The 144,179-nt window shown below is 43.5% G+C and overlaps 4 protein-coding genes and 1 pseudogene across 5 annotated transcripts in view; 2 read left to right on the plus strand and 3 right to left on the minus strand.

Annotated features, from left to right (window-relative positions):
- The first annotated feature begins 1,181 nt into the window (after positions 1–1,181).
- SQSTM1 (sequestosome 1) lies at positions 1,182–10,663 on the plus strand. Its single transcript, XM_066614022.1, has 8 exons — positions 1,182–1,559; positions 4,533–4,628; positions 5,591–5,826; positions 6,093–6,249; positions 6,500–6,583; positions 7,816–8,057; positions 9,681–9,888; positions 10,360–10,663. The coding sequence occupies exons 1-8, from the start codon at positions 1,382–1,384 to the stop codon at positions 10,515–10,517; spliced, it is 1,359 nt and encodes a 452-aa protein (XP_066470119.1). The 5' UTR covers positions 1,182–1,381; the 3' UTR covers positions 10,518–10,663.
- A 975-nt stretch (positions 10,664–11,638) lies between these two features.
- Positions 11,639–21,267, minus strand: MRNIP (MRN complex interacting protein). The gene is made up of 7 exons (XM_066614023.1): positions 21,185–21,267; positions 19,719–19,778; positions 15,957–16,054; positions 14,926–14,998; positions 14,046–14,179; positions 13,781–13,874; positions 11,639–12,567 (listed from the first exon to the last, which is right to left on the minus strand). Exons 1-7 carry the CDS (start codon positions 21,242–21,244, stop codon positions 12,022–12,024), a joined length of 1,065 nt encoding a protein of 354 aa, XP_066470120.1. The 5' UTR covers positions 21,245–21,267; the 3' UTR covers positions 11,639–12,021.
- Positions 21,268–26,620: 5,353 nt separating this feature from the next.
- Positions 26,621–75,142, minus strand: TBC1D9B (TBC1 domain family member 9B). 2 transcript variants are annotated; one of them, XM_066613938.1, is made up of 22 exons: positions 74,949–75,142; positions 64,526–64,636; positions 62,534–62,652; positions 61,448–61,676; positions 60,730–60,988; positions 57,874–58,081; positions 56,976–57,188; positions 54,878–55,039; positions 53,812–53,962; positions 52,849–53,063; positions 51,079–51,196; positions 45,730–46,015; positions 43,357–43,486; positions 41,349–41,447; positions 39,289–39,357; positions 38,752–38,989; positions 37,920–37,985; positions 37,181–37,252; positions 35,759–35,809; positions 32,710–32,763; positions 32,195–32,301; positions 26,621–29,499 (listed from the first exon to the last, which is right to left on the minus strand). In XM_066613938.1, the coding sequence occupies exons 1-22, from the start codon at positions 75,064–75,066 to the stop codon at positions 28,807–28,809; spliced, it is 3,768 nt and encodes a 1,255-aa protein (XP_066470035.1). In that variant the 5' UTR covers positions 75,067–75,142; the 3' UTR covers positions 26,621–28,806. The 2 variants fall into 2 exon arrangements, with proteins under 2 accessions (XP_066470035.1, XP_066470036.1); XM_066613939.1 differs by lacking the exon at positions 35,759–35,809.
- Positions 59,758–59,877, plus strand: LOC136643375 (5S ribosomal RNA; annotated as a pseudogene).
- A 28,393-nt stretch (positions 75,143–103,535) lies between the features above and the next one.
- Positions 103,536–144,179, minus strand: part of RNF130 (ring finger protein 130) — a 54,776-nt gene continuing 14,132 nt past the window's right edge. Inside the window, exons 2-9 of the mRNA XM_066614934.1 lie at positions 143,565–143,756; positions 138,664–138,914; positions 127,802–127,873; positions 124,952–125,034; positions 118,389–118,485; positions 115,831–116,035; positions 106,725–106,818; positions 103,536–103,711 (exon numbers count right to left, since the gene is read on the minus strand). Coding sequence (XP_066471031.1) covers positions 103,696–103,711; positions 106,725–106,818; positions 115,831–116,035; positions 118,389–118,485; positions 124,952–125,034; positions 127,802–127,873; positions 138,664–138,914; positions 143,565–143,756 — 1,010 coding nt within the window. The 3' untranslated portion in view covers positions 103,536–103,695. The remainder of the gene's footprint in view (positions 103,712–106,724; positions 106,819–115,830; positions 116,036–118,388; positions 118,486–124,951; positions 125,035–127,801; positions 127,874–138,663; positions 138,915–143,564; positions 143,757–144,179) is intronic.

The raw sequence follows: 144,179 nt of genomic DNA on the forward strand, positions 1-144,179 counted from the left end.
CTCAAACTGTGGGTCCGTGGTCCACCAGTGGGTCATGACTCAATTTTTGGTGAAAAGTGTTGTCGAAGGGCAGCGATTGTCTCATGGCACACTGACATAGTACTAAAATTGACAAGGCACACCATCATCAGTCTTTTGACAACTGACAAGGCAGAGTGTACTGCCAGTAGGAGGTTCACATCCCCCAATGGCCCTACTAATAAGTGACCCTTCCCAAAACTTCCACAGCACACCTGCAGACCATTCACAGCATACCAGTGTGCCATGGCACAGTGGTTGAAAATGGGCTGCTGTAGAGGGCTGCACGTTTAAAGGGACAGGACAAGCAAGACAGTGAGAGGCTCTCTTAGGCTATAATCCTATCCCTGTTTTCCTGGGAGTAAGCCCCAATGACTATAATGGGACTTACTTCTGAGGAAACATGCACAGGATTGGTATTACAGTGGTCCACCAGATGCCTCAGGGAGCACACAAGATAACAGGAGACTTGCATCCTGGTGCTACTTCCTTGCATCTGGCAGGTTCAGGTATTTTTCTCAGAGCAGAGCAAAATGCAAGATAACAAGAGACCTGCATCCTGCTGCTAATCCCTTGCATCTGGCAGGTTCAGGTGGTCCCATTGACTATAGTCCCATTGACTATAATGGGACTTACTTCTGAGGAGGCATGCATAGGATTGGGACCTAAGACTGCAATCCTCTCCACACTTTCCTGGGAGTAAGCCCCATTGACTATAATGGATTTACTTCTGAGGAGACAGGCGTAGGACTGGGCTGTTAGGCCTGCACCTTCCTCCCAGTGGCCCAGTGACTCAGCAGCAGGCGGGATGACGCCGCCCGGGAGCCCAGGAGCCTGCCCAGGGAAGCTCCACCCAGCCAGGCCGCCTGGGTCACCTGTGTGCTGCTCCGGCTCTGCTTCCGGAAGCCTCTCCCGCCCGCAGACCAGCTCGCCCCGGTTCTCGCTCCCGGAAGGCGCGAGGTGCTGAGTCACGCTGACTCGCGGGTTGGTCGTGAGAACGCGCCACCCTCTGAAGCACTCCCGGGAGGGGGCAGCCTCCATCCCGCTCTTCCTGCGGGGGGGGGGGGGGGAAGGCCGGCCGCCTTGCTTGCTGCGGGAGGCGGCCGCGGCCTGGGGCCCGCTCCTTCTCCTCCTGCTGACATCACCCCAGCGCCGCGACTCCTCCCCTCGCCTGCCCGGGCAGGGGTGGGGACTTTCCCAGCTCGAGCCCGGCCTCCGCGCAGGCGGCGTCGCCTATAAGAAGCCGGGCGGCTCGCCCGCCGCCAGCAGCGCCGGAGCCGCAGCCCAAGCCGGAGGGAGCCCCGTGGTGCAGCCGCTCGCCTGCCTGCCTCTTCCCGGCCGATTCCTGCTGCGTCACTCCGTCATGGCCCCGCTGACGGTGAAGGCCTACCTGCTGGGCAAGGAGGAGGCGGCCCGCGAGATCCGCCGCTTCGCCTTCGACTCGCCCGCCCGCTACCAGCCCATCCGCGACAAGGTGGCCGAGCTCTTCCAGGGGCTGCTGCGCAACGCCGCCCCGGGCGCCTTCCAGATGTACTACAAGGGTGAGTGTCTGGGGCGGCGCTCCGCAGGCCGAGGCTCTGCGAAGCCGTTGCTGCGCCACAGGGGCGGGAGGAGCGAAGCCTCACCTGTGGAGTGTTGACCTGCCGCCTGGCTGCGAAGGGTGCGGTGCCTGGTTCTGCAGTGGTTAAGGCTGTAGTCCCACTAAGTGTGGCACTTACCTGGGAGTAAGCCCCACTGACTGCAATGGGACTTACTTCTGAGGAGGCATGCATAGGATTGGACTGTAACACACCTGTTGAAACCTGGTGCTCAAATCTGCTTGCTTTGGGAACTGTGCTTGCTGGCAGGTATGAAGCATGGTAACTTGGTTTGGAAAGGCCCTCCATACATGCCCAGGAAGAGGCAGGGTTTTCCACTATCAGGATTTGGGTACACTTCCAAAAATCAGTAAGTTTCCAAACCTATCCAATTTTTCAGGACTGAAGAGTGTGGTGTCTTGGCTTTGCGCCCCCCCCCCCAGCTGTTCTGAAGTGGTTAACACTGCTGTTGAAACCTGGCACTCAAATCTATTTAGAAGCCTTGGGCTAGGAACTGTGCTTGCTAGCAGATGTGAAGCATGGTAACCTGGCATGAAAAGGCACTCCATATGTGCTCAAGGACAGGCAGTGTTTTTCACAGAGTTAACTTTTAGGATTCAGGTACACTTCCAAAAAATCACTAAGGGTGCAATCCTGTACACACTTTTCTAGGAGTAAGCCCCATTTATCAAAATGAGATTTACTTCTGAGTGGACATGCATAGGATTGTGCTCCAATCCAATTTTCCTGCACTGATGTACCTGCAATGAAGCCCCAAGGTAGGAGGCCTCTGTGACTCCCTCCCAGCTGCATCAGTGCTGGAAAGTTGGATAGGATTGGGTCCTAAGCCCCCAATACAAGATATGGTCCCTGGTTCACCCAGAAGTGTACACCAGAAGAATGAGGGTGGGGAATAATCCACTCTTTGGCTGATCAGCTAGAAAGTCAGGGACCCTTAGTTCACATTTTCAGCCCAGTGCTGCTCTAGTATGTGTATAAATACCAGAAGCCTGTGGACATGGCCAGTTGTGTGGTTCCTCTCTAGTTGATTATTGCCCTGACTGGAAGAGATGGTAAGGATCAAATAACCAGGGTCTGTGCAGTTGGCTCTGCCCATTAGCTTTGGTATTCATGCACATAGTGCAGTGCCCTGGCATCTTGCTGCTGGACAGTGTGGCTTCTGTTTCAAGGTATGTGGGGGTCTGACAGTGAAACCAAATGAACTTGTATACTAAGGATGCAGGCCTATACACTCTTTCCTGGGGGTAAACCCCTTGAATATAATGGCACTTCTGAGCAGATATGCCTAGGATTGTGCTGTAAGTGCTCTTAGTAGAAATGGAAGGTAAAAAATCACATAGTGCAATAAGTAGTGGAGCTATTGTGAGGAAGAGAATTGTTGCTGACATTATGAAGATACTTGTTTGCATTGTCAAAATTTTGAAGTGGATCTACCTTTTTGCATGTTTTCTTTGGCAGATGGGTTATGATAGGAATATGATAGTAGGGGGATATGATAGGATGGCGTGGAGCTTTCTGTGAGAGACAGGGAAGAAAGACAAAATGTTCCCTGACTGACCTTCATGAGAGACTAATGGCCTGTTTCCAGATCCTCTCTTTTTAAAAATACTGAACAGTGTATTTGGAATAACTGATTCTGTGCAATGATTTGCCATCCAGATGCAAAGTGAAGGATGCAAAGTGAAGGAAATGGAGCAAGCTCATTTCACTTGTGAGAACAAGGGGTATTTAAAATGTCCTGGGTAGTAACTAGAAGTGACTCTTAGTATGTTCCATTTAGATTACTGTTATTTGGTAGGTTTTAGCTTCTGTGCCTCCCCTCTCCACTTTGGCACATTTACAGGTCGCCAACACAATCTTATGACTTGTTCACATTGCAATTACATTTTTCTCTTGTCTGGTTTAGTGGTGTTAATTTCTTGAACATGGTTACCTCTGTGTGGAACTTGGCATTTCACTTGCAGTAGCACCCAAAGAGACTTATACTATATAGAGAATACTCTGAGGAGGGTACTTGCACCATGTAAGCATACTTGCACATGGCTAATAACAATTGTGTGTTCCTCCATCAATAGACTGTCTTCTGTCAGTCTTGCACATTCCAATAACTTAAAAACAAAACCCCACTTGAAATATAGTGTGGCAGAATGGCACTGTGAGCTCTAAGAAGTTGACATCTGAGGGCTATTTCCCAGAAGAGATCTTGGCAAGAGACCTACTTTGGCACATTAAAAGCAGGGATTTCAAACTGTCTTTGCACCAGCCTGCCACACTTGTGTGTGTTGCCTCAACCCTTGATTGTGCAGAGTCCAACAGATCTGCTTACAGGAGGAGCATACTACTGTTGACTTAACCATGTAAACCAATCTATGCACAGTGCATTATGATCTGGTACAATAGTGGGGTTTGCTGCCATAATAACATCTCTTTAGTTTCTAATCTGCATCAGAATTTTCAGTCTGAGGCTGGGGTAGGATTATGGTTAAGAGACTAAGCTGTGAATCAGGAATGCCCGGTTTAATTTAACCTCTGCCATGAACTCTCTTTGTAGCCTTAGGTGAGCTGTTCCATTTCAGCTGATCCCACACCACACTACTGCACTATGGACATAATACTACTGACCTGCCTTACAGAGAGGTGGTTAGAGCTGGAACCAGAGAGTGCATGGGGTCTCACTTTAAAACTCAGTGGGAAGTTGACTCCTTCCATCAAGTTCCGTGTTGACTGCACTGAGTGGCAGTGGCTCTCCAAGGTTTCAAATAAGCCTTTCCCAGCCTACCTAGAGATACCAGGCATTGAATCTGGGGACCTTTACATGCAAGCATGGGAGTTCTATTATTAATCTATGATCCCTCCTCACATGCCAAATTTTATATAATCTTTCTCCTGTTGAAGTGACTATATATTTTTTTTCAGATGAAGATGGAGATATGATTGCTTTTTCCAGTGATGAAGAACTGAGGCTGGCCCTGCCTTGTGTGAAAGATGGCATTTTTCGTATCTATATTAAAGGTAACCTCTATTACCTCTAGCCAACTTAGTACTGTGGCTCTTTATCAGTACTGGCAGTATCTATCTTGTAATGCGTTTTAGACCAGAGTGGTTAGAAACAGTCTAAAGAGCAGTATCTGAACTATGCAACTCAGAAACATTTTGCTTCAAGCTCCCTTGTGTAGGAATGGTCACTTGTGGGCAAGGCAAGAAAGCCAAGAAGCTTATGAGTCTCAAGAGTTGCGCTGAGTGCCTCATAGGACTTTAAGCTGTACTGGCAAAAAGCCACTATTGAACTGGATGAGGAAGTGTTTCTGGTGGATGATAGTGGCTTTTTGCCAGTGTAGCCTAAAGCTGTATAAAGCCCTGGAGTCAACCCTTGGAGCTCATAAACTTCATTGCTTGCCCTCAAGTGATCATTTTAAGACTGGCTGTTCCTTTGCAACCATAGCTTGTTGCAAGCTGGTTTTGTTAAGGAAAGGTGAGTAATTGCTGGAAAAATCTGCTGAGGAAGGTATAATGCTAGGTGAAGATTGAGAACTTGTCTTGACACATACCTCTCCTGAACATCAGAAGTAGTGATTTTATTTTTTAAATCTGTAGTCAAAGTGTTCATATTCATCAACTCTAAACATCTGTATGGGAAAAAGTTCTTAGATTTGAAGAATGGGCACTGAACTGTGGCTTCAAGGAGTTAACTTATGTATAGCCTTTCCTTAAAAAGATGACATTTATATTGCCAAATCAGACTTGCTCATGCCACAGCTCCAGCTGATAAGATGACTCATAGAGAAACTGTTAAGCTGTCTCATTTTGGGGGTAAAACAAGGGGTGGGGGGATGAAATATGCATTCTTCCCTTGTGGGGGTGTCCTTTATTTTCCTATTATCTGGTCTTGTCTTGGAGAAATAGATCTTTCACTTATAGTAGGATATTGATGCCATACTATTGTGGTAATGGCATGTATGTTTTTTATTCTTCAGAAAAAAAGGAGCTTAAACGTGAACACATTCACCGCCAATCCTGCAGCCAGGAACGACCTCCAAGCGTGGTGCATCCTAATGTGATCTGTGATGGCTGTGATGGGCCTGTTGTGGGTGCCAGATTCAAATGCACAGTCTGTCCAGATTATGACTTGTGCAGTACTTGTGAGGGAAAAGGTGTCCACAAGGATCACAATATGGTCATGTTTCAGAGTCCTTTGCTCAATCCACTTGAGGTGAGTCATGCAGAAAAAAGTTGTGTAAAGGCTCTCTTTGTTACAATGAATTGCAACTGGCTTAGTGCGCAGTCCTAACCAACTTTCCAGCACTGGCATAGCTGTGCCAGTGGGACATCTGCGTCCTGCATTTGGGAGGCAATCATGGAGGCAATTGTTTGTTCCTTTACCTTTGAGTTGCATTGCCCTTATGTCGGTACTGGAAAGTGGGTTAGTATTGTGCCCTTAAAGCAACATCCACTTAATATTTTCCTTCTACCTTTCAGTGGCTTCCTAGAGGTCGCTGGCTTCGTAAGATGAGACATGGTGTTCCACCTATGGCATGGATGCAAGGTTGGGGGCACCATTGCCCTGCCCGTCAGTGTCAAAAATCTGACCAGGCACCAGCCAGCAGCACTGCTGAGAATGCTGTTCCTGAGCAAGGTAAGAATATCTTGAATTTTTTTTTTGTAAATTTCTAGTACAAATAAACTGGTATTCTTAAGATTGTGACTTTTGAAGTTTCATTCCTTTCAGAGGAACTTGCTTTTAAATAGGCATGTTAATGCTTCATCTTAAGTGTGTGACACCAAATTACCTTGCAATAAGTGAAAGGAATTAGGTAGTCTTAAAAGTGTTTGTCGACTTGTCTGTTCTATGCTTTGCTAATGACCTTTTTTAAAAAACAAAACAGGTCCTAGTAATCAGTCTCAGGACCCCAGTGTCACCTTCTTGAAGAGTGTTGGAGAAAGTGTTGCAGCAATTCTGAGCCCACTTGGTAAACAATTGCTTACTTCTATCTAACCATTAGTTTGTTACTGCTGAATGGCTAAATGTTACTTGCAATTATGTCATACTTGTGTATTGTGATGTTTGGAAAATAGAAGGCACATAGTCCCTCTGTTGTAGTTAACTACTCTGTTCCTTCCCTTCCTCCTAAATTTCACTTGGAATTTTGTGGATGGGCTTCTTTGATGTCCTAGAGGTAGTGTTTCAGCTGTGCCTGTTCTTGAATATTATTTCCATGAATCAAGGTAGTGTAGCATAGGCTTAAGTGGTATCTACACAGACTTGGTGCATCCTCTGCATGGTGTAGTCCAATCACAAAAAGAACTGTACAGGTCCAGCCTATTTATCCACGGATTTTTTATACACAGATTTGACGCAACACGAATAGCCTCTGCAAATGAGAATGTGCTGATCCCTGGAGAAGGGGAAAATGCACCCCTTTAAAATCAGTTTTAAAAACTGAACAGTCCTTTAACAGCCTCCTTAATGAGAGGGAGAGAGGGAGGGCGGGCAGCTGGCTGACAATCCATCAATCCTTCTCTCTTCAGTGGACCCCTCTTCCCCCTGAGCAAAGGTGAAAGAAAGGTGATCATTTTGCATTGGTGAAGGGAGGGGCTGAGTGTAAGCTCTCAGCTCTTTGTAAGCTGTTGGAGAAGGACTGATGGATGGATTGTCTTGTTAAGGACTCTTATCTTACATCACAAAGGTCAGCAAGGCTGTTTTTCAATCACCAGAGCAAAGAAACTTTGTTTTTTTAATTGATTTGCTATAGTTTTTTTTGCCATCCCTGTATACACAACAAATGCCTTGTAGATCATACTATGCAAAAGTAGGCTATAAGGACTCCTTAAAACATTGCAAGCTTTTACATAGCAATTTAGGCTATTGAAAAAGTTATATTGACTAGAGTACAAAATTGCTGACACTTTCTGATGGAACATTTCCTGATGTAAACAATTTATCTGTCTTACTCTCTCAGAGGATTTCTTGGAGGGGATATGTAGCGTCTTCCCTCACTTTTTAAACAAGATTACAATACTTGCACTGTATCTTCCTTCCATGCTGGAAGGTAGCCAACATGCGGTTGCAGGTGGCTTCCCATCCAAAAATGTCCAAATTGTTTATATTCAAACTCTAGAGATTTTTGAACTTGCAATGAAATGAAAATGAGATGAAAATGCAATGACGCCTTCAACTATTACTCATTCCCCCTCTTTCTAGGCATTGATGTTGATATTGATGTGGAACATGCAGGACAAAGAAGCAAAGTGGAACCCAAGCAGGGTAGTTCTGAGAAGAGCAGCTCCAAACCTACAAGCAGTTCCAGTGACCACACCCCAGCGGATGCCAGTGGTGTGCAGAAACCTTCTTCAGAGGCAGGAGATGCTCTTACAGACCAGTTGCAGGAGATGCAGGTAGATTCTCCCCCTGCACAAATGCAAGAGGAATGTCTCTTGCAACAGGTATGAGACTTCTGATTTTGTAACTTCTCAGTTTTGAAACGTGCAGATTTGATTTCACTTATAATGGTCATTAAAACTAGTAAGTGCAAAAGAGTATCTCTACAAGTTCACTTGACTACTTGTTTAGCTGTAGTAATGTTTGGAGGGAAACAGTGACAGAACCATTCTTGTGCTGGTATTAATTCTGTTTACATTAGGCCTTGAACTGGCATGGCTTGCCAAGGCTAGAAAAATTACAAAACTAAAATGATACTTAGATCCTGAAAATTAGACACAGGCTAAAGCTGAGCAAAATAATTGTGGTAAATATTAAGTCAGTTCTGCCCAATGTTGCATATTCGCATCAGGGAGCAAATGTGGCCAGGCAAAAATGGGTTAAGGTAGGGAGAACCAAAATAAGGCCAAGTATTTCCAAAGGGTGTAGAAATATTCTCTATGGGTTTCTTGGATATTGTAATATTCCAAGAGTGTAGTGTTGAAGCTGGAAAAATCACTAACATCTAGTTGGTTTGAGCCTTTACATTTAAGACTGCATCTTTAAGTCTTCCATCTTTTTGTTTAGTAATTGCAAATTAGAAACTTAAAGCAGTGTTGAACAGAATCAAGCTACTGAAGTTCCTCATCAGGAAAAGGTTGTTAATCAAAGGATATGCCATCTTAAGAGGCTGAGTCTTCTGACACATTGGGGCTTCAGTTGAAAGTGTAATTTAAGAAACTAGGAAATCTTGGGCCTAATCATATCCAACTTTCCAGTACTGATGCAGCCATCCCAATTGGGTGTGCCCTGCACTCTGTGGTGGGGGCAGTCACGGAGACCTCATCAAGGGAATGCTTATTGTCTTTCCTTAGGGCTACTTTGTGGCTACATCCGCACTGGACAGTTGGATAAGATTGGACTCCTCATCTTCTAAAATGGTCTTGCTATTAAATGAGGGTTGGCTAGTTTGGAGCTCATTATTAAACTGGAACATCCCAATTTAAGTACATGGTGGTAGTACAAAATTCAGGCATAGTTTTACAATTAGAGCAATGCAATCCTGTACAAAACTGGAAACAATTTATGTTTTATGGAAAAAAGTTTATGGCAATGCTGGGAAACAATTATAGAAGAATGAGTATTGTAGGCTAGCTTTTTGTACAGTAATGCAAACTCACTTTGCTGTAACTTTGCTGTTTCTTTGGGTGATTTTATATAAAAATACAATGTGGTTAAAGGCAAAAATTAGCAACACCAGTCTGGTTGGAAGAGAAGGTACCTGTCCTAGAATAAGTACTGTAGTTAGGTGGCTGGATTTCTAAAGGGGATTTTTTAACACACTGAAGTAACCTAAAAACATTCTTGTGGTATAATGTAACTATTAATCTTGCACATGAAGTTCTTGGGCATGTAAATATATATTCTGTTAAGATTTTCTATGTTAGAATTGTCTTTCAGCTTGTATCTATTCTTGTGCATTAAGATTCTCTGTATTCTCCACTTTTAAGAGTAGAGGCTAAAGTGACCAAACGCTACTACCTATAACATATACTAACTAGATGCAGTTCCATTAGCAGTCAGCCTGTTAAGTACTTGTGCATATAATATTGGAGCAGGTTTTCACACTTCTGCATCTGTTACCATAGGAACCGGGTGAATCCAGTAGTAGTAGTTCTGGGGCAGATGAAGACTGGACCCATTTATCCTCAAAGGAAGTTGATCCTTCAACTGGTGAACTGCAATCCTTACAAATGCCAGAAACAGACAGTCTGAACTCAGATTCAGCTCAAGCTTGTACCAGTACTGGACCAACAGGATTGCGAGAAGCTGCACTCTATCCTCACCTTCCACCAGGTAACAAGCAATTGAACATGCAACCTGCTGGCATGCAAGCCATTGCTATTTCGGAGACCAAATTCTGCTCTGACATACTTGTGTGCCTTCCCTGTGGCAGCATAGATGACAAGAATGCTCAGAATGTACAGCCCATGTGGAGTATCTAGTAACTTGTGGAAAAAGGGTTGCCAAGCCTACTGTTAAATAGAATTCTGTAGTCCTCTGAAACGATCACTTCATATAAGTGATGAGCATCAATCTTTTACTTTTGGAGTCCCTTTTCTGCCATCTTAACTTATAAATTTTGTAAATCAAACTCTACAGTATGCACCAAACCTGGGTCTTGACATTTATCTATTCACTTCATGTTGTGTGGGTACCTTTCTCCCACAAAACAAGTAGATCAATAAATGATCAGTCTAATCCAAGCCCCTTGACTATAGTAAGTTCTTCCTGGTCAACTGAATAACAGGCTAATTGTCTTCACAGAGGCAGATCCCCGTCTGATTGAATCCTTGTCCCAGATGCTGTCTATGGGATTCTCGGATGAAGGAGGTTGGCTCACCCATCTGCTGCATTCCAAGAACTATGACATCGGGGCAGCCCTGGATACTATCCAATATGCCAAGCACCCACCAGCTTCCTAAACATTAATGCAATCTATAATTCCTAAAGCAGATTGTTAAAGCTGCTGATAAACAGCTATCTTTTTCTATCTTCCTTTCAGTAATTTGACTGTATTTGTCTTCATTCATATTCTAAAAATAAATATTCATACTAATTTTCCCACTTATACTACTGCAGTGATAGTCTTATGCTCATTCAACACGCTATACAAGACATACTAATATTTACAGTTGGAACAACTGTGTAGGTGGAAAAATTAGAGTGTAACTTCTCTTCAAGTATTGAATATACAGCAAGCTTAGCGAAAACAGTTACACAGGTGGAGGTATAGTTAACTCAAGCCAAGAATTTACACCTTTCAGAATGCAGTTGTAGCATTACATATAACACAGCTGTGGTACTTACCTTCCTAAAGTGTATTTAGAATCAAGTTACCTGTCCATAAACACTGCCCTATTTAAAGTGAGGGTGTGGTTTAGAGCAGTATTTCTCAATCACTGGTACTCAAGGTGGCATCTGGTGGTACATGTAGGAACCCCAGATCCATGCCACCTGGCAGCAAGACCAGGCTTGGCGAGCAGAGCTCTAGCATGTACTTCTCACTCCTTTGAAAAACTGCTCCTGTACATGGAGCCTCTTACCAGTGTTTGTTGTGTAATGACATCATTGCCAGTCACTTCCAGTAGGTGGACCATGCAGAGTGGTAGGAAATGCTGGTTTAGAGGGCAAGAGAGGCCTTCTACAGGTAAGTTTGCCAATCTTCCCTACTACTCTTCTGTGCTTAGGTTCCCCCCCCCCAACTTGGGCTTAGATACCCAAAATGAGTACAGCTGAAAGAAAAGGTACTAGGTAGAGAACATGTTGGCAAATATGCAGTTAAAAACACTGCCACTTTATGTAGGTAACAAAACATGAACTGAAATTACGAAGGCATTTTTGGTTTTGTTCTAAAGAACTATGCAACTGTCTGCTACATCACTTTAAATAAAAACAACCACCCCAGTATGTTTCAATATCTTCGGCTAGCACTTTTCCCACCCACCCCTTCTTGAGTATGACTAGCTTAAATATCAGGGACATATAGCTGAAGGGGCTATATGCAAAAGGAGAGCTTGTAGATGACTTCTTGTAGACAGTTCATTAGTGTAGAAGTCATCTACAAGCTCTCCTTTTTGCACTGTCCTTTGATTTCAGCCCCTTTTTTCTGCTGGGGAGAGAGGGACGCTTAACTTTGCAACCATGCCAATTGTATCTAAATTTCCCTGTCTCCACTATACAGTGAACAACAGTAACAGCCTCAGAACAGCTCCAGGCAAGACTGGAGCACAGCTCTAGTCACATCTGGAGCTAGGTGGACCCCAAATTTTGTGTGACTTGGGTTTCACACAAAATTTGCTTGTGTATTTGCATGGGTTCCAGGAATGGAACTCTTGAGAATAACGAGGCTCTAACTGTATTCTCCTCAAGTAATAGATAATGGTAATAAACACAGTAGAAAGAGACATGCTGTAGAGACTGAACTGTCTAAAGATAATCATCAAAATCATCTGTAGAAAAAAGGCTTCTATACAGATTCTTGACATTAGATACAGCAGGAAGGCTTGAAGAAGGAACAGAAGCAGGTTTTTCAGGTAGCCTGTTGCACAAATTAAGAGGAGAACTAGCTAAAACTAGAGTCTCCCCACTTCTGACTGTAGGTATCCTGTTTATTCCAACATATTCAGCATTTGAGACCTGATCTAGCAGGCTGGATGTATGCTTCTTTGGTTCAGGATCCCAGTTAGAGGGGGTGACACCAATGTCACTGGCTGCCATGTCATCACTCGCAGGTAATGTAGGCGTTTTGACTGGTGACTCCAGTCTCTCTTGTACAGGGGCAGTCAAACCACTGCTATTATCACACTCCTTTGACAAAAGGAATTTCTCCCACTTTGAAAGTGCAGCACCTCTTGACCCTGGCTCTTCATTCTTTCCATGCCTCAAGGGCACTTCAGCAGCAGGAGCTATCAGACTTTTACATGTAGTATCGACACAGCTTTTTGTATCTGCAGTGGCTGCACCTCTTCTGCTCTGTAAAACAGGAAGCAAACAGCAATATCATACTGCAAACAGTTATTTGCATGCCAGTGTCTGTTGGTATAATAGGATAACCCTGCACATTGTGCAAATAGGTTAAACCTATTTGCTTCCTTTAACATTTTTAATACGAGTATTTTTGCTCTATAGCATACACTTATTGAGGAATACACTGATCTAGATTGCTCAGATTGATGAGAAGACATCCTTCTGAAGAAAGGTAGACCATTGGGCACCACTATGCAACTACACAGAGTTTGGTTCTCCATGGACCAAACCACACATTATGTAGTTTGGGCCTGCATGTATGGGTCTCAATTGTGTGTGTGCATGAGACAGGTGAAAAAGATGCACAACTGAGACTGCAGCATGCAGAGGGTGGATATTTAACACTTTTTTCTCAACCTGCAGTCTCAACTAGTCAAACACACCCACACCGAGCTGTATTAGGCTCAACAGGAAAACTTCACTTCTAGGGGTAAAAGCAGCTACAAAGGGGTGATTTTAATTGGGGCCATGACACAAAGGGAAGATTTCATCCTGACTCTCTCCTCCTGTACTATTTAACCAAACGTAGGCTTGGCCTTAGCATTTCCTTTACATTCTGGTCCTATCAGCCAATGGAACTTGCTTCCACACAATGTATTTAGGAGTAGTGAGCTAGGGAGGGACAATGAAACAAGACAGATCTATGCTTGCACAGTACACAATTCAAAGGTAAGACAACAATTTAACATTCTTGTTTTTTTTCATTCAATTTTAATTGAGGCTGAATCAGCTAAGAAGGACATTCTATCTAGTCTACCTTAAATTTAAAGTTGATTCAATTAAGACAATAAAACATCCTTCTCGATCATGGAAGCTTAATGAGCAGCTTGATACTTCTTTTATAGCAATGTAAACATAATGCATCATACAGATAGAGACTAATCACATCATGGGGAAAGTATGGGATGTCAAACAGTGGCAATGGGTATCAAGGCTAAGTAAAAACCAACTCACTGAAAAAGGCACACTGCTTGATTGGTAGTAAGAGTTAGAATATAGAGTAACACCATTATGCTTTCAAAGATTATCTTTAAAGCCCTTCCAAGCATTACATCAAACTTTACTCCTTGGGCAGGGAATTTTGTATTTTTAATACCATAAAAGGCCCTTAGTATCAGGGAACAAGAAATATTTGCAATCCTATGAAGACACTGAATACCTCAAAGCATCTGCTATTCTTTGCCAATCCAGCAACTCTCTTTTGATCTGGTCCCTGGTCATCAGTAGGGTATGATCTGGTTGTTTTGTGTTTCCTAGCAGGTACAAAGTTGAGAGAGGAAGAGAGTCCAGTTAATGCAAACAAAGCCATGTGTCAACACTGGCTTTGTCTGTTATTCTAGAATCTAGTAAACTAGTTTTCCTCTGACACATTTACTAAAAAGGGCACCACAGAAAAAAGTTACAGGGAAGCACAATTTATGCACCTTGGATTCTTTGCTGTGTTCTTCCTAGAATGATAAGTCTGCTTTTCTGTCAACACCATCTCCTCCTCCTCATGTTCATCAAACTTTTTGTCCAGATATTTAGTCCAGCGGCTAGTCAAACCCACCTTTTGTTCCTACAAAGTAGCAAAAATGTTAGTTAGAACTCCCACTAAAAGTGCAATCCCACACAGTTACCCAGAAACAAGTCTCACTGTGTTCAGTTGGGCTCACTCCCTTGTAAGTGTGTTTAGGATTGCAGAATAACTGTTGTCTTGCTTTTAATTATTGTTACCCCAATTGTAAGAAATTTGACTAAGAGGCAGGTAACTTTGTGCACAAAGTTCTAGGCCCAAGAAATTCCAAATTCCCTGCCAAGAAAATCTTAATTCTGTGACTGATACATTATGTAAATGGAACAAATTTACATAGTTTATTCTGGGTTTGCTTGTCATGAGGAAGGACACAAAACCATGCAGGGCACTCAAAAGTCTTATATCTCTGGTTTATAATTTTTAGTAGGCATTTGCTATGACATACAATGGTTAAAAAAAATGCTTGAAACTACAAGGCCTAGAAATGTCAAGTGAAATTCAAGATCCTTTGACAGCTTAGTTCTGCACCCAGTACCACATTTCACTTCTTCTGAGCACTCACAGAACTGTGACATACACACAGAGATTGCCAAATAACACATGGAATTTGTTTCTCACTTACCTCAAAGAATGAAGTTTCTTAAGCATATAGATACATCAGCATGTGTAGGAATTAGAAAATTCCTAAAGATCTTGTTCCAGTTTTAAATGCATTCAGACTGCCAGTGCATAAGGATTCGTTTTTGATTTTGTCCTGAAGATACTTGCATAATCCAAAAGGGGCTTACCTGGCAGCACAAATTCTCTTCCATTCTAACTACTGTATTTTCATCCCCACTTTCTCCTGGTTCTTCTGCATGTCTAAAAGTAATAAATGCATCTCGTAAATGCAAGTTGAACCACTATATATTTGGGTGCGTCTGTGTTTACGTTGAAATATGAACACAAACTGCGGAGAATCATGTGAAGACTCTACAAGATAAAGAGTCCAAAGGGGAAAGCAGTGTCCTAAACAAAACAGGATGTGTAACTTTGGATAAAGCAGTCACTGAGCTAACATTTTTAAAATTAAGGGACAAATGAAATCTGATACACAGTACTTGTAATGAAAAAGGATTCATGCTAAGATGGTATGTGTAAATCCTATTATATGATGCAGTGTCCTTGTCAACAAAACCTCAATTACGGCAACAAACAAATTCAGAGAATTTGGGGTATGTCCAAAACTTTAGGAATCGGCACTAAAACCAGCAGTTTCACTCAAGCACATGGGAATTAAGTTGTGCCTACATATAGATTCTTTCTGCAAAATTTTTTTTTGCTTTTTGCACTGTTGAATCAACTTCTATAAAAGTCAAGCATAACTTCTCCAGTGTCAGTTTTCTAATATTTCCTGTCAATGCGATGAGACATTTTTGGATGACTCCACCCCCAAGTTTGCCAGTCCACACTGGAATTAGGTATGTGGTAGATGTGGGCCCAATCCTATTCAACCTTCCAGAGCTAATGCAGCCACAATGAAGCCTGTGGTAAGGGAACAAACATTGTTTGTTGAGGAAGTCTCTGTGACTACCCTCCCCCCCCCACACACACTGCAGGATGCAGTACATGCCCCATTCGCATAGTGCTTTGATGCTGGAAAGTTGTAAAAGATTGAGCTCTGTATCATTTATTTACATCTTTGCACTGCAAGGATGACTTACACAATAACAATATATTCTACATTTCCAATTAAATGTATATGAACTACAATGAATATTTAATTTGTAATACAAATTTATACAGGCACAAAGGAGGCACAAAAGTGCTAATACCATACCTAACTACGTTGGCAGGTGCCTGCTCCACCTCACCTTGCAGTAAATTTAGTTTTTGTACGTGGCACCTGCAATCAAATCCAGAACCCTGGCCAAAAACCTAAAAAAGAACAAAGTGTTATGGAAATGTTTTATAGCTCTTTCATGTGATTTTGACAATGACACACTATCATAACTGCATTGGTGAGGAGCACCACGTCTCAAAAAATTCTTTTAAGGTTGTGCTCTTCTACTTATAGTTGATCTGAAACACACACAACTTTATTTTTTTTGACGAAACGTATTATTATTGGTCAGATTTCCACTCCATTCCACACTTAACCCATTTTTGCCCAGCCCACAGGTGTACACATTTGGTCCCTGTTACGTATATGCAGCGTTGGGCAGAAATGGCTTAAATTAATATAAGAATGAACTCCACCTATTTTTTGGCATACCTTAACACAGTGCTTCCCAAAGAGTGGGTCGGGATCCACCAATAGATCACAAGCTAATTCTGGTGGGTTGCAAAAAGTTTCTGAAATTTTTTTTTTAAACTTTGGAAGCACCCTTGCCCAGTTTGCAGAAGAAAATTGCAGCAGCAGGAAATCTGGATGGAGAGACCACTCTTGTGGCTGAAATAATCTGTGGTATGGTGTTATCTTCATAGCATTATATGAAAATGCCATATTTTCTCTAGTAATTGGTGTGCCATAGATCATGTGGGAACCCATTTTTAGCCTACTGTCTGGCCTGGAAGTCCACAACTGCGCATCTTGCTCTCCAGCCTTCTGGGTACCCTGAAGTGACTGTAAAAAGGTTTGGGGGAAACAGTCCTCCATTTCTAGGGAGTGTCTAGCAGATGTTTACACATACTATATGCAAGATCTTTAGCAGCCTTGAGAGCATAGGACTTTGATTATTTGTATTGGCAACCTTCAGTCTCGAAAGACTATGGTATCGCGCTCCGAAAGGTGGTTCTGGCACAGCGTCCAGTGTGGCTGAAAAGGCCAATCCGGGAGTGACAATCCCTTCCACACCGGGAGCAAGTGCAGTCTGTCCCTGGTCTGTCTCCCTGGCTATGGGCCTTCCTTCTTTGCCTCTTAGCCTCAGACTGTTGGCCAAGTGTCTCTTCAAACTGGGAAAGGCCATGCTGCACAGCCTGCCTCCAAGCGGGCCGCTCAGAGGCCAGGGTTTCCCACTTGTTGAGGTCCATCCCTAAGGCCTTCAGATCCCTCTTGCAGATGTCCTTGTATCGCAGCTGTGGTCTACCTGTAGGGCGCTTTCCTTGCACGAGTTCTCCATAGAGGAGATCCTTTGGGATCCGGCCATCGCCCATTCTCACGACATGACCAAGCCAACGCAGGCGTCTCTGTTTCAGCAGTGAATACATGCTAGGGATTCCAGCACGTTCCAGGACTGTGTTGTTTGGAACTTTGTCCTGCCAGGTGATGCCGAGGATGCGTCGGAGACAGCGCATGTGGAAAGCGCTCAGTTTCCTCTCCTGTTGTGAGCGAAGAGTCCATGACTCGCTGCAGTACAGAAGTGTACTCAGGACGCAAGCTCTGTAGACCTGGATCTTGGTATGTTCCGTCAGCTTCTTGTTGGACCAGACTCTCTTTGTGAGTCTGGAAAACGTGGTAGCTGCTTTACCAATGCACTTGTTTAGCTCGGTATCGAGAGAATGAGTGTCGGAGATCGTTGAGCCAAGGTACACAAAGTCATGGACAACCTCCAGTTCATGCTCAGAGATTGTAATGCAGGGAGGTGAGTCCACATCCTGAACCATGACCTGTGTTTTCTTCAGGCTGACTGTCAGTCCAAAATCTTGGCAGGCCTTGCTAAAACGATCCATGAGCTGCTGGAGATCTTTGGCAGAGTGGGTAGTGACAGCTGCATCGTCGGCAAAGAGGAAGTCACGCAGACAATTCAGCTGGACTTTGGATTTTGCTCTCAGTCTGGAGAGGTTGAAGAGCTTTCCGTCTGATCTGGTCCGGAGATAGATGCCTTCTGTTGCAGTTCCAAAGGCCTGCTTCAGCAGGAGAGCGAAGAAAATCCCAAACAAGGTTGGTGCAAGAACACAGCCCTGCTTCACTCCGCTTCGGATGTCAAAAGGGTCTGATGTGGAGCCATCGAAGACAACAGTGCCCTTCATGTCCTTGTGGAAAAATCTGATGATGCTGAGGAGCCTGGGTGGACATCCAATCTTGGGGAGGATCTTGAAGAGGCCGTCTCTGCTGACCAGGTCGAAAGCCTTTGTGAGATCTATGAAGGCTATAAAGAGTGGCTGTCGTTGTTCCCTGCATTTCTCCTGCAGTTGTCTAAGGGAGAATACCATATCAGTGGTGGATCTGTTGGCTCGGAATCCACACTGTGATTCTGGATAGACGCTCTCTGCAAGTACCTGGAGCCTCTTTAGTACAACTCGGGCAAACAGCTTTCCTACAACGCTAAGGAGAGAGATGCCGCGGTAGTTGTTGCAGTCACCCCTGTCACCTTTGTTCTTGTACAGCGTGATGATGTTTGCATCCCTCATGTCTTGAGGTACTCCACCTTCTCTCCAGCAGAGACAGAGGATTTCATGCAGCTCAGTGACGATGATCTCTTTGCAGCATTTTAGGACTTCAGCAGGGATGCTGTCTTTTCCAGGTGCCTTGCCAAAGGCAAGGGAGTCCAGGGCCACGTGAAGTTCTTCTAGGGTTGGTTCACTGTCAAGCTCTTCCAGCACAGGCAGGCACTCAATGTTGTTCAGTGCTTTGATTATTGTTCAGTGCTTTGATTATTATTGATAACTATATTAATAATAAACAACATTTCTTTCTATATCTTTTTTGTTTATTAAAGCTATGTAGACTGCGATAGTCATTTTAAAAAGTGGGTCCCAGTGCTGAAAAGTTTGGGGATCACTGCATTAACATGTTCAAATAATCTGAATAGGCAAATTTCTTCCCTTTTTTCTTTCTTTCTTGACATTTTTTTATAGTAGTGTTCCCGCAATATATTATCAACCTGCTAGTCTAGTTGTTTAACTTTTCTTAACCCTCCAATTATGTGAGCAAATGCTGACTTTGCAAACTAAAGAAAGAATTTAATCCTATATTACCATATTACTTTATCCAAAATGGAGATAAATAAGAATCTGAGTGGCAAATCTGCGATCCAAATCTGCGCTGGAGCAGGCAAGCCAGGAGGCTTGCGCTGCATCCAACGCAGGTTCGCTGGCTGCAGCAGCTCAGCCAGAGGCAAGGGGAAGGTTTTCCCCTTACTCCTGGGTAAGGGCTGCGAATCCCAATGGGTCTCCTCAGACCTGCGCCACCTCTGGTGGTGACGCAAGTCTGAGGAGAGCGGAGTGGCCTGAAGCCGCTCCGTTCTCCCCGGGGATGGGGGTTGGGATCTGGCATAACCACTGGGTCCCAGCTCCGCCCCCGGCTCCCCATGAGCCCAGCCCCAGGGCCACCTATTGCCCACCCTGAAATTCCCCCCCATGCCTACCTTCGCTGCTTGTGTCGGCGCAGGTGTGCTGGCACAAGTCGTGGCGAGGAAGCCACTGAGGAGGCTTCTGCTGGCCTCCATGCGTTGGCACATCTAGAAGCTTCCTCCCACGGAGGCGCAAACGTGCTTTACAGCATGTTTGCGACCCTCCCAGGGTACCTATGCCAGCATAAGTGCCGGTTAGGATTGCGCCCAAAGTTCTCTAATACTATGATAGTCAGAAGAAAAAGCATCCTAATACAATCCAGCCCCAGTATCAGAATGAACCCTAGACAGGCTCACTCATTACTCACCTTTAGAAGGGACTGCTTTTCACCACACATTTTGCAATTCCATTTTTTGCTCTTTTTAATCTAGGAGAGAATCACAGCAGATAACTGCTCTAAAGCTACAATCCAAAATGTTATAGACAGTGTTCCAAATACTAAGTTTATTTTATTCTAAAAGAACACACATGAATATTCTTTCCACAAAATATGTAATCAATTCAACTCGGAATACACACGGAAAATTATGCTTCAGTTACATACTGTACTCAATACCACGATATCTTGTTGACCTAAAACAGACATGAATTCCCATAATAATAATGGTCCAAGTTGAACAGAATCTGGTTTCAGACTGTAATCTAGCATCCTGGTTGACAATACACCATAAACTCCCCCACTGAATGCTCCTCCGAAGACTACCAGAAAGTGTGGAGAAAGGAGCCTCCTACAACTGGCACTTCAGCAAGTGCTGGACAACCAGAGAGGGCAAATGGAATACCTACAGCCACAGCCAACACTTCAGTGGTCTGTGTAGGAGTGCTCACTTGGAGTGATACTGGAAGTGATCAAAGGTGATCATCTTTTTTTCCCCCAAGACCTTGTGGACCACTTCTCAGAGTCTCATGGACCACCTGTGGTCCCCATACCCAAGTTGGGAACCAATGATCAATATGGTAGCCACTCCTTTCAGGAATCATAGGGGCAGCATGCTTTCATTCAGCTATTTCGAAATGCAGTAGATCTTATATATATTGTATTGCATTCTTTATTTACATAAGAGGAGCCCTGCTGGATCAGGCCAAAAGTCCACTGAGTCCAGCTTCCTGTAACTCATGGTGGCCCACCAGATGTCTCAGGGAGCACTCAAGACAACAAGAGACCTGCATCCCGGTGCCCTCCCTTGCACTGGCATTCTAAGGTTTCCTACATCTAAAATAAGGAGGTTGCACATGCCCATCAGGGCTTGTAACCCGGATAGACATTTCCTTCAGAAATGTGATCAATCCCCGTCTTAAGGCACCCAGGCCAGATGCCACCCCCACATCCTGTGGCAAGGAGTTCCACAGACTAACCCCCTCTCAAAGGCACCCAGGCCAGATTCCACCCCCACATCCTGTGGCAAGGAGTTCCACAGACTAACCCCCTCTCAAAGGCACCCAGGCCAGATTCCACCCCCGCATCCTGTGGCAAGGAATTCCACCAACTAATCCCACGCTAGGTAAAAGCATATTTTCTTTTTTCTGTCCAAATCTCCCGACACTCAATTCTAGGGGCTGTCCCCTGGTTCTGCTATTGTGTGTGAGAGAGAAGAGGATCCCTCGACCCGGAGTCTGCGTGCCACGGGTCATCTCGCACCCAAGCAGTGAGCAGCCTCTCGCTCCAGCAAGGCGACCGCATCCAGGGCCTTGGCACGCAGAGAGAAGCCCGGAAGCCGCTGCTAGCCCAGGAGAGGGAGAGTTTCCAAAAGCCTTCCGCCCCTCGTCCCTCACCTGCTGCACTTGGAAGACCCTACAGAAGCAGCACCTCAACACCTGAAACTGTTGAGCCATGGCGAGGCTCTGGGCGGGAGCCAAGGGGCGCGCGGGGGTCGTCCCCACAGCACAGCACAGCACAGCACAGCACGCTCGCCTTCGCGCCCAGGCTTGGACCTCAGCTCCGCTCCTCGGCGGGAAAGCGCGCGCAGCCCAGAAACAGCCTGAACGCTCGCTTCGCCGTTCAGCGCTTCTTATTGGCTGAGCCGCACGCGCTGCAGGCTGCGAAAGTTCTGAGCGCGACCTCATTGGATGAAAGGATCAAAGTGTCCGAAGGACCTTTGTCTGAACAGAGACCCAAGTATGTGCCGGACTGGAGTAGACTGGACTGGACTGGACGGGAGGGGCTTGGCGCTCAAGATTCTGCTCACTCTCTTTGTAGCCCTCTCCTATGTCAGCAGGAGACCGTGGAGGCTTCATGGCTGCAGTGATTTGGCAGCAGCACCTCTCTTCCTTCCCTCCAGTGTTTCTCAAACTGTGGGTCGGGACCCACTTGGTGGGTCGAGAGCAATTTCAGGTGGGTCGCCTTTCATGTCAATATTTTATTTTTAATAGATTGGGCTTGATGCTACCCTGGTATGTGACTGCATTTGGGGCAATGTGACAGACCTGCACTTCTAAAAGGCTAATCTGTATATGCTTTTAACAATGATAGTCAATGGGACCTAATTCTGGGTAAGTGTGGGTAGGACTGAAGCCTAGGATTGCTAAAAATTTTCCTGCTTGATGATGTCACTTCTGGTCATGACATCACTTCCGGCGGGTCCTGACAGTTTCTAATTCTAAAAAGTGGGTCCCGGTGCTAAAAGTTTGAGAACCACTGCCCTAGAAGGGAAAATAAGCTCATGCTTTTCAGCACCTTTCTGTGTACAAAATGAGGCTACATATTATTAATAATATCACGCTGTACAAGAACAAAGGTGACAGGGGCGACTGCAACAACTACTGCGGCATCTCTCTCCTTAGCGTAGTAGGAAAGCTGTTTGCCTGAATTGCACTAAAGAGGCTCCAGGTACTTGCAGAGAGCGTCTATCCAGAATCGCAGTGCGGATTCCGAGCCAGCAGGTCCACCACTGATATGGTATTCTCCCTTAGACAACTGCAGGAGAAATGCAGGGAACAATGACAGCCACTCTTTATAGCCTTCATAGATCTCACGAAGGCTTTCGACCTGGTCAGCAGGGACGGCCTCTTCAAGATTCTCCCCAAGATTGGATGTCCACCCAGGCTCCTCAGCATCATCAGATCTTTCCACAAGGACATGAAAGGCACTGTTGTCTTCGATGGCTCCACATCAGACCCCTTTGACATCCGAAGCGGCGTGAAGCAGGGCTGTGTTCTTGCGCCAACCTTGTTCGGGATTTTCTTCGCTGTCCTGCTGAAGCAGGCCTTTGGAACTGCAACAGAAGGCATCTATCTCTGGACCAGATCAGACGGAAAGCTCTTCAACCGCTCCAGACTGAGAGCAAAGTCCAAAGTTCAGCTGAAATGTCTGCGTGACTTCCTCTTTGCCGACGATGCAGCTGTCACTACTCACTCTGCCAAAGATCTCCAGCAGCTCATGGATCGTTTTAGCAAGGCCTGCCAAGATTTTGGACTGACAATCAGCCTTAAGAAAACACAGGTCATGGTTCAGGATGTGGACTCACCTCCCTGCATTACAATCTCTGCACATGAACTGGAGGTTGTCCATGACTTTGTGTACCTTGGCTCAACGATCTCCGACACTCTTTCTCTCGATACCGAGCTAAACAAACGCATTGGTAAAGCAGCTACCACATTTTCCAGACTCACAAAGAGAGTCTGGTCCAACAAGAAGCTGACGGAACATACCAAGACCCAAGTCTACAGAGCTTGCGTCCTGAGTACACTTCTGTACTGCAGCGAGTCATGGACTCTTCGCTCACAACAGGAGAGGAAACTGAACGCATTCCACATGCGCTGCCTCCGATGCATCCTCGGCATCACCTGGCAGGACAAAGTTCCAAACATCACAGTGCTGGAACGAGCTGGAATCCCTAGCATGTATGCACTGCTGAAACAGAGACGCCTGCGTTGGCTTGGTCATGTTGTGAGAATGGATGATGGCCGGATCCCAAAGGATCTCCTCTATGGAGAACTCATGCAAGGAAAGCGCCCTACAGGTAGACCACAGCTGCGATACAAGGACATCTGCAAGAGGGATCTGAAGGCCTTAGGAGTGGACCTCAACAGGTGGGAAACCCTGGCCTCTGAGCAGCCCGCTTGGAGGCAGGCTGTGCAGCATGGCCTTTCCCAGTTTGAAGAGACACTTGGCCAACAGTCTGAGGCAAAGAGGCAAAGAAGGAAGGCCCATAGCCAGGGAGACAGACCAGGGACACACTACACTTGCTCCCAGTGTGGAAGGGATTGTCACTCCCGAATCGGCCTTTTCAACCACACTGGACGCTGTGCCAGAACCACCATCCAGAGCGTGATACCATAGTCTTCCGAGACTGAAGGTTGCCAACAACAACAATAATATATTAAAAATAATTCATAGTATTAATAATTCCCAGAATAAAGGCATTCTGGGATGGCACAAATGTGATCGACAAGTGTTAGATTTCTGAGTGTATTAGTGCTCTTGGCCTAAATACAGTTTTTTTGGAGTAAGGTCCTGTTGAGTGAGGCTGCAATCACTTACCTAGGAGTGAGCCCAACTGACTATGATGGAATTTACTTCTGAGTAGACATGTATAGGATTCAGCTCTGAGATAGTAAAGTTTGCTTAGAATTGCAAACTTAATTTCCACTTTGTGATCAGCAATGAAAGTGGGGGCAAGCTACTTGTCCCCCTCACCCCCTTCTGTCACTGCTAATGCCTGCAGTAGCCTGTTTTCTGGTTACCAACCTGGCCTTGTCATTCAGTTTCAAGAATCCCCTCATGTGACCTGCCTTTAAGAGCATGCATGATTCCAGCCAGACTGTCTGAGGCTGCTTTTTTCTTCCTCTATTGATGTGCGATCTAGTGGGCAAATTGAAGAGTTGCAGCTTGTTTACTTCCAAGGACTCTTTATGTTGTACAGCAGTGTTTCTCAAACTGTGGGTCAGGACCCACTAGGTGGGTTGTGAGCCAATTTCAGGGTCCCCATTCATTTCAGTATTTTATTTTTAATATATTAGACTTGATGCTACCATTATGTGTGACTGCATTTGGGGAAATGTGACAGACCTGTACTTTTAACAAGCTCCTGTGTATATGCTTTTAATAATGACAGTCAATGGGACTTACTTTTGGGTAAGTGTGGGTAGGATTGCAGCCTAGAATTGTTAAAAATTTTCCTGCTTCATGATGTCACTTCCAGTGGGTCCTGACAGATTCTCATTCTAAAAAGTGGGTCCTGGTGCTAAATGAGAAACACTGTTGTACAGGTTTAAAAGTCTTCAATTAAGGGCTGGGTCAGACATGCGTAACACTTGATGACTGGACACTTGATGACAGGCAGCTGAATATGTGAACTGACTCTTCTGAAAATATCAGAGGTGATATTATCAACAACTGTTTATATGGCACCATCACTGCTCCTCCCCTGAGGGACTCAAATAAAAAATAGACACAAGAGAGACAAAGCAAGGAGGGATGCCAGGAAAGACATCCATTTTCCACTCTGGTTGTTTCATACCTTAACTGGCAGGGTGGGACTCTGCAGGGAATGAACATCTCTGCTGCTAGTCAGCAGCATCTTCACTCCGGGACCTCTTGGACTGGGGGGGGAGGCACTCCTCAAGGATCATGAGCCTCCTGTTCTCTGCTGCCATGGCGTGTAGGGTGGGCGGAGGAAAAGGAGCAGGAAGTACAGCCTACTGACAGCTATGCTGGCAGGTACCAGCAAAGAGCATGAGGTTGCATAGGGCATAGCTACCTGAGGAGGCTGCTGCAGTAGGTGCTGTGTATCATATGGTAGCTCAAAGACTTGATCCGTGTAGTACTCTCTCATGGGTCTATCACAGCCAAGTATGCCTGTTTGCAGTGATGCAAGTTGTTAAATGCTGGATGAAGTATTCTTTGACTGTCCCTTCCTCTTGTGTCCCTGCTCTGGGTATTTCTGGCCAGTCATGATAGGGCAAGTCCCTAGGCTAGGCTTGAATCCATCTTACCTGGCTTCTAGCCAGTCTTTTGTGCAGTGAGCTACCAGCACCCTATTTAACCCTAGTACTGTTAGGGCTCCCCTTGTGATTTGTTCCAGTTCCTTCCCAGCCTAAGGGATGTGAACCCTTGCTATGGAAAGACTTGTGTTTGTTGCACATGGCTGCCCTCTTCTGCAAGAGCTGTCTTTCTACCTTTGCTCTGCTTAAAAAGGTGTTCTTTGGATGTGTGTTCATGTGATAAGGGAACCTGAACCCTGGGCATGGCTGCCTAGCAGTTCTTTGCTTTTGTCCTTTTCCTACCGATACCCCATAGCTCCTATAGGGGGTAGAGGTGCTGGGAAATCCTTGGGTCATGCCATATGCATGGTATCCTGTGTCTGGTGTCTTTGGGACATCTGCCTATAAGGTGTGTGTGTGTGTGTGTGTGTGTGTGTGTGTGACTGTGTTGCTCATTCATAGGGAATGGCAGGGGGTGCCCCCCCAGCTATGGAAGCTCATTGGCGCTGTGCTTTCCCCCATTCCCTGTGCAGTTCACCTTCCTTCTCTGGTGGCCAGAATTAGGGCTAGAGGAATACAGTGATTGGCTAGCTCCTTGCACTTCACACTGATGATGCACCAACATTTCACCAATGTCAGAACATCATTCCATGAATGATAGGCTGTGTTGGAGTTTCTATGGACACTTGTCAGCATAACTGGAAAAGGCATGGTGTAGCCTGGATGGGTTTAGGATATGGCAGTCATTGCATTGGCATCAGTGCACTGTCAGGACTTGAATAGGATGGCACGATAAGAGTGCTATCCCTCCCGGAAAATATATTGCAGCTACTTTTTTATTTCACAGGATTTAAATCTCTTCCATCAAGTTCTTTTTGCAGAAATATCACATTTTCCACCACTTCAACAACATTTGTCTCTAGAAAAAAAGCAATGAGCACATTAGGGTAGGAGGAAGGAATTGCAATGTTTGTGGATGAGCACATTAGGGTAGGAGGAAGCAATTGCAATGTTACACAAGAATTGTGTTGAATAGCGCCTGTAATATAACTGATGATGGGTGGCACTTCCATTGTTAGATCATTTTTCTCATCAGAGCCCAGTTGTCTAAACCGTATTTATTTATTAAAGTTCACAGGAAATAAGTGTAAAACAGATGGTATTAGCAAAAATGAAATACTGAGAAATAGTGGATCTCTTCTATTTTGTATGAGAAGAAATATATTTAGAATAGTAAACTCTTGATTTATAACAGGAAGGTATACAGAGAAAAAAACTGCTCACACTTCATCATGTTACATTCTACAATAAGCACCATGTTATTACCACATCTACTTTTTGCCAGCTTTGTTTACATTGCATGCGGAAGTCCCAGTGAGAGATGGCAGGGCTCCATTCAATCTGGAAGTCGTAGTCTCCATCCTGAAAAGCCCTCCCACTAAATCTCAGCTGCATGGGAGCTGGCTGTGATTACTCAATGGGAAACTCTGCATATACTGAAAAGTACTTTTCAGATGTTCTGGAATTAAGCTACAACATTCAAAACACATTAAAGGCTAAGACCTGGCATGAAGTATGCTCCCCAGAAACTCCTCCTATATCAAAAAAGAGGGATTGGGGGAAGAGAATGACAGGCATTTTTAAAAAGACTATTCTGAAATATAGTAAATAAAACAGGCAAATCTATGGCTAAGTGTGAGATTCCATTTGTTTATTGAATACACGATCAATCAACAAAAAACAATGTAAAATCACATGTATCTGTATTTTTTTTAAAAATGATAATATATTATTGAATAATTAGTAAAAGCAATTTTTTCTCTACTGTCTGCTCTCCAGAGATACATAACTAAGGAGGCAGAGCCTTACACAGATACCGGTTGTGAATACATAAAGAGCACGCCACAACCATGTAGTAACACTGGGTATTGCACCAAGTGCTGCACTCCTCATACACAACCTGACAGACTTGTTCTCTTTCTCAACTGCAAAGTCCAGCAACAGCCACAAGCGAGCACTCACAGTTCTAATGACACTCATGTGGCTTACTAAGATATTTGTGTAATGAGATGAGCACATATGCAGCAACAAACATAATAGGGCTTCTTGAGAGTGAATGCCTTCCCATAGGGAAACTATCAATCCCAAAACGGAGCTCCAATTTTCCTCTGGCCTACAAGCAGTTTGTAGAGAATAGGTCCCAAAACCATAAACTGTACACCTCCAGAACACAGGGTGACCTAAAGGTTACACAATCCAAAAGGTATGTTACAGTAATTGTTTCAATTGTAGCACAACAGAGAGACCTCTATGATGTGCAATATTTAGATCACCCTGTAGCCAGTAGGCTAGATTAGTTGGGTCACGTAAACAGGACTGAGGCCTAAGAAAAAACAGAATTACACTGTTTCCACACCTGCATTATCTGCAGAGGTGTAGCTGGGCCTAGCACAAAGAAAAACTGTAGAATCACCTCTGACTGTTGTAAGAAACAGATCAGTTGAGCAGCCTCTTCTGTGATGCAAACCCCTTCCATCATTTCTGGCTTAATGGAGATATGGGTTCAGGGCTTGTGCATTAATATTAATTTCTTCAAATCCCCAAAATTTACTGAGGTGCCTCTTAATTCCTTGTACCATCTAAAATGATAAAGGAAGCAATCTAATGCTAAAAGCAGCAAAAGCTGTGTTCTTGAGTCTTAAAATTATTACATCTGTCTTATGCCATCTCCACAGCTGTTGCAATCCTCAGCACTTCCTTCTTTCAGGAAAATTAAAAACAAACACACAGCACTGAAGAGTTAAAACTGGGCTAAAAGATATGACTATGCATTTTTCTTGGGGGGGTGGTGGTGGTGTTGAAAATCACATGCTACTGGGATGGTAAATCACTTGGGAGAGAAACCAGCTGCCCCAAGATGTATACTGGAACTTCAGGATGCCAAAAGTAATGGAGCAGAACTTCATTATATCTGACAAGCACCTGTGCAGCATCTAGGTTCCTAACAAAGGTTTCTTTTAGAGAGCTGGGGCATTTTGATAAACTGCATTAGGCCTCACAAAGACAGCCAAGGATATCGAGGAAGGAATTCAAGCAAGGCTACATGTCTTGTGAGCAACCACCAAGGAGCCTAAAGCAAAGGAAGGTAGAGCATAGTGTGACTGAAATCAAGCTTCATTAGAGAAAGATAGCCAGAGGCGCACATGCATAATTTACTGTAGTAATTCTAGGCCACCAAGGCTATTAGGTTCTAATGGCTTTCATGCTCTTGAGAATGTAATGTAAGCCCAGCAAGCAAGGTGTCCTCCAGGGAGGTATCTATATCAAAGAGTGACTATGATAAGTCACTTCCTCAGCTGAAACTAATTTAATTGTTCAGTAGTTGATGGTAAAAAACAAAACAAACGTCCAGCTGTTTGTCAGGTTTCTTGATCTTCTGTCTCTATTACCCATCTTGCTTTTGTCCCATGAATTCAACCTGACACTGAAGAAAGTTCATAATCACTGGATGAACTGAACTGCCTCACCACTTTCTTTTGCTCCCTGATCTTCTGCATAATGTCAACTTTCTTCTCAAAGTAGTTTACCAGGACTGTCTCTGTAAGAATGGAGGCCAAAATCTGTTCAAAAGAGATGGACCAGTCTGCGTCAATGGTGCTGCCATATCGTGCAGCTGAACTTCCAGCCTCACAACCAACCAGTACTGTGTCATCTGCAATATCTTCACACTGCAGGGAGCCTGTGCTGACCATGGAATACGAAGACATGGACATATCATCTTTGGTTTCATCATCTGAAAGCAGCTGTATGGGAGATCCTGGACCCTCCCCACTTCCATCCACAAAAATGTGACTTTCTTGTTGGTGCTTCTCAGTCTGAATATCTCCAGATGCTTTGTCTTCTGGGGTAGCTTGGGGATACTGCTCCACAGTTGAATTTTGACTCTGTTCTGATGCTGGAGACTCTCCTTCACTTACTGGATCCTGGGGGCTGTTTGCCTTGCAATAATCAGACTTCTTGGCAGGCTGGTGGGAAAATTTTTTGCCTACCTCCCCAATGCGCAGGAGCAGGCTGGCGACTGTGGCAATGGCGTGGTACAGTTCTTGCTCCACAGGATCTTCACTGAACATGTTGTAAAGGGTCTTGCAGAACTCTATAAATTGCTCCTTCAGAAGAAAGAGTGATACACAGTTATGACAACTGATAAGTATTTAGTTGCAAAATCTTCAAATTGTCAATGATAATTATAATAACAACAAATAACAATAATAACAGTCCCAAAAATGCTTGATTTACATTTAACGCATCTGAATATTGACAAAATTACTAACAGTCAAATTTAAAAAACCACCCAGCTTGGTTCAGCTCACATTATTAACAAATATATTACAATGTACTAGGCCCCTGGGTGGGGCCGGACTAGTAATTAATGCGAAGACCAACTAAAGAGCCAGCAGCTGTGTCATGAGAAATAAAAACAACAATGAAAAACCACAAGCGTAAGGAAGAAGAACTTCCAATATACATTCGTAATTATCTCTAGCTAACATCCATGTTGACTGCACAGTAAGATTTCATAAAATAGGATGTTATTATTTGAGATGTGCATTCATGTTTTACAAAGTTAGAAACTATAAATGATAACACATATACCTGTATCTTTTTTATCAAGCTTAACAAATAATTTTAAGACTGATAGATAGAAAAGAGTGACCTGTGAGTACTTCCCTTCTCAAGTCATATTTTCAGAAATTACCCTGTTCCAAAATCAGAGGGACTGCAGATCCTATATTAAGAGGCTATAACTAGCTCAAGGCACAGAATGAAAGGAGGGAGAGATGGGGTGGTCTGTATGATAGTCACTGGATAAGCAAAATGAGGGCATTGGCTTAGGTCACTTGTTTGGCATTCTCTGCTTGTTTTTAACATGGTATTTCTCTTGCAAGCTGAAATTCAAGAATCAAAATGAGCATTGTAATGTGACAACTGCCTGGAAGACTGAAATACTGGAATGAAAACTGGTGTTTATGTTCAGGACACAATTATACTTATTAAATTTAAACACAAGGCTTGACCACCTGGACTTATTTTTTCAAGAATATATAATGCGTATCTCCCACGTACTGAAATATCACAATGAAAATTGGTAATATACATTTTTGACCAATACATTTGGTGATATACATTTTTGACCAATTCTCCATTTGAAGTTCAAGCACCAAATTGATCCTTGCACCCATTTTTAATCCGGGGTGGGGTGGGTAAAAAAAAAAAAAAAAAAAGAGGTGCAAAATCTGAATCCTCTCAAAACTTTGGGGAATTTGGTGGGTTACTGTGAGGTACAGGGACCTGGACTAGATGGGCTTATGGTCTGATCCAGCAGAGCTGTTCTTATGTTCCTGTGATGCTAATTCCAGCAACATAATTTTACACAGTGCTACATTTGAGAAAGGCAGCAGGGTGGTTGAAACCCAGTCTAGTCTATTCCTCTGCAATTCTGTTCTCTCAAGATTAGTCAGGGAATGATTGTAGTATGAGTCACAATAGAGTGCAGTTTTAAAGAAAGTCTGCGTTTTACAACAGCACAACACCTTTTTACGACAATAAAAATCACAAACTTTTCTTGCTCAGTTCAGTACACAGAAACACTAAATATTTTAGAGCAGGGGTGTCCAAAGTTTTTGGCAGGAGGGCAACATCATCTCTCTGACACTGTGTCGGGGGCCGGGGGGGGGAAATTAATTTACATTTAAAATTTGAATAAATTTACATAAGTTTTCATAAATGAATAATAATAATAATAATAATAATAATAATAATAATAATACAGGTATTTATATACCGCCTTTCTAGGTCCTCAGATTTCTCCTCAGACTTTATTCAAGGCGGTTTACATAGGCAGGCTAATTTAAATCCCCGTAGGGATTTTTACAATTGAAAGAAGGCTCTATCTTTCAAGAGCTACAACAATTCAGATGTTTCGTTCTGATCTGGCCTCCATCCTTTATATATTAAAGAACATATTAAAGATGAACTTATATGAATGAATGAAGGTCTTGCAATAGCTCAAGGCCGGCCTTTCCTTTGCTGCCGCTACTGCATCACAGACGTGAAACAACAAGCAGTGGAGGGAGCCCTCATCCCACAGCTCATGCGAGAGGTCAAACAGTCGCCCTCACGTTGACAGCAGTTGCGTTGGGCCAGTGTGGGCTCCAACAAATCTCCGGAGGGCCAGAGGCTCATTGGAGACATGAGAGGCCTTGAGGGCCGCAAGTGGCCCCAGGGCCGGGGTATGGGCACCCCTGTTTTAGAGCAATGGTTCTCAAACTGGTTGTGACCCCACAGTTCGTGTAAAGGGTTCCCTGCCCCTTTAAGAGGTGGGGGGAAGGGGAAAGGCAGCAATCCCCAGGATCATGTTGCTAAGGGGAGCAAGGGGGTGCTTTCACTTAAGTGCGGCTGCTGGAGGCTCCAGGAGGTGTGGGGTGCCCGGCGCAGCCCTCCTCAGGGATCCCTGATGCTTGGAACACTGCATAATAAGTGAGCGCAAAGGACTTGGTTGCGATGGAAAGAGGAAGTGCTTTGCATTCACTTATTACGCAACGTTCCAAGCATCAGAGAGCTGAGTGGAGGGCTGCATGGGGCTCCCCACATGTCCTGGAGGCTCCAGCAGCCCTACCTAAGGAAACGAGTGAAAGCACCCCCTTCACCCCTCTTAGTGATGCGATTCTGAGGATCACTTTGCTGCCCTTGCCCCTCCCCTGCAAAGACTTACTTAGGGAGTAAATCTCCCTAAAAGTTTGAGAACCACTGTTTTAGAGACTTGTTATTCAAATGTTTAGCAATTTTTCAAAGAATTCCTACCTGACTCATTTTAGGAAGATCCTTGATGGTTTCTTTTTTGGAATCTTTTTCCTTGGCCCACATTTGTAGGTAATATCTGTAATCTTGGGGACTGGTACCTTTGTCCTCTGCAAGAAAAAAATCAAGCCCTTATTATAAGCAAGGATTTTACAAGGCAAAAGTGTAGAAATAATGCATTGTCTTGAGTTATGGTGACTTTCAAAACTTAAGAATACGCAGATTGTTGGATTTCTTTGTGTCTACGACACACTCCTTTTAAAAACTCCACCGAACATGGCTTGAGACAGCAACCATTTAGCATGCTGTATCAAACGAACAGCTACAACAGCACATGCTCTGTGTGGCTCTGAAGACAGTTACAGCAGACCAAACATAACAAAAATCTGACTGTTGGGAGATTACCACTATTGCTCTACTCAAAAGGTAAATTTTAAAACGTAGGAAACTAGACGGTGCAGAAAAAATAAGGAAATGTCAGAGTACAATGTCTGCCAGCACTATGAAAATATCACCACCTTGGTCTTTCGAGTTCCCATCTCTGGCAGCTTTGTCTTCTTGCACAGATGCTTCTAATAAAAAACAAAACAGAGATAACACAATAGTAAATATGACTCTACTTAGAAATCAAAATGTGCATGAAATCAAAATGTTCACCCCAATATTGGATACTCTAAAGAAGATGTGATAAAGTATATATAACAAACAATGCACCTGCTGTGGTTCAGCACCTATCCAGCTTTGTTTAGATGTATAATCGTCTTCTAGGTAAGTAAGCAAAAGCTTCTGTGTATTTACTGCAAAAGACAGCTGTGGACAGCACTGATGTAGTGAAAGAAATCAGCGATGACATTTAATTGCTTCCTGCTTTCAAAAACTGATTGTCTTTTTTTTTTTTTAAAGGGGGATGAATTGCTTTTCAAAATACTATATCAAAGGGTCATTCCATGAAATTCCTAATAAGGCTAAAGACGAATAAAACGTAGTATTTCTTCATGCGTAATGTGTAATTTACATGGGAGGCACTGCCACGAGCTGATGACCACTAGTTGTTTAGATGTGCTTTAAAATCTTTTCACAAAAATGGGAAAATCCAATACAGGGGCATCCAATATCCGTGGATCCCATATCCAGGGTTTCAATTGAACAAACCCACACCCACACCCAGATACCTGGGGGCACACCCCCCCCAAGTCCTCTGAATGCTGAGATGTGTATTTACTGTGAATCTCCCTTCTCAGTGGTCTCCATGTTTGGGTCAGTTTGGAGGCTTTTCTGATGCCATGAGTGTCCGCCCACAGCCTCTGCAGGCTTCAGAAAGGCTGGCCAAAAAAGTAACTTTCTGTTTCTTGAGGAATCTGAAAGTGACATTTTGCTCTTATAAGGAATTTTGAGATCCAGGGAACCCTGAAGAAGCCCTCCCTGGGCCTCAGAATACCTTACAAGGGCTAAACTGTAACTTCTGGTTTCCTCAAGAAACAGGAAGTTATTTTTTTTTTTTGCCCTAACAGCCATTCTGAAGCCCGCAGAGCCCACAGACGGACACGCACGGCCTCTGTGGGCGTCCGAAGAGCCTCTGAACCTGACCAGAGCAGAACTCCGGTCAGGTTCAGTGGGCTTGGGGGGTATTCCTCAGAATCCGTGATTTCAATTAACTGCAGGGGGTTCCAGAATGGCACACCTGTATTCAGAGGCTATATAACTCTGACTGCAAGATGCTGGGGACGAACAACAAACTATGACTTTCTCCAGAATATTTTGCACATTTTGTATATGAACTTTTCAGGTGCATCTGGCTAGTCATTTTTGGAATGAAAAGTCCGAGCTAGATGGACCTTTGGTTGCTTCTAGTGAAACTGTTTTATGTTCATATTTACAAGAGAAGAAAGGAAGAAGATATTACATTCCAGTTACATATTTGATACAGAGGGATAACAAACTAGATTGAAACAGTGCACAGTGCCTAATATGACCAGGGCCTCTGAGAGGAATTTTATCAGGGGGTACAAAGTTTCTTTGGGGCCCCTTTGCAAAGGGGGAGGGGTGAAAGAGAGTGGGGGAGGGTGATGATGGGCAAGCAGAATGGGAGCAGGGAGGGGCAAAACAGGATGGGGGAGGGTAGAGACAGCTGGAAAAGTCTTCTGAGCCCTGGTCTACCCATCCATGTGACAGCAGCAGATAGATACAGTAATACGGAAAACCAAACACACTCCTAAGCACTCTTACTGGCTTGCCAGTACCTGCAGTTGCATGCTTGGGGTAGCGTCCCAGGCATCCCATGCAGGCAACAAGTCTGAATATATAGGAAAGTGTAAGATCCCAGGAAATTTCTGGGTCCCCTCTTTTGGCTCCTGGGTCCCCTTTTTGACCATGGGCCCGGGTACAAATTACCCCCTTTACCCCCCTCTCCTAGGCCCTGAATATGACCAGTACAAAATGATAATAATATATAATATTAATAATAAAATGCATTTTGGTCTACTAAAAGGAAGATGAAAAAAGAACATGTTAACTTAAAAACTATCCAGCAGCCCAATCCTATGTCCCTGTGCAGCAATGCAGATAGTCAGCCCATGCCATCCTGCTGGGTATACTCGGACCTGCGCCAGCTATGGAACCAGGGTTAGAAAAGGGGTTAGGATATTGGTGTGAACTACTGCCACTGGTACCACTCCTTTCCTGGCCCCCATATCCTCTCCTTTCAGCCCCTTCCCACCTCTGTCCAGTACCCTGCACTAACTTACTGGTGCCTGTGGATGTCCTCAGTTCACTGGTGAGCAGACCTGCTTACTTGCTGTTTGCAGCGGCAGTCATGCCAAGCTGAACAGCCTTTTGTGACAGCCTTATAGGGCCTTAGACCACTGGAATGATGTTCTAGTGGCGCAAGGCTCAAATAGGATTGGGCCGTAGGACATTCAGACAAAAATGAAAAAACAAACACCGCATTTTAGGTCACTGGAAATAGTTAATATTTTCCAATAATAAATTGGGAAGCTTGGGACATTCATCAAGTAAGATGTTCTATACATTTTTTATGTCTGACAAAAATATAAAGAAAAAATACATTTTAATGATGGAACCCAAAGAAAATGTATTGGCAATGATAGGCCTGACTGGAACCTTAGTTTTTTATATATTGCAAGGATAGAGAAGATTTTAGAACAGCACTTAGTAAGTTTGGTTTCAACTTTCATGATAACCATTGTCATTTCTGACATGACAATTAAATATGACATTAACCAATAACTAGAAGGTGAAGGTTGTACAGTGAATTTAAAATAGGCACAGACTGAATCAGAAGAAGAAATCACATATCATTTTATTGCATTAAAATGCATAAAATGTATCACAGATTAAGAAAACAACTTTTTTTGGGTTGGATCCAAAGGTTTCTTCTGCTGATAGATGGAGTTTGGAAGAAGCCTCTGAATCCATTTCTATGTTTGGTTGACATGTCATAGCAGCAACTGTGCGAAGCATAACTAAAGCAATTTAACTTTATATGGGGTTTCACTACATTTGGCAGGCAGGCAATCTTACTACACCAATTGTGGCATTCAGACTAACCTTGAGAATCACAGTGCAGGAAGATATCCAGTTCTGAGACAAAAGGAGATACTAGAGAAGCAAAGGGGAGAGAGAAAGAAAGAGAAAGAAGACTTAAGGACGGAAAAATTTAAGGCAGAACAAAAGAGCGAGTTAAAACATAGAACAAATCTATGCTTGGGATCATTAGAAAAGGTATTGAGAACAAAACAGCTAATATTATAATGCCGTTGTACAAATTGATGGTAAGGCCACACCTGGAGTATTGTGTCCAGTTCTGGTCACTGCATCTCAAAAAGGATATAGTGGAAATGGAAAAGGTGCAAAAGGGAGCAACTAAGATGATAGCTGGGCAGGGCACCTTCCTTATGAGGAAAGGCTATGGCGTTTGGACCCTGTCAGCCTAGAAAAGAGACGCCTGAGGGGGAACATGATTGAGACATACAAAATTATGCAGGGGGTGGACAGAGTGGATAGAGAGATGCTCTTTACACTCTCACATAACACCAGAACCAGGGGACATCCACTAAAATTGAGTGTTGGGAGAGTTAGGACAAACAAAAGAAAATATTTCTTTACTCAGCGTGTGGTTGGTCTGTGGAACTCCTTGCCACAGGATGTGGTGACGGCATCTGGCCTAGATGCCTTTAAAAGGGGATTGGACAAGTTTCTGGAGGAAAAATCCATTACGGTTTACAAGCCATGATGTGTATGTGCAACCTCCTGATTTTAGAAATGGGCTATGTCAGATGCAAGGGAGGGCACCAGGATGCAGGTCTCTTGTTATCAGGTGTGCTCCCTGGGGCATTTGGTGTGGCCGCTGTGAGATACAGGAAGCTGGACTAGATGGGCCTATGGCCTGATCCAGTGGGGCTGTTCTTATGTTCTTAACAACATAAATAAAGGAAGGGAGAGGAAGATTTGAGGAAGATCTCTGGACAGGAAACATGGTGTCAGAACAAGCAGCGTTGACTTTCCATGTGGTAAGTCATGGTATGCAACAAGCCCATCTTCTATCAGCATATTTGAGATCTCAGGGTTCCACCTACTGCAACCCACCTGTTTTGTGGTGGAGGGCACTGCAACCCGCCTCCTTCTCCAGTGCAGGGCCTTTGCAGGCCTCTGGAAGCAACTGGAAGTTACATTTACAAACCCAGACATAAACCGGAGGTGACTTTCCAGCTGCTTCTGGAGGCCTGCCAACGTCTGGTGAGGCCTCCAATTGCATCTGGAGGGCTCCAATTTGGAGCCAACCGGACGTAATGGTGGGTAGGAGGGCCCAATCCAGAACCCACCAGACACTGGGTTGCAATCCACAGTTTGAGAAACCCTGTGCTACAGCACTTCTGCAATACCTTCTTGCTGAGGAGGAAAACTAAGAAAACCCCCCAAAGTGGCTTCACAACATCTATTGTCTCTGTCAGGAGAGAACATCATTGTTACCTTCTGTAGTATTATCCTCTGGAAAGTAGGTTGCAGCCTCCACAGCAGACTCGGCTTCCTCTGAGTGCAGAGCTATACAAAGAGGGAAAAGGGAGAAAACCATCACCTCACTGTCTCTTATTATTTCATTCACACGCCTGCCTTATCAGAAGAACCTAAGGAAGCTCACAAGTAGAGGTGAGATTTTTTGGTGATAATGAAATAAAAACACATAACACTGCTTTCTACACTACTCATTTTTGGAAGAAAAAAAACCCCAAATCTGCAAAACCTGTGAAAAAATAAAACCATTCTCTAACACCTCTACATATTCTCTAACACCCTTACATCCATGTAGCTATATCTGCTGACACTATACCAGTAAATATATCACCTACCTAGTGCGCCCTTGGAATAAAAACACATAACACTACTTTCTGCACTTCTAACTCTGAAATCCATTAAAAAAAACAAAAAACATTTTCACCCACCTCTTCCCACAAGCATTTCTCCCTGCCCCTTGGAGCTAACCTCACACCAGTAGGTGGCATGCTGAACAAAGCAAAGGTCAAGCTTTCCTTCAAGAAATGAAACTGCAACACTTCAGCATGAAAGAATGTCTTTAGAGGAAAGCATATGATTTAGCTTGGATATTTTAAAAGCCTTATGAATTTGGAAAAAATGCATAGAACACCTATAACTGCTACCATGCAACACTCAACTATCACCAATGAATATTTGAAAGAAAAAAGTCAACCACCTGGAGACAGATGTAGTTTGTAAAGGAGTTTTAGCTTTTCAGTTAGATCACCATGATACATTCCACCTGTCAGGAATAGGGAAAAAAGAAAAAGACATTCAGCACAAATACAGCAATATCTTGGATAGCATGAAGCATACATTCCCTGAAAGTCAAGAGCTGCATGAAACAGTGCTATTGGATCATAGTTCTCATAGGTGGGAAATGTTGCTTGACCCAGAATGCACTACTGTTATTGGTCAGAATGGCTATCAATTACACTGATACAAAAAGCACTAACAAATCAGCACTAAAGGAAGCTGTTAATGGATATGTCTGTACTACTTCCATAGTTGTACTTACATGTATAATATTATTGCTATTTGTGATCAATGTTTGCATGCCTTTCTCCTCACAACAGCTGTGTAAAGTAGGAGACTATTCTAATTTTACAGATGGGGAACTAAGGCTGAGAGATTGTCACTTTTCCAAGGCTACACAGTGAGACTGTGGCAAAAATGAACCTTTGCCCAGACTTCTTAACTGAACTACACTGGCTTAAGCATCCATCATATTTAGATCCTAGACAAGCAATGAGAAGTCATTAAATGTTATGGTCCCTAATTCTGAATAGAAGATTACACCATGAAAATTACCACTGTGAATTTAACCTTACCCCACAATAAAGGCGAATGAATAAACCTCTGCATTTCCAGTTCTACCACAAACATAAGAATGTTTGCTTACAACGTCTTTCACCACTAAGTAATGCATAGGAGAAGGGAACAGGGATGAGGGACGATGACAAGAACTACTTCAATATTGAAGAGAAATCTTAAGAAAAGTCACTTACTCATCCCTGTTGCAAACTCCTTGAAATTAATGAGTGCATCTCTGTTTGTATCCAGGAGTCGGAACATTCTCTCTGCCAGCACTTTAGTGTGCTGGCCACAGTACCACGGAGTAAGAGAAGAAAACAGCTCTTTGAATTGCTCTATGTTGATGCGATACTGCTCTAAGTAGGGAAGGCTCTGGTCTCGCTGGGCAGCAGCAGTGCGATCTCCCCAGTAGCAGCTCATTAAGTGTTTTGCCTGTGAAGGGAAAGGTCAGATGACACATATTACGACATCCTAAGCCCCTGGGTTGGCCCAACTAGTAACTAACACCAAGTCCAGCTAAAGAACTAGCAGCTGGGATATGCAGCACTAATAATAATAATAATAATAATAATAATAATAATAATAATAATAATAATAATAATAATATACTGCACTGATACCTAGTTGATACTTGGGTCTCAGGCTGAGACTTGTATCAATTACTCAAACACCAGTTTACAACTGTGATTCATGTAATTTGGATTATTATTATATATAATAATATATCCTACCTTAAATACTACATAAAGTTCTTCTAATTCTTGCATAGAAAAACTAATGTCACCAGATATAGCTCGAACCTACAGAAAGGCAGAGAAAGATTTTAAATTCTGTTAGTTGTAAAACCTCTATGAGCACAGGAAGCTATATTTTATGGGGCAGCACAAAATGACTTTCAAAGCTTGAGGATTAGGCCAGACAAAAGGAAGGAGTATGTAATGATTCTGAACAGAATACTGAAGTCTGCATTTGGAAGTTATTGATCTGTAAGACAGGAAGATGCAGAAAAACCAATGACAGCTAGAGAAGATCTATTCCCTTGAACTCAGTGGATAAACACAGCAAAAAGCTAGTCAAAAACATTAACTGCATTTCCTGCTTTCAGCGCCCTGTAATTGGAATTGGGAACAGGAAATGTGTCAACTCCTTTTCAGCTTTTATCTCTTTAATCTGCTCATTGTCAAACATCTACAAGGGCACTAGAGACATTTGCTGCAGACATCTGATGCTATCTGGAGGGAATGAACACTACAATGGCAAAAACAAGAGAAAAAAGCAGAGGCAAGAAGATGTGAAAGCTATTCTTCCCTTGAGATCTTCCAGGCATAGCAGCTGGAAGGATGAGAAAGGTCAGTGTCTCCTGCTGCCATACCCCTGCTCTCTTGGTGGTGGTGGTGGTGGGTAAGACAAGAGAGACAACTAGGAAAGTTTAGTGACAATGCTTCTCAAGGATCTCTCATAGTAAATCACAAATCTTTGTTACATCAAAGATGTAACAAATCACATCAAATCACAAATCTTAGTTACAACTGCTTCCCATTGTGATCTGTTAAACCAGCAGAGAGCTACATGGCAGTTGCTCCAGCGTACATGGTAGATGCTTTTTAAAATCATCACTCACAATCCCTTAATCACAACCCAAATTTGTCACAAAACAACTCTGTAGATGATGATGATGTTCGTCCATCGTTTTTGAAGAAGACCTTGACATCTAACGGGTTGTGAACTGTCCATAGTGTGTCCACAGGTGACTAATAAGGCTGATACGAGCACGGAATGTTCTGCCACATGTTGGGCAGACGTGTAGGCACCACTGTTGTAGCATTTGCAGCACTGGCTTTACGGAGTGCACGCTTCTGTCCTTCTGGCTTCAGATGTTTGACAGCCTTGGTGGATCAGCGTGCACCATGTCGATTGGTCTTGTGCCAGGATTTCCCAGGTGGTGTTGTCAATATCCAGGGACTTGAGAGAGGCTTTCAGTGTGTCTTTATATCACTTCTTCCCCCCCCCCCCCAATGCAATTGCTTTCCTTAAACCAGCTCACCTGTTTAGGAATGTTTAGGAATGTGGTGGTCTGGCATCCTTACAACATGACCTGCCCAGTGTGTCTGGGCTTTCATCAGCAGGGTGTGAACTGACAGCAGTCCTGCTCTGGAGAGGACTTCTGTATCTGGCATCCCGTCCTGCCACTGGATCCTCAGAAGTCTGCAGAGGCACATCGTGTGGAAGTGGTTCAGTTGCCTAGCGTGCCTCCTGTATACACCCCAAGTCTCAATGGCATAAATCAGAGCAGTTAGCACAACTGCTTGGTAGACTTTAAGCTTTGTAGCAAGGCTTATTCCATGGCGATTCCACACGTTGGTCAGCAGTTTGCCGACTGCAGAACTTGCTTTGGCGATTCTGCAGTTGACCTCGATGTCAATTGTCACTGCGTGGGAGAGGGTGCTAACGAGGTATGTAAATTGGTCCACTGCTTGCAGCTTTTGTCCCTTCACTATGATGGTGGGCTCTAGGTGTTGGGCCTTTGGAGCTGGCTGGTGCATCACTTCAGTTTTCTTCGTGTTGATGAGGAAACCGAAGTTGTCACATGCTGCTTTGAATTTGTCCATGCTGGCTGTGTAGAAGAGCTCTTATGAAATGCATCCTTCAGTAATAGGCCAATCAGTTGCTTACTCACCTGGCACCTTTGAAGATAGGGTGAGCTAAACAATCCAGATACATTGGATAATCATTAGAACACAATCAAAACCTTTAAATATCTTATTTTTTAAAAAAATAAGCTGCCACTTACCACACTTCTCTTGGCTGTGTCCTCCAAAGAATGGATCACCTTCAATCTTTGCTTAAAGCGCATCTGCTCAATATCATCCGATTTCAAATGGTTGAATTTCTGTAGTCAGAAAAGTTGATCAGGTTCAACTTTAGAGCTAGAGGGCAACACCATACAATCCATGACACACTGGTGGGATGATTAAGGCAGCAATTATTTCACTGGGAAAGAAGCAAAGGTCTGACTGAACTTAGTGATGGTGAACTTAGTAATAAATAACACAGACCAATACACATTTTGCTGCCTTAAAAGTTAGATCTATTCCTGGGTATACTTGGGGTTCCGATTAAAAAAATGGCATCAGTTTTGCCCTATCACATCTAGTTTCGGAGATATGACATAGCTTCATTAGTGAATGGTTCAAGCAGCTTCCTTGTGAGGAAGCTTATGCCATAAGCTTATGCCATAAGCTTATGCTTATGCCATAAGCTTCCTCATAAGGAAGCTGCTTGAACCATTCACTAATGAAGCTATGTCATATCTCCGAAACTAGATGTGATAGGGCAAAACTGATGCAATTTTTTGGAATGAGTACTCCAAACTCATAGAAAACCACCATAAATTTTGGAAAAAAAGGTTTTTATGACCCTCAGTTTTGCAGACCTGTATAATAGTTCTGTGGCTATGCAATGCAAGTCAAGGGGTGTGTAATGAACAGACACCCTGTAATCTAGGTATACTATGATGACATAGCGGAGTTTGCCTGTCACTGTCACCATTCTGTCAGCACTCTTACATAGCAGAAGTAAGTTTTATTGATAGTGCCAGCCTGTCTGCTATTGCCAAATAAAGCAAAGCCACCTGACTGAACAGCCCTGGACCCTTGCTGCATTTGGCTGTCTACTGGTTATTATTTCAAATCAACCCACCTAGCTTGGCAGAAGGAAAACTTTTGAGGCCCATTAAATTTAAACTAGCCAATCAAAGCTTGGAGTGCAACTCTTCTCTAAAAAGGATTTTTAAAAAGCCAACCATCTGGAGTCAGTGTGAAATTATTCATGCCAGATCAAGAAAAAGGCCAGAAATTAATTCCTTAGAGATTCTATTCCTCTGGTTTTAGAAGACGGCTGTGAGCTAAGTTGTCTTGATTGTAAGCAAACTTGTCCATTACGGAAGCTAATCAGAAACTGGTTTTTCTTTTGAAGTTTACCTCTGATCTCAAGTGTACAATTTGGCTGTTTGTCTTCTCTTTTTCCCTTTTGTTTCAACAAACCTTTTCCTTGGTTTGAATAAACAATTTGCCTAATTCTTTAATCCCAAGGAAGAGAGTGGCTGCCTCCTGTCTCTTTAAGACTTACAGAGCCAGCACTACCCAACAGTGACTTGTGTGTACATATGTGTGAAAGGCCATTGGATCTTAGGTGGTTCCCAGCTGGGTCTCTCCCTCCTGCATATCACCCAGTGCAGGAGTCTACCAGCTAAGAGGCAATCCTAAAATGGAAGAAAGGTGTGAAGTTAACACCTACCTATATGTTCCTCATAGAGATAGGAATTTACCAGTGTGGTGTGTGAGGGTTGTGGTTGTGTTTTTTTTAAAGGGACCCAAGCATACAGAAGAAAGTGAGGTATTCTGTGGTGTTCTTGGTTTTTTTCTAGCATCACCCTTTGGGTTGCCTTAGAAAATAGGATATATTAGTAGCGATTTAGTAACAGTAACCTTTGAATAATGAAAGGGTCAACATTTCAGACAGAGAGGCTTTGCTTCTATGGCACTATCCATACAGGTAAATGTTTAGGAAGACGGGAATCAGAACCAGCAAGAAACTTTGAAAGAAAGAGGGGAGAGAAGAAGAGGAGAGGAACAATGACAAAGCAAATTTACATGGCTGAGCCCATTCTACATCAACAGAACTCACTGAAGAGCCTGTATCCTAAATTTGCATACCCCATGCTTATGCTGAATAATGTGGTTTCCTTAGTAATGCAAACAGAAATGTCCTACAATTAAAAACGTAAGACAGCTCCTCACCTCATAGGCTGTTTTTATAAGCTCAAATATATCAATTTTTGCCTGTGGCTCATCTCCACTTGTCATATTGGCACAGGGGTGGGTGTTAGTTTGAGAAACAGACTGCTGATTAACTACATTGTCCAAATACCTACAGGGAAATCAAGTGAAAACAGAAACTTGGATTAGTGTACTATCTCAAGATCAAGGTCAGGAGAGTCCGTATCACTCCAAACAATTTATATCCTACCCAAGCTCATAATTTCACGGATAATGTTTTCTCACCAATGCATAATTAATTCTTTATACAAGCCTTTTGATTTACTGTGATTTTTAAACAATTAGATGCATATATGCAGCACAAAACTATTTAAATATCCTATAATACTGATCAAAATTGGAGTTTCCAGTCATTAACATGAAAATTTAGATTTTAGTAATTTTTCATACCATGCTTTTTTCAACAGAAACTCTCATTGAATAAAAGAGATATGAAATAGTTCTTGCATGTGAAATTCAGAAAATGTAAATGATGCACAGTCTCTCTTCCTCCTAGTGCCAGTTGTCAACAGGAAAGAGATAGCTGGATGGAAGATGGTTTCAACAGGACAATGAAAAGACCTTGGTATTTCCAATGTTTCCTTCTGATAGCTTAGGAATAGTTGGCCATTGATGTAATTTGGGATGGAAGGGTCTGAATGCGAAGTGTCCCCTTTTCTTCTTTGTTTTTCCTATCACTAGTAATGTTGGTGAGTACAATAAGACATTTGTGGTATTAAGGCAGGACAAAAAAGGAATAAAATCTCTTTATGAATATCAATGGCTTCCCGAGAAATTAAAGTTGGGGGAAAGAAAAACATTACATAGCTTTTTTCTGGGATAAAAAGTGGCACAGAGTACAGCTTTAGACTTTACAATTCCCAGTGTCTTGAGGACTGACATTTTCATGTTTAAAAACTTGTGAGGCTGAACAAATTACTTGGTTAAAGATGTAGCTGGGCAAAGATAAACCAACAATATGTTCAACAATAAGTTGAACTTATTGATAATCAGATTATTATAAGATATATAAGATATTATAAGATTATTATAAAATAGTAAGATTATTATAAGATAAATTCAACAATAAATGATCGGCAGCCTACTCCTGAGCTGCCCGTTGCGCCAGGACTGCCATGGGCCAACAGCGCAGCCACCAACAGCTCCTCAGGGGAAGGTGACTTTCGTCCCTTTTCCCTGGGTAAGGTAAGTAGCCCTGCAATGGGGCTACTTGATTCTGTGGCAACCCTTAGGCTGCAACAGAATCAAGAGCCTCTGTGTCAGGCCCACGGCTCCCTCCCCCGGCATGCTTCCTCCCCACCCCAAAACACCTCCTCCCCGCCTCTCCCAAGGTCCCCACCTACCTCTCCGCTGCATTGCAGTTCAGGCAACCACAGAGCAGTGGAGTGATGGAGCAGCAGTTCACCAGCACTAGCCCAGCGCTGGCCGCTGCTGAGCTAGCACTGCTACTGGACTGGCGCTAAGAGCTCAGGACTGGGCTCTGTAGATCCACTTGCTTTGACCAAACTATTACCAAATGAAAACTGGCTCCTTTTCAAATTCTGTTGACATGGTTTAAAGATGCAGAAAAGTTAAGCCCATCTGTTTCACATCTGATTTCAATAAAGAAGAATTTATGAAGTATAATGATATCAGAAATTATTTTTGCAGTGGAAAAGATTATGTTGTTCTCAACTTAAAAGATTTGGTTAAGCAGACAGATTTTATTTTTAGGGAAGTAGTAGTAGTGATGGTTGCAAATGACTAGCACCCTCTGTGGTTCCAGTATTTCCTTCTGAGTTCATTTGTTACTCAGAAATTGAGAATTTATCATCTTAGGTCAGTGTTTCTCAAACTGTGGGTCAGGACCCACTAGGTGGGTTGCGAGCCAATTTCAGGTGCATCCCCATTCATTTCAATATTTTATTTTTAATAGATTAGACTTGCTGCTACCATGGTATGTGACTGCATTTGGGGAAATGTGACAGACCTGTACTTTTACAAGCTACTATGTATATCCTTTTAACAATGGTACTCAATGGGACTTACTCATGGGTAAGATTGCAGCCTAGGATTGTCAAAATTTTTCCTGCTTGATGACATCACTTCCGGTCATGACATCACTTCTGGTGGGTCCTAACAGATTCCCATTCTAAAAAGTGGGTCCTAGTGCTGAATGTGTGAGAACCACTGTCTTAGGTAGTACACACAATGTGAATACCTTTTGAGTCAAAAGCAGGCTGAAAGGGGCCTAAGACCCAATCCTATCCCTGAGGTAAGGCAGTCTAATCTCCATGTACACCAACGCAACAACAGTCCTGTCATAATTAAATTATGTAGCAGAACCAAAGCTACCTGCCCAAGATAGTCATGGCTTCGCCTTCATCACAGCAGTTTAGCAGCTTATCCATGTTGGCATCCAGGATGGCCAGAGATACCTGCAAGATGACCTTGATGCCTTCATAGAAGAAGCAGTCAACAATGATAACAGCGCTTTCAAAAGGCATGACACTGAGGAACAGGGTGAGGAACCAAGAGAGAGATATACTTGAGATGACTCCCAGCTCCTGCATCTTCTCAGATAATTGGGGAAGACAGTCGTGCGTGAGCTCCTCAAAGATGCCCTGATCCACCAATGCACCTGAATGGGCAACAAAAACAGAAGGAGAGACAGTGCTAAATAAGCCCATGTTACAGATGAGGGGTTAAGGTAAATCTAGCTTAAAATATCACTTCAAGTTATATTCAAGAAGTCACCATCACTTCTGGTTTGTTGAAGGATGAGTTCACAGCATATTCACCATTTGATCTACAAATGATAATGTGTGAACTACAGATGAGTGGTTTTGAGCTGCCTCCACTGAAAATGATTGTGTGGCAGGAAGTAGTGTTGGGTGAAGTGAAATATGAAAGTGCAGTCTGCAGTGTGTTAAATGTAATGGCTTTTCACTCATGGAAATCATTATCCAAGACTGCAGTCACAGAATAATAAGCATGTGTGAACTCTTCCTTATTCATTAGTTCTGAAAGGCATGAGTAACCTGCTATAGTATTAGCACCGTCTTTTTTGCTGAATGTTTCTTACATGTATTTCATAGCAAAACACAATCTGCTGTTGTAGATTCAATAACGTTTGTACATAATAAATAACTCTTTAAATGAAACAAAGTTTTCAGTTTAATTTCTGAAGCCCCAGGTAAAGCTTTCATTACAGCTCTCTAGTTATCACATTGCCCTTAACCAGCAGTTCACAACTGTTGGCTGGCGTTGCTCGCCACCCACAACTGTGGCTGCTACCAAGGCAGGCACTCTCCTCCCCCCACCATATTTCCCTCACTTGTTCCAAAACAAAAAAGGGAAACATGAGGGTGCATCATTGGCTGCACTCTGCCAAGGCACCTTGGACAGCTTGGCAGAGCAAGACCTGACAGCCAAGTCCCAAGCCCTCACCTGTTCTGCACAAATAATAATAATAAATAATAACAATACAGGTATTTATATACCACCTTTCTTGGTCGTCGGATTTCTCCTCAGACTTTATTCAAGGCGGTTTACATAGGCAGGCTATTTAAATCCCTGTAGGGATTTTTTACAATTGAAAGAAGGTTCCATCTTTCAAGAACCACAACATTTCAGATGTTTCTTTCTGATCTGGTTTCACATTCAGGCCTCCATCCTCCCGCGCTCAAAGCAGATGGAATAACTCGGCTCAGCTTGTCAGCTGCTTCAAGGTCGCACGGTGCTGGTGGCCTCGAACTGGCGACCTGTGGATGTTATCTTCAGGCAAATGGAGGCTCTACCTTCTAGACCAGACCTCCTGCCTGGTCTGGTCTAGACCAGAGGGGAAAGAGGGGAAAACATGGGAAGAGGTTACTTTGGCCATGCTTTCCTGAGGCATTCTGGATGTCTTGGCAAAGCATAGCCGCAATGATACCTCCTACCCTCACTGTCAAGCAAGAGAGGAAAGTGGAGGCCTGGAGGCATCCACTAAGTGCACTTTTTTGCTCTCCTGCTCCAGAGTATTAGAAACCTGGTGGGATGTGGAAAATCAGTGGGATACCGCAATCCCTGGCTATAAACTCTACAGGAAGGACAGGCAGGGGTATGTTGGAGGTGGGGTGGCCGTTTATGTTAAGGAAGGGATAGAATCCAGCAAAGTAGAGACTGAAGGCGGGTCCGACTCCACCGTAGAATCTCTGTGGGTTAAATTATCAGGCCTGTGGAGCGATGTAATACTGGGGGCGTACTATTGTCCTCCAGACCAGAAATCAGGACCTTGAAAAGAGGAAACAGATCAGGGAGGTGACAAGGAGGGACAGGGTTGTAATCATGGGGGACTTCAATTATCCTCATATTGACTGGGTCAATTTGTGTTCTGGTCACGAAAAGGAGACCGGATTCCTTGACGTGCTAAATGACTGTGCCTTAGAGCAGCTAGTCATGGAGCCCACCAGAGGTGTCAATGTTACTGAGCCATTGGGGAACAGTGATCATGCTGCAATCCGTTTCGATGTGCACGTCGGGGGAAGAATACCGGGCAAATCTCTCACAAAAACCCTTGACTTCCAAAGGGCGGACTTCCCTCAAATGAGGAGGCTGGTTAGAAGGAGGTTGAAAGGGAAGGTAAAAAGAGTCCAATCTCTCCAGAGTGCATGGAGGCTGCTTAAAATAACAGTAATAGAGGCTCAGCAGAGGTGTATACCACAAAGAAAGAAGGGTTCCACTAAATCCAGGAGGGTGCCCGCATGGCTAACGAGCCAAGTTAGAGAGGCTGTAAAGGGCAAGGAAGCTTCCTTCCGTAAATGGAAGTCTTGCCCTAATGAGGAGAATAAAAAGGAACATAAACTGTGGCAAAAGAAATGTAAGAAGGTGATACGGGAGGCCAAGAGAGACTATGAGGAACGCATGGCCAGCAACATTAGGGGAATAATAAAAGCTTCTTCAAGTATGTTAGAAGCAGGAAACCCGCCAGAGAAGCGGTTGGCACTCTGGATGGTGAGGGAGGGAAAGGGGAGATAAAAGGAGACTTAGAGATGGCAGAGAAATTAAATGAGTTCTTTGCATCTGTCTTCACGGCAGAAGACCTTGGGCAGATACCGCTGCCCTAACGGCCCCTCCTGACTGAGGAATTAAGTCAGATAGAGGTTAACAGAGAAGATATTTCAGACCTAATTGATAAATTAAAGATCAATAAGTCACTGGGCCCTGATGGCATCCACCCAAGAGTTATTAAGGAATTGAGGAATGAAGTTGCTGATCTCATGACTAAGATATGCAACTTGTCCCTCAAAACGGCCACGGTGCCAGAAGACTGGAGGATAGCAAATGTCATGCCTATCTTTAAAAAGGGAAAGAGGGGGGACCCGGGAAACTATAGGCCGGTCAGCCTAACATCTATACTGGGTAAGATGGTGGAATGTCTCATCAAAGATAGGATCTCAAAACACATAGACCAACAGGCCTTGCTGAGGGAGAATCAGCATGGCTTCTGTAAGGGTAAGTCTTGCCTCACGAACCTTATAGAATTCTTTGAAAAGGTCAACAGGCATGTGGATGCGGGAGAACCTGCAGATATTATACATCTGGACTTTCAGAAGGCATTCGACACGGTCCCTCACCAAAGGCTACTGAAAAAACTCCACAGTCAGGGAATTAGAGGACAGGTCCTCTCATGGATTAAGAACTGGTTGAAGGCCAGGAAACAGTGGGTGTCAATGGGCAATTTTCACAATGGAGAGAGGTGAGCAGCGGTGTGCCCCAAGGATCTGTCCTGGGACCGGTGCTTTTCAACCTCTTCATAAATGACCTGGAGACAGGGGTGAGCAGTGAGGTGGCAAAGTTTGCAGTCGACACCAAACATTTCCGAGTGGTGAAGACCAGAAGTGATTGTGAGGAACTCCAAAAGGACCTCTCCAGACTGGCAGAATGGGTGATGCGCTTCAATGTCAGTAAGTGTAAAGTCATGCACATTGGGGCAAAAAATCAAAACTTTAGATATAGGCTGATGGGTTCTGAGCTGTCTGTGACAGATCAGGAGAGAGATCTCGGGGCGGTGGTGGACAGGTCAATGAAAGTGTCGACTCAATGTGCGGTGGCAGTAAAGAAGGCCAATTCTATGCTTGGGATCATTAGAAAAGGTATTGAGAACAAAATGGCTAATATTATAATGCTGTTGTACAAATTGATGGTAAGGCCACACCTGGAGTACTGTGTTCAGTTCTGGTTGCCACATCTCAAAAAAGACATAGTGGAAATGGAAAAGGTGCAAAAGAGAGTGACTAAGATGATTACTGGGCTGGGGCACCTTCCTTATGAGGAAAGGCTACGGCGTTTGGGCCTCTTCAGCCTAGAAAAGAGGCGCCTCAGGGGGGACATGATTGAGACATACAAAATTATGCAGGGGATGGACAGAGTGGATAGGGAGATGCTCTTTACACTCTCACATAATACCAGAGCCAGGGCACATCCACTAAAATTGAGTGTTGGGAGAGTTAGAACAGACAAAAGAAAATATTTCTTTACTCAACATGTGGTTGGTCTGTGGAACTCCTTGCCACAGGATGTGGTGATGGCGTCTGGCCTGGAGGCCTTTAAAAGGGGATTGGACAAGTTTCTGGAGGAAAAATCCATTACAAGCCATGATGTGTATGTGCAACCTCCTGATTTTAGAAATGTGCTATGTCAGAATGCCAGATGCAAGGGAGGGCACCAGAATGAGGTCTCTTGTTATCTGGTGTGCTCCCTGGGGCATTTGGTGGGCCGCTGTGAGATACAGGAAGCTGGACTAGATGGGCCTATGGCCTGATCCAGTGGGGCTGTTCTTATGTTCTTACATTCTTATGAGTAGGAGAGAGAACTGCAGGGAGGACAAAAGGAGAGGGGCACCAGGAGAGGGGCATTGTGGCCCTGCTTGGTCAAAATGCCTCTGCTTAGCGTGGTCTCTGTATTTCCTTCTCCTGCCCAGAGTGGGGAAAGATGTGTCACTGTGGCCACACTTGGCCAAGGCATCGAGAGTGCCTTGGCTGAGCATGGCCACAACAACCTCTTCCCTGTGTTTCCCTTCCTGCTGCAAAATGAGAGAAAAGTGGAAAACTAGGCCACAATGCACCCAAGGCTGAGCTGAGCTGAGCTGAGCACAATCAGAACCACCATCTTCCTGTGCTCTGAAGCAGGAAAGGAAAGCATGGGGCTGAGCTGCACTTACTGGAGACATCCAGGGCACCGTAACTGAGCAAAGCAAAACTTTCTCCCACCCTTTGTCACCATGGTAAGGGTGGTGAGCAACACTGTCGAGGCCTTCTCATTCTTACTGTCAAATATGTGCTGAAACTTAAAAAAAATTAACAAACCAACCTTGCATGAATTTTCTATCCTCCACCGGTGCTACTGGTAATCAGTAGTACCTACCAACTTACATCATTTTTAGTACTGATTTCTCACTCATTCTGTTTTTTTAATTGTTTTGAAAAGTCTAATGTTTTTAGACTCAGAAAGCAATAATATTCATGTCAGTACTTCTTAACTGGTGGACTGTGCTCTAAGCTAGGCAGTGAGGATGCCGATAGGCTCTAAAGCATTCAGAGGAGATAACCTGAATGGCAAAAATGCATCTATACTAAATATCGTGTTTTAAGAGGTTGGACTAAATCCTACTCTATAATTTTAATATTTTAAAAGAAAAATCTTAATTTGACAAAAACTTACCAACCACCCTGGTGTTATAGTAATCAGGCAGCATCCTCTCACATAGGGCCACGAGGAGCCAGAAAGCTTCTTCCTCATTACAGTACAGAAGCAGCACTGACGTCACAATGTTCATGGCCTAGCAGCAGGTAGTCACACATGCAAGCACACCCAAAAAAAGAAGAATCCATACTAATGAACAGTTTAAAAAGACAACAGTTTACTATCATTTAGCTTGTCAGAGCTGTAGATAAAAATTATAACTCAGAGAACATGAAGCAAATGTTCTGTAGCTCAGAACCTCAACCTCATGTACTTCATGTAAGATTCATGTACTTACCACAGTGGTATTATTCAAATAACTGCTCATGAAATATTACAGGTGGAGTGCAATGAAAAGGAAGAATGACTTGCTCCCCCCCAACTCTTTGCTATTCAACCTCCTTCCTCTCCTGCAAAGCCCCAAGGTTGCAGGAGAGGGGAGAAGGAGCATTCCAGCTGGATAGGATATCCAGTCATCAGGATATGACTTCCTCCTTTCTGGGTACTATTCAACCTAGAACAGAGCTCAGGACCAAGCAGGGTTCTCCACCCACCAAACAACTGGCTTCAGAAAACACACCTCCTCTTCCCAGAGCCAGATACCTAATGTCTATTTCTTCATATCAAAGGTGCCCAAACCCGCAGCAAACCTCAATGTGGTTAGCAGTGAGTCCCCTCCATCCTGCACTCGGGCAAGCCCTATAATTCTCCAAAGGCAAGGTAAGCTCTGCTCCCCTCGCCTCTGGAGGCTGTTCTGAGGGCCAGGGAGGCTGTATGTAGTTTTTCTGAAAACTGGAAGTGACCTTCTAAGGTCTCCTAGAGGCCTTAGAAGGTGCTCCAAAGGCCAGGGAAGCTGTGTGCAGCCTCCCCGACCCTCAGAACACCCTGCAAAGGCAAGGGGAACGGAGCACCCTGTAGGGAGGCTACAAAAGCCGGCTGCTGGAGCCAGCAGAAGGGGAGAGCCTCTGTGGGCACAGGGTACAGGAGAGTGCTTTGGATTGGTATGTAAGATCTTTTCCTCCCTCCCCCTTTCCCTCCCTTTTTTGAAAGTGTTTATGAACTAGCTTGAAGATTCCCCCCTCCCGTATTAGAAAGTGGTTATGAAATGGTTTGAAGATCCCCCCTCTTTATGAGTTAAAAGGGCATATGAACTGGTTTAAAGATTCCCCCATTTTACTGTGTTTGAAAGTGCTTATGAACTGGTTCAAATTCATTCATTCATTCAAGTTCAGTCTCTAATATAGTCATTTATGTAAATTAATTCAAATTTGAAATGTAAATTAATTTTTTCCTGCCCCTGACACACTGTCAGAGAGATGATGTGGTCCTTCTGCCAAAACATTTGTGCACCCCTGCTCTATATCATACGCTAGCAAGACCCTGTTAGCGTGTGACAGAACAAAACAATCGGAACTACCACACAGTTAAGAACACATTAGCTTTTAAAGTAATGAGAGTGTGTAGAGCACAATCAAGCGAAGATGTTTTAAAACATGGATTTCAGATAAAATTTAGAAACAGCATATCTAAATAGTTAAGGACCATCAAGTATTATTTGGATTGTAAGGATTATTGTCACTGGCAGTATCAGCACTGACAGGAAGCTTAAGCTCCAATAAGAAAATTTATTTATTCTATTTTTAATCCACTTTTCTCTGGAAGGCGCTAAAGCGGCTAGAAGCGTGATTGAACTGGGATTCCAAGTGCTATCACACACTGCTAGGCAGCCTATGATTGCTTCTTTCTTACCTGGCAGTACCCAATGGTGGGATTTCGAAAAGCATAAGCTGTTAGCACCCTTCGAAGTGCCGCAATCCCCAGTTCGTTCTGGAAGGCAGGGTGCTCTGGCATCGAACGATGCAGATCTCTTTCAATTTCCTCTGTTGCAAGAGTGTACTTTCCCATTGATTGTTCCACCAAGTCTGCATAGTACCTAGGATGAGTGACCATCTCATTCCATGCCCCTGCAGTGACACAAGCATAAAACCGGTTTTCTTCTACATGTATAAGGTATGTTTAAGAATAGTCTTCCACATGCTGGGTGCTTTCCTGCAGGCTGGAGACCATGTCCTATGAGGACAGGTTGAGTTTTGCATGTTTAAAGAGTTTATTTTCAATTGATCTGGAGAGTAAATGGATTTAAATTATAAGAAGATTTTGATTAAATGTTAGGAAGAATTACCCAACAATACAAACTGTTCACCAGTGGGACAGTTTGTCTTGAAGGGTGGTAAGCTCTCCATCATCTGAGGTTTTTAAGCAGAGGCTGGATAGCCTCCTATTGAGGATATTGTACCTCTGGACAGCCTATATGGGCAGAGGGGTGGACTCAATATCCTGTAGGTGCCTTCCAACTTTGGACTGTATGGTATCCTTATGACTCTATGATGTCAATCTTCCATTCATGCCACTTTTATGCTGAATATGGAAGAAAAAATTAGTTTTTTCTTCCTTCCACTGGAAGAAGTCAGACTAGACGATCCTTGAGGTTGCTTCCAGTTTTGGGAGCTGTTCCATCTTAATGGTGGAAGTGCCCTAACACTAAGAAGAGCCCTGCTGGATCAGGCCAACGGCCCATCTAGTCCAGCTTCCTGTATCTCACAGTGGCCCACCAAATGTTTCAGGGAACACACAAGATAACAGACACAACTGGCTGACTGAAAAAAATCCCTTTAATTTGGGAACCCGTTGTGCATACAGATGATCGCTCACCTGAAAAGAGAAGCCACAGCTCTCCACGAAGATTATCTGGAATCCCTTTTAGCACCAGGTCACGGGTCTTGGCTGTGCGATACATACACACTCCCCTTCCATATTCAAAGAAATGAATATTCCATGACTCCTCCTTCATCTTCTCCCTTGCCTAGAGAGCAGAATATTATCAGGATCATAACTTTAAATATTTCATCTGAGTTAGTTTTTGGGGAGGCGTTACCACTCCCATGCAGCATATTTTGCATAAATGTGCAAGCTGAAATACAAGACAACTTTCATCTGAATGGGAAGAGAGAGTCAGAGATCAGTTTCTACAGTACTATATTTTTGTACAGCAACTAGCACTTTAAGATACTTAGGCTGCAATCCTAACCAATTTTCCAGCACTGACATAAGGGCAATGCAACTCCAAGGTAAGGGAACAAACATTGCCCTACATGACTGCCCGCCAACTGCAGGATGCAGCACTTGCCCCACTGGCATAGCTATGCCAGTGCTGGAAAGTTGGTTAGGACTGCGCCCTCAAAGTATCAATGCAGGTACGCCTTTGTGGACAAGCATGCTTAAGACAAAATGGCATAATTAATCCATTTACCTTCAAGCAGATCTAATTTTCCAATATAAGGTAGTGCATCATATGTCAGATGAAGGCCCACTGACAGTTTTGTATAGGAACAAAAAGGAAAACCAAATATTGCCTGTGGCTTCCAGGCCCAATGCAGAATGCTGGTCTTTAAGTTAAAAAGCATCTCCTCATATGATCTACTAAGATCTTCCTTAAGAGGAGATGCATGAGATGAGACAGGCAGATCTTTTTAATAAAATGATTGCCCTGGTGCCAAAGATGAGCAGGCTGTGCCATTACGGTAGAACATTTTTTCTTCTGCTTGTGTTCAGATGAGCATGTATTAAATATTTCCCTGTTTAATTTATCAAATAGTATTTTTCTTACAATTTATGAGTTGTTTTTGCAATAATAGAGGTTTTTTGGGAGAGTTTTCTTATTTAAATAAACACTGAAGTATTTTTTTTCTACCCAGTTGATAAAAAGCTAGTAATCTACCTCTTTGTTTGCAGAGATGTTCTCAGAGTTTGTCCGGAACAGCTTAAGTAGTCCCTGGGATGCTGTTGGTATATCAGCTGCACAAAAACTGACTGGCTGATTGTTGAGAGGGGAGTCAGGACTGAGTGTCTGTGGGCTGCTGGGAGACTGTGCTGGTATTTCCTAAAAATAAACAGAGTTTAAAAGGCACAAATAGGTTTCCATTACAATTTAAACATTTGGTGTGGCCAAAAGCTGTTACGTGAAGGCACTTTACTATGGATACATTATAGTTCATAACACACAAATTTCTTCAGCTTGTCTGATCAATGCATTCAAACCCTGCTTTAAGAGCTAAGGAGATTTTTTCTATTTATTAAATTAAATAGAATTTAATATTCTATTAAATCTCACCTATCTACGTATCTCACCTCCACTGAGGTGACAACCAGTTAAAATATTCTACATATTGCAAAGGTTCTGCAGTATGAGCAAAGCTCACTTCACTTATTAGAATGGCAACATCATATTCACTACTGTGTTCCCACCTATTAGGGAGCTATAGCTAATCTTGGCAATTGTGTGAATGAATTTACATGCCACGAGATGCAGCATATCTTTATTGAATTATGTTTTCAATGTGCAAGCAGTACAAATGTAATGTGTAAAGCTAAAGTGAGCACTAGCTGGCTGAAAATGACGAAGAGATCCTTCTCGGAGTGTCCTCCTTTTTGGAAGTGAGGTAGGTGGTAACAAGGGTGGCACCCAGCCTCTGGAATGCCTCTTCTAGAAAGGTTCACCCACCCTGAGTGCCACCCAGCTGCAGGATGCAGCACACGTCCCATTGGCATTGCGATGCCAGTGCTGGAAAGTTGGTTAGGATTTGGGCCTAAGTGAACATTCACTCCAACCTATTGCCTTTGTTGTGCAAATAGACACTCCCTGCCAGATACTAGCTAGCTGCATAGGCTACTGGAGATAAGATTGCCTCTTCTCTGCATTAAGAGCCTCTCTGCTGTGTAAACAGACACTCTCCTACAGGCTATGGGAGACGTGACTAACTCATTAAGAGCATCTTTATTGTGCTTTGACTATTGTCATATATGCGGTTCATCATTAAGCGAGCTGTTGTTAAGTGGCAGATTCTTGTATTTTCCAAAACATTTTCAACTCCTGCTAGATCATGGCATTTGGCTGATGTGTCTATTGTGCCATTGTTTTATTGTTGTAACCTGATGACATTGTTACTTTGCACATTTTTTAGCTGTCCTGAGAACAGTATAAGTAAACAAAAAATTAAGGAAGCTTTTCCTTAAACCAGCATATGTTGCAGGATGCATCCATGGTAAAGTTCTCTCACTTACACACACACCTCTCTCACATGCATGTACACACAACCCTCTCTCACAGAACAGAAAATTAACTGTTCTTTACTACTTTTTTTTTAAAATGTTGAGAATATAGATAAACTCGACTCAGCGCTTCCCAAACTCCTACAAGGGAGTTGGGAGAACTGTAAGTTGTTATGGGGGAGAGGAGAAGGCAACAATGCAATCCCCAGGATCGTACTGCTGCCGGGGATGGAAGGTTTTCTACTTACTTGCAGCCAGCGCTGCAGTCCTTTTGCAGGGCTCTCCGTGCCTGCAAAACTGTAAAAAACAGGCACTTCTGGTTTCATCGTGAAAACAGGAAATGCCTATTTTCTTTTTTCAGTTTTGCAAGCATGGGGAGCCCTACGGAGAGCTCCCCGCAACCTCCACCCAGGACTGCAGTGCTGGCTGTAAGTAAGTAGAAAACCCCCCTCCTGTCCCTGGCAGCAGTGCAATCCTAGGGATCTCATTACTGCCTTCCCCCCTCCCCACCCTTAAAGGGGCATTGGCCAGTGTTTCCCAGACTGGTGGGTCTCAACCCACCAGTTTGGGAACCACGGCTCTAACTCAATAAGTTCGCAATTTTCTACATCTTTTATGGAAAGTTGAACAAAACATTAGATCTTTTTCCATTGTTCCTTATTATAAGTGCCATGCAGTACTGGGGTATTACCAGCTTCCAGCCTTAGAAACAGAGTCTGCCAATTACAGAATGCTAATAAGGTTCTCTTGGAAATTGATTCTAGTACCTCACATGCATGGTCACCAAAGGTCTTCTTCCATCCTTCGTCATTGTTACAGGATTGCTTGGATGGGGTTCTCTGCAGGAAGTCAGAGATTCTCTGTACCAGGAAATCCCTGTCTTTCAAGTTGGCAAAAAGGAAGGTCATTTTGCTTTTGGTGCTGATGGAGAGTGGGCTAGGCAAGACGCTGGAACTGTCAGCTTTCTCAACAATTGTGACCTAGAGAATACACATAAATAATTCATATACATCAGACTTCTCCATAACAACTGGGTCCAGTAACTTGTATTTAACTTGCTGTAAATATATGTCTTTACAGTTATCTTGCTCATAATTCATCATAAGAACATAAGTGGTGCCCTGCTGGATCAGGCCAAAGGCCCATATCACAGTGGCCCACCAGATGGCTCAGGGAGAACATAAGACAAGATACCTGTACCCTGTTGCCACTCCCTTGCATGTTATACCATCAAGTTCTACCTGAAAACATTTCTGTTTTTCTCCAGGCAGAAAGACGGTACAGTGCATGTGAAAAATGGGGAAGTAAAATGTTGCATGCAGCGTCATGAACAGCAGCCTATTTTACCTTTAAAAACAGTATTTCCCATCAACTTTGAATGTTTTGTTTCTTGAGATGCCCTCAGTTTCTCACGCTAAATAAAGCACTGGCTCTTTGGTTCTGGAAGGTGCTTTTGACAAACACTGAAGAAAAGTGTTGCATGTAAGTGGGTGTCTCTCACGTTCATACTCTGCTTCTTGTACTGTGGCCATACAACCTGGAAATGGGCTAACTTACTGAACCTAACCTAAAAGTCAGTTTTACTGCATGTGAACAATCCTTTAAAATTAAAGATGATGTGCTGTTTTGTTGTTAGAGCAATCATCATCAATAGCAAGCTCCCACCTCCCTGAGTGGAATTATGAGATGACAGGCCTCTTCTGCCTTGCTAGCAAAACAGATATAGTTGTTGGAAACAAACATCTGGCCAAGAATGTGGATTTTGTTAAATGGGGTCCACAAAGTACAGTCTGTGTGTCCATCAAGACGCTCATCCTTAGACAGTCGGAAAGTAGCACAGTACCACTCATTTTTGGCTCGAGCATCTAGGTCTCTGAAGAAAAAGAGAGAAAAGAGAAACATGGACTTCTGTGGAAAAAAACAACACATTCCACGATCCATGAAGCAAACACCACTTCCAAATGTTCTTTCAACATGGTTAATTTAAAAACATTACAGCACCTGCAGCTCAAGTTAGCAGGCAGCCTAGAAAGGAAAGTTAACATCCTGTTTCCTGCTTCCTGTTAATGCTCACTCTCTCTTCTAGCCTGCCTGCTTGCTTATCTGTTAAAGCAAGAGACATACAGTAATTGCAAGAGCCTGCACACCTGCTTGCTTGGTTAACCCATTTTTGCCCAGCTCACAGGTGTACACATTTGGTCCCTGTTGCGTAAATGCAATGTTGGGCAGAAATGGCTTAAAGCATGAGCCATTTCACATGATTCTTATGAACATAAGCAATGGTAATGGGCAGGGGCTCACAGGGAACCATGGATAGGCAGATCTGCAGATATCAGGGGGTGCCTATACTTTATTCTGAATTTTGTTTGAAAAGTTGGGCTTACTTTTTTTTTGTTCCCCCAAACCAGTCTTTTTATTAAAGATTAGAATGCTGAAATGGAATACAACATGAAGCATAAAGGACATTACAGGAGCAACGTGAATGTATCTAAAATTCAGAACAAAATTCACCCACCATGGAGGCAGCATTCATGCCCCAAGAGCATAACAGTTCTTCCCTAGCCCCTTCCCTTCTCCCACTCAAGTGCACCTGAACACTAATCACGCTGGGTTATCACTGAGTATGGGGAATCTGTGTATCACATAATTGCCTTGTGTGGGAGTACATGCCTGAATGGGGGAGGGGAAAAACAGGGCAGTGTTATCCCTTTTGGTGACCCTTTGATATGCAGGCATTGGATTCAGTAAACTAGGACTGAGCCCACTGTTGTCAACCTTCAGTCTAAAAAGACTATGGTATCGCGCTCTGAATGGTGGTTCTGGCACAGTGTCTAGTGTGGCTGAAAAGGCCGATTTGGGAGTGACGATCCCTTCCACGCTGGGAGCAAGTATAGTGTCCCTGGTCTGTCTCCCTGGCTATGGGCCTTCCTTCTTTGCCTCAGTCTGTTGGCAAAGTGTCTCCTCAAACTGGGAAAGGCCATGCTGCACAGCCTGCCTCCAAGCAGAACACTCAGAGGCCAAGGTTTCCCATCTGTTGAGGCTCATTCCTAAGGCTTTCAGATCCCTCTTGCAGATATCCTTGTAGTGCAGCTGTGGTCTACCTATAGGGCACTTTCCCTGCACAAGTTCTCCATAGAGGAGATCCTTTGGGATCCGACCATTGCCCATTCTCATGACATGACCAAGCCAACGCACGCATCATTGTTTCAGCAGTGTACACACGCTGGGGATTCCAGCTTGTTCCAGGACTGTGTTGTTTGGAACTTTGTCCTGCCAGGTGATACCGAGTATGCGTCAGAGGCAGCGCATGTGGAAAGCGTTCAGCTTCTTCTTCTGTTGTGAGCGAAGAGTCCATGACTCGCTGCAGTACAGAAGTGTACTCAAGACACAAGCTCTGTAGACCTGGATCTTGGTATGTTCCGTCAGTTTCTTGTTGGACCAGACTCTCTTTGTGAGTCTGGAAAATGTGGTAGCTGCTTTACCAATGCGTTTGTTTAGCTCAGGATCCAGAGAAAGAGTGTCGGAGATCGTTGAGCCAAGGTTACTGTTATATGCAGCAACTGTTACCCTGCACATGCCCGATCTCGTCTGATCTCGGAAGCTAAGCAGGGTCAGGCCTGGTTAGTACTTGGATGGGAGACCGCCTGGGAATACCGGGTGCTGTAGGCTTATACCATAGTCTTTCGAGATGGAAGGTTGCCAACCAACCAATCAACTGAGCCCATATAACCGGAAAATTAATATCCTGCAAAGTGGCACAGTTACAGCAACCTCACATATGTACATTTTTGTAAAGGTACAAAATTCTTCATATGTGGTAAAATGCCAAACCATTAAAAAAATTCCTAGATCACTGCAGCAATAGGTTAGAGGGAGTATAACTTGGGCTCATGTGAAGGCTGGATACAAACCTAAGCCTCAGTTACTATAAAGCTTCTTCCACATGCTTTCTGGTGTCTGATTTCTATGGCAGCACTGGGGGCAAAAATGGGAGGGGAAAATAAGCTCCGCCTTGCATGTGAGATATCTCAGAGAGAAATCTAGAAAATTCGCTTGCTTGTTTAGTAGCTGCAGTTCCAGTCAAGGCCTCTGCCAATGCTGCTCTGATGGTGCGAAAAGGAAGGTAAAGAAATCATTTTGAGAGAGGGAGGAATCCACCCACACACTCAATCTTGACCTGTATGCATGAATCTTCAACAGAAGGCAATTGTACATTTTCAAGTGTTTCTTTTACACCCAAGAAGGCTAAAAACACCTTTTTTCTTTAATTAAAATAACATAAAATTAATGCTGGCAATTTCAAGCTAAGGAAGACAACACTGGATTCTGAACTGGTAAGTTTCATGGGCTGTTAATCCAGGTCATTAACAGATCATTCCTACACAATTCTTTGTGCCTGGGATTAAAAACACAGTGCTATGGAGTATAAATATTTCAGGATAATACGCAAGCTTTCTTAGTTCCACTTGCCTTCCTTGGGGGGAGAGAGAGAGAGAGAGAGCACGCGCAACATGCATGTACCTCTTGAGTGCTGAGATGTTCTTGAGAGGCTTGCTGGGTTTGGGAAGCAACATATCTTCCACAAAGCCTTTATTGTCCAATAGCTGCCGCATGGCAATGTTGGCCAGCTGTTCCATCAATTTGAAGGTCTCATTGATGTTGAGGAACATAGAGAAGTAGAGCTCACTGTCCCTGGTGCTTACTTTGATGCACTCAGGAAACAGAAGAGTGGCATTCTTCTCCAGCTGAGTTACATCCACCCACTGGACGATTAAGGTCACTAGGGGGAACATGCAAATCCAAACCACCAATTACTGTCTGATTTCTAACAGACATTTTAAACAAATGAGAACTCAGAATCCTTATAAGCTATCAATTGCTTTTCTTTTCCTAATTATTACCTGACTCAGCAAAGTTCTTATTCCAAACAGTAATAGGTGAACTAGGAAACGATACAAATATTGCTCAAGCACTATTTTTTGGATCCAGGAAGATGCAGTGCCACTAAGCAATCAGGAATGGGACACGGGATGGCATGCTCCCTCCTTATATCTATTTGGAGTAAGAATTCTCTCTACTGAAACTAGTTGGATCAGCTGTTGTGACAGTGAGGATGTGCATCAGAGTTAGGGCTATCCAGCTTAATCCAGGATTTGAAGACAGCTTAAAACAGGTAATAGTATCAGATCAGTTAAAAAATGTGAAATTAGGAAAAAAAATTAGTAGGCTGATAGCTTACCTTCTTTGCCCAAAAGGAAGGAATAGAAACAGATGTGATTAACAGTCAAATACAGCCAGCCTTGCCTGGGGACACGTCCTTTCCAGTAGCTGCAGGAGTAGTAATTGACCAGCTTCTCTACTTCAGGCATTCCAAACTGTTTACGCATCTTCAATTCTGCTTCCTTAAATTTACCTGGATCTTCTTCCCCTTGAGGCTGCTGATTCTTGTTCTCTTCAGCAATAATGCCCTGTAGGAAAAAGGAGAGGGTATTACATTAAAACATGATGGCCTCTCTACAGAATTGATATGTTTTTTGGGTGGTGGTGGGGCATTTGCATTACCCATCTGTTAAACATAACCCACAGAACTGCCACTTGATATTACACTTCTGTTGTGCGTACCATGCAACTTCCAAACATTCAATGCTCAGTATGCTATACTCGGAAAAAGAGGGCAACTGGAATTGTTGAGTGGAACATGGTTGTGAAAGTGCTCAGTAGCATGACCAAGGACAAGCCACAAAACATCCACCCATGCTCACAAAATTGCATCAGTTTCCTTTTATGTTGTTCCACTGATTGTGTGAAAAGACCCTAGTCTTACCATTAAGAAAGTCATGCAGAGAATGAGGGAGCAAAAACTGCAACAGAAAGCTATAACAAGTACATCCAAGAGAAAAACAAAGCAACAATGTATTTGGGTACAACCCAACCTTGGATCCAATATAACCTACAGGCTGCTGTTTTTTAACATAATATTAAATATAATAAATTATAATTAAATATAATATTAAACTAGCCCACCTATTTTATTAGGACAGATAAAATATAATTATTATATTACAGACAGCTGTCTCTTCATGCACTTCTGCACTTTCTCATAGAATACACTGCAGGTATTTGTCCCAAGTTGAATTTTACATGAAGATTCAGAGTCTGTAGGAAATTCACTCTCACAGTCTTAAACACACTTTCTAGGGAGTAAGTTCCACTAAACACAGTAGAACTACTTCTGAGTAAACATGTATAGACTTGAGCTGTAAGACTCTCTTTATTCTGGCGCTAAAGATCCAAAAAGTGTGCTAGAAGAATAAGTGTCTCTTACATGTATCTTGCCCTTGACAAAAGTGGTGATATCTTCTTCATTATCAAAGATGGAGAGAGTTTGGAGCAAGTTATTCTCTAGCCACTGCCAGTGTTTAGCTATTTCCTTATGGGTCGTACCTAGTAAGAAAAGAAACAATCAAACCAGCAGCAGCTACATTGAGTCCACAATTCAAGACCCAAAAACAAGCACTACAAAGTTCAAGGAAGTTACTGCTTTTCTGAGGGGTGTGAGGCCTTTTATGGTTTGGTCTCCAGGTGGACATGGTAGAATCCTGCTGTGACCAATTTGCAAGTGTTTTGCAGATACAGCTGCTCGCACTCACTCCAACTGGAACTCCAGGTGTTTACAGAATGTGTGGGGGTTCTTATCTGTTCCTTCTTATCAGATTCTTCTGGTTACAATTCAGTTTATTCTAACCAAGGATGAGGAAAGGATACTGGGGGTGTGTGGCCTACCATGAGCACACTCAACCCTTGTACATCCTGGTTTATTAGGTCTGAACTGATAATCTGGATGTTGGAGCAAGACCCACCACCTTGCTGGTGGGTGGGTTTATGCCTTCTACCTTGAAGAAAGGTAGAAACAGTAAGTTATTAACAATTGTATGCCATTTATTGGAGTGAAAAAGCACTTCCCCAAAGCACCTCCTTAGGTAATTATAGTCTTAAACATCATTTTGGGATAAGGTCCCTCAAGTACCAAGGCCACATCTTCCAAGTCTACCAGTTTACACCAGAAGCCAGACATGGGAAATATGCCGATTCCCCTTGATCTTACGATGGGTTTTGATATCACTGAACATGGTATCCTTCTGAACCGTCATTCAATAATGGGAGTGGGGGAAGGACAGTGATGGGGCAGCTCCACTTGTCCTACTGGAGGGGCAGTAGGTCTCAAAAAGTAGTGCTGAGACACTATGAGTCTACCCCATAGTCCTACAGTTCTCAAACTTTCCCGGAGTTTGAAACCCACAGTAAGTCCTTGTGGGAGCGGGGGGGGGGGGAGGCAGCAATGGCGGGGGAAGGCAGCGACGTGATCCCCAGGATCGCGCTGCTCAGGGGGCTGCAGGGACTAGGGTGCACTCACCAGTTCCTGTAGCAGCTGACCTGGGACACGGGAAGCCCTGTGTGAGCCTCTGCAAGGCTCCCCAGGTCAGCAGAAGTGAAAATGGAGCAATCACAATCCACTTCCGCAAAACCGGAAGCATGATCACTCCACTTTCACTTCTGCTGACCTGGGGAGCCCCCCAGGACGGCTGCTGCAGGGACTGGTGAGTGCACCCCTGTCCCTGCAGCCCCATTAGAAATGAAAGTGGAGCGCTCCACTTCCAGTTAGCAGAGACGGTGCATTTGCTCCACTTCCACTTCTAAAGCTTCGGGGGGCCCTGCAGACAGTTGCGCAGGTTCTTCACACCCCCAGGAGGCTGCAGGAGGCTCTGGTAAGTGCAGTCAAGCCCCTGTAGCCCCCTGAGCAGTGCAATTCTGGGGATTGCGCTGCTGCCTCTTCCCTGCCTCCGCCCCTTAAGGGGAAAGAGGCCAGGGCCCACAGGCTGGGGTGTCGCGACACCCCAGTCTGAAAACCTCTGCCATAGTCACTGGCTTACAAGGTACCACAGAATGCCATGCTGTCTCCTGTGCTCTCCTACATCTAAATGAAACTGTTGTTTAACATCATCCACAGATATGGGCTGTGTTGCCTCCAGTGTAACTTCTGTCAATATTGGCTTTTTTCTTTTCCACCTTATGATAGAATCCTGGCTTAAGGTACTTTATAATGGCCACATTCTAGATATATATGCAATACATGGCATATACACCAATTCTTCTGAGTTAGCGCTTCAGAAAGTGCCTCTGAAGAATCCCTTAACAGGTAAAAAAAGTAGTCTGAGCAACAGCTTTTAAAAGCTTTTAAAAGGGGAAAAGAGCAAACGCGCACCCATGATATTCCCCTTGTAAAAAGCTCTTTCTTGTCTATATATAATATACTCACCACATGCCACTGCCCAGTAAATTTGAGAATCTTGTGTCTGGTGCAAAATCCTAAAAGGAGCAACTCTAGCACTGGAGTCCAAAACCACATCAAGTGTCCCCACAAGCAAGCCTAAGATAACAAAGATGCAGAGAAAAACATGATAAATCGGATCTGAACAGTAATGAATGAAGATCAGGGCAATGATTGCATCCCACGTGTACTATGAAAGGTAGGCATTTCAGTCTTGGATTTGAAAAATGTATGCCCATCTAGCCCTTAGATGCATCAGACACAAGTGGTCACTTAGAACTGTTGGAGTTGGTGCAACTCCGTCTGCTGTCCAGAAGGGGTCAAGCTATGGCCCAGTGAATCTGACCTTTCTACCTGTTCTCTCTGTGATCCTTTTGGGGTGTGGCCCTAACCCTTTATCCTTCCCTTCTCCTCTGAGCACTTCCTCTTGTCCTCTGACCACCGACCTGTTAAGATGGCACACACCAGGGCTCTGATGCCCAGGCCAACTTGAGCACAAGGCATGCAGGGCGAGTCAGCTCCAGGGCCTTGCTATCTCTAAGTGTTAGCTGAACCTCTGATCCTAATCAGATGCTGTAAATATACACTCAATGGAACTGTAAGTAAATAACTTCTTTTTGCAACTTTAACAAGCCATTGCCTCTTTGTCTTTTTTATTGCTTAGCAGTCAGCAGGGTGAGGGAGGTTCCCTGGGGTGATACCCAAAGGGGGGATCTGCTGCTTAAGCTACTCTGCTTCCCCCCGAAGAGGAAACTATTTTTAATTTCCTCCAACAAGAACTACTTTGGACAATTCCACAGCTAAAATTATAATCAGATCACTAATATTATTTGCATATACTTGCATTTCTGTTCCTTTTCGGAAACACTGGACTTTGGTTTTGATTAACATAAAGGGCAATTGTTCTGGAATGCTGTATCTTAAGAAAACTAAAGAGAAATGCCAGAAGTGAAAAGAAAAGTCCTTATCAGGGCAGTACCAAACAGCACATTACCACAAAAAAAAAAAAACACCAAATAGGCATCCTTAGCGCTTCTTAGAAGCCTGGTTCTGCTGACAGAGATCAGATATTCAGGAAGTTCAACACAACATGTGCAGCTGACTCCACTCCCTGTTCATTCCCAGTATTGAGCACTTAGAAGTTTTAGAAACAGTCTGGCATTATAAGTGCTCATGACAGGATCTAAATGTAAATTGCTATGCTCTTACTAAAATGACGGAAAGATGAGGCTCATATCAACCATTGGAATCAGTCTGGGGAATAAGGGGAGATAAAACAGACAGGCAAGAGTCATAGCGGGTAGTCTTGAAAGTAAGATTCGCCTTGAAAAGGATACAAGAAATAGTTACTCTTCTCACACATGCAAAAATGTAACCACACCATAATGGATGAAAGGGCTACCATGCACAAAATAACCTGTGGTATGAGGTAATCTTCATACCCCAAAAATTAAAATGTCACATTTTCCAATTTTCTCTAGTAACTGACATACCGTAGATCACATATGAACCCAGTTTCAGCCTTTTGTCTAGCCTGGAAGTCCCTAACTGCACATCTTGCTCTGTAGTTCAGCCTTCTGGGTACCCTGGAATGACCTAAAGGTTTGGGGGAACAGTCCTTGAACTCCATTTCTAGGGAAAGTCTAACAAATGTCTACACACATAAACTATATGTAAGGTCTCTAGCAACCTTGGGAGCACAGGACCCTACTTATTAATTAATAATAATAAATAAAATATTTCTCTTTTTTTGTCTAGTGGGTCGCAATAGATCGTTGTTTTTAAAGATGGGTCCCAGTGCTAAAAGGTTTGGGAAGCACTGCCTTAGGCACAACATGAACTATCAAAAAGAGCAAGGTCCAAACCTGCAATAAACTTTATCTGTGTAAAATCAGATATAATAATCTCATATTAGGCACAACTACAGGAAACAGAACAAATCCAACAGTGTTGGAGCCAGATGTTCCTCTTAGCCACTACATTTGCAGCTACCGCTCTAGCGCTGAACTGTATGGCCTCCAGGGATGCATCTGCTGAGAAGGCTGCTGCTAGCAACTTCTTGAGGGTGTTACGTGTGGGCCTAGACAGGGACTTGTCTGAGGCCATCAGGTCCTCCACCCAGACCATAAGAGCCCTTGTCATAATGGAGGTGGCAGCTGATGCCCTAATGGCTAAAGCAGAGTCCTCAAAGTTCCTCCTGAGGGCACTCTCCGCCCGTTGGTTGCAAGGGTCCCTGGGGCATCCCTCCCCCTCTGAGGGCAGCATGGCTGAGGAAGATAGTGCTGCAACTGGGGAGTCCACCTCCGAGACCTTCAGCTGCTCCATAACGTCAGCTGGCAGACAATAGAGTTTATTGCAGAGTGTCGGGTACGTCTGGACCTGGTGGGTGCCCCCCATTCAGCCTCTAGGGCCTGCCTGAAGGGGTCTGGGAAGGGAACCACATTTTTGGTGGTGGCCTTCTGGGGACAGAGGAACTTGGAGTCGGGTCTGCGAGGCTTTGAAGCTTCACTTGCCTCGGTTTCCCCTTCGTTACCTAAGTCCAGGATGCCTGCTGCCTTGGCCAGTAGGCATGGGTACAAGTCCAAAGGGAAAAGCTTGCCCCCACTTTCCACTGGAGGCCCCTTGTCGTCACCAGTGAACTCCCCCTCCTCCCTGGTGTCCTCAGATGGCTCAGGGGTAAATGAATGTGAAGCCAGATCGGAATGAAACACCTTGAATGTAGTAGTTCTTGAAAGAAAGAACCTTCTTTGAAATTGTAAAAATCCCTATTTAAATAGGGATTTAGATAAAGCCTGCCTATGTAAACCGCCTTGAATAAAGTCGAATAAAGACAAAGAAAGGCGGTATATAAATACCTGTTATTATTATTATTATTATGACTCCCAGGGGTCTGAGGAGGCTGCCCTGTTGGGTTCCTTGGTCCGCTTGTGGCAGTTGGGCTTGTCTGACTCGTCCTTTGCACCCTTGGCCTTATGCCGCTTGCGTGTGGGGGGGGACTCCCTCTCGGGGCTGCTGGAATCGGAGCTGGATGATGATGGGGAATGTTTACACTTCCTCTTTCCCCCTGTGGGCCGGGGGCTGCTGGCTTCCCCCAGCATCCGTCACACCATGGCCTCAATTTGAAGCTGGGGCAGCACAGACATCCCCCCCTTGGACTGGCCCATACAGGCTTATGGTACGCTGATGTCCCCCTGGGGTAACTGCGGTGCCAGGTGGGTCCTGGAACTCATCCCATCCACCTTGGGGCTGTGGCCCCAGGCACTGCAGGTTCCCGTCCTCCATGCGGTGGGCCTGCGAAGCTGTAAAACTGGAAAAGGTGGGGGGTCAGCTCAGCCTGCCTGGGTGCTCACCCTTCCCCCGCCGTACTTCCCCCCCTGGCCTAGCAGGCCTGTCCTGCGGGGTAGGGCAGGTAGCCCGCATGGGAGGTGCTGCCCAGAGGGGGGGCCTTCGCCGCAACCCGCCTGGGGGGGTGCCTGCCCTGTGGTAATCGCGCTGTGAGGGCTGCGGTAGCGCCGCCTGCCTGGCATGCTACCCGTTGGTGTTCCTGCTCCCCCCCACGCTCGCCCACCGCTGCAGAGAAGGGGTGGCCGCGCTGTCTGGGGGCTTACTGGGTCCGCTGCTGCTGCTACCGCCTTCCTTCCCAGAGAAGTTAGTCCCACTACATTTAATGGGGCTTGCCCCCAAGTAAGTTAAGTGTACAGAATTACCAGGGAGTAAGTCCAATTAAACTAAATGGGACTTATATTATATATGCATAGGCTGTAAGGGACCTTGGGACCAATTAAAGAAAGCCCCAAAGAATACACAGAAGCTTCTGTGTGATGAGGTGACTTCCAAGTACAAATAGGAGAATTTTCACACTTAGCAGAAGACAGGTTGAGTCTCATTATTTGCGTGGGTTCCGTTCCAAGCATTCAAGTGGATGGTAAAAAATGCAGGATAGCAAATCAATTTAAAAAATAAAGTTTCTTTGCTCCGGTGATTTAAAAACAGCCTTGCTGAGCTTTTTGATGTACGATAAGAGTCATTAAGAAGACAATCCATCAATCAGTCCTCCTCCAATTGTTTACAAAGGCGCTTTACTCAGCCCCTCCCTTCACCAAGGCAAAGTGATCACCTTTCTTTCACGTGCTCAGGGGGAAGGGAGGGGTCGACTGGAGAGAGAAGGATTGATGGATTGTCAGCCAGCTGCCCCCCCTCTCATTAAGGAGGCTGTTGTTAAAGGACTGTTCAGTTTTTTAAACTGATTTTAAAGGGATGCATTTTTCCTCTTCTCTAGGGATCAGCACATTCCTTCTCATTTGCAGTGGCCATTTGGGTTGAGTCAAATTTGTGTATAAAAAATCCGTGTATAAATATGTTGGACCTGTAGTTCCCTCTTACATTCAACAGGAAGTTAACTGTTTTTCTCCGGCCTGGGGAAATAGGGAAACCGTGTCTTGAAACACTTTCCAAAAGACAATGCAATGCCTTGACACAGGTATTACAATAATTTTAGTTCTCATTGATGGTATTAAATACACATTTCAGTGTTTTGCTGCATACAAGTGGTGTACAAGATTTAATAATAAAAATGAGAACGCAGAACTTAAGATTGTTTGATCATAATCTCGTTATCAGAAAGTTCAAAGTGTGCAAACCCACATAATGTTTCAAGTATGTAAATTCTAGTTGTCCTCTTCATTAAAAGGGGTGCTCATTAAAATGTGATAACTTCACCAGTACTGTATTTGTACAACATCACAGTCTTAAGTTTACAGTGTGTCACAATTAAACTGTCAACAAGATTCCTGAAAGCTTCCAAACAAGTGCCTTCAGAATTCTATTCACTATTATATTTTATTCTATTTATAGTAGAACAATATGACCCCAGCATGGAGTCTTTTCCAGTGGCTGTTGCTGGTGTTTGTTTTCTATCTTTTTAAGATTGTGAGCCCTTTGGGAAAGGGAATAATTTATATAATTGTTTAGCTATGGAAACTACTAAAAAGTAGTTAAAACTTAGAAGCAGTGTTTTCTCCACCTCTTTCTCCCAAGGGGGAAGCTCCACCTCCAGGGGCTGGTGAAACTCACTGACATAGCAGGATAGATAAGCTCTTCACATATTGCGGTGTTTCGCAACTTGCAGTGTTTTGCGACGTTTTCCCCCTTAAGGGGAGTGACAGCTTGGTGGTATTGGTGGTGATGGCATTTCCAGGATCGCATCACCATCGACTAAGTAAAAAGAAGGGTTTGAGGATTTACCCATCTGGGGTGGTGGCTGGAGATGCTGCAAAACCTGGGTTGTTACTGCTGCTGCCAGGCAAGTCCTGAAACCCCCTTTTTTACTTAGTTGGTTGTGACAGTGCAAACTCAGGAGTACCATTGCTGCTGTCCCTGCCAAATCACCACCCCCCATAACAGCCCTGCAACAACTCAGTACTTCCCTTAGCTTCTGTTAAAGGTTGGGAACTGCTGCTTTATTGGGTCTAACAGAACAGAAAGACATGAGTGTTTGACCCTCCTCCAAGGTTAACATCATCCTTTCCACTTAACTCTCATCCTTCTCCCTTGGTGTGGCTTGTGTAGACCCTCCTTTGATAATGTAGCCCAGGGAAGGATCTCCCAGGATACCCCATGCCCCACACACTGCCTGCTGGGTTATGTGCCTACTATAGGGGAGACTACCTTGACCTGACCCCCAGGTGAACACAGGTCGGGGCTGCAGATATTCCCCCCCCCCGTGAGCCTAAGCCCAGACAGCCCCAGGGAGCTCTGTCCCCCTTCCAGCTTCTTCTTTTCACAAGCTTCCAGCTCTGCTCATTCCTCTTCCTCAGACTCCTTCAGTTCTTCTCAATTCCTTCCCTCTGGTTCCTTCTGTTTCTCTCTTCACCTCCTTGCTGGCTTCTACTTCTCCTGTTTTTCTTGTCTCCCTCTCCTTTCCCTTCCGCCTCCCTGGCTTTATCTTCCCCAGAGGCAAGAGGAGGGGACAGTGGGAAATCTTTTATCAGGTCTGACTTAGCCCCACTCTCCAGACACAGCTCATCAGGTGGTTTCTCAGGTGGCAGCCAGTGGGCAGTGTTATTGCCAGCTGTTGCTGTGTTATTGCCAGCTGTTGCCCAGCAGATCAATGGGACCACACAAGCCACCATCCAGCTGATCAGTGGGCCACATACTCTCCCTGCCAGCCAAATGTGCCTCCAAGGGGATCACAAGCAGTATATAAATATTCTTAATAATAACAAAAATGACACACACACACACACATCGGGGCTATCAAAGATTTTCAGAGAAGAAAACTATTATGTGACAGTGAATATTGAGTTAGTTTTCTACTGGCAAGTGCCTGCTGCCAATATAAGGAAAATGCTCTTAGCTCTTCTGCCATGCCTAGTTTTGGAGCATTCTGCTTTCTCCATGGAGCTTCCTGTGTCCCAGCCCATCTTGATCCTGAGGAATCCCCAACCTATAGGATTGATTTTTGAGGGAGCTCAGGTGCTGCTGTGGAGAGGAGAAGGTAAGGAACTTGTAATGATTTCCTTCTGCCAATGTTTCCTTGGCTCCAACCCCATGCTACTTAAGTCCCAATCACAGAATCCTTAGATATGCAGCTGGTTCCTTTTTTCCTGCTACCCAAGTGACAACCTGAATTCACACTTATGCAAGGCAACTGGTTATCCATTATAAGCATAAAATGTGATTCAGCATGTCTCAACACCTACTCCCCATATTAGGGTCACTTGCAGAGGTATGGTGAATCACAGATAGTGCTAGTGCTATTTGCTTGCTTGCTTGCAAAATTTTTGCCCTGCCTTTCACCCCAAGGGAATCAAGGAGGCTTGGGATAGCTAGAGCAGTGGTTCTCACACATTTAGCACTGGGACTCACTTTTTAGAATGAGAATCTATTGGGACCCACCAGAAGTGATGTCATGACTGGAAGTGACATCATCAAGCAGAAATGTTTTTAGCAATCCTACCTACACTTACCCAGGAGTAAGTCCTATTTACTATCATGGTTAAAAGAATATATATAGTAGCTTGTTAAAAGTACAGGTCTGTAACATTTACCCAAATGCAGTCACATACCATGGTAGCATCAAGTCTAATATATTAAAAATAAAATCTTGAAATGAATGGGGACCCACCTGAAATTGGCTCGCGACCCACAGTTTGAGAAACACTTATCTAAAGTACAAGTGCTTAATCGGCACATGACAATGTGCACATCTGATCTGCACCAAGCTTTCACACCTGAAGGTGTAGGCAAACATAAACATGAAAGGATGTGATGTGAGTAAATACATTCTACATCCAGGACCGAGTCATTATTTCTCCTGCTTACAAATGAGATTGGTTAGTGACTTTGACATTGTAAGTCATTAAAGTCAAGGATTAGCATTCATTGTTTGCAACTACTGCAAATCTGGCAACAGTTGCTTTCAAACTGCTAATGTCATAAGATTTCTACAGACCCCCACCTTCATCTAAAAGGGAAACCATCTGGTTCTGATGTTTACGCAGAAAAACGTTAAAATCATATATAATCCTGAAGTTTTTTTTTAGAAGTTTAACAGGCATGCATTTTCCTGTTCTTTGCCAAGTGCAAATATATGGAGATACAATTAGAGAGGGTAAAGCACCGAATGATCTGACAATGTTTTAACTTTTCCTTCACATGAAATGGTGTATGTCCTAGTGCAAATTCATACACATATATCCACAAGATCACTACACTGCCAGACATATAAGAAAATAAGAAAAGCACCACTGGATCAGGTCAAAGGCACATTTAGACCAGCCTGTTTTCCACAGTGCCTACAAGCAGAAGAAAACCTGTGAATGAGAATGAGGTTTGCAGACAAATTGAAAGTGTCTTTCAGACCCATCCAGGAGGTCTTCTGAGGTGCAGGGAGGTGTCTAGGAGGCCTTTTGAGGAGTCCAGGAGCTACATGCAAATGCCAGAGGGTCAGGCGCAGTCCCCAGGTACGTTCTTGCAACGCTGCACTTGCCCCTGCAGATTCAATTATCCATGGAATTGGGCCCACAGGGGTTGTCCTGGAACAGATCCCCTGCAGATACTGAGGGCCCACTGTACATTGAACTGGGCAGCGATACAGACACAGTTCCCTAATGGTTCAGCAGCACATGCATCTTCTGCTAGGTCTTAGATGGTTCCAAGCTCTAAGGTATAGTTATTTAGAAATTCTCTCTCTTCGTCATGGCATGAACACGAATTTATCAGTATATGGGAGAGCATTTGAAATCACTCATTACTACAAGACTTTATCCTATTTATATCTCCCTACACCATTTTTTTCCAAGTCAAGATCACCATCAGCATTTTGATCAGGAGAGTGATATCACATCCACAATACTAAATTATTGTTAGACCTGGAATCTCTACCCAGGTGAGGAAGCCTGGGTGAAATCTGGTCCCCCGAAGTTTTCTAGTTCGTTGGATCCTATACCCCTTTTAACACATTACCCCCCTTTTTTTTCTACAGAGTTTATATTCTGGAATAACCATGTCCCACTGGTTCTCTCAGTTCTACTAGGTTTCTGTTATGCCAACTACAATCTGCTTTGCAACCAAGCACCAATTTGGAGGCTTCTGGCATTTGCATACAAATGCCTATGTACTGTGTCTGCTTCCAAATGATGGTTTGTGTCCTTCCCCCTCTGGCCTTTTACTATTTTTGAATAGCTTTCCTGTCCTACCATATGCCCATTTCCAAATTGTACCCTTTCTCCCTGGATGATCTGACCTGAATCAGATGCTGCCCATTCCTGTCACCTTTACCCTGGGGGTCACTTTAAAGCTGATCTGTAATCTTTTTGACATTAAGTACCAGCAGTCTGGTTACATTTTGATTCAAGTAGCTCAACTTATCTCCACTGCTTAACAAATCCAAACTCCTCCTCCCAACACTGCCAGCACATCCACACACTGAAACGTATAAGGGCAGTGTTTCTCAGACTGTGGGTTGGGACCCACTAGGTGGGTTGCGAGCCAATTTCAAGTGGGTCCCCATTTGTTTCAAGATTTTATTTTAAATAGACTTCATGCTTCCATGGTATGTGACTGCATTTGGGGAAATATTACAGATCTGTAATTGTAACAGGTTAGTATGTATTCGCTTTTAACGATGATAATCAATGAGGTTTACCCACACAATGGGTAAGTATGGATAGGATTGCAACCTAGGATTGTTAAACATTTTCCTGCTTGATAATGTCACTTCTGGCCATGATATCACTTCCAGGTTAATGACATCACTTCCAGTGGATCCTGACAGACTGTAATTCTGAAAAGTGAGTCCCAGTGCCAAAAAGTTTGAGAACCGCTGTCTTAGGTCCATCTGCGTTGCTGGCCCGAGTGTGAGACAGGTAGCATTTCTGAAACAGCTATCCTGCAGGTCCTGCTACTCTTCAGCATCCGACCTAACAACCTAGATGTGGTTTCTGACTGGTGACGTCACTGATGACAACATGACCTCTCCCTCCTCCCCAGCACTGCCCACCAGCCTACCTAGACAATGTCATGTTGGCATCAGCTGTGGTCTCTGCAGCCTTGACACCAAGCAGGGAAGTCACTATGTAGTCTACAGGCTCATGAAACCCATCTTGCTACAAAAGATTCAAAGCTTTTCCAGTGGTGTTATTGCCTTTTCAAGGAGCATCCTTAGTCAGAAGAGAGTGCAGACATGTCCCCACCCTTGACCTCCGTGGGCAGGATGAGAGTGTACAGAATCTCAGGCACACTGACTAGGGCAGAGTTTCTCAAACATTTAGCACTGAGACCCACTTTTTAGAATGAGAATCTGTTAGGACCCACCAGAAGTGATGCCATGACTGGAAGTGGCATCATCAAGTAGGAAAATTTTTAACAATCCTAGGCTGCAATCCTACCCACACTTACCCAGGAGTAAGTTCCATAGACTCTCAGAAGCATATACAGAGTAGCCTGTTTAAAGTACAGATTTGTAACATTTCCCCAATGTAGTCGCATGCCATGGTAGCATCAAGTCTAAAATATTAAAAATGAAATCTTGAAATGAATGGGGACCCACCTGAAATTGGCTTGCAACCCACCTAGTGGGTCCCGACCCACCGTTTGAGAAACACTGTTCTAGGGGACATAGGGGGCGACAGATCTGCCTCTGTGCAGGCTTCAGGGCACAAGAGAGGCCAGCCCAGCACACCGCAGGCAACGCAGCCCTGGCTGTGGCCACTGCTTCCCCCCAGAGGAACTGGGGCGATGCTCAGAGCTGTTGTGCTGCGCTGGAGGCGACGCCCTGAACCCGGCCAGCCAGAAGGCCACTGGGGAAGCGGCGGGACTCCTCTGGGGGGACCGGGAAGGGTCCCCCTCACTGCGGGGAGCCAAGGAGCTCCCTGCCCGGCCCTCCTCCCCGCTGCCCGCCTCCACTCACCCGTCAGGCCGCCCCCCTTGCCGTGGCCCCGCCGCCGCTGCAGGAGGAAGAAGGGGTTGGCCTGCTCGGTGACCCAGAGCGCGTTGGCCAGCAGCACCTCCTCGGGAGCCAGCCACATGATGCCGGCGATGCTCCGGCGGCGGCGGCGCCACCCGGGCCGGCTCACCCCAGCTTCGGGTCGGGCGGACGGTCGCAGGTGGGTCACGGGGCTGCGGACGTTGCGGCCGCCGGAGCTCAGCAGCTTCCGCGTCGCCTGCCTGCTGCGCCCCCTGGCGGCTCGGCTGCCGCACGGGCACGTCTCACCTTCGGTGAGAGTCGCTGCAGCCCGCCCCAGCAGCAGCCTCGGCTGCAAAGCTTATGCACGCTTTCCTGAGAGTAAGCCCCATGGAATTCAATGGTGCTTACTTCTGAGTAGACATGCATAGGCTTGGGCTCTCTCCGCATGCTCCAGCTACCCCTATTTTCTGGAATCTGGCAAGCTACAACACTGTCTCTGCATAGGCATGTCTATTCAGAAGTTCTATTGCGTTAAATGGAGCTTACTCCCAGGAAAGTGTGCATAGGATTGCAGCCTTAGTGCCCAAGCCGATGCGTGTCTACTCAGAAGTAAGTCCCGTTACAGTCAATGCAGCTTACTCCCAGGTAACTGTGGATAGGTAACCCCTACCTTACAGCCCAATCCTATCCACACTTTCCTGGGAGTAAGCCCCATTGACTTTAATGGGACTTACTTCTGAGTAGACATGCTTAGGATTGGGCTGTCAGCCATTTGGGAATACCTTGTTATAATTTTAAGGGCCGCTGACTAGTTATCTACCCCAGGAAAGTTGCATCTCTAGAAGTCACATCGCCTCCTCCAAGCTGACTAGATGTCATAACCATAAAAGAGGACAAAGCACCTCAAAATGTAGGACATGACAAAATAAGAGCAAATCATACATTGATTTCATGTGGTTAAGTTAAACGTACTACTTATTATTATATTTAGACCTATTTTACATATAATTTATTAACGACAAGAAGACTATGCCTTGCCTGCTGAGAGGGAAAAGAAGGACATTAAAGTTCTTTTCTAGGACATGAGGCTAAAAAGGAGGATGTCTGGTGGTCCTACCTTCCTCCCAAGAGATTATTATTATTATCATTATTATTATCAGTATTTATATACCACTTTTCAACAAAAGTTCACAAAGCTGTTTACAGAGAAAAATCAAATAACTAATGGTTCCCTGTCCCAAAAAGGCTCACAATCTAAAAGATGCAAAACACCAGCAGACAGCCACTAGAAAAGACTCTGCTGGGGTGAGGAGGACCAGTTACTCTCCCCCTGCTAAATAGAAGAGGAGCACCCACTTGAAAAAGTGCCTCTTACCCAGTTAGGAAGGGTTATTTATCCTTTCACTAATGTACATCCACTGGTGAGGCTCATTTTGAACTGCTAATAACTGAGTGTAGGACAATTGTGTCTTTTTGTAAGCTCAAGAACACATCCTTGGCTTTTAAAACTGCAGGTCTAGCCATTGCAGAATAAATGAGTCTAGTATCCTTCAGCAACACAAAACGGAGCAGGATTTGGGCAAGAATACTTTGTTTGGGAATAGGGGCAATGATCACATTTTTATCTCACCCTTTCTCCAACAAGATCAGTAGCATATACAGTTCCTGCCCCTTTTATTCAACAACCCTATGAGGTTGGTTAGGCTCATAGTGAGTGACTGGCCAAGGTCACACAGACTTCACAGCTGACTGGGGCTACAAACCAGGATATCTCTCATTCTACCCCAACACTTCAACCACTGTACCACACACTTTCTTCACTTTTATTTTGTGAAATATTTGCACACAAATAATTCTTTGATATTACAGACAGCACATCTAGAAGTCATGATCAAGGACTAACTAAAATGACACAAGGTCATGAGCAGCCAAGCTTCTGACCCCAGATATAGCACCATTGCTACTTGAGGGCCCAATCCTATCTAATTTTCCAGCACCGGTGCAGCCACAATGCAGTCCAAAGGGACCGGAACAAATGTTCCCCTACCTTAAGGAGGCTACCTTAAGACTGCCTCCCCACCACAGGATGCAGTGCCTGCCTGCCCCATTGGCACAGCTGCACTAACAGTGGAAAATTGGATAGGATTGGGCTCTGAGTGCACTACAACCACAGGCAGGATTTAGTTTTTGGCACACCACTGCCAACAACTTGAAAACAGTTTTAATGTAGTGCACCAGTTTGGTACTTACAACAGCCAAGAGCACTTCCATCTGAGGTAAGCTTTGCATGAACTTGATACAGGGCCTTCTCTGTATTTGCACCTAAGCTATCAGATGCCCTTCCTGTTTGGCCCCAATTATTTATCAGAATTTCCATATCACCAGTGACTTCACTAGGGTTTGTGTCACCCAATGCGGGAGGCCAGTGTGTCACCCCTATGATGGACCTCCTCCCATGCAGTGGGCGGGGCAATGCCCAGGCAATGGGTGTGGGTACCATTGCCCTGCCCCGCAGATAGAGATATTTCACCGCAGTTTGTTTCAATGTATTCTGCATGAAATTACACATTGATTGTCATATAACATGGTGGTATTATTCAAAAATACCAAGATAAAAATAAAAAATAAAATATGTTGTCCAGTAGTGGTGTTAGTTAGTCCTGGTGCAACCTGCATCCTCCTAGTGACGCCACTGATTACTTTGCCATTGCAAGGAATCCTGGGGTGTTCACCATTGTCCCTTACATTTTGCGGGGCAATCACTTGGCATGACCAGATCTCCTGAGCACTTCTTGCCTATTGCATATCTAGTGATGCACATGCAACTACTTGGAGAATTTCAGCATCCTGAGTCCTAGATATGGATTATGCATATGGTCCTAGGTTAGGATTACAGCTCTGCTCTAAATATGGGGGCAGGGGTTGACATAAGGTATTTCCCTCTCTATTTTTTGTCATTCACTCCCACCCATATGATTGCAGTTCTCAGTCATCCTGCACAGACAATTACAGCATTGTTAAGTGCCATGTATTTATTGATTTACTGCACTTCTCTTGATAAATACGCCAGGTGATTTTCAAGCAGAAGCATAACATACCAAGGGAATGTTCATTCAAGGGAAACATTCCAAGCTAGCAGTCAAAGCTAGCAATAACTCAACAAAAGCAACAATCTAGTCCTCATTTAAGCCATGGTGCTATGTGGAGATGTTACACACACATCCTTCTCTTTCTTGAAGGCTTCTTGAGAGCAGTGTGGTGTAGTGGTTAGAGTGCTGAAACAAAAGTCCAGGGTCAGATTCCTGCTTGGCTGTGAAGCATACTGGGTGGCACTGGCCCAGTCACTGTTTCTCAGCCCAGTCTACCTCACAGGGTTGTTGTGTAGATTAAAAGAGGAGGAGCCATGTACATTGCTATGAGTTTTAGAGAGGAAGTGTTGGATATAAATTATCATTAAGAAGAATTTATATACTGCTTTATCAACAAATAAGCTCACAAAGCTGTTTACAGAGAAATCCAAATAAACAAATGGATTATTATTCCAAAAGGGTTTACAATCTTAAAATAAAATAAATACTTCTCCAAGAACAGGAAGAATTCAGAAGGAGATAATCAAGTAGTAATTCTGGATTGCAAATACTAAAAAAATAAAAATAAAAAAAAAAGCAATAAGATTCCCTCCTCCCCCAATTGTGTGGTTTTTCGAACTGCTTGTCCAGTGTTGTGGGATTCTTTTCAGCTTGTGCAGCCTGAGGATGTGGACAGACTCCTTTGGAGTGTGAGGCCGTCTGCCTGCCTGTTTGACCCTTGCCCAGCTTGGCTGATAAGAGCTGCCCGGGGTGGACTGGCTGAGTGGACGGGGAGGGTGGTCAATTCTTCCTTGGTGGAGGGGACGTTGCCGCTCGCTTTGAAGCGGGTGGTGGTTCGCCCCCTCCTGAAAAAGCCCTCCCTGGATTCCACTGTGTTGAATAACTACCGGCCAGTCTCCAACATCCTGTTTCTGGGCAAGGTAATTGAGTGGGTGGTGGCGACCCAACTCCAGAGGGTCTTGGATGAAGCGGATTATCTGGATCCTTTTCAATCTGGTTTCAGGCCAGGCTTTGGAACGGAAACTGCCTTGGTCGCTTTGGTGGATGACCTACGCCGGGGACTGGACAGGGGGAGTGCGTCCCTGTTGGTCTTGCTGGACCTCTTGGCGGCTTTCGATACCATCGACCATGGTATCCTTCTGGGCCGACTGGCTGAGTTGGGAGTTGGAGGCACTGTTTTGCGGTGGTTCCGCTCCTACTTGGAGGGTCGGTCCCAGATGGTGGTGCTGGGGGATGCCTGTTCGACACCCTGGCCCTGGAGGTGCGGGGTGCCACAGGGTTCAATTCTGCCCCCCATGCTATTTAATGTCTACGTGAAACTGCTGGGAGAGGTCATCTAGGGCTTTGGAGCGAGGAGCCATCAATATGCTGATGACACCCAGCTCTATCTCTCCTTTCCTCCAGATTCCAGGGTGGCGGTTGAGGGCCTGGAGCGCTGTCTGGAAGCAGTAAGGATCTGGATGGGGGCTAACAAGCTTAAATTAAATCCGGATAAGACAGAGGCTCTCCTGGTTCGGAAATCCTCGATGCAGGTGCTGGATTATCGGCTTGCTCTGAATGGGGTTGCACTCCCTTTGAAGGAGCAGGTTCACAGCTTGGGGGTCCTCCTGGACTCACAGCTGCTCCTGGATTCCCAGGTGTCGGCTGTGGCTAGGGGAGCCTTCACTCAGCTTCGGCTGGTGCGCCAGCTGCGGCCGTACTTGGATCAGGAGAGAGATCTTGGGGTGGTGGTGGACAGGTCGATGAAAGTGTCGACCCAATGTGCGGCGGCAATGAAGAAGGCCAATTCTATGCTTGGGATCATTAGGAAGGGTATTGAGAACAAAACGGCTAGTATTATAATGCCGTTGTACAAATCTATGGTAAGGCCACACCTGGAGATGGGGAGGGATGGAAGATCGAGTCACGCCAGTGGCTGAACCGCATCCCAGCCTACTCCCGTACAATCCGGCTCGCCCTCTCAGGTCATCAGAGAAGGCCTTTTTACAAGTGCCGCCACCCAAGGAGGTCCGGGGGGCAGCTGCAAGAAATAGGGCCTTCTTGGTAGTGGCACCAACATTATGGAACTCCCTTCCCCTTGACTTGAGAATGGCTCCCTCTCTTGAGAGTTTCCGGCGAGGCCTGAAGACACTGCTGTTTACACAAGCCTTCTGATTCTTTGGCCTTTTTAACATATTTTACACATTTTGTAGTTTTTACAGGCCTGATTCCTCTGTAACTTGCTCTTTTGTACTCTTTTTATTCTGTCTTTTAATCTGACTACTGTTTTTTAAGGTCGAGGTTAATGTGTTTTTAGTGTTTTTATCTGCTATTTGTCTTAATTTATGTTTTTAAATGTGTTTTTTATATGTTGTTAGCCGCCCTGGGTCCCTTTAGGGAGAGGGGCAGGATATAAATAAAGTTTATTATTATTATTATTATTATTATTTTTCTGCCATTTTTGTGCTGACATTGACCTTAAATCTTGGAGAATAAGGAAGGAATGCTAACCACCCATTTGCTGAATAAGCTCATTAGAGGCTTTCTTGTATTATAAGCTTATTAATGCTCTTTCCATATGCTGTAGGGAATGAACCTCTCCACTGGCTTCCTGATATGGGGTAATCAGGTAAGGACATGCAAAGACAGTAATGCTCTGAAATGACAGCCTGGGCAGGTGGGAGAAGCACAGCACAATGGATTGTTCAGTGGTGACTGTGCATTGCCCAAATGGCCCCAATGAAACAGTGGGTCATTTGGGTCAACAGTGAACCCTCCTTATCTATAAGCTTGGCATCCACAGAGCCTCAGAGGACCTCTTGGACATGACTGGAAGTGGCTTCCAACTGTGCCTCAGAATATCTCCCAGACATGTCCAGAAGTCATTGTGGTGAATGGGAAGTCCTGGAGGCTTCTGAGGAGCCGATGATCAGTGATCTCTGGAGAATTGGGCACAGCCCTCAGATAAGTAATTGTGATGCTGCACTGCCCCCCCCCCATGGAATTCAGTATCCTATGGGGTCCTGGAACTGATCTCCTGTGAATACCAAGGGCCACTGCATGGCAAATCCTTGGTTCCCACTGTTTCACTTACCTGCTGGAACAAAATTTTAATTTATGTCATTCCATTTGCTGCCTGTGCTCAACTATCCCCGGTTGTCCTAAAGCTATCCATGGCAGCCATTCTGAATCTACAGTGGCCATCCCACCTAAGCTGTCAAGAGAGCGCAAGGCAAAGTAGCAAGAGAGTGTGGGAATCAATTCAGCAAAGCAGAAATCAGCAACAGGCTGGTTTCTACCCTGGGACAGGGCTGGCCCATCCAACTGAAACAGTCACCTCAGGCAGCAGGTTGGTGGAAGATGCTCATCTCTGCCCACTTGCCTTCACTGCTCCTCCTCCTCCTCCCACTCCCTGGGTGGGGGGAGGGAGGGATGATGGATGTTTGGAGGGGGGAGAAAGGAAGGGGAGGATGGATAAGGTGGTGGGTGGGTGCGTGGATGGGGGAGGGATGGAAAGAGGGAAGGAGGGAAGGATGGATAAGGGGGTGGGTAGGTGGGGGAGGGAGAGAGAGGGGGGGATGGATGAGGGGATAGATGGGGAGGGATGGAAGATCGAGTCACGCCAGTGGCTGAACCGCATCCCAGCCCAAACCCTCCCCGGAGCATGGTGCCTGCATTGCTGGGGAGCTGCGAGGGTGAGCCTCTCCTGCACGGGGGGGGGGGGGCTGAGCTCCCGGGGACCACGTCTTGTCCCTGCTGCGGCCGGAGGGCCTGCAGGGTCTGCTCGTTGCTGGCCTTTCTCTCTCCCCGTCTCCCTCCCTCTGAGGACCGCCAGTCGCGGCACTGGGGGACACAAAGGGGCAGCCCGGCGCCTCGGGGTCCCGGAGCTCGGCGACCCATAGACCGCAGGGAACGCAGCCTCCCCGGGCGGCTCCGGCAGCGAGCCAGCTTGCCCCGTGCTCTTGCCAGGCCCGCACCCGGGAGCGCCACCGCGCTCCGGCTGGGCCGCCCACCTGGAGGCGAACTCACGGCTCGGCCACGGTCCGCGTCCCCGCCGCGCCACGCGCCGCCCCTTCAGGAGCCCGGGCGGTGGCGCCACATGGTTCGCTGACGTCACGGCTGCTCAGCTCCAGCCCCGCCCTCCGCCAGCTGCAGCACCTGCGCTGGCCCGACCAGGCTCCTCGGAGCGACCCTTTCAGGTGGCTGCGCCGTCAGCGGGGGGGTCCCCACCTAGCTCTGTCCAGCTCCTCGGTGCAGCCTCTCAGGGCAGGCAGGCAGGAGGGGAGACGCTCCTTGCCCCCGTCCTCCCCGGACCCCGCTCCCCTTCCTGACCCTCTCAGGCTGGGTGACTCTCCTCCTCCTGGCAGAGAAGCCCCGGAGGGAGGAGGCCAAGAGGCCCGTCTGTCTCCCGCCAGCCAAGCAGGGCTGGTCCGAGCAATGCCTGCTGGTGCAAGTGGGCAGCAGCCCCCAGGGAGGCGTCCCTGCCTGCAAGAGTTCCGCAGGCTAATAACGGCTGATATTATAATGCCCTGAGGCCACACCTGGACTATTGTGTCCAGTTCTGGTCACCACATCTCAAAAAGGACATAGTGGAAATGGAAAAGGTGCAAAAGAGAGCGACTAAGATGATTACGGGGCTGGGGCACCTTCCTTATGAGGAAAGGCTACGGCGTTTGGGCCTCTTCAGCCTAGAAAAGAGAAGCCTGAGGGGGGACTTGATTGAGACATACAAAATTATGCAGGGGATGGACAGAGTGGATAGGGAGATGCTCTTTACACTCTCACATAATACCAGAACCAGGGGACATCCACTAAAATTGAGTGTTGGGAGAGTTAGGACAGACAAAAGAAAATATTTCTTTACTCAGCGTGTGGTTGGTCTGTGGAACTCCTTGCCACAGGATGTGGTGATGGCATCTGGCCTGGACGCCTTTAAAAGGGATTGGACGAGTTTCTGGAGGAAAAATCCATTATGGGTTACAAGCCATGATGTGTATGTGCAACCTCCTGATTTTAGAAATGGGCTATGTCAGAATGCAAGGGAGGGCACCAGGATGAGGTCTCTTGTTATCTGTTGTGCTCCCTGGGGCATTTGGTGGGCCGCTATGAGATATAGGAAGCTGGACTAGATGGGCCTATGGCCTGATCCAGTGGGGCTGTTCTTGCGTTCTTATGTAGGGGCTCTGCCCTCTTTGCCACTTTGCAGCCTGTTGGGTGCTTCCAGTCCCCAAAATGATGGCACTGGGTGCCGGGCCAAGCAGCAGACACACAGGGAGACCCAGATGGGGTGCTTCATTGCTTCACACAGCTGGCCACGAGAAGTCCCACCTGCCCACACAACCTGTGTGACACCACAAAACTCCCCCCCCAGACCCTGAGATCCAAGGGTGGGAAAGGGAGTCTGCTAGTCAGCCCGTGTCCAGCACCCCTGTCTGTCCAACTCCCTTTGAAAGACATCTAGGCCGTCAGGTGCTCTCACCTGTGGCAAGGAGTTCCACAGACCAATCAGAGCCAGGCAGCCCCTGTCCAGCCTTCCCGTCCAGCACTCCTGTTTGTCCAACCCACTTTAAAAGGCACCTGGGCCTTCACCATCCTTTTTTTTTTTTTTGCTGTCTCAGTAAAGTTTAATGAAACTGATGTGCTGAAATAGTAGTTGAACTGCTCTGTATTTTCTTTTATGCTGTTGGGGGAGGGGTTACATTTTCACTTTTGTTATGTTCTGTGATAGTACAATGCCTTATGCCAGTGGTTCTCAAACTTTTACCACCAGGACCCACTCTTTAGACTGAGAATCTTTAGACTGGAAGTGATGTTATCAAGCAGGAAGAGTTTTAACAATCTTAGGCTGCAACCCTACCCACGCTTACCCAGGAGTAAGTCCCATTGACTATTCTTGTTAAAAGCATATACATAGTAGCTTGTTAAAAGTACAGATCTGTAACATTTCCCCAAATGCAGTCACATACCATGGTAGCATCAAGTCTAATCTATTAAAAATAAAGTATTAAAATGAATGAAGCCTGAAATTGGCTTGCAATCCGCCTAGTGGGTCCAGTCACACAGTTTGGGAAACACTGTGTTAGACCTTTTTTAAGTAGAACTGTGGTATAGAAAATTTTAAATAAATAGGTAGGCTTACTTTTGGGCTGGGAGTAAACGTGCATGGATTTAGCCTGTGGCCCCTGGATACATGTGTGGATAGGTTTAAATATACTGTAATGGGGAAAATGATTTTGTTTAATATACTGTTATGGTTGACCTTGATGTCCCAGTTTAAAGGATGAAGGGAAACTTAAACCACAGGACACATCTCTGGAAAAAGGCAGTTTCCCCCTCAGAATTCCCCTGCTTCGGCAGCAAAAAGCTGGTCCTCCAGTTGTCAAAAGTTTAGGCAGACAAGGAACCCAAGTGGCCTGAAGCCCCCACTCTAAGCAGACAGCAGGAACTGAAATCAGTGCCTGACGCACAAGGAGAAGCCATTCCCTGCTGTGCTCTCGAGGCCAGATGCTTTTACCACAGTATCTATTAATAAAGTTATGCTACTGAATGAAGCTGCGCCTGCACAGCATTTCTCACTAACTTCCTGCGGGAATCACTGGAGAAGCAACAGCTTTGGTTCAGTTTTATCTTACTGAGAGATTACAGTTCCTGAAATACAAAGGATTTGTCTACTTGCTTGCTTATAAAAAGCCATCAGCTTCTTTTGAAAAATGCCTACTATCAGTTTGAATGTTTCTTGGCAGCACAGCTAGATTTGTCAGACTTCTATAACAAAACTATGAATGGATGAAACATCTTTCCTTTCAGCCCTCTTGGGATGTATGGAGCTGTCACTAACTACTGTATCTCCAATTGAAACATTTTCTGCTCTTTGATGTACTGTGTTGTAGATTGGCAAAAACAGACAACTTCAGCTTCGAAAGCAGCCCTCTCTCTAGCCACTTAATCCCAAGTATTTGTTCTAGACCCATTTTTGTCTTTCTCCTCTCTGATCCAACCAAGTTCCTTTTCCTGAAGAAGCAATCTGTTTTAAGATTACTGAGACATGGAGGAAGAATGCTGAAATGCAATGTAATATGAGCATGAGTCAAAATGCATATTTTCAGCACAATCCTGTCTTGCACTGGAACAGGCAGGCCATAAGGCCTGTGCGATACTCAGTGCAAGACAGGGGCCTGAAGTAGCTCAGCCAGAGGCAAGGAGAAACTCTTCCCCTTACCCCAGGTAAGCCACCACAGCCCGCCCTAATGGGTCTCTTTGGACTTGCGCCACCTCAGGAGATGACATAAGTTTGAGGAGAGTGGAGCGGCTTACAGCTGCTCTGCATTGCTCGGGGAATGGGGTTGGGATCTGGCTTAATTGCTGGGTCCCAGCCCTGCCTCCCGCTCCCTGCCCACCCTCACTACTATAGACATACAGCTTATGAAAAGGAACGCATGTGCATTTGAATCTTTTTTTTTAAGGAGGGAGGAGGAGAAACATATATGCTTCCCCCCATCTACCAAATCCTCTGCCAGTGGTTGCATGGCATCTAAGCACATGAAATAATAGCATGTAATATGTAGCATTTAACACAAGGGAAAATTAACCTGGTTGGGATATTTCTGCAGGACCATTTTCTGTGCGCAGACAATGACTTGAGTGTGCCCATGGAACTGAACAGATGTATCTTAGGTTGTCTCACCAACTGTGCACTGGGATCTGGCAGACAGTGAAAGTCTCCTTTAAAATGCAGAATCCTTTGAACATTAAGCAAACACAAGTTGTTTTTAAATAGCTTTTTATTGAAATGTATTACATTAGCAAACCCTAACTTAAAAGGTATACACTATTGACATGTCAGCATATACCACATAGCTACAATATAATAGTAGACTTACATCAAAATATGTAGACTAAGAATTTTTGTGGCTGCCAAGCTACAGCTTATCACACGTTTGAATGTTTCAATTGTCAAGATGGCAGGCTGCCTGCACATGTCCAGATTAGAAACAAGGCAAAAGAAACAGTCCTTTCCACTTTGCCAGGCCTCTTGTCTGCAGCTTGTCTGTATTTTTCAGCTCTTTGTTCACACTGGTAATCATAAGAAGGCAGAGAAGAGTTCAAATATGAATGCCTGCCACTTAAATTTCATTGCACACAATCTTTGATAGCTTAATTACACTTCAGAAGAGCTCCTGCAAAAAATTTTTCACACTGCATTTTGTGCATAGTTATTCTGGCTTGTACTTGGGCATCCTGAGCAGACATAAGGTCATTATGACCTTTAGGTACGTGGCTATCCACTTTATTTTCTATCTGGTTTAACACTATGGATTCAAGACAGCTCATATACAGGTTGTCTCAAGAAAATGTGCACACACTTTGCATTGTCAAATTTAGGACCCATTCCTATCCAGCACAGGAGCAACGGCTTCAAACAGCAGCTGCTGCATCCTAGGCTGGATTTGAGAAGGCTGGAGGTCTCCTTGGAGTAAACGGACATTAAAGCCCTAGCTTGCTCAGTGGAGCTTTTTGGAGCTGGTGCAGATTTGAGATGCCCCAGGTCGGGCTTTCAAGCATGGGGGGGGGGATAGGTTTTGGCAGAGGAGGCCTCTATTGGTCTCACCCCCTTCCACCCTCCCCCACCCTCCCACCAATCCCCTGTGCCACTCAGCGCTCACCTTGGCTCTCCCCATGGCCAGAGGTCCAACGACTGCATCTACCCTGCCAGCAAAACTTACTCTTTGTGTGCCGCAAACTTGCTTTATGGCATGCTTGCGACACCCAGTGCCGGTGCTGGAGCAGTGTTGAATCAGGTTGTTACTGTGCTATAATTCAAACATATAGTTTACACATATACTGCATAGGATGTACACAGAAGTAGTTGCTTGACCCAGTTATTAGTTAATGAAGTAGACTAAGTGCTTGAAATGTTCCCCATTGACTCTATACACCATTGACATGGTTGACTATGGGCTCTGCAGACATCCACCAACATGTGTGGTGAGACGGGTCTGCACATATCTTCAATTGCTTCCCTTATGTTTGAGTGTTGCAGGTTTTCTACAATGATGTAAGAATGCATGAGCATGATCTCTAGCTCATTAAAATGTGTACATTTTTTGAGACATCCTGTAGTTATATATGTTCAAATCATGACTCATGTTGCTGACATCCTGAATCACAAAAACACACACACACCCGATTCTTATGGGTAGCCACAAACCTAGGGACTGCATGTGTAGTTTTTATGTGGCGCAAAAAGAGGACATCTATCCAACATCCATTTCTCTCACTGCAGAATTTGACCAAATAACTGTGACACCATTAGCTTTGTAGTATTTGAAAGAACATTTTCTTCCAGCTTAATGCAGTGATAGTTTTATCACCACAGTGAGCAATGTACAGATGAAGAGAAAAGGCAGCAAAGCATAACAAATGTCTTTTCTGGTGGCAAGCTTTTCCTTCAAAAAGATAATGTTGATTTCCACAAATATCCATTGGATTGCTCCCCCTTTTTTTCCTGGCAAGGCTTCTGTGCTTTTAATTGCATGGCAGGAAGGAACCTCAGCAAGAGCAGCTTTCCCACCATCAATGCATCTTCAAGCCAAGACAAGTGGTTGAGTTTTGGCATGGCATGCAGCTGTTAAAGGCACAGGAGCCCTGTTAGAAAAGTGGCACCACAAGCCCTCTGTTCAGTGTATGGATAATTTTAGTTGTGCAGGTTTTTCTTCCTGACACAATCATCATAATGCTGTATTCATTGTCACATTGGAGACAGCACAGCCTAAATAGCACATAGCAAGCATCTCCTTTCAATTCTCAGAACAGAAGGATGCTAACTTTGGAGGTCGGGCAGCCAACATAATTCCAAATTTGATGTGCTTCTGTGCTGGGGGGAGGGGGAGAAGGCAATTCTTCTCACCAAGGTACTGAGCTGAATAAGTGACAGCTATTTTACATGTGCTTTTTTTTTTTTTTAATGCAGAACCACTTCATTAGGTTGTTAACAAATGTGATAGCTGGGTTTGGGATGTTCTTCTACTCACTTGCAGCAATCAATAAATTTCAAGCAATAAAATTGCACAAGTTCCCCCAAGGCAATAAGAACATGTGATTTTAGAACATGTAATCCTCCAATTACTTGAAGGATCATATTTTCAGTAGCCATTATTAACAGTCAGTGACTGATAAGACTGGCAATTCTAAGGGGATAAGTCACTGACTCCTTACACTAGTAGTGTAGACCTCTTGGAATCATGGAGACCACACTGATTTAGCAAGTCAGCAAATCATCCTCTTGCATTTTTCCACTTTATTCTATTGTCTGAATGCACCAAAAGAAACACTTACGGAGGTACAAGCAGGCAAACGGAAACGAACACACACTGAACTAAAAAAAAGTCACTGGAAACACACCAATACAGATGCAAAGCTTTAGCCATTATGGTTCAGCACCCCAGAATGCCTGACAACTACAGTATAAGGAAAACTGTGTGCAGATGAGAGACATATAAGCCAACAAGCAGACAAACATACATGCACTTACATAGCATCATTCATGCAAGAAGCTTGCCATTCTTCCTAAATATTAATGAATGAAGCCTCACATCACTTCTGTGAGGCATATATTATTCACATATTATATTTGAGGAAACAGAGGCATTGAACATAACTTGTTTAGAACTGATGGAACGACATTATCTTCTGTTCAAGAACTCCTAGTTTCCAACCTGATGTGTTAGTCAGGTCATCAGGTCATCTTCCATGGTGTCACTGAACTGATAGGAAGGTGAGCCAAGGCCCCTCCTGTAGAAACCGGTGTGCTAATAGCAATACATCTGTGGACACCTTGCTAATCATGCTTAATTCAGAAAACAATAAAACCCGGGCTTGCATTTTGCTAATTCACTGCAGGCCAGTTATGTGTTATAATTGATATTGTCCTTATATTATCCTAGCTGAAATATCAGGGAAGAGGTGCTTTAAATAGCTGCATGATAGAAGGAAGCTCAAGAAGTGTAGTGATCCCCCATCACTGCACGGTTACGCTAAGGTAAGCAGTACAAGTTGGGTGCAGTACAGTGTATTGTTTTGAAGAGGGACAAGTATTCCTGCTAAAAGTGAGCATGATGCAAAACCATGTGGGTGGTCAGAAATTCTCTGTGAAAGTGATTATTATCTGGCACGGTAGTTACACGTGGTCCTAACTGATCTACAATGAATGTCCTTGTCATTCTCACTACTTGGCGTTCCTCTGGACACAAAGTGTGCCAGCCCACACAAGTAAACCTGCATTCCACCTGTGTCACTTTTTAATGTTTTCCTGCAGCTGCACATGTGTGCAGCTTTGCTGCTTTAGTACAACAGGTATACCCAATTGTGGCTGCATCAACTATTGTAATAAAAAGAGGACAATCTAAGAGGGTAACACCTTCTGTACATATCCCTAGAAGTAGCGTGACTTAAAACCCCAGCTAAAGCCTGCCTTTTTAGTATGGGATAACCCACTGCCAGACAAACAGAGGTTTATTCCTTACTTGAAAGTAGTTAAATAAGTTAGAGATTAAAAGTACGGTACAAGCTATAACATATCATCTTTGCGGAACAAGTGTGGTCATGGTAAACATGAAACAGAAACCACACACATTTCTACTGCGGAAGTATAGCTTTCACAGAAGATGAATCAATCTGCTCTCTTGTTAAATGCTATGAATACTGGAAAGGACCATGTTCACTTTAGGTGGCACAGTAGAACCTAACAGAAAGTTCTTCAAGGTCATCAGCTCAACCAATAATATGTTGATGTAATAAAATAGGTCAGCTGAGGGAAAAAACACTGAATGAGCAAACGAGCAGGCAGACAACCTGACAGACCATAACTGATTAATGAGAAAATACATAATTGGCTGCCTGAAAACCCAGTGTCCAATACTATAACAAATCCAGTTCTCTCTGAAAAGGTCAGAGTACTAAATGAGATGCTACCTTTATTGTGTTAAAAGTCACTCAATGGATTGGTGAGTGACTTACTGTGTTCCCCACTAGATGTCACTGTAAACAGCAGAAAGTTATGGCACATGCAAGATCATGCAGATGCCCTTTGTCTCATGGGCTCTTAATCCAGCCTCTGTGTGCTCCTCTTGTTCTAAAGAAAATGCTCTTCCCTTTAGATAAAATTGAAGCCATACCTACTCTGAGGAACAGAATAATCAGATGGGTTGGGACGGTGACCTAATCACAGCAGGTTATGATATGACAGCTTACAGTGAATGAGGAAAAAGAATGATAAATAGTAGTAACACAGGTCGTGCCTCTCTATCTGTGGATTTGGGATCCACATTTTTAAATAACCACAGGTTCCAAAACCTGTGGATTTACCTCAACCCTGAAAATTGTAATTCTGTTGGATGGGGAGACAACTAGAGATTGCTAACAAATTCATAGCACATTTCTCAGTATTCTTTGGAAACGAAGAGGGAACCACTACAAGTGTGGTAGTTTAAAACAGATAAACATCTGTACTGTCACCCACTCCTAGTTGCCATTCTGCTTTGAATAAAAACTTTTTCACTCAGCATCAAACATCAGCATTTGCCCAGTTATAATCTTACTGATTTCACACCATTTTCCTTGTTTGGAATCTGCTCAATGATGACAATCTATATAGACATACAGATTGACAAATAAAAAAAAAAGGTATTCTTCAAACTTATGACCTGATTATTAGGTGCTTTCTGTAGGGACATCCTACAACTGTGCACTGGTTCAGAATGGAAAAAAAAAAACATTACTACAACTTTACTGAACAATTTCTCAGCCCTCTGCCATTAACACAAGAACAGGAAGGAGAAGTTCAGCAATGCAGAAAGTGTACATTTATATTTAGCATGTTTGGTTAGTATTCTTGTCAATTATACAATTTGCTCATCACTATTGCCCTACTGCAGCCCCTTAGGGTCAAACTGGAAGCTACCCTAAGCATGTAAATGAAGCTTCCTGTTTGTTTTATTTTAGTCAAAGGTCACTCTCCTTGGGGGTTAATACTTGGGGGTTAAGACTTGTTAATACTGTACAAGCCCACATTTGTCATTTAAAATAGATGGCTTGTATACACTGGAAACTTAGGCTTCATTCACTTACCAAGGAAGCAACTTTCTTAAAGTTGTAGTGGAGGAACAGGCACACACTCCTCCCTTCCCCCATGCACACCACAGGTACTTCACAAGGAGGTCCCGTGTTCTCCTCAAGAAGCAGAGTGTATGTTGCACACCTCTTCTAGAAGTATCTGTTATACATATGTGTGATGGATGACAGAAGTACATGCAAAGAGGACCTTCAGTTGGTATGTGTATGAACCAGACACAGTTTAACAATTTCCTACAGTTGCAATAAGATATAGGAAAAGGAGAAGGCACTGTTTCTATTAACTGAAATACTGTTTAGTTCATTTGCAATACTGTACCATCTACACACTTGTTGTGTTTTGGATCACAGGTCCATGTAAAGTGGAGGGAATTCTCTAACTCTTGCTAAGTTGGCAAAGAGGTACCTTCTAACGTGGTATCCTCTTGTATTTAGAAGAGAGCAACTATCCTTCTTCACTCCAGCGTGGCATCTTTTCCAGAGGCTGTGGCTGGTGCCTTTCTAAGATTTTGAACCTCTGGGGACAGGGAACCATTGATTCATTTGTTTAGCTATGAAAACCACTTAGTGAACTACTTTTTGTCAAAAAGTGGTATACACATATTCTCAATAATAATAAAATTTAAAATACAGTACATTGAATGTAAATCTAAAACAATTAAATTTATTATTGTATACAGTGGGTAACATCGTCAGGATATGTGTAATTTGCCAGTTTTTCAAGTGTACTGACATCCTGCAAAGTACAATAAAATTAGCAACAGAGACTCCCTCTGCTTCCTGATGGCATATATAACCTATTAGAGGAGGCCATGAGCAGATATTCACAATATGGATGCTCTCCAGAAAGCTCCATGACTGGACAAAGGCTCAGCAATTGGCCAGTGGTGCCTTATGGATTAAACTAGTCTTGTGTAATGTCTTTAAGACAAGGTACCTGAAATGGTCTTTTAGGGTGTGTCAAGATATGAGACTCCTTTTCCTCAGGGAAATGCACTTTGTGTGCCACCTTGTTTTCTATATAGGATAACTTCTATGTAGGAAATAATGCGTGCACTATCATAACTAAAATGTGCTGTGGATGTCTGCTGCCTTTTAAAGAAATAGACTGAACAGCCATTTCACACATGGTCTAAACATCTTTCAAGAGTGATATAATGGTGGTCAAGGCAGAGCAAGATGGGATATAATTGTAATTGGTGTACAATTTGAAGATTTATCACATCTTTTTGTTCTCAGGTTCCACAACCACACTTCAGTCAGGGATGACATGGCAATGAATTTGTAAAACCAAATCCAATTCCTTCTCTTCCCCTGCAAATTTGGTGACTATTTTTAGTCACCTTGGGAAACGTGTATATGCCCTTTGATCTTGAGAGTGTTTCAGTGTGCACTCCCATCATGGGTTTGCCAACTTTCAGAAGTTTTCATTTTGAAAAAGCCACTTTGGGTAGAAGAAAGGAGTAATACTAAAGGATGAGACAAATATTTGAACTGAAACACAAACCACCCTGTGTCCTCAAAGGCTATACATAAGAACAATTAAATTATTGGTCATCCCTGTTGTATTATTCTCTCTCAGGGCCAATGGCAAAATATAAAATTAGATGTCTTTGAGAGATTATAGAGGAAGGAAAATGACAGCACCTTGACTTAAGTACAGCTGGACTCTAAAAATCATAAAGCCTTTTCCTGTTTCTTATAAATACTGAGGGCTTATTCTTTGTTTTTAATTGCTTGGGGTGGGGGGAAAAAGCACTGAATTTTACAGCTTAGAACAGAAGCAAATCTGATGCTTAAGAAACTAGGAGACAATTCTACTGAATGCCTTTCTTGATTTACCCCACTGCTAAACTGCCCAAACAGAGAGCATGCTCTAATGGCAGCTGTCTATGTTCATTCAGCTGTCTCTTTATGAGCGAATGTATGGTGAGATGCACTAGTACTGCACAATGCTCTGAAACAGACCAAAATAAACTAGTGCGACAGCTTTCATGTCTTACTTTTGATGACTCGGCCATATCCTCAGATGTCATTGCTACCAGTGCCTCTGGCATAAATTGAAAAAAATACCTGTGGAAGAATCATCCTGTGATCTGAGAAGGACCCTGCCTCACCTACTAGAAACTGATCAGTGGTAGGATACATGCTTTGCATGCAGAATGTCCCTCATTCAATCCTGATATCTCCAGTTTAAAAGGATTTCAGGTAATAGGGCTGGGAAAGACTTCAAGAGAGAGCCTTTGCCAGATAATACTGAGCTAGATGGACCAATGGTCTGATTACGTGACAAATCACTGCAATCTGTCTGAGGAGTTCACTGTTAGCTATAAATGAAATTATGAGATACAATCACTGAAAATAGGAGATGCCTTATTCCAGTTCTTGGAATTATACTGGGGTGGCCAACCTTTCAACCTTTGGTCTCCTGGACCCTCAATTGAGCAGAAGGAAATTCAGCAGGTGCAGCTTGTTATCTGTGAGAGGTCTAGGAGACTTCAAGTTGAAAGGTTGGCCACCCCTGAATTATATGATTCAAAGACAGAGACTAGAAACAAAAAATGTACATTCCCTGGCAGAGGAATTTACCTGGTAAGTAAAATTTCTTTATTTTACAAATAGTGATCTGTTGATAACAGATCAGTTTGTGATAGATCAATTCCCTCACTGAAAATGCCTCCCCTTAGAAGTACACTCTTTAGTCTCAATCCAAAAAGAGTTAAATTCCATCAATGATTTATTTCAAAGGATCTTAAGCAGGACACCCATTCTCTGGGCTGGGACTTCTTGCATAAGACATTTAGTGAGAGTTGGTTCTGGTCAACTCTCAACCTCTGGGTTTACCCAAACAACAACAATCTTTGAACTCCCCATCCTACCAAACTTCCAATCTTAGTAATGCTTTAATGCTCTGCTTGTCATGTAAAGTCAAGAGTAGTCAGCAGTTTATAGTTTTAAAATTAACTTCAGTTGATCATGCCAACACATGATTCATTACTTGAGGGACAACTGTAGATTTATAGTTCTTTTATATTTAACTTTTTGGAAGGGATTGAAGCATTTTAGGCTTTCCCCATTTGGGTTTTAGCCATGCACTAAACATTACCATAAGAGAACACACCACATTAAATAACACCCCTTTCATAAGATATCCCCTTTGGACAAGCATATCTACATATTGGCAGTCTTTAAAAAGAAAAATAATGTTGGGTTTTTGTGTTCACTCAAATAACATCACTCTAATTTCTAATTGTAATTATAGTAAGCAATAGCACTTATCTTCTCCACCAAATCTTCCAATGTTCATTCACAATACTTTAAGACTGTGCTTTTAAAAAGTTCTGTTTAGAATTTCTTGTGTTTAGTGGAATACATTAAAACATACCTGGCACATATAACAAACAAGAAGCTGCCAGGGATAAGTCTCTAAGCTCTGCATCACCCAGTCAAGAATGAACAGAGAAAATATGGCCATTTCAGCAACACAAACTAAGCATTCTTGCAAACAAAGGATCACTTAGCTTCACAGAGCTAGTTTCAAGTCTGTGCATTAATGTCACAGCATCATTACATTCCAGGGCAGGAGATCTTGTTTCAGAAGCCCCGTTTCTGAAGGAAAACATGAGACATTGTCTACTTGCTTATAGTTTAAACTGTCTGAATACACATCCACTCAACATTGCTTACCTCTGCACATGTGATTTTCAGTCTCTTCAACAATCAAAATTTCTAGAGATTTTAGCTTGTGTTCACACTACAAAGATACCAATTTTATCTTTACAGCAGCTCTGATTTTCAATGGAAAAAATGACATTTGTCAATGTTTATGCAGCATCCAGTAAGAAAAGTGACATCAAATGCACAATCCTCTGGTTCATATCTGATTATTTTTTTTTTTTGCTTAAGCAACACTGTTGAGTGCTTTAAAAACTTTATAAAGTCTTTGTTATTTTAGCTGTTCATTTTTGCATCAATTAAACAGTTTATTTCTTTACTGCTTCTGTCCCACTTTAGTAAAAATTTATTTTCTCCTTATGTTGAAGAAGCAGCTCTCTTTCCTCTCCTACGTCCTTTCTGTAATTATAAGATTGATGTCCTCTGGAACAGGTGTAACTTCAGAAAAAGTGTTTGTTTCTTCATTATTAGCGCGTTCTCAGATAAAAACATGTAGGAAGGAAGCTTCAAGCTACTTTACCCTATAATGCCAACATCCTGGCTTTTTAAAAATCAGAGTGAAAAAAGAACAGATCTTTTAAAAACCAAGCAATGACTTATTTTTGATTCCTGCATATTTTTAAGAAGTCTTAACGATCTAGAAAGTAAAACATTGGATTTATAAATATCAGCAGCATCATTAAGTCAGAGATCCCTTCGGTAGGAAGGCTGGAAAAATGGCTGTTTGTTTTTTGCATTCTTTCTAAGCAGCTTTTGTCTATATCCTAAAATGAAGTGAACCCCCACCCCCCTCCAAAAAATATTGTACAGTTGCTGCAGACTATAATGCTGCTAAAATGTTGGCTTGTTCTACCATCAGTCAGTTAAGTGGCAAGCTGTAACGTTAATACAGTTCTCACAGATCCCTTTTCAAATGGGGATGTTTGATGCAAGATTAAGCATAGAATGAAGAGTAACCGAAGTGCTTCGGACAGCAGCCTGCCACCCTCTCAGGCAGGCAGCTAAGCTGGCAAACACTGCAGTTTTTGCTTAAAAAGAGAAAATACCATGTGCCTACTCAAGAGAGGTGACTGTTGTATAAAATTAAAACTGAGTAGAGCAAAGCCTCTAGCATACCGACACCATCACGCTGGCATTGCTAATGACAACTTTGTAACTCGGCAACCTCCAACAGCCGACTTTGTGCACATACTTCATCCGTTCACAGATGTCATCTTCGGACATTGCCTCAGCTGAGCTTCACCTTTGCAGCCTGGCAGCCAGGCACATGTTCTGGAAAAGGCAGCTCTTCTTCAGACAAAGGGACACCCATGGAAGGAGTACACAACAATAGGAATGAGAAACGGAAAAGGAAAAAGGGAAAGATCAAAAAACAAGAAGAATGCAGATCCCCTTCAGGTCTTGTTCTCATCATACATGTCCAAGACAGGCTCAATTGAAGAGAAGTCATTCTCATAGACCAGGCTCCGAGAAGAGAGAGAATTACGGTGGAAGAAATGGCCACCTATACGTGGAGCAACAGGTTTAAAAAAAAGAAAAAGAAAAAGAGGAATAAAAGAAAACCCTATTAGGAATGAGATAGAAGAAACACAGGAATTCTGCAGACAATTTACCCATCCCCTTCCATTTGTTTTCATTTGTATCTGAATAACAAAAGTAACTGACTAATAATAAAAATCAATTGGCTATGGGAGTAATCAGAAAATGACAAAGAACTATCTCTTTCTTGTGATACCCCACTGCACATAAGCATGAATTCAAACATTGGTACAGATTTTACAACTAGGACTGACATCCAGCTAAAGAAATCTTAGCCAGTGAATTGTATACATTTTAAACAACTTAGGGCTCAATCCTAACCAACTTTCCAGCACTGGGGTAAGGGCAATGCTACTCTGAGGTAAGGGAACAAACATTCCCTTGAGGAGGCTTCTGTGACTGACCCTCAACTGCAGGATGCAGCACATGCCCCACTGACACAGCTATGCCAGTGTTGGAAAGTTGGTTAGGACTGCACCTTAAATGCACAAGATGAGATTACTTGAAAACAAAAAGGCCCTAACCTCAAATTAAGTTCTATGGGGCAAGTCACAAGAGCAAGATTGCAAAGGCAAACCTGTTTTCTCTGAGTCCAAGGAACAGAAACAGAGGGCAGCGTTAATGACTTTGGGGGCTGAAAAGGCCCCTTCACTTTCTTCAGTGCAACTAAATGGCTATGATTCACTTGTATGGGAAAAAAATAAAGCAACACATTTGAGCAACGGCATAGCTAATGATTGTGTAGCCCTGTGCCAAGCTCAAAATGTTGCTCCGGAAGTGATGTCACAACCAGAAATGCAAAAATTGGGGAGAACCCACCTCTTCCCCCCTATCAGTGGCATAGCTAAGGCATCTATCTGCTACCTGGGTCAAAGATTTTGTAGCCCCTCTGCATGATAAAATCAAATTTAAGTAAATAAATAAAAGGTGATTGGTTCCATGCTGTATCATAATAACATCTCATTGGCACTCAGAACAATCGGTCTCATAGATCAGTTTGGAGTTAAGCAAATCCACTTTTTGTTCCACAAGACAGTTGTGTTTTCATTTTCTGGTTAATTGGGCATAACTTTTGATAGAATACAGATATTCCAGTGCAGTTTGTTTCACTGTACTCTGCATTAAATTTCCTTTCCAGTGATATATAACATGATGGTATTATTCATACATACCAAGATTTTCACAACTGTGGTCACTAGTGTCAAGCTCAGCTTGTTGCTCCCCTAAAGCTTGATGCCTGGTGCAACTGCTACCCCCTGCACTCCCTTAGCTACGCCACTGCATTTGAGGACATTTGTACAGCAGGAGAACATTTTCTATGCTTAAATCTACACCTGTAATTATGTTTTGTACTTTTACCTTAAGAGAAAGAAGCTAGAAAGGTTAATGTGAAAAAGGAAGAGGAATATTACAGATATATGCTGCATATTGTTATGCCACATCAATCTGCCATGTAGTCATTCTGCTCTGCTAATTCCAAGCCTATACAGCCATTGCAACAATAGACTGTGGGAGAAATATTTCCAGGAAGTTTCACCAATGACCTCCAAATTATATGTTCATCCCACTCCAGCTCTGAGTGTTTGTCACAATAGAACGTTTTCTTCATAATATATTTATCTGGTGATATCCAGCCTGTCGCAGCAAAAATGAAGCATTTAGCAGAGTAACATAGAGGATGCTTTGTTCTATCAATAAAGCACACTCTAGAACAGGGGTGCCCAAACCCGGGCCCTGGGGCCACTTACGGCCCTCGAGGACTCCCAATCCAGCCCGCAGGGAGCCACAAGTTTCCAGTGAGCCTCTGGCCCTCTGGAAACTTGCTGGAGCCTGCACTGGCATGACGCAACTGCTCTCAGCATGACAGCCAACTGTTCAAGGTCTCGCATGAGCTGTGGGAGGAGGGCTCCCTCCATTGCTTACTGTTTCATGTCTGGGATGAAGCAGTGGCAGCAAAGGAAAGTCTGACCTTGCTTTGTGCAAGGGCTTTTATAGGCGTTGAGCTATTGCAAGACTTTCATTCATTCATTCATTCATTCATTCAGATAAGTTCCATCTCTAATATATTAATTTATGTAAATTTATTCAAATTTGAAATGTAAATTAATTCTTTTTTTCCTGGCCCCCGACACAGTGTCAGAGAGAAGATGTGGCCCTCCTGCCAAAAGGTTTGGACACCCCTGCTCTAGAGTCTAGTCTAGACCAATATATGCTATTATTGCAGAAGATATAGGCCAAATGTGGGCCAGGGGTCAAATATACAAAATGAGCAGCAATACCTAAAGAAACATGTCGACTGATGTTTAATTATAAATGTGCCATACCATGTGTTTACAGGTGATACATATACTGTACCTCCCCCACCCCCACAAGAGACACAGCACATTACTGTGGGATAGAGCCATTAGTTAACATGCTTATTTAACAATTAGATTTGCGGGTTTGAATCCCATCCCAGTTTTTAGCCTTCTTGAATTGTTCATGACTGCAAATTGCAGCTCTCCCTGGGCTTAACATCTCCCACAGGGATCAAAGTGGATTTCTATACTGATTGAAGATTCCTACAAAGTATTTTAAACAGCGTATAATGCACACTGGAAGAATGTTGAGCTCCAGACTACCCTATTACTAAAAAAGCAGTTTCCTCTCTACTCTGCAGCATTAACATTGCACAACTGGTTCTGTAGAACAAAGACACCGCGAAGTCCAAATGTTGCTTTTTTAAAATCAAAAGGAGGTATTGGGAAGCAGTAGCTGAAAGCAAATCATTTCCTCAGATCTTGTGTAACACAGGGCTAGTTCAGAAATTCAAGGGGCCCGCAATAATGAACAAGAAAAAAGGTTGTTGCTGCATTCTTTTGAATATTTTTAAAAAAATCTAAATGGAGTCTATTTTCACTGTAAACTTTACAGTCTTTGCTGTCAAAGATATCAGATTGAAAAGTAGCATCCAGTAGGATTCCAGTGATCAATTTTTGTTGATTTTCTTAACATTTTGTTGATGTGTATAAAAGTGTTCCTTTCTAGAACACAAAATTACTCCTCATGCTTATGTTAAGGTAATCAGAATTGCAATTTGCCATGTTTTTAACACTACAAAATAGATCCCAAAGATCCCAGCCTGTGGTTGACTACAGGTCAACCACAAAATCTCCTTGTTGACCTTTCTATAGGGTCAGATTGCTCTTCAATTTGGGGTTATTAGCACATAGGAATGGTATGTGCCCACCAAACATGTATGCGTGTGAGAGAATAGGCTTCGCTCAAAATATGTTTTGGAGTCACTGGTCACAATCTAACAGGAAGAACAAATCACACTCAAGTCCACCAAAATCAATGGGGTTAAAGAATATCTGATCTTCTTGAAATGTGGCCATTATTTATAGGAACAGGAAGTAGTTAGTCTGAAACTGAAGAAACTAAGCTGTCACCTGCTTCCTCCTCCTTGAAAAAATGACCCTGTTAAGAATTTTCCCTCTTCCACCCAGCCGCATTTCCTTTATGCAGAGGGAAGTGTCCTTCCATCTATGAACACTGGGCCCTGTGCAACATCTTCACCAAAGACTTCTACCAAGTAGTAAATAGCATGCTTACCGTGGATGACCAAAGAAATTATTTGGAATACAAATCCCAGAGGATAGGATAGATTGGACATGAACATGGACTTACATAGCAACTGTGTGATTTTCCATTGTAAAAGATACTGTGATGAAAAGGCTAATTTACCAGTCAGCAACACTTCCAAGAAAACATTTAAGAACTGGAGAGGATAATAAACTCAATATGAATAAACAAGGGTATTCTGCAGTGCAAAGGACCAAGAAACATTTTAGTTTGCCCAAGCTTTATTCTCAGGTCTTCAGAAATCAGTTTTTTCTCTGAACAGATAAAACCTCATGTTAAATTCTGGGAACCTGAATTTAACAAGAAGTCCTGCAAATGAGAAGAGAGGCATAAAGATGTTAAGGGCTTAGAAGGCAAATCGTATTAGGAAAAGCTGACAAAATTTGATATTTTCCATATACACAAAAAGAATGGCAGAAACAATTAAGAAAAAATTGGTTTTTCCCACCTATCAAGGATATGGCAAATAGCAGTGCACATAAGCTCAGAAAGGTAGGTGATTAAACATTAGAAACTTTCCTTTTGGCAACAGAATAAGCAGCCCAAGGAGTCACATACACACAAAATGGCATCAGGCCAAATACAGTCACCACTCCTCCTTGCTCTGTATAACACTAATTCTGTTCAGCCTTCAGGACCGTTTTTACCACTGTACCCCACAATGTCTTTTCCATCAGTTTTGTCCTAAAGAGTCTCTTACAAAATGACTATTAAATGCATCCTACCATGCCATCACTTCAAGCAAGATGCTGAAGAAAACAATTTCCGCTGCAGTTAGTGACTCACAGAATGAATTGATTTCTATTCAAAATTGGCTTCTTATTGCCAAGAAAGCAGCAGTATGGGCTAAATTTAAACACAGCCATGGGCTTTTTGACATGTCTACAATTTGGTCCAATTTTCCTGAGCTTTGCAATAAAGACTCTGCCTACCCTCAGTATGCACCAAGAAAAATACTCTTCACAAATCTCAGGTAAACCTGTTTTTTCCTCTTGCTATTATCAGCATAAAGGGCAATATACTTGCTAAGCGCTAATATTGTTACTTTCATCCAGTCTGAACTTTGCCCTATGATCAGAGTTTCTTCCATCAACTCCAGTTGTTGGGCGCTGAGGAAATGGGCATCTTTACCTACAAATGGGAGGCCAGACTTCATACTCATGGTATTTCTTACCTCAGACTGAAAAGCATTTCCAATGAAAAATGAGTAAGCCAGTTTGGTCAGTGACTTACTGTAAGGATTGCATTTGTATTTGGAGAACCAATTTGCAGTACCAAACACAGGTTCCAAAAATGTAAGTCTGGAAAATAATTTGTGTTTCAGAAAGAAAAATTCTTGTGGACACGGAGAGAAATTATTGGAGGTTGTCTCTCTATAATAAGGTAAGCTCGAAAGACCTGTCTTGTACCATTTCCATAATATAGATTACATGCTGTATTAATTAAAGTGAGCACTGCCAGGTGGAATTTCCAGATGCTATACTCAGAGTGGAAAAAAGTACTCTTGTCTTAGATAATAATTTAGAACAACTTTCTAGTTGGAATGGAAGTGCATGAGCTCTCTTTTAGATGTTACAAAATGATGTAAATCAAGAAAATAACATCTCTTTAAAACTTGTTCCCCCACAAGTTTTAACATACAAAGATGCTCTTATATGTCAATGTTCTTCATACAGGATGATGACATAATAGTTAAAAACAAGCTTCTCAGTTAGATATCAATTTTGCTATGAATTTATAGCCTTAAATATCTATACCAGTGATTTTCAACCTTTTTCATCTCACGGCATACTGACAAGGCACTAAAATGGTCAAGGCACACCACCAGGTTTTTGACAATTGACAAGGCACACCATGCTGCCAGTGGGGGCTCACATCTCCCATTGGCCCTATTAATAAATGACCTTCCGCCAAATTCCTGTGGCACACCTGAGAACCACTTGCGGCACACCAGTGTGCCATGGCAGAGTGGTTGAAAATGGCTGATCTATACTATAGAGATAAACAATACTGGTCTACCTTATTAAGTTTGTAAGGATTGTTATGATAATGTAGAGAAGGGTACTGATCGGTTTCAAAAGTGCACTATACAATAAAAGGCCCAAACCTGAAAATCGCAGCATTCTCTCCCTACCTCCACTTTCCCCTATTTTGAGCTTTTTAAGCTTTCTAAAGCTGTCCTATTTGCGACATTTCCTTCAACATTTTACAAGGACATTTTAAAATATCAATTGCATTATGGAAATTTTAACACACTGCCATTTTAATTACAAAAGCTGCCTTATCAGCTGAAGGTTTCTTGACCACTACAAATTGACCAACTATTTTAATATAGATTTTTGCTGCCTTCCTGCAGTGCCTAAGTCCCCATCACCAATATTTCTTAAAAAGTAAATCCTATTTATAAGAAAATTGGTTTTGTTTTGATTGTTGGAAATACAAACTGGCATATTTTAATTAAATACAGTACTAAATTCAAAAGCAGGTTAACTCAGACTGAATATACACACAAAAGGCTCTGATTTTGGCCAGCTTATGCTGTTTTGTCAGCTTGATTCAATAGGCCATCTCATTAAATCTGACATTAGCTTTTGGCTAGAAACCAGAGTTCAACAGCTATACAGTCCCTAAAAAAGCCAATGTGCATTTTTTAAAAATTAAGTTGAATAGGAGAATAAGCAAGCATGTGCCTTTGTTCAATAGCCTGGAAATGCAAATAAGCAAAGAACCTGCTACAGAAAATTGAATGGTAATTGAATAAGCAGGCAGGGTCACAACAGACTCCTGTTCTTATGTTCACTGTCCAGATTTAAAATTGGAGTTTGGTTGGACAACAATCCTATGCAAATTTCTCAAATTTTCACACATCTCACTGACTGTTGGGACTATTTCAACATGAGCCCCTCAGAGAATATTTGGAGTTACAGTCTTGTCCCACCCTGCATCCTACTGAAGATAGATCCCTACTGTGGATAGTAGCAAACCCTATAATAACAGTGGCATTCTGGGGTGCTACTTGGAGAGGTTTCAAACAAAGAGAGATTAGTTCTGAGCACACCACTAACAGGAAGTGGACAGTAGAGGGAAGATTTTGGAAAAGGGAGCAAGAATACTAAAACGTAGCCACTAGAATGCTAGAGGTGGTGAGAATGAGAATGCCAATAGGAAGGGGAGTCTAACATACTTCCTGCCTGCTTCCTCAGCTGTCCGCTCCTTGTTAAGTTCTCGCTGTCACCTGAACAGCCACTTCAGAGGTACCCTCCCAAGAGCATGGGATATGATAAAAAGGCTTCTGAGGGGGACAAAGGAAAAATACATTGAAACCAGGATGCAACATTCCTCCACCTTTCACAAGCAGAGCTATCTACACTTGTTCTAGCACCCCACTGGTTTCCAGCCAGTATGTGCCATTTTAGTTTCCAGGTTAGTTTTGTGTCAATCCGTGATGGAAGATCAAGTTCAGATCCATGTATACCCATTAACAGAACCACTGAATTAGAGCAATTACAACCTTTCACTGTCAGAGTAGTCACAAAATAATCAATCTCAGATTAAGTTTTTATAATTGAAGTTTTATTGATTCCTTTTTTAATACAAATCTTTGGCATCAGCAAATTATGAAAATAGAATGTACTAAACATATGTGTAACATAATAAGATATGCATAGAAATAGGCTGCTTTCTCTCCAAGGCAAAAACTTGGTCAAAGTGTTTCTTCAATACCATTCAGCTCTGTGGGGAAATAAAAACAGAATATCAGTAATAATATTTTACTGCCAATATTTAACTCACAATGTTAAAAATTACCAAAATAGATTTTTTGAACCAACTACTGAGAAAATACAATTTGTTACATGCAACTGTTTTAAATCAATGGGAGGGAAAGTATAACATTTGCACCTCTACAATGGGAAATCCATTAAGAGTTAACAAAGAGCAGGATCAGAAAATGATAGCTAGAATTAATCACTGACCCATTACCCTCAATGGAGACAAATGTTAGATCCTGCACAAACATATAAAAAGAACATAGAGGCCCAAATACAAAATGGAGGAGACCAGGCTTGGCAGAAGCATGTGGAAAGAGAATCCAGCTGTCCTCATGGACCACAACCTGAACATGAAGCAGCAGTATGATGCACTTGCAAAAACAGCTAATGCATACCAGGCCTACATTAGCACAGGCATAACAGATCATGAGAACTAATAGTTCCATTCTAAGTCAAACCCAACTAGCCTGGAAGAGAGAAGACTAAAAAGGAGATACAAAAGCTGTCTTCAGGTTTCTAAAGGGCCATCAGAAGATGACTTGCTCCCCATGATTCTTCAGTACAAGACAAAAAACATTGCATGGAAACTACAAGGAAGAAGATATAGGCTAGACATGAGAACTGTATGAACTGGTGTGGGAACAGTATGCCTCCTAAAGGAGTAGGCTGTCCCTCATTGGAGGTTTTCAAGCAGAAGCTGGATGGCCACTTGTCAGGGGTGCTACAGTTGTTGCCTGCACTGAACAGAACATTGAACTGGAATACCTCTATGGTTCCTTCCAATTCTAACATTCTATGACTATTTCAGTCTAATGTTTCTCTCTATTTTGTAACATTTAACTGAGGCTACCTTCAGGTACTATCTCATTAGTAGCCCCCTCCGATAGCCCCCAGCTCTGCCCCCAAGATAAGAATTAAGCACCTTGGCAGTGGCAGCACTGCGATCTCTGCAGCGCTGTCACTGCATCAGAGCTGACCCTCTGGGTACTATCTCTTGCAGCTGCCTCCAATGTCCTCCAAGGCTTCTGTAAATAGACTATCTCTGATCAGCTACACATTGCTATGATTAGCTACATATTCACAGGAAAACCAGAAATAGCTGCTGATCAGAGATAAGGACTGTTTACAAAAGCCTCAGGGGACATTGGAGGGGGCTGTAAGCCTCCAGGACCCTGCAGGAGGCCAGCTTTGCCCCCAAGTTATGAAATCTCTGCAGCACTGCCATCAGAGCAGGACCACTCCCCTTAAGGGGAAATGCCCTGCTTCCAGTTCCCCTGGTGGGTCATGACCTACCAGTTTGGGAACCATTGATCTAGGGCAAGATTACACTGAGAAGATTGAAACCTACAGGAAAGTCTGGAGAGAAACACTGAGAGGGAAATACGCCCAATTAATAAGAGTTAATAAACCACTCATTTTAGGGGATAATTAGATGCTGCAACATTTTGTTGCAGGTCCCTTGTATTTTGTTAGATACAATACCAAGAAGTTTGAAAAAGTACTGCACTGCGTACTGTAGAATAAATTATTAGTTGCTTAGAATTTAAGTTAAAGAACCAAATTAATAGTTGGACCAGGAAATCCACGGTGACTCTTACTTGAAGAAGTTTTAACAGATAAAGGTAACCAGAAATTACCAGACTAATTTCTATTATTACCTAATAAAAAACCCTCTTTCAGTGCCTGGACTGTACAGTCACTTTTCCATAGCCAGAGAATGCTGACAATGCTCATGCATTACATCATGTATAGTGGAACCAAGTTCTACACACATTCGTAAGCAAATAAGATTGTCACATAATTTGTCCACTCCATGTGCAGCAGCTGATCACAGGAGCAGGACCAATTCCTATACAAATGTTTGTGCCCAAGTCCCAGTTCACATTAAAATGTCCCGAAGACTTGCTCCCACACCTCATTATGTATGGTATACATATATTTTGCAGTTTTATCTTGCAAAGTGTTCTTACTGCTTCCTTGCATTTTCCATGACTTTTCTGTTGTATCACTAATGTTTTTCTCCTCTTACTGAATCTTATTTTCAGATAAATTGCTTCTACTGATATGGGATAAATAATGTTCCTTGTTCTTTTCCTAATAATCTGAACAGGAACTTGTGTCTAGGCACTTGCACTGGAGATACAAGTTCAGCTACAATACAGATTTTTTTAGAAAGGTAAAAACCACAAGTAGGTAAGAAGACAAAGTTAGTTCAAGTATTTCAAGAATTATGTTCAGAATCTTCCTCCACTTTGAAGAGTCCGTCCTTAGACCTTCTAGCCAACTGCTATTAAAAAAATACAAGAATGAAAGAATACTAAGAACACTATGTACAGGTCTGGCCCAAGACAAGTTGGCACCTGAATTCTTCCATCTATCAAGTGCACACACATGCATACATGCCAATGAGTGCACCATCGCTGCCTTCTCCTACACTTCTTCTAAACTAGCCAGGTGGAGAGGATGCTTGGAGCACAGAAGTTTCACTTCCAGCATTCTCATCACCTGGCTAATTTAGAAGCAGCAATGGAGAAGGGAACAGTGGAAGCCTTCTTCTGATCATGATTGGAACAGGTTCACAGTGGTGTTCCCCCTCTAGCTCCACCATCATGAACTTTGGCAGTACTGAGAGGAGGAGGAAGAAAGCCATCCTCCTCCTCCTCCTCTCATCAGCTCTCCAACAAGACCTCATAAGAAGAGGGTGGAACAGTGCTGGGTGAAGAAATGAGACAGGTAGAAGGTCAGAGGAGGGGGCAGGTGCAGGGTCCCCCCCCCAGTTTGCCACTTCCCCATCCCACCACTCAAGCAGCTGCTTCATTCACTCTCATGGATGGACCACCCATTTGTATATTTTGCAAATATTTTTTTCCAATTCTTCTATTCATGTCATGTAGCTGAGATGCATTCTCTCTCTCTCTCTCTCTCTCTCACACACACACACACACACACACAGATACATTCTTATCTTTACTTACTCATTAGCATTTAAGCTTGCTGTGGCTTTGATGATCATGTAGCAGAGTGTAAGGGCACTCAGGAGGCCAAAGCTGGCAATAATAAACCATTCTTCTGTTGACAAAGGAAAGGGAGGAAGTCACTTGAGGAAGAAGGCTCAAGTCAAATCGACCGACCGCAACTTTGCCTTCAAAGACCAGAAGCAGAAGACAACAATTCTAGCTTTGAGGAGCAACAGGAAGCACCAGAAGGAAGCAGAAGGTTAAGCCACAGAAGGTACTAAATGAAGAAGGTCAGCAAAGAAGTTATGGGGAAAAGGGGAAAAAAGAGGCACAATACAACAAATATTTACAAGCAGAGGCCCAAGTTAGTGATAAATGATTTATTCATATAAAAAGCAAAACAAGGAAGCAAAATTTTTACCTTTAAAGAATGTCATGACTGATTATCTCCAAACAATGCCCTACACAGCATTTAAAGGGGTCATGACAATGTACACACCCAAACACATACTGAATTTGTTTCACTGCTTGTTTGCCTGCTTTATCAACAAAGAAAATCCTCTAATTCTTTTAAACTTAAGGAAGAATTCAGTGTGTTGTCAGTATTAAATTATACCTTATTTTGTGCATTAAGTCAAAATTAAACATAAAAGTAAAATATGCTAATTTATAAGAACAAACATGATTTGCACACAATTTAGAAGTTTAACTAACTTACTAGGTTTTAACTTCTATATCATAGAAATGTGTGAAACGTATACCGAACACAACAAATCTTCAAACACATTCACATGGCAATTCTTGAAAAGTTCTATGCATTTCTCATTTATGTTCTCCATTTCTGAGCAGCTAAAAAGGCGCTGCTGAAAGAACAGTGCTGGGAGAGCCCTATCATCACATGAGCCAGATAAAGAGCTTCTGTGGACTATAACTGGCCTGTGGGCCCCATGTTTGATGCCGTATGCTCTAGATCAGGGGTCTCCAAATTTTTTGGCCAGAGGGCCACATCAAATATCTGGCATGGTGTTGAGGGCTGGAAAAAAAGTTTAAATATAAAATTTAAATAAATAAGAGATGGAACTTAGATGAGTGAGTGAATGAATGAATGGGGTCATTCATTCAACCTCTCTGGCCTTCAGAATACCCTCCAGAAACAATCAGAGCACAGTTCTGGTCATGTTCAGTTGAGTAGGCCAGAGGCATTCAGGGGACAAGAGGTTGGCTGCGGGCCGGAAAGAGGCTTGCTGCGGGCCGCATCTGGCCCCTGGGCTGGGGTCTGGAGACCCCTGCTCTAGATCAGGGGTCTGCAAACATTTTGGTCAGAGGGCTGCATCAAATATCTGGCACTGTGTTGAGAGCTGGAAAAAAATTTAAATATAAAATTTATACAAATAAATTAGAGATGGAACTTAGATGAGTGAATAAATGAATGAATGGACTCATTCATTCAAACTCTCTGGCTCTTAGAACAATTTGAACAAGAGGCTGGCTGCGGGCCGGATTGAGGCAGGCCGCATCTGGCCCCCAGGTCGGGGTTTGGAGACCAATGCTCTAGATCAGGGGTCTCCAAACCCTGGCCCGGGGAGCATATGTGGCCCATGGCAAGCCTCTATCCAACCCGTGGCCAGCCTCTTATCTCCTGAAAGCTTCTGGCCCACTTGTGCTCTGGTTGCGTCTGGAGGGTTGCGTATGGTCTGAAGGGCAGGAGAGGTTGAATGAATAAGCCCATTCATTCATTTATTCACTCATCTAAGTTCCATCTCCAATTTATTTATATACATTTTATATTTAAATTTTTTTTCCGACCAGATATTTGTCAGTGCCAGATATCAGTGCCAGATATTTGATGCGGCCCTCTGGCCAAAAAGTTTGGAGACCCCTGCTCTAGATCAGTGATTCTCAAACGCTTAGGGAGTTTGAGAACCAAGGTAAGTCTTTGTGGGGTAAATCTTTGTGGGGGTAAGTCTTTGGTAAGTCTTTGTGGGGGAAGGGAAAAGGCAGTAATACAATCCCCAGGATCATGCTGTTGCCAGGGTCAAGGAAGAGGTACTGACACTTACCTGCAGCCAGCCCCAACATCCTGGGGGGTCCAGGGAGCTTGAGGACCCTTCTGCAGGGCTCCCCAATCCTCCAAATTTATGAAAAAAGTAAGCCCACTTCCTGTTTTCATTGTGAAATTGGGTGTTAAATTTTTCTTTTTAGAAGTTCGGAGGCTTAAGGAGCTCTGTTGAGGGGTCCCCAGGCTCCCCAGACCTCCCAGGAAGTTGAAACTGGCTGCAGGTAAGTGTAGAAACTCCTTCCTTGTCCCTGGCAACAGCATGATCCTGGGAATTGCTTTGCTGCCTTCCCCCCTTCCCTGTCAGAATCAGGGCTTCCCAGGCTGATGGGTCTCAAACCCACCAGTTTGAGAACCTCTGCTCTAGATCCAACACTATCTACTTAATTTACTTATTACATCACATCAGGTTGGACTGAGACAAGTTTTCTCTTGGAGTCAACTGGCTGACATTTAACTTGCATTCAAGACCAGCTGACTGGTTAAGGACATGGGCAGCCCAAGCCTCTGCTGCCCCTGTGTCCAGAAGAATGGCAGCAACAAAATGGCCACTGCTGTATCCAATGGGGCTGGAGCAGCTGCCAGAGACTCCTCAGGAGAAGGTAGTGTTTGTTCCCTTACCCCAGGTAACGGTGCTGCGGCTCAGATCAATCTCCTCAGAACTGTGCCCACTATTGAGTGGGCACAGAACCAAAGAAGTCTGTGTAGGACTTCTCAGCCAGGGAAGAATCATAGGATTTGGCAGCAGTCTGTCACCGTCTCCGCCCCTGATCCTCCCTTCCCTCTACCCAGTTCCGCCCCCTCCCCACACCCCAAAAAGTCTCGCCACCAACTGGCAGCCATACCTACCCTCTGGCCACTCCAGCTTTGGGTCCTCCTGGTGATGAGGCCCAGTGTCGACTGGCACTGCCTCAATGCTGGCAGTACATGCATACCGCTGGAGGAAAAGTGTTTTACGGCACTTTCATGACACCCAGCGCCAGTGGTATGTGCATACTGCTTGTACTGGGCACCACAGGATTGGGCCCTAAAAGATGGCTTGCATGTCCTATTAAAAAAACTAAGAGCTGCCAACCCACTCCCTGAACATGCTCTGGGCATGTGAGCAATTGTCAACAAAAATGACAAGATAGTGGACCTATTATCATTGCTCATTCTCAAGATGGTAGAGCAGCACTTCCTAACTTATAGCCCAATTGGTACCCAGAGGTGCTGTGGAACTGAAATGGTTGTCAGTGCATCCTATGGGGCCGGGGCAGCTGCTGGAATATTCCTGTGTAGAACTGAGACAGGCCCAATGAATCTCCTTGGAGCTGCCCCAGCTGTTGAGCTGGGATATGGCACAGGATACGGCAGCAGTCTATGCCTCCATCTCCACCCCACGCCTCGGCCTGATCCTTTCTCTGGCCCCCTCCCCCTACCCAGTTCTGCTCCCTCCCTGTCTTCCCCTACTACCAGCTGGCAGTAGCACTTACCGATAGCCACACAACCTTGTCATCTTCCTGGCACTCAATATCGGGGGGGGGGGGGGAGAAACTGCAGCTGCAGTTAGAGGTTTGTTAAGCAGAGTGGGTGACACCATCTCAGAAGAAGCATTCCTCTAAATTGCTCACTAAGTTTTATTCTCTGCCTCAGAATACTCTGCAAACCCTGAAGGTCCTCCCAGTTAATGCTCCCATTGCTGCCTTGTCTTCGCATGCTGTGATACTATCAGAGGGCAAAGGGGGACTGAGGGACCCTTGTAATAAAAGGGTTAGAGCTGGCCCTCAAGAGAGCCTTGAAACCTCTTTTTAAGCTCTCAGGGTAGCTGCCACTAACTCCCTGATGTCTAGAGTTACCTATTTTTGGGCAGAAGAGCTGAAGCAAACTGCTCTGCCAACAACCTTTTCTGCAGATGCCTCTCTTGATTCTTTCAATTTACAGCAAGTTCCATGGCAGTAGCTAGGAGAAACTTCTGACTCCAGCATTGGAATGTTGATGCAAGCTCCCAGGCCAGAATGGTCACACTCCTCTTTGAGGGGAATGAACTTTTCAGGGAGGCACTAGATTCTGATCTTGTTGAGAACAGGGATAAGAGAAGGGTTTTGCCCACCCTTTGAAAGGACAATTCCAAATATAAACACCACCAATCCTTTCAAGGTCACCAGCAATCCTTTCGTCCCAAGGGTCAATCCAAGTTTATAGCACTCCAGCAAATCTCCAAATGTTGCATCCTCCAGTTGCTATTTTAAGGCTCATGCTGTGGTCTCGCTGCCTGTGAGGCTGGTCTCCTCACAATGCAGATTGGGAACCCCTGCACTGGAGGACTACAGGAGCAGGACTGTTGGAAGGATTTTTAAAGCATCTGTGTTTTCAAACTATAAGTTTCATTAACAAAAATCCTATTGCCATTTGTAAAATATTTCAGCAATAGAAACTTTGCTTTTAGGAGAATGTAACAGAACAATACAGCTACATTTTGTTCTTAAGTGTAAGTAGCCATTTCAGAAACCAACAGAATGATAGCAAAATTTATACAAAACTTTTTAATTTATGACTGTGACCCACCAAGCTGAATGCATTCCATAAGTTGTATATGTAACAGGAGCCTGATAAATGCCTGGGATTTGAAAACACAATCAAGCACTTAGCAAGCTGCAATACATGATTGCATTTGGCTTGGTAAGTCAAAAAATATGCAGTCCAGGCCAAAAGCCCAATTTCTACTGCTTAACTATTAACAAAAGTGTCCCCAACAGAAGTTACTTGCACCTGTACACCCCCACTGCTCCCCAACTTTCCTTGACCTCCACTTCTTATTGTCAACCACTCCAAGGATCTATCATATCCAACACAATTGCCACCAATAACTACTTTTTCTTTTACAATCTCAGTGCGGGGCTGCGAGAAATGTTGGGGTAAAGCCTATTTTCTTGTCACAATTGCCTGATAATCACCCAAACTACAGCTTGGCAATACTTAATTCAGACAAGTTGGAGATACTGATGATTGAGGATTCTGACCATTCCTTGAAAAGTCCGATTATCCACACCCCTGTTACTTCAAGATTGCTTCAAAATTCTTTAGCCCTTGGCTGCCCTTGAAAAGCATTCAGAAACTTCAATTGTTATTTAAATACTGCTGTCCAGTAATTAGCCAGGACTGCTAATTGAGGACATATTACCTCAGGACTGATCTGCACTGGTTACTTGTTACTTGTTTACAGTCTCAATTTAAGGCACATTTAAAATCCTACGTGGCTTGAAGGATTTGGCTGTCTCTGCCAAATACGTGTCTTTCCATATGCTCCATTCAGTATCCAAGGCCCTGTTCCAGGTGTTTTTACCTTCTGAAATGTGACATGGATCCACTAGGACAGGGGTAGGCAACCTTAAACACTCAAAGAGCCATTTGAACCCATTTTCCGGAGGAAAAAAAACCTCGGGAGCCACAAAACCCTTTTGACATCTAAAATGAAGGTAACACTGCATATATAGTTGTTTTTTTTTACCTTTATGCTCTTATAGGTCCTATTTTTATAATGTAGCCCCCTCTTGTAGCTTTTAGTTAGTTTTGTCATACATTCTTGTCCTGTGTTTTCAGACGCCTGGTCCTCTATGGTGTTTTGCCTCATTCCAAGGCCATTCTGTGCCTGGAGAATTATGCCCACTTTAAGCAAATTAGCTCCCCTTCTTTCCCCCAACAAATGACCCTGGTTCTGCCCTGCAGTCCTGCTGGACCCCACCTCCAGGGTAGCTCGCCTGTTCAACCTGCAGAGGTCCTCTCTCCTGCCAGCAGCCTCCCACCACTACAGCAGACCCTGGGTCCTCAGCAGGTCTTGGGCACAGTAGCCACACTTCAAACTCCAGTGTCTCCAGCAGTCCATTAGTCACAACGTCAGTCAGAGTATCCAGGGCAGAGTCCAAAGTCAATAAGCCAAGTCACAGTCCAAAGTCAATAAGCCAAGTCACAGTCCAAGGTCAGATTCCAAAGTAAGTCAGAGTATCCAAGTCAAAGTCAATAAGCCCAGTCAGTCACCTCACCTCCCTCCAACCCACACCCCCTTCCTGCCTCAGGTGCTTCTTATATCCCTGAGGGCCCTATTGCCTTCAAGTGGCTGCAGCTGTCCAGCACACTCTGCTGGATGCCCAGGCCTTATCCTTAAAGGGGCCACTGCTGACACCACATCTACCTCCTCACCAGATCTTCCAGGATTCCAATACATATGGCGGTTATGACATCTGCTTATCTTACATGGATACTAAAGAACTCCCCCCACCTTCCAGAGGCACCCTGCTGGAAGGAAAAAAGGACACAGACTCCAGAGGTGGGGAAGAGAAGAAGCCAGAGCTGGGGGGCGGGGGCAGCCACAGGCCAGCTTCTGCCCTGCCTGCCTGCACTCCCTCACTCAGGCTGCAACCCTCTCCACACTATCCTGGGAGAAAGCCCCATTGACTACAATGGGAATTCTGAGCAGACAAGTTGGTTGGAGCTCTCAGGTTGCAGTCCTATCCACACTTTCCTGAGAGGAAGCCTCACTGACTACTTGTGAGTAGACCTGCATAGGAGGGGGCTGAGGCTGCAGCCCTCCACACCTTCCTGGGAGGAAGCCCCACTGACTACAGCGGGGCTTACTTGTGAATAGACCTGCACAGGAGGGGGCTGAGGCTACAGCCCTCCACACCTTCCTGGGAGTAGCCTAGGGACTACAGCGGGGCTTGCTCACCAACAGACCTGCACAGGCTCCCACTCACCCATCCTTGCGCTTGGCCTTGAGCAGGCTCCAAGGCTGCCATCCCAGGTACCCTTTCCTGGGAGTAAGCCTCATCCACTGTAATGGGGCTTACAACTGAGTAGACACGCATGGGAGCAGGCTTTAAGGCTGCCATCCCAGACACCCTTTCCTGGGAGTAAGCCTCATCCGCTGTAATGGGGCTTACAACTGAGTAGACACGCATAGGAGCAGGCTCCAAGGCTGCCATCCCAGGCACCCTTTCCTGGGAGTAAGCCTCATCCGCTGTAATGGGGCTTACAACTGAGTAGACACGCATAGGAGCAGGCTCCAAGGCTGCCATCCCAGGCACCCTTTCCTGGGAGTAAGCCTCATCTGCTGTAATGGGGCTTACAACTGAGTAGACACGCATAGGAGCAGGCTCCAAGGCTGCCATCCCAGGCACCCTTTCCTGGGAGTAAGCCTCATCCGCTGTAATGGGGCTTACAACTGACACCCTTTCCTGGGAGTAAGCTTCATCCGCTGTAATGGGGCTTACAACTGAGTAGACACACATAGGAGCAGGCTCCAAGGCTGCCATCCCAGGCACCCTTTCCTGGGAGTAAGCTTCATCCAATGTAATGGGGTTTACAACTGAGTAGACACGCATAGGAGCAGGCTCCAAGGCTGCCATCCCAGGCACCCTTTCTTGGGAGTAAGCTTCATCCGCTGTAATGGGGCTTACTACTGAGTAGACACACAGGATGTTTCCTCTGCTGTGGAGGAAAAGCCTCTCCTTGCACTGAGCGGGGACCTGCTCAGGGAAGGCGGGCTACAAGGGCTCGCAATGGCTGAGGAGGAGGGCGTCCTGCTGGAGAGTTGGGGATGGGAAAAACAGGGAGCTTAAGCCTGCAAAGCAGGCAAAATTGAAAAGGGAAACCAATGTGGGGCAGGTGGGGTTGAAGGGAGAGGAGGGCAGTAGGGGGCAGAGGGAAGCAGCCTGCCCTACCAACACAGGTGCCTCCTGTCACCCCCTTTGCCACTTTCACCCAGAGGAGCCACAGCAGACAGCTGAAAGAGCCACATGCGGCTCCAGAGCTGCGGGTTGCCGACCCCTGCACTAGGAGGACCAAGGACCCTTTTCACAACAGGACCAATGTTGTGCAACTCCCTCCCAGGAGGCACCCATCTGGCCCCTATTTTGTAGGCCTTAAGGTCACAAGTGTGTCTTTACTTTTCCAGAAAGCTTTAGACACTGATAAAGTTCTCATTGCTATGAAGCTTTTTTTTAGTAGATCTGGAATTGTGAAGGATCATTTAGGTCTGCGTATTTTATTTTAAATAAAATATAGTTGTCACATCATTCTAACAATTTGTCTTAAATTAGTCAAGCAACATACTAGAGTATAGACCAGGTATTTCCACACTTTTATCACTGCCAGAATAGGAGCACCCTGAACCCAACTCCATTCTAGCAGTGGAAGTCATTCAGTTAACAAACCATCTACAGTCCCAAACATTTGCAAAGTGAAAGTAACAAGGATCTTTGACTCTCCTTTCAGAGACCACATACTCCAGTTTCTCCTCTAGATGCAGTATTATCTGCTGTGCAAGACTAAGAGAGGCATTACATGCTGCTACTGAACATGGGTCAAAACAAACCATGCTTAATACCAGAAAACAATAGCAAAGTCTTCCTGGAAGGCGGTACTGCAACTGAGACAAATGAAGTTTAGCCTTTTAACTGGGAGTTTGAATTGTTTGTCTGAGTCAGTAGTAAGATTCTTACCATGTATGAAATAAAGGTGCTACACAGTATTGAGAATATGCTATGTTATGTTTTGCCTAAAGCATGCCCCCTATCTGAAATGCAAACAAATGATCTGGAAGTAGTTCACTGCACAGCTGTCTTTACAGACAAGGTTGTTGAATGCTTAAGCAAACATCATACTCTGTTCTGACAATACTCAGACAGCAACAAACCCAAAAGGAATAAGGAAATAAATGACAAATATATTTGGATTAGTGTCTTCAATTTCTAAATCTAGCTGTTATGATTTACAACACACTCTAATGGGAAAAACTGTCAAATGAATGTTTTAATCACCTTTATTTTTAACCAATATTTCCCTTGCAGGTTTTATTTCACTAATTGGTAAGCAGCAATTTTTAACAACCAAATTCTGCAAATGCTGTTTCCAATTCAATGTCTGGATTTTGATCCTCTTTGGTCCAACCTTATGCAAAATGAATATTAATTACTATACTGTATTTAAAATATACAATCCATAAAGCATTTGTTATGTGTGTCTTTTTTCTGTTAATGAAGAGCAGAAATAAAGCTATAGGAAACCCAATTAATACCAAATGTCACTTACTAGTTACAGCAATGTTGATCTCTCCTGATCTTGGAGTAAGCTCCCCATCCTGTGGAAATTGAGATATTCCAGAGGTACGCAAAGGCTCCAGGCTGAGTGAGCTGTCACTGGCAAGGTCACCAAGTACTGATCTCCTGTTGCCTAGCTGGCCTCTAGTGAGCCTTTCCATGTCAAAGGCCATATTGTCAGCACATGGCATATTTGTCTGCAAATAAAGTATCATCATATTAGCATATTTCATTTCCTTAGGCTGCTGGCAAAATTATGCATGCTTCAGCCAATACAGCAAAATGTCAGAATCAGCGTTCCCACTAAGGGAGGGGTGCCAAACTTGTTTCATATAGTGGGCCTTCATGATGCCTGCTGAGGGCCAGAAGTGATGTCATTAAGCATGAAGTGTTATTGACTGATTCTCTGCCTTTCTCCCCAAAGGGCACCCAAGACGGCTCATGAACAGAAATAAGCACTTTTTCTCACTTAAGGACTCATTAGCTGCAAATGACAGAAAGTATGCACATCCTGATCATATCTGCAAGATATGGGAGAGCCCATTTATCACACAGGCCACCCTTTCAGCAATGACACCTCAGCACAGCTCAGTAGCTGCGAGCAGCTGATGGTGGTTCTGGGAGAGTCCGAGGTCCAGATAAAGAGCCTCTGCGGGCCTTATGTTTGACACCCTTGCTCTAAGGGGTATGCGCCAGTGCACAGACCTCTCCAGTAGCTGAGCGGAACCACAACTCATCATGATGCCATTTCCAGATGTTGAGTGTGGCATCATCACCAAATGTCTGGATTGCCAAGCTCTGCACTGTGTTCAGCTCAACAAGAAGGTGCTCAGCTGTACACCTTAGAGGGAACACTGGTCAGAAGCATTACAAAATATCTATAAGAAAGACAATCAGTAGTGGCCAGTGAGATAGCATAATGCAGAGGAGAAGGCTGTCTGCTAAGCAGCAAGTAAGGGGCGATGGTCAGCAGCCACACAAGCAAATTGCTGAACCATTTAAATAAATTGCATGCTGTTCTGACAATGGCCAGACTATGAACTGTAACCATATGCAGATGTTTCCTCTCCTGTTCATCTGCAGAGGCAAACACACAGGGAAAGTATCTCACAGTGACTGGAATCCACAGGGAGAAATTATCCTCACTTCCAGTATTTGCCTCTGGAAGGCAAAAGAGTGAGCGAGTAAGCAGAATGGAGCCAACAAATGTATCCCACAGAATCCATCACAAATTCCCTCTCCATGGGAGAACAACAACTTGAATGGTGTTTCCATAAATATCATATCAAGCCCAAAATAATAGAGAAGGCAAACACTTTTGCATATACCTGGATTTCTGAACTCACAGCGGATAGGTTCAAATGCAATACCATAATGAAGTCAGGAGCTTTGCTCCTGCTCCTAACTTGAACTGTCTCATGTATCTGCTACTGCTGTGTGGCATCCATAAGGACAGGGCCCCTTTACAACCTGAGCTGTTGTTCAGCAGCAGCTGCCTCTTTCTATGAACTACTCTACCACACTTGCTCTACTACACCAGATGCTGCTGCAAACAGCACTTAAATCTTCAGAGTTCTGTAAATTTAAACCCTACATGTAGGTTGATAAGATGCAATGGGATCTCAGGAAAAGTGTCTTATACAGCCAATAATAATGTCTTCTAACTTTGGATATTGCGTATCCACAATGTGCTAATTAAGGCACAATATAGCTGCACATCTTTATCTGTCATTTGCAGCACAAAGCCATTAGGTTACAATAACTGTCTACTTGCAGTTCATGATCTGTATTTCTAAAAGAGACCGAGTGCTTTTGACTGGGACAGCTAAGAAGAATAGCAGATTCCTCCCATGATGTGCTTGACTTGAAAGAAGCTATACGTATGCTTTGTTGCCTCTTTGTTTGAACGGTAGTGTGCCTTCTGTTTTTTAACATGAGTACAGAAGATTTATTTTGAAATCATCAGTAATGCCCCCACAGTACATGCTCACCCCAAGTTAATATCATTTTGTGAGTTCTCCTGAAAAGCAACCTTTGCAAAGACCCAAAAGTTATCCGGTTGAATCAGAGACCCGTTTCAAGCCATTAGGGAAAAAGAGTCCAGATTGATTGTTCTCTCATAAAACGCATTTTGCTTTGAAAATATATTTAAGTGGGACAAATTTATTTGATCATACCAGGTATGAAATAAAAGGTTATCATCTAAGGTTTAATTCCTGTCACTTATCCCAAGATAAATGGTTAGCTCATTCTGGACTTAGTATATGACCAGAGATTCAGAGAATAATAATTAAGCCAGATAACTCTGGATGAGATTTTCCACAACTCAGTTTAGACTCTGACATAAGTGATATTGTTGCATCGCTGATCGTAATTCAGAATGCAGAGTTGGGAAAATGTCACCCAATTTCATAAAAGCAGTGAATAATAAAACTGAGCAACCAAGGTAGAGTGCTAATGCACTGTGAAATTATTTTCTTTTTACATGAGTTTTCTAATGTTTGGATGTTTGGACAGTAATTCTTTGTATTCAAGCAAGTCTTGACTCACCACAATTCCCAGGGCTTTCAAAATGTTCAGTTTACACATAGGGCAGGTACAGTGTTCACTGAGCCATGGATCCACACAAGTTTTGTGAAAAACATGCCTAAAAAGCAAGATTAGTTGTAAACCACAAGTCATCATTAGGTTCAGGAGAAGCTGTAATATCAGACATGGTTAGGAATACAAATCTAACACTTGGGTTTCCTTAAATGCACCCATCACATATCTCACAAATAACTTCTGTGGACACAATTCCCTTCCTGAAAGAAAAAGTGTTTACTAAAAGGAATGGAGGAATGAAGAAGGCTTACAGGTTGAGTTAATGTAGCCTGGTAGGGCAGGCTACCAACCATGGTATACTATGGTAGGTTAAAGTATTTGTGAAAGTCTTCCCAAGAGTTGATTATTTGCTTAGGACGCAATTTAGACCACACGTGTGTGCACACACATAGGCATAAGACCAGAGTCAGAGAAAGGGCAACAAAAAAGTCAAGACTGAAGGAACTGCTTTGTTCAGTCTAATACTTAACAAAAATCTCCTGCAGCTCAAGCCCAATAGATCTAGACCTACTCCCTGGAACAGCAGAGAACAAATCTTTGCCATCTTTCATGAGACAGCCCTTCATGTATTTGAAGAGCTCTACCTGTCTTTTCTTCTCCAGGCTCAACATAATTTTCTCTGAATCTGCTCTAGTTTGACTACTTTCGCAACTGTGCGAGCTTCGGGAGTGGATCCCAGAATCCAAGGAATTCCTTATGGGGGGAGGAGATCTGGAATAAAACCCCTGCGGATAAGGAGGGCCCACAATATATACATAAGTATGTAGACGATTATAGTATTGCTTTTTACTTATTGTTTTGATAAAGGAACCAACTGTCTTGACAAGTATTATCTTATTGTTGATTTAGAGCCCAATCCTGAGCTCCCAGGGTGCGCAGCTTCGGCAGCACAGAAAATGGCTGCAGCTGCATCCTACGCGCCTCGGGAGAATGTGACTTTGTCCCCTTCTACCAGGTAAGGGAAGTAGCCCCACAATGGGGTTACTCAATTCACTGCTGACCAAAAGGTCGGTAGTGAGGTAAAAGTGTTCGGGTTAGGCAGTAAGCACCTCACGAACGTTCAGAATCCATACCGCCTCCCTTCCTTTCTGCTCCCTTCCCCCGCCTCGCCTCCTCCCCACACTCTCCCCCGCCCTCCACCCACCTCCTCTCTCCCCAGAACGCCTCCTCCCCGCCCCAGCTTACCTTACTGCGACTCGGTGGTCCATGCGACCACTGAGCGGTGGAGCTTGGGTGCCTCGGTAAGCCTCACAAATGTGCCTTACTGCACGTTTGCAACAGTGTGCGCCGGTGATGAGCCGGTGCGGCAAGCCCAGGATTGGGCTCTTAATTAGGGAACTAGCTATTTCTGATAAATATGGGTATGGAAAGTGAGAATTGCTTAAATTGGATTGGCTTTCAGGAAAAGTCTGAAATGAGGAAGTGCATGAAAAGCTGTGCATCCCCAGAGAGATGATGGCTCAGGACAGAATGACCTGGAACACAACTGTAAACAATATGAAAGATGAACTTGTTTTGGTTGATTAGGAATAGGTGGGATTGAGATATATTTTGATAATGTTGACAAACAAGAGAGTCTGTCTATTTATAGGCACCATAAAACTTGCTGACATGAAACATAATTTCAATGAGCCATGTAACTCATTGAAGCCATGTAACTCATCTGCTGTATGTAATTTCTGTTTCCCATCCTACTGACATGAAATTTTCAGGTATTCTATTACTCCCTTAAAGCAGAGTTTCTCAAACTGGGGCATCACGACCCCCCAGACCGAGAAGCCCTATCTCTGCCCCCTTAAGGGATGGGGGGAAGAGCAAAGGCAGTGATGCAATCCCCAGAATGGTGTTGCTGCTGGGGCTGAACCAGTTTTTTTAAACTTACCTCTGCAGCGCTGGCCACTGGGAGGTGCATGAAGCTCAGCAGAGCGCACCACAGAGCTCCCTCAAGCCTCAGTATGAGTAACTCAAAACTGGAAATGGTTTCAGATCACATTTTTTAATGCATACTGAGGCTTGGGGAACTCTGTGGAGGGCTTGCAGGGCTCCACACACCTCCCAGGGGTCGGCGCGGCAGAAGTTTAAAAAAACCTCATTCTGCCCTGGCAGAATGACCTGGGGATCACGTCGCTGCCTTTGCCCCTGCCCCACAACAACTTACCCTGGTTCCCAAACTCCCATGACACAAACTCCCAAGAAGCTTGGGAATCGCTGCCTTAAAGTGTTATACCTGAAAAATGTCAGATGTATACGGTAAACATTTCTCACTGCATAGACAATCAAAAAAAGAATAAAACTAGAACAAGCTTTATGTTCATTTCAGCTGGAAAAATTCAGCCGTTTTTCTGCTGCTTCTAATTTCTATATTTCTCATGCTAGCAATATGGCATTACTGAGCATTCTACAAATCCCCTAAAGCAGTGCTTCCTGAACTTTCTAGCACCGGAACCCACTTTTAAAAATGACCATCTATTGTGACCCATTAGACAAAAAAAATCTAAAAGGAAATGATATTTTATTATTAATAATTAATTAATTAATTAATTAATTAATTAATTAATTAATTAATAATAGGGGTACTATGCTCTTAAGGCTGCTAGAGTCCTTACATATAGTGTGTGTGCATGTAGAAATTTGCTACACTCTTCCTAGAAATGAAGTTCAAGGACTGTTCCTCCAAACCTTTACAGACATTCCAGGAAACCCGGAAAGCTAAAACTGGAGAGCAAGATGTGCAGTTAGGGACTTCAAGACCAGACAAAAAACTGAAAGTGGGTTCACATGTGATCCACAGCAAGCCAGTTACAAGAGAAAATAGAAAGATGTGACATTTTAATTTGAGGATATGAAGATTACCTCATACCACAGATAACATTCGAGCTGACATTTTTCTTCTGCAGGCAAGGGTGCTTGCAAAGGTTTTGTTTGTTTCAAAAACTTTTCATGACACACCAAAAGTTGGATTGTAACCCACTGGTGGGTCCTGACCCACCATTTGGGAAACACTGCTCTAAAGAATCAAACATTTGACATTTTGAATACAAAGCTATTTGTAAACTGAGGCTAAGTGAATGAACTCTGCTTACCCATAGGAAAATGGCTGCTATTGGACTGAAAAAGCTGTAGTAACCAGGCTAGTAGGTGGGGATTAGCATAACACAGTGTGTAAATGCTGATGCATTTGCCAGGCAGGGATGTTTTGCATGGAGTGCAAGTTAAACAGAGAAAGTACTGTTTGATGGGGCAGAGAAAAAGTATGCATCAGAGAATTTACATCCACCAAGTTATATCTCTGTCAATTCCCTATGTGTAAATCTTTACATGAGTAATTCTTTGACTCTTTATTCCACATGGTGATTTCAACTGTAGTCTGTAGTTTGGCTCACTTCCTCAGGATCTGCCTTGTGTGTTCTGTGATCTGTGTGTTCTGCAATCTAGAACTAGAATTCTAGTTCACAGTAAGCCATCAATTATAAAGTTATGAAAAGCTAATTTTTCTGGCAGCAAAAACAAAGTAGAGAAGGAAAGGGATTTTGCTACCTGAAAAACATTTGAACAAATGAGAGTTGTATTTATGATGGCCCGACGCACCTAATGAACAAACTTTTGCATACTTCTCCTTGTATTCCTAGAAATAACGAAATTAATAATAATAATAGTAATAATAGGCAAACTACTTGCCTTCAATAATTTCTACCATTTTCTATTGGTACCACCAATAGAAAACCACCATTTTCTATTCCTGATAAATCCCTAATTATCTAAGACTCAAATTATATATTACATTAACCATGTGACATAATGTTAAAGGCTTGCTTTTACTTACATGTAGCAGCTGCATGGGGCTGAGATATTGATTGATACAACTGCAGTGGTACAGGGCATTTAACCCTTTATTTATGAGGTTTTCTCCCTGAATATCACACCCCCAAAGAATCTATTTAATCCTAAATTATAATTTGCTATAATGGCACTTTAAGGATTAAATAATTGCTTCACAGGAATAATTTAATAAAGGATTAAAGGAATTTAATAAAGGATTAAATAATTGCTTCACAGGAATAATGTTCCAGATGTAAAGAATTAAATACCTTCCAGCACGACTCTGAGGTCTCTGTCTAGACTGGCTATCTGTAGCTGTCACAAACAAGTAAAAGGCAACCTTTAACAATATGGGATGTGGTTAATGTAATGTGCAATTTTGTCTAGCCCTTTTGTTATGGTTCCACCACGCATGGCTAACCAGCCAAGTTAGAGAGGCTGTGAAGGGCAAGGAAGCTTCCTTCTGTAAATGGAAGTCTTGCCCTAATGAGGAGAATAAAAAGGAACATAAACTGTGGCAAAAGAAATGTAAGAAGGTGATACTGGAGGCCAAGCGAGACTATGAGGAACGCATGGCCGGCAACATTAAGGGGAATAATAAAAGCTTCTTCAAATATGTTAGAAGCAGGAAACCCGCCAGAGAAGCGGTTGGCCCTCTGGATGGTGAGGGAGGGAAAGGGGAGATAAAAGGAGACTTAGAGATGGCAGAGAAATTAAATGAGTTCTTTGCATCTGTCTTCACGGCAGAAGACCTCGGGCAGATACCGCTGCCCGAACGGCCCCTCCTAACCGAGGAGTTAAGTCAGATAGAGGTTAAAAGAGAAGATGTTTCAGACCTCATTGATAAATTAAAGATCAATAAGTCACCGGGCCCTGATGGCATCCACCCAAGGGTTATTAAGGAATTGAAGAATGAAGTTGCAGATCTCTTGACTAAGGTATGCAACTTGTCCCTCAAAACGGCCACGGTGCCAGAAGATTGGAGGATAGCAAATGTAACGCCTATTTTTAAAAAGGGAAAGAGGGGGGACCTGGGAAACTATAGGCCGGTCAGCCTAACATCCATACCGGGTAAGATGGTGGAATGCCTCATCAAAGATAGGATCGCAAAACACATAGATGAACAGGCCTTGCTGAGGGAGAGACAGCATGGCTTCTGTAAGGGTAAGTCTTGCCTCACGAACCTTATAGAATTCTTTGAAAAGGTCAACAGGCATGTGGATGCAGGAGAACCTGTGGACATTATATATCTGGACTTTCAGAAGGCGTTTGACACGGTCCCTCACCAAAGGCTACTGAAAAAACTCCACAGTCAGGGAATTAGAGGACAGGTCCTCTCGTGGATTGAGAACTGGTTGGAGGCCAGGAAGCAGAGAGTGGGTGTCAATGGGCAATTTTCACAATGGAGAGAGGTGAAAAGCGGTGTGCCCCAAGGATCTGTCCTGGGACCGGTGCTTTTCAACCTCTTCATAAATGACCTGGAGACAGGGTTGAGCAGTGAAGTGGCTAAGTTTGCAGACGACACCAAACTTTTCCGAGTGGTAAAGACCAGAAGTGATTGTGAGGAGCTCCAGAAGGATCTCTCCAGACTGGCAGAATGGGCAGCAAAATGGCAGATGCGCTTCAATGTCAGTAAGTGTAAAGTCATGCACATTGGGGCAAAAAATCAAAACTTTAGATATAGGCTGATGGGTTCTGAGCTGTCTGTGACAGATCAGGAGAGAGATCTTGGGGTGGTGGTGGACAGGTCGATGAAAGTGTCGACCCAATGTGCGGCGGCAGTGAAGAAGGCCAATTCTATGCTTGGGATCGTTAGGAAGGGTATTGAGAACAAAACGGCTAGTATTATAATGCCGTTGTACAAATCTATGGTAAGGCCACACCTGGAGTATTGTGTCCAGTTCTGGTCGCCGCATCTCAAAAAAGACATAGTGGAAATGGAAAAGATGCAAAAGAGAGCGACTAAGATGATTACGGGGCTGGGGCACCTTCCTTATGAGGAAAGGCTACGGCGTTTGGGCCTCTTCAGCCTAGAAAAGAGACGCTTGAGGGGGGACATGATTGAGACATACAAAATTATGCAGGGGATGGACAGAGTGGATAGGGAGATGCTCTTTACACTCTCACATAATACCAGAACCAGGGGACATCCACTAAAATTGAGTGTTGGGAAAGTTAGGACAGACAAAAGAAAATATTTCTTTACTCAGCGCGTGGTCGGTCTGTGGAACTCCTTGCCACAGGATGTGGTGCTGGCGTCTAGCCTAGACGCCTTTAAAAGGGGATTGGACGAGTTTCTGGAGGAAAAATCCATTATGGGGTACAAGCCATGATGTGTATGCGCAACCTCCTGATTTTAGGAATGGGTTATGTCAGAATGCCAGATGTAGGGGAGGGCACCAGGATGAGGTATCTTGTTATCTGGTGTGCTCCCTGGGGCATTTGGTGGGCCGCTGTGAGATACAGGAAGCTGGACTAGATGGGCCTATGACCTGATCCAGTGGGGCTGTTCTTATGTTCTTATGTTCACACCCTAATGGATGCAAGTTTGTATGAGCACCAAGGACCTAAAATGCAAATGTGTATTAATCTCTTAAAGTAAAACCAAAATTATAAAGACATAGATGAATACCCAATATATTGTCAAGAATAAAACATTATCTGAAAAGGAAAAGAAATAGTTGACATACTTGCATGGCAGAATGCGGACAACATCATTCTGTTTGTAGCTCTCAATGCAGACAGCACAATGATCAAAGTCGGGATCTGTTTCCTACAAAAAATAGAGTGAAAAATCAAGTAAAAACTAGCACTAAATAACCACAAGAGATAGTAGGAGCAATCCAAGAGTGAAGAATATGGCAGCTGTGAAAAGCAGGATTGAAATAAGTCTAACACTTTTTTTCTTTAACAAATAATGGTCAAAACTCATTGATGATGATTGTGATGAATACAGGTCCAGCCTATTTATACACAGATTTTTTTATACATGGATTTGACTCAACAGGAATGGCCACTGCAGATGAGAAGGAATGTGCTGATCCCTGGAGAAGGGGAAAAATACATCCCTTTAAAATCAGTTTTAAAAACTGAACAGTCCTTTAACAATAGCCTGCTTAATGAGGGGGGGGGGCAGCAGGCTGACAATCCATCAATCCTTTTCTCTTCTGGGGCATTTGGTGGGCCGCTGTGAGATACAGGAAGCTGGACTAGATGGGCCTTTGGCCTGATCCAGCGGGGCTGTTCTTATGTTCTCCTGTGGACCCCTCCCTTCCCCCAGTATGTGAAAGAAAGGTGATCAATTTGCATTGGTGAAGGGAGTGGTTGAAGTAAAGCGCTGATGGACTGTCTTCTTAATGACTCTTACCTTAGAGTCAAAAGGTCAGCAAGGCTGTTTTTAAATCACTGGAGCAAAGAAACTTTGTTTTTTAAATTGATTTGCTATAGTACGTTTTTTGTTATCCATGTGAGTGCTTGGAAGGAACCCACACGAATAATTAGTCTCAACCTGTATTTATAAAAAGTAGTTCACAAAACAGTTTACATAGTTAAATAAATAAATCTCATACAAGAGGACAGCATGTGACATATGCCAAGGCAGTGGGACAGAATGCTGCTACTCCTTCCCACACAAATGGCACATTTAAAAAAATAAAACTTCAAATAAAAACTTAACTGCTTAATATTGAGCAAATACAATACATGACAGCAGGACTATTTGAGAGTTGTGTCAGGGGCTTCTTTCACCTTTCCACTCCTCCCCCCCATCTTGCTTTTGTTTCAAGCTTTTATTGCATTCCTTTTCCACACTAGTTCCTGCTATTCCTAGATGATGATTAGGTCCAGAATAGAGTATTATCTTTAACTCAAGACTTCTCGTTGCAACTATTCTTTCTACTTTATGCATTTTAGACATCTCTGTGCCAGAGGCTCTTCTTCTAGAAGGAATCAAAGGTATTTTGTAAGTAAAATTTGCATGCAGACATGAAGCTTATGCATTCTTCTCCTCAGCCAATATAGAAACAGTGAGGCAGAGACAAAGATATCAAAAGTGCTGCAAGAAAATTATCAACTTCAGTGCTAGAAACAGTCAGCAATTTATACAGAGAACCCTAATGGGTTACACCAGTGGTACTCAAACTTTTCCAGCCAGTGGCTCCCTTGACCCCTATGGCTGTTGGCCATGACGCCCCATCATGTTCCTGAGGGCTGGAAGTGACATCATTAAACAGGAAGTGGCCAGAAATATTAACTATATTAAATATAATATAATATTTATTATAATATAATGTTAAATATTAAATATATATTAACTATATTAATATTAATTATATTAATCAGATCATTAATTAAATGCAGATCTTAAAAATACATTATTAATATACAGCAATATACATGCTTTATAAATGATCGGCTGCTGATCACTGTTGGAGACAGGATGCTGGAGTAGGTAGATTTTGTCTGGTCCAGGAGGACTCATTTTTTTAAACTTTGTAAGCATACCAAAATAATTGTTTTATCAAATGAACTTTGTGAACAACCAGGCTGACCAACATTACACACATACACACCCCTGTGGACCCCAATCCAACTAGTCATTTCTCCCATTCTCAGATAGGATTGATTAACCCTTTATTAATTTAATGAAATTAAATTTTTCCAGCAGCTGGTGGGGAAAACAAAAATAGACCATGAAAATATATCAGAGCTGATAAGGGTTTGGTTAGGAAGCTGATTTGTCTCCTATACTAGGAGATGCACAGCTCAAGCCTATGACTGTCTAATCAGAAGTAAGTCCCATTAGAGTCAATGGGACTTACTCCCAGGAAAGTGTGGATAGGACTGGGCTGGCAATCACTTCATCAATGGCTGATAAGTATTCCCTTCAAATAGCAAGATTCATCACTTTAAAAAATATAGCCTTTCCTCTTCAGTCAAACAACAAGATTAATAAATCACTTTAAAAACAGTACCCTTTTTCTGCTCCTGGCCAAGTAAAGTGTGTGCTTGTCTCTCCCCTCCCCCTTTGCCAACTGCATGGAAGCAACTTTAAGAGTCCTGATGACTGGTAAAATAGGAAGTGTTTTATTTGGGGAGGGGGAAGAAAGCAGGAAAGTTTGGCGATCCAAAGGGGGCAGTGGAAGAGGGAGGGCGTTGAAAAGAGAGATTTCACTTTGATGAGAAGTGATCCCAGGCTGGGAACTAGGACAAGGATCAGCGAGGGTTAAGGACTACAAGCCGAGCATGCTTGGAAGAGGGCGGGGCGGCAGCAACCACTCTTGCAGCTGAGCAACTCCCTTCTGCTTTAAAAAAAAGCGCAGACAACGGGCAGAAGGGCTCGTATTCTGCCCAGGGGTGTGACTGTATCACTGCAAGGGGACATCCCGAGCCTCCCCTTTGAGTTCCTGGTGCCACCCTAAAGAGCCACGCCTCACAGTTTAAATAACACTGGGTTACACTGATGAAGTTAGATTAATTTACTTATAAGCCAACACTGCTTTATACAACACATAGCTAACAGTTAGATGGTATCATTATACCTTATCACCCTTCTTCACAGTCCTTGTTGTCAGTTTTCCAACAGCTTTCTTGGCAGCATCTCCAAGACGACGCTATATAAAAATAAATATATTGATGAGGTGTTAGAAAACTTAGGGTAATTTTCCAAACTATAGTCTCTTTGACCATAAACACCAAAATCATTTTCATTAAAAGCAGAGATGTCTATGCTTAAACTGCAAATTATGTCAAAACTATTTGCCTTCTAAGAGAATGGAAAATGGCTACCTGCCAGCTCATTCAGATTTCTCAGACATGTTGCTTAGAACTGAGTGAACTCACATTTCCTTGCTTCAACAATCAGGATTCCCCACAGGAGGAGGATTAGGTTCATCCAATGGGGATAAAGCAAGTTAACTTTCTGTGTGTGCTTTAAGCTATTGTAATCAGGCTTTCAGTTCTTTGAAGGGTTCTGCCTTTACAGAGATGTTTCCAGGGATCAGTCTTGGTTTTTTAGTAGCTTTCCAATAAGATGATAAAGCCAGAAGTCTTTCATAGAATGTGGTCACATTAATCTTTTCTGCATCTCTAAACTTTGACAGAATACATAAGAGATTTAATTCTGAGTGTATCTTAATCTATGCTAGATATATTTCAGTGCTTTATATACTTTAAGGACAGGTCCTCATAAACACGAAGGTGTATCTCCACAAACAAATGTTCCCTTCCCAAAAGAAATCGTCAGCACAGCGAAATCACAATTACTTAATACATTTTATCCCACCTTTCCACCATTACCACCATTATAAGATCATTAAAATCTGTTTTGGATTGAAGAAATGATGCATTTTCCAGTGGTTCACTGGTGTCATCATTACACACCCACAATCCAACCCCCAGGTAGCCATCCATATTTTAGCCAGTGTTGTCAAGAGAGACATTTTTTAATTCAAAAGGGTATTAAATTCCCATCTCAAAGAACTTAACCCTTCTATGTGAATATGCAATGATTTACAGAATTGTTACAACTTATGTAAGTCTGCATATTAAATATAATGAATCCTAAATGCAATAGACCACAATTCAACAGACTGTGGAAGTAAAAGATGCTTTCCAATGTTCACTGAAGTTCATTAAATCCATACTTCACACCACTTTGACTAGCAGCTCCCTTGACCTACTGGGCCATTGGCTGCAGCTTCCCATTAGGGCTACAATCATATACATTGTATAGACTGGTTTTTCACAAGGAATCCGCAGCTTCCCTGGCTGGATTCCACAGGTCCCTGGGAAGCCACAGCTCACAGTTTGGGAATCACTGCTTTACAGTTTCCTTGCAAATCCAAAAGAAGCTCTGTAAGGTAGGTGTCACAAGAGGATCAGTTCAGGTTTTTCTATCTTCCAGATGCTCGCATTTCTATTCTTATACTTTATTTTTATCCCGCTTTTCTCCCCAAAGGGACTCAGGGCTGCAATGGCACTGGAAAGTTGAATAGGATTAGACTAAGTTAACAACACCGTACATGCAACAACTTGATTCCAAAACATATTTTGTAACAAGTTCTTCTAAATCAGTGTGGGATGGAAATTTCTGATAAGGTAGGAACTAGGTATTATTTTTGCTGAGGTACTCTTGGTTGATATCCAGTCTAATATACCAGAGGTCTTCAACAAGTAGTTCAGATTTCAGATGAGGATCATTACACAATCTCTGGTGAGTCACAGTGGTGCTGCCACCACTATTTTGTTTTGAGGCTTAGGTCTGCACAGTCTGAATAGGAGTCAGGGCTAGGGATTCTAGATGAGACATATTCTGGAGACTTTGAACAGGCCACGTCCCCAATTTTTAGAAGGCCTCCTCAGTCTTCTACCCACTTCTCTGCTCTCCCCTGATATAGCATTGACCCACTTCCTCTTTTTTTATTTACGCCTTTCAAAACTGAGCGTAGATTATTACCATGCATTCTCTACCCCTACCGCTTCCAAGTCACTTGGAAGGAAAGAAGGGGCAAAATGACATAGTAGCCGCACAGCAGACTGACATGCAGATGGAACTGTTGGACAAACAGCCATCATGTTATTGGTAGCTCTCCATTTCCATGTTCACATGAAGTTTCTCCCCATACGTAGCATCATTATTCTCCTCCCCCCCCCGCCAACTCGCTACTCAAATGGTGTTCATTTTGTGGCATGACTATCACACCAGCATTCCTCAAGAAGATTTTCTGTAGGTGGTATTGTAGTGGTCATATTCCACATAATTTTGCTGCTCATTCTTGGGTGTAGTGCCAATAAGGGTGTGTTGCTGGCTAGCACTCCTCTGACATACAGTTGAATTACAGGAGAGTGCTGAAAGACATGTAGCAGCTTTGCCAGACATGCCAATAATTATAGCAACAGGAGAAAAACTACTGCTCATCCACCAGAAACTGAGTTCACAAGCTCTTATGAATTGCAGCTCCCAGGTTCATAAGCAATAAATACTGAAATCAAACATTCCTATTTCAAAGTAACATACAAACAAGGCGAATGAGAGATCATGGACGTGCAACTAGTGGTCCACTGGTTTGTATTAAAAACCTAAGGACAACAAATTGGAGCAGAAGCATGCAGTTTAGTAGGAAGTCGTTGAACTAAACATGTCCCTAGCCTCTCTTATATATTTATTATACAGTTATATATTATTATTAACAGTATTTATATACTGCTTTTCAACTAAAAGTTCACAAAGCGGTTTACAGAGAAAAATCAAATAACTAAATGGCTCCCTGTCCCAAAAGGGCTCACAATCTAAAAAGATGCAAATGAATACCAGCAGACAGCCACTAGAACAGACAGTGCTGGGGTGAGGTGGGCCAGTTACTCTCCCCCTGCTAAAAAAAGGAGCACCCACTTGAAAAAGTGCCTCTTACCCAATTAGCAGGGGTATTTACCCAATTAGCAGGGGTATATAGCATCCATTTCACTTCTCATCTCTACAAATATGGAAAAGATAAGAAACTCATTAGCATTGGCAAAGCCAAGCTAGGTCATTGAAAAGGGAGGTAGCAGCCTAACTGGAAGTAAAATACTTTAGTATCACACTATGGTTACTACGGTACAGTAAATATATATATTTACTTAAACATCCTTAAACACCCTAAGATTCAACCAGTCACTGAAGATCACAGCAGAGTTTCAGCAGCAAAACACTAAGTAGGTCTGTCCTGTGTCTGCTCTGAACCATATCCATTCAGCAAAAGGCTCATTCTCCCTACCTCCGTCCAATTACCGTATTTTTCGCTCTATAAGACGCACTTTTTCCCCCCAAAAAAGTGGGGGGAAAAGTGTGTGCGTCTTATGGAGCGAATACTGCAAAAAAAAAAAAAAAAAAAAAAAAAAAAAAAAAAACCTCCGCCCCCTGCCCGCTCTGCTCGGCTCCGCTTCCCAGGAAAGCGGAGTGGGTGGGGTGGCAGTCTTGCTGAGCAAGCCCGCGTGTCTACTCAGAAGTAAGTCTCAGAGTCACTGGGGCTCACTCCCAGGAAAGGGGGGGTGGGTGGGTGGGATGGCTGGCTCGCTGAGAAAGCCCACGTGTCTACTCAGAAGTAAGTCTCAGAGTCACTGGGGCTCATTCCCAGGAAAGCGGGGGTGGTTGGGTGGGATGGCAGTCTTGCTGAGCAAGCCCCTAGAGCAGGGGTGCTCATTATGTCGACCCTCAAGCTACCAGTCCATCTCAGGCGAAATGAGTCAATCGCGGGCTTCTCTCCTGTCCACGCATCCCTAGGAGTGAGCCCCTGGCAGGCTTGTGAGCCCAGGGAGCGAGCTTAGGGAGTGAGTCCAGGGAGCCCAGGGACTGAGACGGACTCCTCCCTGGGAGAGGAGGCGCTGGCAGGCTTTTCTCCAGTGCACTCATCCCTGGGAGTGAGCCCCATTGGCTCTACTGGGGATGACTTACCTTTCCCCTGCTTTTGCACTGGTATGTATGGAGATCTGCACCCCCCCCCCCACTTCCATCTGTTGGTTCTGTGTGCAAGGGGTTTTGCAATGGTCTTGCTGTGATGTCTATACAGAGATCTTACCTGCCCCACACTTTCCCCTTGCTTTTGCACTGGTATGTATGGAGATCTGCACCCCACCCACTTCCATCTGTTGGTTCTGTGTGCAAGGGGTTTTGCAATGGTCTTGCTGTGATGCCTATACAGAGATCTTATCTGCCCCACACTTTTTCCCTGCTTTTGCACTGGTATGTATGGAGATCTGCACCCCCCCCCCCACTTCCTTCTGTTGGTTCTGTGTGCAAGGGGTTTTGCAATGGTCTTGCTGTGATGCCTATACAAAGATCTTACCTCCCCCACACCTTTCCCCTGTTTTTGCACTGGTCTGTATAGAGATCTGCTCCCCCCCCCCTGTATTGGAATCCAGGAAGATCTGGTGAGGAGGTAGATGTGGTGTCAGCAGTGGCCCCTTTAAGGGTAAGGCCTGGGCATCCAGCAGAGTGTGCTGCACAGGTGCAGCCACTGGAAGGCAATAGGGTCCTCAGGGATATAAGGAGTACCAGAGGCAGAAAGGGTTTGTGGGTTTTGAAGGAGTGCAGGTAGGAGAGGAGACTGGCTGGATTTATTGAATTTGGAATCTGACTGGACTTGGATACCCTGGTGGATTTAACTGACCTACCTGGAACCTGACCTTGGACTGTAATTTGGCTTATTGGCTCTGGACTCTGATTTGGTAACTCTGAATGATGGGACTGATTTACTTGGCATCTGTGGACTGGAACTGGACTCATTTTTGCTTGCTGCACTGGTGAGTTGCACAAGGGGGACTGATCAGCCTTAAGCGGGCACGAGGCCCAGTGGATTGGAATTTGGCAGAACATCATTGTAGCAGAAAGATAATGTGATCCCCTATTTGTGTGCATCTGCTTTTGTGAGCTTCATAAATTCTGACTCTAGCGATGATGAGTTCTTGGTGTTTCCAGAATACTAGAGTGCTCAAACCTTTAAGTCTCTCCATTTGTTAATGACAGTGATAATGGTCCTTAATGCCACTGTTGACTGCTGTTCACTTTACATGGTTCAAATGTTATTCTGTTATAGTTTATTAAATATTTTATTACTCTATTTGGTTCAGAATATTTTTTTCCTTGTTTTTCTCCTCTAAAAACTAGGTGCGTCTTATGGTCAGGTGCGTCTTATGGAGCGAAAAATACGGTATATGAATTGTAGTGGGAGGAAAGAACCATATTCATTACAGAATGTTTATAACTAAGGCTCAAAGCAACTTACAACATTTGCAGAAAAAGAAAAGCAATATAACAGCTAAAGAGCCATTTCAAAACAATAAAATCCAAATAATCAGAAAGAGCAGCAGAAGGTCAAGTAAAACATCATAGGTCTAATTTCCAAAGACCTGTGACCAAAATTAGACTTCACATTTTTTTCCAGCAGCTATAGATGAACTTGTAACAGCACAATTACACTTTTAAAAGCACTGATTCCCAACCTGTGATCCAGAGACCACTGGTGGTCCAAGAGACCCTGAGAAGTGGTCCACAAAGTCTCAGGGGAAAAAAATTATCTTTGATCACTTCCAACATGCTTCCCCACGGACCACCAAAAAGGGTGGAAAATTACCAACCCACAGCCAGCAGCAAAAGCAGCAACCCACAAATCTTCACTACAAATAATACATCTAATAAAACTCTTATTATTACAAATTTAATTGTATGTTTTGTTTGAAGAGGTGAGGGTTGCATGCAGGGCCCATGAGAGGGGTTGCAGGTGGCAATTTGTTCCTGGGTCCAGGGTCAAAAAGGGGCCCACAAGCAAAAGGAGAGCCCCCAGAAATTTTCTGGGATCTTATATTTTCCAATCTCACCTGGACTTGCTGCCCACATGTGATGTTGGGTGTACTGTGACTGTGGTTACTGCAAACCATATGTGCTGGGTCAAGGAATGCACACATGGCACTCCTGAACACTGTCAAATCTGGGAGGAAACTGGCCTGCTACAGTAGCTCTTTGGCTTTTGGATCTGTTTACCATGAAGGAATGTATCAAGGACACAGTTGTGAACTACAGTTGCTACAGAAGTAGGATTTGGTCCACATAGGCCACACAGGACACTTCCCATTTTAGTGTGAGTCTAAATATGATGATCTAATTTTCTGCAATGATTTTCTATATTTAAAATTTTTTAGAGACTTAGGAGTGTGTTTGGTTTTCTGAATTGTTGTATCTAGCTGCTGACACTGTGTGGGTAGGTAGACCTGGGCTCCAAAGACTATTTAAGAACATAAGAAGAACAGCCCCACTGGATCAGGCTATAGGCCCATCTAGTCCAGCTTCCTGTATCTCACAGCGGCCCACCAAATGCCCCAGGGAGCACACCAGATAACAAGAGACCTCATCCTGGTGCCTCCTTTGCATCTGGCATTCTGACATCGCCCATTTCTAAAATCAGGAGGTTACACATACACATCATGACTTGTAACCTGTAATGGATTTTTCCTCCAGAAACTTGTCCAATCTCCTTTTAAAGGCGTCCAGGCCAGATGCCGTCACCACATGCTGCAGCAGAGTTCCACAGACCAATCACACGCTGAGTAAAGAAATATTTTCTTTTGTCTGTCCTAACCCTCCCAACTCTCAATTTTAGTGGATGTCCCCTGGTTCTGGTGTTATTTGAGAGTGTAAAGAGCATCTCGCTATCCTTCCCCTGCATAATTTTGTATGTCTCAATCATGTCCCCCTCAGGCGCCTCTTTTCTAGGCTGAAGAGGCCCAAGCTATTTCAGCTATTGCAACTCTTCCCATGCCCTGTTTGACCCCCTCCCGACCCCTGTCCTGCCTACCCCCAGTAGCCATCCTCCCTGACTCTGTTTTACCTCATCTTTGCCCCCTTTGGGAAGGGGCCCAAAAGAGATATTGTAACCCCTGATAAAATTCCATTTGGAGGCCCAGGCTACAGGTGATCCGTGTCAATTCCAATTTTTGTCTCAGTGGTCCTCAGGCTCCTAAAGTTTGGGAACCACAGTTTAAAAGACTGGATGAGGGATACTGCCTAATATTGCCAGTTTCCCCCATTTCCCCTACCCTCAGACACCGCAGAAGTTCAAAAGTGATTGCTTGAACCGCATCTTCAGATCAGTAACAGCCAACAAGTTCAATAAAACTTTGTGATCACACAAAGAAACAATGCAGAACTACTTGCTAGTTATGAGATGCAAGTGCATATCTAGACTTTACTCCTACATTCCTCTTTCGATTCCAGAATCATATGATCTGTGAAAAGCATGATGAATGTATCAAAAAAGGCTCCAGTTTTAAAGCAGTAGAAGGCTGCTTCCACACAGCAGTTTGAAGTCAACAGCGCACCTAAAATGAGCAGTTATCCTAACACTTTCGGCTGTTTCCCCCTTTGCAATAGCTAAGCTTTTCCAACTGTGCTGTAGCTGTTGCTACCTTTTCAAAAGAAATTAATTAGCTAAGCTTTTTAAATCACATAAAAATTTTATCAAGTTTCTCTTGCTTTGTCAATTTCTAATGAAATAAAGGTCATAACTCTTTTACACACAAAGCAACTTCACTGAAGGATGGGTTTTTGAAAGGAGAAAATACCTAACATACAGGAATGTTTCCCAGTCAAATAAGTTGTATATATGCTATGTTTTCAATTGCCACTATCACAAAATTGTTAATGAAATGTTAAAAAAATGTTCTTTTTAAGTTTGAAAAGTAAGCAGTAATCAAGCATGGTAAAGATACAGGTCATAAAACAGAGAAGAGAAGAGAATGCCTTAATAACTGCCTCCAAAACTACTGGAGAAAAAAAAATCCACAACATATATTATAAATAGAAAAAAAGCTTTCCTTTAGGCCGGAAACTAATGGAGCAACAAACTGTGAATAAGCTAGCATAACCTACTCAAGATCTTGCTGAATCAAACAATTATCAGAAGTGCCTTTTCAGAAAGTATGCCTAGTAACTGCTGCTCCATTTGTATTACACAGAATGGTGACAAAGCCAGGTTAACAAAGCTACTATATACAGAAGATATAATCACAAGTATCAGATATAGTTACAACTCAAAAGAATTTAATATGTTTTTAAGTACAGAGACATTAGAAACTTGATAATATGTTATGTTAGTACCTCATATGCTAGGTCTTTGCTCCTTTCAAAAACCAAAGATATTTGAGCTCCCACATGTCAATTATCTATTGCAGCATTTCTCAAACTGTGGGTTGGGAGTTACTAAGATGTTTGTGAGCCAATTTCTGGTGGGTCACGCAATATCTAGTTCACCTGCCATTGAGAATACAGAGATGAAAATACAGGGTACAAAGATGCTGTGCAGGGCAGGCTCCTGATGGGAAAGAGGAATGATGCTTTGCCCTGAACAGGTGGGAAGATGAGAAACTGGAAAGAGAAGAAGACTGTGTGGATGGAGAAGGTCCAAGTCTTTGTTTTGCTTTGACTTCCAAGCTGGAATGTTTTAATTCTGAGCTATGCAAAATAACAGTATAAGCACACTGAGTAATGGGACTAAGCTGATCACAGCTTAGCTTTGAAGCTTAAATTGATGATGTAACTTCCAGGCATGACATCACTTCCAGGTTAATGACATCACTTGTGGTGGGTCCATACAGATTGCCATTCTAAAAAGCGGGACCTGGTGCTAACAAGTTTAAGAAGCACTGATCAATTGCATCATTTTGAGATTTACGTCTGGGTGTTTATTTCAGAATATTCCCCAACAGCTACACAAAACTTCATAAATATGTAAGCAGTACTCTGACGTGTTTATGAAACAGAAATTTATCTATGCTTGGGAAAAATATATCAATATTAGCATCATCATGCAGAAACAGAAAAAACCTCATATTTTTAGATTTAAAAACTCTCAAAATAAACAGTCCTATAACATAATACATAAGGAATAGCAATATATTTGGATATTCAATTACACTTTATCACATCACTAACTCTTCAATAGCACACCCAGTAAGCCTGCAATTCTATGCACCATGTACTTGGAAATAACCCCCACCAAACTCCTTGGCAGTTGCTTCTAAGTAAATCTGCACAGGAGTAGGCTCCAAGTGTCCATAGTAACTAATGGAAAAATTTAACTACCTGAACCCTCATTTTATTTGGATCCTGGATGTGGATATATCTATTAGAACAACAAGTCTCAATGGGAGTTTGCCTGTTGGTCTTGGCAATACCTGTTCCACTATCTTAGCTGTCGAAAGGAAACAACACTCACTTTTTGACAGCAGTCTCTTCTGTTTTAATATTCCATATAGAACTGGAAGATCAGCATACTGACATTAAGTATGCTTACAACTGCTTACATTCAAACAGAAATGGGATGCTTGTGGGAGTAGTCCCAAAATCAGTTGAACAACCAAATCCTATAATATCCATTATAAATGTTGATAAATTAATTATCTCACTATAATAGGAATAAAAAGCATAATTTTTTTTAGAACAGCAATTTTCAACCTTTTTCATCTCACAGCACACTGACAAGGCACTAAATTTGTCAAGGCACACCATCAGGTTTTTGACAATTGACAAGGCACACCATGCTGCTAGAGGGGGCCTCACATCCCTATTGGCCCTACTAATAAATGACCTTCCCTCAAATTCCTGTGGCACACCTGTGGGCCACTCGCAGCACACCAGTGTGCCACAGTACAGTGGTTGAAAATGGCTGATTTAGAAGATAATGATATTCACACTAATTCGTTCTTGGTTTTTCCAAGTCATAAGGAAATTTAGTGCCACATTTTTAAATTTGTTCCAGCCACACTCGTGAAGTGATTAGGGGAAAAGACCAAAGTTCTTCACACAGAGATTACAGACTGAAAAACTTCCCAAGTCTGTTAAAGAACATGTTTTAGAAAAAGTAGACTGCTCTCTCTGTTCTGTAACTGCACATAAAAATACAATTTTCAGTGCCAACATATGTATATTCAACATACAATATGAAATACAATTAATGGCAAACTATGCCTTATAAAGATGAACAGACTACACCTGCTTCCTAACAAAGTTTTCCAGACAGCTGAAGGTTGACTATGTCATTCGAAAACAGTAACAGAAGCACTTTAAAGATGTCACTTTACTCAAAGTTCTGATCTTTCTAGAAACTTAAGGCAATTTTAAGAGAGTCTGCAAAATGGAACAACTACATGAACAAACTAATTTGTTAACAAATCTGTCTTGAAAATACCTCCTGTGCTTCAGTGGGGGTTTTTTTTTGGGGGGGGGGGTTCCATAAAGATGGCAAATGTGCTTGACATTTGAAAGAGCAAGAGATTCCCAAAGTGACATAAACCTACAGTCAACTGCCTATCATAGTGACATAATTCACTCTACAGACAACAACAACAACAACAACAGTATTTATATACCGCTTTTCAATGAAAAGTTCACAAAGTGGTTTACAGAGAAAAATCAAATAACTAAATGGCTCCCTGTCCCAAAAGGGCTCACAATCTAAAAAGATGCAAAGGAATACCAGCAGACAGCCACTAGAAAAGACAGTGCTGGGGTGAGGTTGGCCAGTTACTCTCCAGCTAGGGCTGGTCAATTCTTTTTAAAAATGGCAAAAAAGAGATTGGGAAAACAGGCTCAAAACAAGTCTGTTACACATAACAAAACCTGGGGAAAATATTTTCTCCCTACCAGAACATAGTACTTTTACTACACAGGAAAAAAGGGTGACTATTCAGTGCAATTCCATTCAAATTGCCTTTTTGATACAATAAGAATTCAGTTAGGGCTTTTCATCAAAACCTTCTATCCAACAAAAGCAATATTATTACTATCAGAATGTTACTATGTCACAATTCTTTATATTGCTGTTTCAACTTATTTTTCTTTTTTTAATGTAAAGAATCCAAGGACAGTTACCTGGTTTCGATCTCGTGCACTTGTATATCTGATCTTCTGGATGAAGTAAAATATTAACCATGCTGAAGAAATTATCATCAACACTATAAATAATATTGATACGAAGACAAGAGAGTTACGACCACTGGGTTTGTTAGACTGGCGAGTTCCAACTGCTATCGCAATAATGAGAGAGATGTTTTTTTCTAAGTAACTCAGGATCTCTTTAACCTTTGTTTCTGTGATCATGACAGTCACAATGTCTCCAGTTCCTACCAAAGGAATAAGCAGAAAAAGAGTAAAATCACTGACAGCTGAAACATGTATACTTATTAAAAAGCCATGTTTAGCCATACATCTAAACAAACTGTTACGTAACACCAATGAAATTGGTCTCCAAATGTGTGTGTTTAAGGAAAATAAAACAATTCAATTTTATCAGCAGCCAGAAATTTTAGGAGATATTAGGCAAGAATCAGAATTTCACAAGTACATACAGCTCTAACAGGCACCTCAACAAGTTGCTTAAGGCCCAATTCTATTCCCCACCAGCCCACAGCATGCAGCGCCGCTGACGGAGTACATGAATCATGCTATGGGGGTGAGACCAGATGGACTAGAGAGGTAAATAAAAGTATTTAGCTGGTGTAGGTCCAATGAGACTCAGGGGGTGGCTCAGGCGGGGAAAAGTGGGTAGAACCTTCACGTACCTGGCTGCTGCCAAGATCTTCACCCTCCCACCCCAAACTACCCCCTGTCCAGCCCGCTCTCTGCCCCTGCTCTACCTGCTCCAACATGACACCTGTGAGCCACTCCAATGCGCACAGGTTTCTGGTTGTTTCTGCTGCCAGCCTTGGCACACATGATAGCAGTGCGGTTTTCACACTGTCAGTTTGGAACTTACAGTGGGAGATCATGAGATTTGCTACCATAAGCCCCAGATAAGACTGGGTGGAAGGACATATGTGGTAACTAATCTCTGTGATATCTACCAAGTAACAAAACATAACCATTTTCCTGCCTAAACACAGCATCTTAGCACAGTTCTTAGACTAGAAGAAGTCAGGAGCTTCAAAATATTCCAGGTTATAAGGCGAGGTTGATCTAGTCTATGCCACCCATAAAAGTAAATTAAAAGAAAATATGTTCCTTGGCTTAAGCATCTTCTGAAACTACATAATACAGTGATGTTTCATGCAAAGGGTCCTCCTTATCAATGGATTCCAAACCTGCAGATTTGACCCACAGTGGGTTCTGAACCCACATCTGGAAGGCCCTCAGAGGATCTCTGGATGTGACCAGAAGTGCCTTAAGTGCCTTCTGGTCATGTCTGACCTCTGAGAGGTACTCAGAGTGCCTCTTGGAGGCCTCTGGAAGAATTCTCTCAGAGGCTTCTTGCCAAGAAACCGGAAATGCCTGTCAGGGGCCTTCTGAGGTGCACAGGCAGCGCCTGGCTTCCACGTGCCTCAGAACACCTCCACACATGAACAGATGGCACTTCTGGTCATGTCTGGATATCCTCTGTGGGCACACCCACAGATCTCAGTATCCGCAAATTTTAGTATCCACAAGGGATTTGGGTTCCCTGTGGATAACAAGGTCCAACCTATAGTCACAGAGCCTTAGTACTGAAAAATTACTAACCAACAAAGAGTATAACGATAGCTTTTTGATTTGGGCTCACTGTTTTCCAGAAAAAGAACTTGAGTTCATTGTATAAAGTTCACTGGAAGTATCATTCCAATTTGCTATGGCTGTGAAAAACAATGGCAGAGGGAAGCCAACTGAACACAGCTATAATAGCAATAAACACATCTACAGTGCACTGTTTAAAATACTATACCCATTTCAAAGAGACTACACTGGAGAAGTTATGGGAAAATGATAACTAAAATTACCATGGAACCTCTTACCTACTGAGAAAGGATGAAGAAAAATGGAAAGTGCAGTTTCAGAGATTAGACCTCTATCACCCAGATCTCAGGAATAAACACAGGATGGTTGTGTCATCACTTGCTTATGAGCTATAATTGCACCAGCTCATTTAGTTGGCCACTGCTGGTTGGTTTGACCCAGAAATGCAGTTCTTATGATCAGATACAAATTTTATAAAACTGACAAAGCAACAGGATGCACCATTTAGGGCACAATCCTAACTTGTGCTGGAACAGGCAGCCCAAGTTGCCTGAGCTGTATCCAGCACAAGGTAGGTGTGGGCTGGAGCGCAACTAGGAGTAAGGGGATTGTATTCCCCTCACCACATTTTGCACGTAAACCAGCCCTATGGGGCTATTTGGATCTGTATCCACAATTTCGTGGGTGCAAATCCAAGTGACCCATGTAACACTGATCAGGTGGGGACAAGGGTCAGTATCTGGTCTGCACTGCTATGGGCAGACCCACTCCCCTCCTGGGCCTCATCTGCCTCCTGTCCCCTAAAGATTCATCCCTGCCTCAATTACACCCTGCAGCCACCATCTCCTACTCCCTGTGCTGGCCTGCCCCAGCTGGCTAAAACTTATCCTATCCGGGCACAGGTCCAGAGCAGCTAGGCCAGCACACATCTTTGTGCTGGCTTAGTCTGCTCCAGAATAATTGCAAACATGCTTTACACTCAGAAGCCACCACAAGGGACATGTGCCAGCTCAGGGGTAAGTTTGGATTGCGTGGCCTGACTTACACATCTTTTAAATACACAGAAAACTTAACCATTAACATATAAAAGTTGTTTGTTCAAAAGTAATTGATAAAGTACTTCATGAGGAAGACCCTAGGATGCAAATAAAGGGCTAGGTTAAGCTAGATGAGCAGCAGGAAATCTACAAGAGAATCTCCTGGTATTCAAATGCCCTGACATTTCTATCTTTTCTTTAAATCAGCTGACTCCCATTCCCAACTGGATTGGGGTTACAGTGCTGAGGTGGTGGGGGGAGGAGGGCAAAACACTCCTGCCACATGCCTTCCTTATCTTCACACAGCTACATGCCTTGCAGGATCAAGTCTGAGAAAACTCAATGGGAGGGGGAGGAGTATACAGCTGCTTGCAAAAAAAAAAAGAGAAAACTGGTGAAAGATCTTCTGCAGCTTGTCTAGTTTGCCCTTAAGTTTTTAGCAATAGATGCACAAATAGAGGGAAAGGCTGCTGTTTGTTTTGGTGACAACACCACCAGTCAACCTCTGTCTATGTCTCCAGCTTGGTGCAGATTAGGGTCTTCCCCACAGTTCCATTGCCTTTCTCAATTCCAAATTAGAGAGGAAACAAAGTGCTCCTATCATTATCCTCACCATGGTATGGATGACAAGCAGAATAGTGGAAACCTGCATTACATCTCAGAGAATGCCAACATACGCAGTTTAGAAGTCAAGACTGAGAACAAATAAGATTCAACACTTTTCTGCACATGCTTTCGTGAAGAACTTCATGTACTACCAGTCTTAAAAAAACCTCACTATTGGTACATCTAGCCAGTAGTGTCTATTTCACATATGAAAGGCATGTGCTCCACGTCAACCATAACAATCCTCAGATTATTATTATTTTATTAAAGGTCTAGGCCTAGCAATAAGATAGGATTCAAATTTGCAGTCCCCAAATAGGTGAAAATAAGAGTAAATATTACTGGGGTAATAATTCAATAAATGAAGATAACATCAATTCTTTCCTTGTTCTAGTAACACAGTATGCAGCTGCTGCACGTTATACAATGTTCTTATTGGTAAAATGAAAGACCAATCAAACATTCTTGTATGCTATAAATGCGATAACAGAAAAAGACTGAGGTACTCGAGAATTACAATCAGAATTCAAAACACCTCATCTCCTATAATCCAATTCAGAAAGCACTCCCTATGCATAGAGATGAAAAGGTGCACCACTAACAGTAGATAGTCTGTTGGACTGTGCTATCTGCAACTAGACCCCGAGTAATCTATACAGGTCCAGCCTTATTATACAAGGATTTTTTATATACAGATTTGACTCAACACAAATGGCCCCTACAAATGAGAAGGAATGTGCTGATCCCTGGAGAAGGGGAAAAACACACCCCTTTAAAATCAAAGTTTAAAAAAACTGATTTTTACTGTTGCAGAGAGACATACAAGTGATTACAGGTATAACCTAAGTATCCACAGATTTTTCTATCTCAAAGTTGATGAGAAGGACCCTTTATATTAAAGGAAAACAGTCCTTTAATAATGTGAGAGAGGGCAGCCGGCTGACAATCCATCAATCACTTTCTCTGCAGGCTTCACTACTCCCTTCCCCTGAGCACGTGAAAGAAGGTTAAATGGCAGCGATTATCACCTTCTCCATTCTTTCCCCCTTGCTGGGGCTCCTGTTGAAGGGAGGGATTGCTGTCTCCTAGTGAAGCCTAAGCTCCTGGAGAGAGACTGATTGAGTCTGTGTGCATTTCAAAAGGTCAGCGAGGCTGTTTTTAAAACACCTGAGCAAGAGACTTTGTTTTTTAAACTGATTTGCTACAGTGCGTTTTTTGCCATCCACGTGAGTTCTGGGAACGGAAGCCTTGTGAATGAGTCTCAACCTGTATTTGAATATAGCAACATTTTGTGAAGGTAGGCTTCCAGCACTGATTGCTCTAAATGTCTGTCCCCTTCCCTCCCAGCTTCTCCACCAGCAGGTGTGAATCTCAGCACATTGTTCCCTCTCTCTGCCACAAGATAGTGTGCATATAAAGAAGATCTGGCAAAGTGCTGTGGTCACCTAGGTAGTGGAGATAGGCAGTATGAGTACTGTATTACATTAAAAAAAAGTGAAAATGAAGTTCCTTGCTGAATAAAGATAGTATTTGCTTACATTGTTAGCCATTTGAAAGACATGCTCAAATACAATTCTCAAATACAAATTCAAAAAAGTGAGAGAATAAAGGAGCAGGAAGAGGATCTGACATCTTAGATTCTACCTTGATGAGTCATCGTGACAGGGTCCTCGCCAGATACATTGTTGTAGATTACCACAGCTGAAGCATTGTGTAAAGCTGCCCGCAGTATTTTCTGCCTAAAGGTGCAATTTCCTCGCTGCAGAAGGGCAATCCACTTGGTGTTCGGAGGAACCTGAAACCGAGTTCGCGGATCACAGCCTAAACGATCTGCAACTAAAATAAGAAACCTCTATTAGTTTGTTCATAAAAGTTAAAAAAACCATATGCAACAAACTGTGCATTCTCTGTTTATTCTCTGGAGACAACTGAAACCCATCTGCATAATTGAAAGCTATTTTTAAAGTGGTGCATTAATTTGGAAGTGTTAAATATATACTTGAAGAGGTTTGTAACTGCCAGTAAACACACACACACACACACACTTCCCAGAAGAACACACACAGTACAAGGGAGAAGTGAGGCATTAATTGTTCATGAACCACGGGAATACACAGCTAAAGGTCTGTTCCACTACAGAACTGAAACCAATTACTAATACTATCTCATTTAACTTTATAATAACAGATTAGTGGATAATGATATTGGTTGTTATAAAATTAGGCCTATTGAGTGTTTATTAAGATTAGCCATTAATGT

The sequence above is a fragment of the Tiliqua scincoides genome, chromosome 2, assembly GCF_035046505.1.
Source record: "Tiliqua scincoides isolate rTilSci1 chromosome 2, rTilSci1.hap2, whole genome shotgun sequence".
NCBI classification, from domain to species: domain Eukaryota; kingdom Metazoa; phylum Chordata; class Lepidosauria; order Squamata; family Scincidae; genus Tiliqua; species Tiliqua scincoides.

Excerpts from the sequence above, each read along its gene's own strand:
- SQSTM1 (XM_066614022.1), top strand. The coding sequence starts at position 1,382 with ATGGCCCCGCTGACGGTGAAGGCCTACCTGCTGGGCAAGGAGGAGGCG. Across the intron at positions 1,560-4,532 it reads CTTCCAGATGTACTACAAGG|ATGAAGATGGAGATATGATT; the intron begins GTGAGTGTCTGG and ends ATTTTTTTTCAG. Across the intron at positions 9,889-10,359 it reads CTATCCTCACCTTCCACCAG|AGGCAGATCCCCGTCTGATT; the intron begins GTAACAAGCAAT and ends TTGTCTTCACAG.
- MRNIP (XM_066614023.1), bottom strand. The coding sequence starts at position 21,244 with ATGGCTCAACAGTTTCAGGTGTTGAGGTGCTGCTTCTGTAGGGTCTTC. Across the intron at positions 14,180-14,925 it reads AAGAGAATTTGTGCTGCCAG|GAACAAAAGGTGGGTTTGAC; the intron begins GTAAGCCCCTTT and ends GCTACTTTGTAG. Across the intron at positions 12,568-13,780 it reads AGAATAGCAGATGCTTTGAG|AGCAGAAGAGGTGCAGCCAC; the intron begins GTATTCAGTGTC and ends CCTGTTTTACAG.
- TBC1D9B (XM_066613938.1), bottom strand. The coding sequence starts at position 75,066 with ATGTGGCTGGCTCCCGAGGAGGTGCTGCTGGCCAACGCGCTCTGGGTC. Across the intron at positions 55,040-56,975 it reads TTGGTGACCATGCATGTGAG|GAAATACCAGCACAGTCTCC; the intron begins GTACTAGAATCA and ends GTTTATTTTTAG. Across the intron at positions 29,500-32,194 it reads ATCTTCCTAAAATGAGTCAG|GAGCAATTTATAGAGTTCTG; the intron begins GTAGGAATTCTT and ends TTTCTTCTGAAG.